The sequence below is a fragment of the Meriones unguiculatus genome, chromosome 15 (genome assembly GCF_030254825.1).
Source record: "Meriones unguiculatus strain TT.TT164.6M chromosome 15, Bangor_MerUng_6.1, whole genome shotgun sequence".
NCBI lineage: Eukaryota > Metazoa > Chordata > Mammalia > Rodentia > Muridae > Meriones > Meriones unguiculatus.
Genome location: NC_083362.1, coordinates 74,235,545 through 74,379,325, shown reverse-complemented (window position 1 = coordinate 74,379,325; position 143,781 = coordinate 74,235,545). Strand labels below are relative to the sequence as shown.

Genomic DNA, 143,781 nt, shown 5'->3' with positions numbered 1-143,781 from the left:
AAGTGTTACTCTTTCAGAGGGCCCAAGTTCGATTACCGTCACCCAAACAGCAGCTCAAATCCACCTGTAACTCCAGTTCCAAGGGCTCTGATGCCCTCTTCCGGCCTCTACGAGCAACAGGCTCACACACAGTGCACATTCATACATGGAGGCAGAGCGCCCATACACGTGAAATATATTTAAACGAATATTTTTAAAACGAGTACATAAAAAAAAATTGTAAGAACAGAATAACTTCATAGTGAACTAACTTGAACCTTCTATTGGTGACTGAACAATTATTTATATAAGTATGATATCAGTATAATCAGGCTTTGAGGCTTACACGTTGTTGGGGGTTGGGCTAGTGCTATGTTTACAAATGCTGATTTCAGTGCCTTGAGATCTGGTTAGCACCCTGCCATGGATATTGTTACAATGTTGAACTATCTCCTGTAACCACATGCTGAGAAGGAATGTCCCCACCATCCCTGATTGGTTAAGAACAAACAAAACATATACCTGGGCAGGGCAGAAGGAGGTAGGCATGGCTAAGTTTCCTGGGTTTTGAGAAGAGGAGAATCTAGGGAAAGAGACAAAGACACAGGAAGACAGGAGGAGAGGAGGATATTGTGGAAAGAAACACCAAGATGAAAAATGTAAGCAAGTGCTTACGGAATTATGGATGGTAGGCAGCCCAATTAAGGATGGTTAAAGCACATGGCATTGGATGGGAGCTGGGAAATGGATGGGGAAGTTATTTAGATAATGTAGGTGGAATTATCTGCCCAACCCAGGTGAAATACGGCAAATCTAAAATCTAAAAGGTCTCTGTTTTATTTGATTGTGATAGTGAGTTAAATAATACTGCCATAATATAGGGCAAATAATAAACATATTTAGCCCAATACCTTTTATTATCAGCAACATAGCATTAGGAAGATTTCTGAAGAAGTGGGCATACTGCCTTCTTTTATCTCAACTGTATTTCTGTTATTTCTTTACTGATATGGATTGCATCTATGAAACTCAATGAAAATCAAGTCTTACTGTGTTTTCTTTCTGCCAAAATTATTATTATTTGACTCATTTCATGACTATGGTGAAAATTACTTTGAGGGATGGTGAGATGGCTCAGCAAGTAGAGGCACCTGCCGCCACGCCTGATGACCTGAGCTCAAGTCCTACGTTCCACGTGGCAAGAGAGACCAACTCCTCCAGTGTCTTCTGACCTCTCCTAGGATGCTGTGTCCCAGTTGTACACACACACACACACACACACAGATAAGTTTTTCAAAAACCTAAATGCTTTATAGAAATATAACTTTGTCTTATATATAGAGAGAGGAGTTATGAGGGACAAACCACTCTGTTACTTATATTCCCTTATTTGTGGGGTGAAGGGAGCATGCATATGTGGAGGAAACTTGTGGGGGGCAGTTATTACCTTCTACCGTGTGGGTCCTAGGGATTGAACTCAGGTTTTCAGTTTGGCAGCAAGTGTCTTTGCTGGCTTAGCCTACATAGGCCACTCTTTCATGGTCACCGAGGACAGGGATGGAGTTTCCCTGGCTGGAAGATGGCATTTGCGGACTACTCACCGCCCTAGGGTGGAGCACTCTGTGCTGGTGGTGGCAGAGTCCCAAACTGGAAGCCACCCGCCATCCTCCTGGTCTCAGATAACGTGTGTAGCTGTTTAGATAAGAATGGCCCCATAGGCTCAGATGTTTGGCTATGAGGTCTCCAGTTGGTGGAACTGTTTGGGAAGGATCAGAAGGGATGGCCTTGTTGGAGGAGGCGTGTCACCGGAGGCAGGCTTTCCCGGTTCTCTCTCTCTGCCTTGCACTTATGCATAAATGTGTAAGCTCTCAGCTACCGCCCATCACCATACCTGCCTGCCTCCTGCCACGATCCCCGCCATGGTGGTCATGGATCCCAACCCTCCAAAACTCTTCTATCAGTTTCCTTGGTCATGGGGTCTTATCACAGCAATAGAGAAGTCATTAAGACAGGGCGTTTTGGTGGAACTCACAGCCTGGTATTTCCCGACGGCTACAGGGAGCCAGGCATTGTGGCTCCTTCCACCATCATAATCTGGGCATCAGATGATACCCAGTACCCCCAGTTATCTTTCCAAGGAGAATTACCCCAGGACCTTCTCTCCCCTCTACCTCAGCCTCAGCAATATTGAAATATCTCTATCTCTGTGTATAGTTTAGGTGACACAAGGAAGAAAAAGACCCTACAAGATTATAGGAGGAAACCATGGAGACTACAGTAAAGCCTTGATCTATCAGCCAGTGGTCAGCTGGGCTCAGCTGGTGGTCGGTCTAGGGACATCCCAAAGATACAGTTGCTCTGTGCCATCTGTGCCTGATAGAAGAGGCTTGCCTAAATGTGAATTAGAGACGGCTCACCCAAGAGTGAGTTGGGGAGTTCACACAGGGTGGGCTAGAGGGGCTTGCCCAATGTGGATGAAAGGGCTTGCCTAGGTGTGAACTTAACACGGACACTGAAGATGCTGACTTGTGCTTGTGCGGTCGGTCTGCAAACCATGCCTGCCTTGGTAGCCTTCCCTGGAGGAAGCATCACTGTCCAGATACAGGAATGATGGTCTGTTCTACCCCTGAGAGGAGAAGGTAGCTCTGGGATGGTTCAGATGCTAGACTGATTCATGGCTCTTTTATGGTGCCCTTGGCTTAGTAAGCCAATCAGAACTTAGACAGTTTGAGGCCATCAGTTTCTCACAGTCCGTCTTCCTTCCCCCTCCCACCCTATATGCCTCTTGGCTCCCACAGCTCCCACTGTAATCTCAGTTTTTACCCTCATCACAATACCCCCTCTTCCACCAAAGGAGAAGCTGTGTAGCTCAGTTTCTCCATCCCGACAACCTCACCTCAAGCACCAGGGGACCCTCCTCTCAACAGTTTCAATAGTTATGCTCGCTCCTAGACCCTGACCATGGCTTCATACAGAGCAGAAAAGAGGGTACATCTGGGGCTGTGCCAAGCCTGCTCTGGGCCAGCCTTCACGGCAAAGCCACACACGGGGACCAGTCACCTGACTGTCAGGCTTGGTAATTCACCATGAAACTCTTAACTCTGGTGACAAGCCATGAAAGTAAGGAAAAGAGCATCCAGTGACACTGTGAAGAGTAAAACAGACATAGTTTCTGACACCTGGCAAGCGTGACTGACAGGAGGTGGCACTGGCCAGAGCCACAGTCTTAGAAAGGCTCTGGCTTCTCTCATGGGCCGTGCTCCTCAGTCAGGCCCAGGCCTCCTTGGAGGAACAAAAGCAAATGAACTCCCTCCTTATGGCAAAAAGGACTCAGTCTCTTGAGACGAAGGTCTTACTGAAAGGAGGTGGTGACCTATGACCTGGTGTTATTGCATCCTGCCACCTTAGCCTTCCCAAATCTTCCAATGAACTGGGCTACACACACACACACACACACACACACACACACACACACACACACACGCTCCATGGAAAATTACTGTCTTGGAAGGAAAGGAGATAAAAGTGAACAAAATTACTCATGTGGGCTCTGAGGGGAGTGAAGGAGGCTGTGACAATCCCTGGTGTTTTGTTAGGGACTTTGTGGGGGCGCAAATGTGCTCTGAACAATTCATGACTTTAATATAGAAAGTGGTTACCGAGTCTTGGTTTTATGCCTAGGAAAACAGCTTTATTACCAACAACCAATCATCAACCAAACCTTGAATCTTAGGAGGTAGATGTGAATTAGCAGCTCCCCCTATCTATCAATGCCCCACAGCCCTGGCTAACCAAGAATCCAGGAAGCAATTAGAGGAACAGAGCCAAGAGAGTAACTGTTCCTGTAGAGTAACAGATGACATGCAGTGGCCCTGGTTCAGCTCTGTACCTTGGTTTTGAGTCTGTTCTAAAGAGAGGGGACAGACTTCCCGATGCTCCGGCGCTCACGAGGAGCGAGCTGAGGCACCGCAGTCTGACTAGGAGTTAGCACAACTTTGTCTTTCAAGTCTCCTTTCCCCCAGATTTTTTTCAATAATAATAATAATAAAATCCTTTCTGATCATAAGACTAACACAAATTTACCACAAAAATTCATCAAACAGGCAGAGGCTGCAGGAAGATATAAATATCTGAAACCTTCTCCTGCGCCGGAGCCGCTGAGGAGACCGCAGCCTCCTCCCGCCAGGCGGTCTGTGGACACTCATGTTCAGTGTGTAGTAGACTCTGTCCTTGGAAGGCTGGGGCTGACTGGCTGAAGGTTAATTAAAAAGCTAAAAATGAGAGATCATTTTAAAAACCGCATAGGTAAACATAAAAACACTTGTTTTGACGTGAACCATATATTAAATTAAAATATGTGTGTTTCAATGTGGTGTCTTGGCACGGCCTGGGGTTCCGGGCCGCTTGGACCTGCACCAGATGCAGGCTGCATTTCTCCTGAGGCTCTGCTTCATTTCCTGTAAGTCCAGACAGTCTTTAAGGCCATCCCTAAAAACCCACGTTCAGAATCTCTTCCGCTGCAAACTTTTACTCTCAGTTGACCTGCAGTGACCTTGTCACCTTTTATCAACAGATTCTGCACACGCCATGGGCCTCTGGAGCGCCACCCTCAAGTCTGGGCCAAGTTACACACACAGCGCCAGCTGCCTGTGCTCCTGTTCACTTCGCTGGCACCTTAACTGGGTTTAGAGGCACCTAGGAGGTATGGCGCTGGGCGTGACTGTGAGGATGTTTCAACAGAAGAGAAGGGGAGACCCACCCTGAATGGGGGTGACGGTATCCTCTGGGCTGAGGTCCTGGACCGAATAAGCACTTTCTGCCTCCTGAGTGAACACAGCGTGACCAGCTGTTTCATGTTCCTGCGGCCACAGTGAGAGTCACCCTAACCATTACTCCTTCCCAACTGGACACTGTGAACCCAAAGAAACCCCTTCCCTAAGCCGCCTTTAGCAGGCACTTCATCACAGCAAATGAAAAGGAATCATCACAGTAATCCCTTCATACACACACACCCACACACCCACAAACACACCACACCACACCATACCCACACGTACCCTGTGCCTCAACACTCTCATTGGTTTAGCTACACCCCAACATGGTTCTCACCCCTCTCCACATGATCACACATGGTGAGGGAGGTTCCTCCTGGTACTAGAGTAGCTAGAGGCACCAGTAGGATAGGTAAAAAAAAAAAAAAAAGGTTGGTAACAGACTGACTGATGGCCGCCTAAGAGAGGAGTGGTGTCCTGGGTACCCCAGCATCATGGAGAGATCTCCAACGAAACGCTGAAAGCTGCTGTTTTATTCCAGGCAAATAACGTACGGTTTTATGTCACTTGCCACCTGTCCACACCAACCCTCACAAACATTTTCTAAGGATGGATCAGGCCTTGCAGGGAGCCATCCAGGACAGAAGGGTCATGTGATAGAGAAGGGGAGGGGAAGAACATTTAAGTTCCCCAATGGTTATTATTTTGTGGTTCAAACTGGCTATGAACCCCAGCTTGCCTGAACTGGGGTCACAGTAGCAGGACTGTATGATCCCTGCTTTCTGAACTGAGCTTTTCTGCTTTATCGGGAATGCAAATAGAGAGTTTGAAAGCAAAGGACCAGGAGGCCAAGCAAAGAGGGAGGCCGTAAGACCTGGCTGTGATTTTTACCACTGACATCTAGTGAGCACTTGTTCATGTGACTGGTCAAGCTATGTGCTTAGAGCCTCCTGGTTGCTGCAAGGAGAACACTAGGGAGACTCAGCCCTTCCAGGATCCCCCGAGCTCCCTCCTCCAGTCACTAGCTTTTCCTCTGCCCAGCTACTCCTGCGGTATCCATGCACCAGAGATGCGTTTGGCTCTTTTCAATTGTGACTGGTTCCTTCCACCCATCATTTAGTGGGTGGGTTGTCTGGGTTGTGTGTTTGTGGTAAGATGTTCATTTGTGTCACTGTTACATTTTATCACATGAGCGATACAATTTAAGTACCCATCATTTACTCTTCTAGGGCGTTAGCACTGTTTGGGGTCTGGAAATTTCTGCCTGACAAGGCTGCGAACAGCCTTGCCTCTGTAGTGTAACATACCTGTGCATGAAGCAGGGGGCATGGGACATGCTCAGTGCTGACAGGCCTCAAGGCTTTCCACAAATTTCCTTACACCCACCTTCTCCGTGTGTGCAAATTTGTTCTTCCACAGACCTGTCAACTTAGTAGAATTAGTCTTTCCCTTTTAGCTAATCTAGAATAAGTCTAAGAACTTAGATGGGGCTGGTGAGATGGCTCAGTGGGTGGGCAAAGGCACTTGCCAAGAAGCCTGAGGACCTGAGTTCTATGCCCAGGACCTACATGGTGGAAGGATGAGAATGGACTTCTGCAGGTTGTCCTCTGACCTCTGCACATATGCTCACCTGCATGCTCTCAAACACACACACACACACATGCACACACACACATATACACATATATGTAGCTAAAGACTTAGCAAGAAAGTAGCTACTCATCTTGTTCCCCAAATTTGCATATCTATGATGACTAATGAAGTTAAATTTTTCTCAGCCAATTTTGGAGAATTCTTGGTCACATCTTTTTTGTTTGGCTCAAATACTAACTTATGGTTGACCACATGCTTTACAAACACACATATGGTTTTGATGTTGAAATTTTCATCTCTTAAAAGTTATCAGTAATCAATTTGTATTTAATACATCAACGGTTTGTTGTGCTGAATGCTACTTTTTCACTGTTTGGGAGGTCGTCTCCTATCTTTAATGTGTGGGGAATTCCTTACTACGTCTTTATTGTTGGTGTGTACAAAATCATGAGATGCTGCAAACGGCAATCCAGTAGGAGGAAAGGGCCCAAAAGCAGGCAACAGAGTCAGAGGCAGCCCCTATTACAAGTCCCACAAGAAGACCAAGCTCCAGAACTGTGGCACCTGTGCAGAAGGCGTTGATCAGTCCTATGCAAGCTCCCTGGTTAGTTGTTCAGTCTCTGTGAGCCCTGTGGGCCTTGATTCTGTGGGTGTTCTTGTGTCCTTGACCCCTCTGGCTTCTACAATCCTTCTTCCTTTTTGGAAGGATTCTCCAAGCTCTGCCTAACGTTTGTCTATGGGTCTTAATGAAGACATTTAAGCATGACATAGCTGAATCTGTAGGTTTTAGCTGGGCTGGCATATAAAGCAGGGGTGCTTTAACCCACGCTGCTCAGCTCACGTGGCCTAGGACATCTCAAACAGTCTTAGAGGCAAAGATGCAGTCTGATGCAATCCTAGGAAGTGAAACATAGTTTAAAACCATGCTTTTTTGTTTGAATGATGGCATAAAGAATTTAAGTTGTAAAAACACAGCAAAGTCAAGAGAGAGAAGAGAGAGAGAGAGAACACCTCTCAGACACAGTGCCAATAAGGAGAAAGTTATCAGTTTGGGATAAAAAAAAAAAGCCTGTAGATAAGGTTTGATTTTCTCTTTTGTAATTTTTTTTGCATTTATTTATTTACCTATTGTGTGTGCACGAGGTAGTGAATGCACACGTGGAAGTCCAAACGGGCTGGAACTCAGGTCAGCTTAGCTCGCTCCAGTCCGTTGATTTGATCTTCCTTCCTCGTTCCGCATGCCTGTTGCCATGACCTCACGAAAAAGAATTACAATGGGTATAGCCTGTTTATTTCCACCAGGGGGAGGTATAGTGTTGCGAATACAGAGCATCAAATGGTCCTACGAGCTAGGCCCCAGTCGCCTAGCTTCTTTGCTGGGGAATGCAGGGAGGGAGGGACTCAAAGACTCTTGAATCTCCTGGGCTGGCTTTGTTCATCCCTGAAGCTTTGAAGAACAGAAGATGCTGTAGAGGGCACAGGCAACCTTCAGAAAATGACTTCATCCTGTAATTTTGGAAAAGCAAGATGCATATCGGTATCTGTCCGCCATCCTTTTATTGCCTCTCCCCACTATGTATGGCACTTTCAGCTGGAGTCAGTGAGCACCTTCATCAAGGCTTACTGAGTAGGTGGAAGCACCCAATACTCACAGCCACTGTGGATTTCAAGACTCCAGTGTAGAAATTTAGTGTTTTTATGAGGGAAGGAAGGACACAACAGTGCATGAATCATGCCTACTGCCTAGAAAGCCTCAATGAGGAGATGCTGGGCCAAGGGGTATATAAAGAGATGGGAAGAATGATGTAGATGAGTGACAAAAGAAGGCAGGAACTGGATGGATGGGATGGAAGCAGAGGTCAGGTGAACAGGAGCTTAGGGGAGAGGAAAGCCGAACATCAGGGGAACAAGTACCAGGACAGGCCCTACGCTGAGGAGCACTTCCCTTCCGGAGCAGCAGAAGATGGGTTTCTACACGGAGGAAGAAGTGGCCAGATGTGCATGGCCATCAACAGTGGCCTCAGCCAGGCATCACTGGAGAGAGAGCCAGACTCAGACAGCAGCAAGAGAACTGGGCTCAACCGGTACTTTCTCAAGCATAGTTCTCTGACCAAGTCAGACGACGTCCTCATGTCCAACAGCAGAGCCCCCGTGACTGCAGTGCACAGCTGTAATTGCAGCACTTGGGAGGCAGAAGCAGGGGAATCACGAAATCAAGGCTAGCCTGGGTTCTACCAGCAGACAGGCCATTATCTCAGAAAACAATAAAGACAGAGCAGACCAAAATCCCAGCGCATCCCAGACTTCTCACCGAGCTGGAGAGATGGCTCAGTGGTTACAAGCACTGAGCTGCTCTTCCAGAGGACCAGGGTTCAATTCCCAGCACCCTCCCCACATACCAGCTCACAGCAGTTTGTAACTCAAGTTCTGTTGGTTCTGACTCTCTCACTCAGACATACCTGCAGGCCAAACACAAGTGAACATAAAAATAAAAACCACAACTGAGAGAGAGAGACAGAAACTCATCACTATGGTAACACAGCTAACTTCTGCACACGAGACTCAGATCCCTGTTGGTGGTCTACACTCGGCTCCACCTCACCACAGAGTCACCCAAAGAGGTTCAAGGTGACTCTAACGCTAGCCAGGATGTGATGTCCCTCTCAGAGAGGCATGGGCTTCACTCACAACAGTCATCATTTAAAAACCCCCTATCCCTGCTTTCTCTTTGCTTATTGCCCCAAACCTTCTCCAACACCCACGAGGCTGCCTTTTCTGCACCCCTATCTGGTGGTTTGACCTTTCTCACTCCTTAGCTTTGATCTCTTAACCACTGTCAGGCATTCCAAAGCTAAATAAATCTTGGCTCTTCACTATGACGGATCGGTCCCATGTCCCCTAACCAGCACGATTTTACTCCTTGTGTGTTTTAGATGTAAAGCTTCGCAATGGTTACTTTTCATTATCAGCTTGACTGAGGTTAGAGCCATGTGTGAGACACCTGTCCCAGTGTGTCTGTGGGGGTGTCTCCAGAGAGATTTACCCGTACTGACTGTGGCCAGCACCATCCCATAGGCTGAGGCCGTAGACAAAGTAAAGAGTAGAAAGCCAGCGTTCATCTCTCTCTCTCTCTCTCTCTCTCTCTCTCTCTCTCTCTCTCTCTGCTTCCTGTAGGTGCAGTGTGATCAGCTGTTTCCAACACAACTGTTTCTTTGGCTTTTAATAACCCATTATTGTCACTTGCATTTTTCATCACTGATATGGTCACTTTTTAATAGTTTAGAACCAGCACTGAACATGATGTCATATACAAAAGTGTTGCCACACATCACAGCCATCATGGCAGCATGTTAGGCATAAGGTTAGACACATCTGGCAAGCAAATACCCCAGTCAGTTTCCTGGGACAGTGATCGCTCATAGACGTTTGAGTGCAGAGTGCAGATGAACAGCCATGAGCTTCACGTAATGATTTGGCAAGATGGGTAGGAATTTCTGTTGACAGCGAAAAGGTCCCCACCATATGACAATAGCCTGAAAAATCACTTAGAATTCACTCTGCCTGCCAGCTCTGAATTACAGGCTACATTTCTCAGTGATGTTTTTCTCTTTTTGGAGAGGCTCTATCTCACTGCATTCCATTCGTCATTTCCACATCACAGGATTCAAGCATGCAGGAGGACACTGCATGGGTGGCTTTTCCTCTGCATAAGGAGGTTGGGGTCCTGGAGAATGCCCAAGAACATCTGACTCCACCTCCCTTGGATGGCCCCCAGCCACTTGGGCTCTTTGGCTCAGGGCTCTGCCAGGTCATGCAGAGGAGAGAACTAAGACAAGGTCTATAGGGGAGTAGTAGGGAGTACAGAGAAGGGGTTCTTGCTCCTCTCATCTGTTCTGTCAGCACTGAGTTAGCCCATGGTCCAGGAGGGTGCTGGACCCATTCCTCACCAGCTGCACTCTGGAAAGAGGGATCTTGGTTCCACTCTGAGCTCCCTCCTTGCCATTCGTTGGTTTATAGTAGCAATATATACACTCACCAAACTTGATCCTTACCGTCCAAAAAGAGGTGTGTTGTGAGACAGGAGGTCATGGATATGAAACCCCCAAGACAAGGATCTTAACTCTCATCTCATCTCAGAGTCATGAGGCCCATGCTGCCCTGAGCCCACTCGACATGGAGGAGCTCCTAGCCAGCACTGCAGCCTCCACAGGAGGGAAGACCTTTAGAGAGGGGATCTCGGAGAGGAAGAGGGAACAGAGAGAGAGAAAGAAAGGAGTCTTCCACAAGGAACAGAACCAGAGGGTCTAGAAGGACTGAATGGCCAGGAAAAGATAAGAGAATGGAGTCTAGAAAGGGCCAGAGGAAGAGAGGGCAGGCCACAGGTTGCAGGCTGGAAATTCCAGGAGGGTCTGGCCTTACAGTCCCCGGCTCTATGGTTGTCATCAGTAGATTCTCTTCCTCTTTGTGGGGTCTCAGGCTTCCATCAAGGTCTTCAACTGAGTGAATGAGGTGCCCCCCCCCATACACACATCCTGGAGGGTCAGATGCCCTCCTCACAGCAACTGGTTTCTGTATGATCACATCCAAAAAGACCATCATAAGCCTGAGGGGATATCTTATCAGGCATCTGGGCACAAGCCAAGCCAAGCGCCACCTAGAGCTCAGCACTTACACTGTTGTGTGGGAGCAGGGGGGCGGGAGATGTGTGTGTGTGTGCAGGTGGTATGCATGCATCTGTGCAGGTGACATACATCTATAGATTCATGTGGCATGCATGTATGTGTGTATGCATGTGAAGGCCAGACCTGAGCATTAAGCATCTGCTTTATGTGCCATTCTCATTTTGTTTTGAAATAGGGTCTCACTGAGACTGGGGTTCACCAATTGCCTGACCCGTGAGCCCCAGGGATCCCCCACATCTCATTTCCCCAACGCTTGGATTACAAGTGCATACTGCCATACCCTCCCCCCCTCCTTTTTGAGATGGTTCCTGGGGATCTGAACTTGGATCCCCATGATCACATGGACAAGCGCTTTTCCAGCTGAGCCATCTCCCCAGCTCTGCTTTGTGTCACCTTTAATTCCGTGTGTGTTCCATACCCTTTGTCTGCACAATTCCACACTTAGGAGGAAAGGAGCTGAGAAAGCACCGGGGTGGGGGTGGGGCATTCAGGGTGTGCATCTCAGCCACAGGCCCCTGGATCTGTTTCAAGAGACTGCAAAGCATTCGTCTGCATTTTCATCTTGCATACCATTAGACCTGCTTCCCCTGGGGAATGAAGGCCATCTTGATTTTATTAAGGTCACAAATCTATATAATGGTAAAAAGGCTGAAATCCCGACTTCCCCCCGAAAGGTCTTTCTGTGAGGAATCTGGTCTCGTGGCTTCTGGGTGTGAGGCCACTCGGTGGTTCGTGTAGCATGCCCACCTATCCAGAGTGTTCTCTCTGAGGAGTCTGTACCCGAGGACTACGTGGCTTGAGGATATAGGTGTTAGCATTTTTTTTTTACCTTGACCTCCTTTCTCCACCCCAACCCCTCCCAACACCTCAACACCAGGTAGGAGGGAAAGAAGGCTGGTGGGGAGTGGGAGCATAGTTTTCTTCAGCTGCTTCCTGCTGGTTAGAGTTGTCAGGTTCCTTGGGGCAAGTCCAATCTTTGTTTCGGGATGTCTCCAACTTCTTCTCATCAAACTGCAACAACAGCGACCAGGAACAGCAGGGGAAATCAGCAGCCATGTTTTTCCTCAGAGACCCCACCTTTCCCTTCTGGGCGTTGGCATTTATTTCCTCAGAGTCCTCAGAATTAGATTATCTGTAGCTGGCAAAGATCACGACTCTTTCAGAGCAAATAGCCTGCTGCAGTGGACAATCTAAAGCAGCCCCACAAATCCCACACCTGGGATTAAAACAAAACCATGTTTACATAACATAACTGAGTTTTTAAAGGCTCCAGAACTCCCACTACATATAGGCAATCCTTCCTTGGTGTCACTCTCGAGGGCTGCGCTCCTCCCTCGGAAATTGGAGGAACCCTCTTCCCTGGACAGTAAATGTTGACTACAGTGCAGGAGGGATGCTTTGTGGAGAAACTGGAAGACACCAAAGACAAGGCTTCATAGCCATCTATGTCCTAGTGTCACATCAGCAGGAGGCAGCCATTGTCCAGCAGTGTGGGGGATCGTCTGTCAATCTCAAGTACCATGATTGCAGCCTCAATGTGGAATACCCCCGATAGACTCATGTGTTTGAACACTTGGTTCCCAGCAGATGGTACCATTTTGAAAAGTTGTGGGACCTTTAAGAGGATAAGTCTTCAAGAGGAAGTGAACCACTGGAGGCAGGCCTTCAGGTTTTATAGTCCAGCCCTACTTTCTGTCTGCTTTATTCTATATCCTGACCCAGATACGATGTGACCAAACTACCTCTGTCTCCTGCTGCCCTGACCTCCCCACCATGACAGACTGTGCTTCCTCAGACTGTGAGCCAAATAAACCCTTTCTCCTTTAGTTGCTTCTTGTCAGGTACCTGGTTAAAGCAACAAGAAAAATAAATAATACACTGATCTCCAATTTAAATTAAATAGCTCAAATTGCTGAGAGGACCAGGTGTGGTGGCACATGCCTGTGAACCCAGCAGTCAGGGAGGCAGAGGCAGGAGGAGCGCTGTGAGTTCAAAGCTAGCCTGATCTGCAAAGTGAGACCAGGACAGACAAAGCTACAGAGAGAAACCCTGTCTTGAAAGAAAGGAAAGAAAGAAAGAAAGAAAGAAAGAAAGAAAGAAAGAAAGAAAGGAAGGAAGGAAGGAAGGAAGGAAGGAAGGAAGGAAGGAAGAAAGGAAGGAAGGAAGGAAGGAAAGAAGGAAAGAAGGAAGGAAGAAAGAAAAGAAAAAAGAAATTATATCTAAAAAAAAAATGATTACTCTAGATCTTTGAGAAAAGACATTGCCTGGACCCTTCAGCTCTGTGACCCTCTTGCCTGTCTCAAGCTGGACTTCCTCTCATGGTTCCATCCTGGGGAGTGCTCCTCTCTTCTGCTACCTTGCCTTTAGCTCAGCACCACCACTGAACCCCATAATGATCATTCCTGGAGGGCTGGAGACGTGGTTAAAGTGTTAAAGTTCTGGGTCTGGTCTAGGATTGCTCAGAGATTCACTGTGATCATAAATACATTTTAGTAAGAAGAGACTTTCTTATTTTAGAGACTGGCACCCAGACTGATTGGGGCCAGGTCTGCACCTGAGGGAGCTTCCAAGATGCAGCCCCTTGCCATATCAGCCGGAAGCCTATATAGCCAAGCCCCACAAGATTATACATGCGTTCTGTCTATGTGTAGACAGGGTCTAATTTTAACACATAGGCCTGCACTTGGCTAGTCTTTGAGCAGAGTAAGCAAGTTTGACTACAGAAGCAGAAATAGCAGTTAGTTTTATGACCTATTATCTTGCAAGAACAGCAAATTTTACAAGATCAGTCTATTTAAGAATAGCCTTCATCACCTAGGGGGAAAGGGAAGTGGGCTGTCTTAGTCAGGGTTTTATTGCTGTGAAGGGACATCATGACCAAGGCAACTGGCCATTGGGGCTGGCATACAGTTTCAGAGGTTTAGTCCATTATCATCATGGCGGGAAGCATGCAATTGTGCAGGCAGATGCTGGAGGAGCCATCTTGATCCTAAGGTGGCAAAGAAAAGACTGTCTTCTGTAGGCAGCCAGGAGGAGACTGGGATTCCACACTGAGCTTAAGCATAGGAGACCTCAAAGTCCACCCTCATGGTGACACACTTCCTCCAACAAGGTCACCCTGCTCCAACAAGGCCACCCCACCTAATAGGGGCATTTCCTGTGGGTCAAGCATTCAAACACATGAGTCCACGGGGGCCAAACCTATTCAAACCACCTCATGGGCTGACAGGCTCCAGCTTGTTCAAGATGGGGGCTTACATGGTAGAGGCATTTCTTGCTTTTTGGTCTCTCCAGTGTAGTAAGTCTAAACTTTAAAGTTAACATTAACCACCACAGTCAACTGCTTTCTACACAAACATGCGGACTTGAGTTCAGATCCATAGCACGCACATAAAAAGGTTGGAGTACCTGTCAGGAGACAGGAAGAGTGATTCCTGATGCCAGCTGGCCAGCCAGCCTAGCCAATCAGCAAGCTTTGGATTCATTGAGAGACCCCTGGCTCAAAATAAAAGGCAGACAGAGGAAGGAGACACACGACAGCAACCTCTAGTCTCCACGCATGCGCATATACATACATGAACATACATACACATGGAAAGAAAATATATTTTAAAAAATTTTTGATGATCCAGGCATGGTGGCACATGCCTTTGATCTCATTGTTGTGAGTTCGAGGCCAGCCTGGTCTACAGAGTGAGTCCAGGACCAGATCCAGACAAACAGCAGGCAGAAGGACAGCTGCTTCCGCAGTGGTCAGACTTTCCCTGCCTCTTGGTCCCTTGGCACGCCCACCAGATGTCAGGTGACAGGTTGGTGGGCCCATGGCCATGGCAGTGCTAGGTGTCCTCTTCTTCATGGGGCTAGGTGAGGGAGTGGCACCTTTTCTGGGTCTCATGCATCTGATAGTTCTGGGGCCCCTATGGTCCCCAATCACTCTGATGTATCTATAGAGCAGCACTCTTTCTTTCCACTTCCAGGCGTAAACCACTTGTTAGCGTCTTGTGGGTGGCAGTGGGCAGATGGTGGTGGTGTGCCCGCCAAGGCCAAGAGTCATCTTAACTCTAGATTTCTCAGCTTTTCCCATACAGAGCCAAAATCTTATAGTAGAGATTAAACAATAGCCAGGAAACATTTGTTAAGTTATCAGCGCTATGGGAAATCTCTTTCTAGGAGGCCAGTTCCTCCTGTGGGTGGCATGAGTGGCAAAGCCTCTTTTTTCCCCCAGATGGGATTCTTGGGGACATTTTAATTCTTTGGGCCCCTTTGTTTTGGTAGCCTGATAGATGAAGGGAGGTTACAATGGGATCCTGGGGAAATTTTAGTTCTTCGGGGCAGTTTGTCTCAGGAGACTTTGAAGGTCCGAGGGGCAGCTGAGTTCCTCATTTCAGCTGGGGAAGGGATGGGAGTTTCCTGGAAGCTGCCTTGAAGTTTCCTAAACACGGGCTCCTCCAGCTGGACCACTTCTTCTCAGGCCTCACTCTCTTGATCTCGGTGTCATTACCTGGCCATCTGTGTCGTCCTTGTATCCAAGTCAGAGAATTCCCTTCAGAGCACTCTCCCACCTCAACATTGTCCATGCCTAGGGCAATTCCACAAGAAATGACCAACTCAGAGTGTGTGTGGTATAGATAGATATAACATATTGCCATTTGAAGATCAAAATAGGTAACAAACCAATAAACCTTTTTTTTTATCAGTTCTAAAAATATCTTCACAACACCTGAAACAGAGCAATATGAGGGAAGCTTTTAAAATGACTGCCAATTGACAAAGTACTGAAAGCACCTGCATTGACCCAGTGGCGCGTACCTCCCAAAGGCCGGGGAATGAGCCGCTAAGCCAGAGCGCGTGTGTTTCAGGCTCCTGTTAACCTTAATGTCTTATCTTCATTTCAACAGAAACATTGCCTCTGTTGCTACAATGTGGATGGTAACAACAGTCAGGCGGGACTTCCTGAGCCATTAAGGTTCTTAGGTTGTTTTTGCATAATATCCATCTTCAAAAACCCCAGTCAGCTAATACAGCAATTAAAATGGTCCATGCAAGTCTTGGACCATTCATACCAGGAATCCACACATCGTGTTTAATGTGGCAAGAGTATTCCATAAAAGAGATCAGCATAAAATGTACAAACTGTTTCAATGGTATCACTGATACTGTTACTGCTTGCATGCTCTTCACTGTTTCTTCAGGCTACAGAGAAGTGGGTGTGGTGATACCGACATGAGATGCCGGTACTTAGGGGACTGAGGCAGGAGGATTGTGAGCCAGCCTGGGCTAACTAGTGAGTGTGAGGCCGGTGTGGGCTGTATTGTAAGACCCTGTCTCAGGAATCAGATCAGAACCAGGCAGCAGTGGCACGGTTTCTAGAGAAAGGGCGGCCCTGGCTTTGTTTTGCACATGTTCTCATGGGTCTCCTAGATCTACGTACACTATTTTAAAGAGACACAAATGGGCCAGAGGTGGCGCAGCTGATAAAGACTCTTGCTGGGTCTCAGGTGATCTGAGTTTGATCCCCAGGACCTTCATAGTGGAAGGGGAAGTCAGAGTTGTTCTCTGAGGTCTGCATGAGAACTGCAGCGTGGATGTATCAGGGGTCAACAAAAACAAAGTATGATTAAAAACAAACAAACAGACCTTTGCAGTGACACAAACAGCTTAGCATTGACAAGAGCTTTTTAGACACCAGAGGCAGGTGCCATGAGTGTCCTGTTCCTCTCTGGGACTCTCTGGTCTCCCTAATGGAAAATGGATGCTAAGCTTGGTATAAAGGAGTTTAGTAAACAGACTGTTTTGAATGGTTGCCTTTCCAAATGCTCCCGGAACGTGCGACTAAACAGCCTGCAAGCCTTGTCGCTCTGAGGTAAATCTCAAGGCCACAGCCCTTTGGAGGAGCTTTTCCTTGGGTCCTTTGCAGTAGTGGTCACTGGGGCAGAGGTTTAGCGTTAGAGCCACTCTGTGCTGGAGTTCATGTGGGCTTTGCTGTGTTTTGAGGGAGGTGGCGTATAATGATATTGAGAGTCTAAAGCTTGGTCAAGAGTGGGTTCCTTTTGTCTACATTAAAGATAGATCCAATTGGCAACATTGCTGAGAGAGTTGGGCAGGTTTTCCTAAAAGGGTGGGGTGTTATTTGTAGGTCCTGGCCTTTGGGACCTCTGTTCCAGCAGGTGGCGCTCGCTTTCCAGCGAAACTGGTTGACCACAGGAGAGGCAAGGATGATGATCTTTGTGAGCAGATGAAGATGTGTGTGTGTGTGTGTGTGTGTGTGTGTGTGTGTGTGTTGACGGTGGTGGGGATTTCACTGTCCAAATATTGGCTTAAATCTAAGTCATGCTGCAGACATGATACCCTGTTGAACAACACAGCGAGAAGAGAACAATGAGCATTTGTGGACCCTCAGTCCCCAAAGCCTGGCTGGCTCCAGTAAGGGGCGCGGGAGAACTAGCCGGAGAATCCTAGAGACACAGGTGCCCAGAGTGGACCTTTCCTGAGGGCTCTTCTGGATACACAGAAGAAAAGCATTTTCAAAGCTTCCATTTGGAGCTGGCTCGGTGGCTCGGTGGTTAAGAGCACCTGATTTTACAGAGGACTCAGGTTCCGTTCCCAACACCCATGTAGCGGTTGGCCACCACCTGTAACTCCAGTTTCAGGGGATTGGACTCCTTCTCTGGCCTCAGCCGGACCTGTACGCACGTGGTACACCGACATACGGATGGGCAAAACACTCAGACACATAAAATAAACATAAATAAATATTTGTTAATACTCCATTTGCTGGGGGTACAGTTCAGTATACTGTGCTTTCCTGATACTCTCAAGGTTCTGGGTTTGATCGTTAGTAAAGAAATAAAAGAAAAAGCCAAAACCTCCCTTTTAATTGAAAAAAAAAGGGCTATTGAGAGCTTGGTACTAGATTTAGGATTTGGAGTTCAGGTCAAAGGTTACCTATTCTAGAAGGATGATCCAAGGAACCTCTAGAACAAGATGGTCCTTGAGTCACATGAAAGAGTTTGGGTCCTGAGCCTGGGGTCCTCCCAGAATCATCCACCCCCAATTGTCATATCTGAATTGTCAGTGTCATCACTCTTGAGCTGTGGCGTCATTATTAAGTAAAATAGGAGTTACTCACACATAGCATTGTGATGCCATGACCACTGGGCTGATGCCCAAGACAAGTATTGGGTGATTAAAGGGTGGGCAGTGTTTGAAGCCATGAATTAGTTAGATATAAGATTTCACACAACTGAGAAGAGCATACAACTGAAAACTTATGAAGTGTTTATTTCTAGAGATTAGCATTTAATACTTTTGAATCTCAGCCAACCACGGATCACTAAAACCTCAGGAAGGGAAACTTCAGGCACATAGGAGGCTATTGTGCTGTCACCATATTTCACAAGTAAGGACACTAGAACTCAGCTCCATCATGCTAACAACCCAGCCATATCCTGAGCCTTGGTAGGAAATGACCAGGAAATGGACAATGACAACAACAAGCCAGCAGTGACAAAGGCATCAGCTTCTGGGGTAAAAGGCTGGATTTGGAGCTGTCAACAAAGGCTCCATCAGCTCTTCCTAAAACAAACCCTAGTCTGAGCTGGAAACAACATCCACACTGCAGAGCTGGTCGCATGAAGCTGCCTAACTGTCCACCCTTCAATTTGTGGCCCCCTCCTCTCATGTGGCCTTTTCCAGAAGCACCATGGGAATTCTTTAGTCTCCATGGTCCTGCAAGTGGGGCTGGACATACCTGTGGAGTGATGGCCTGGCCATGTGACCACCCACAAGTTACCTTTTAAAGATGTATTTATTCACTTTATATCCCAATTGTAGCCCACTCCCTTCTCTCCCTTCCTCCCTTTCCTCTCCCCTCCCCTATTCCTCAGGAAAGGGGAGCCCCCCATTCACCTACCCCAGTTCCCTGGCCCATCAGGGGAAAGTGTCAGCAGCCTCCAGGGGAAAGTGATCAAAAGGCAGGCAACAGAGTCCATGTCAGAGACATCCCTGGCTCCCCTTACTAGGAAACCCACATGAAGCCTGAGCTGCTACATCTGTGTGGGGACCTAGATCTAGTCCATGCATGTCCTTGCTTGGTGCTTCAGTCTCCTCAAGCCCCTCTGGGCCCTAATTGGTTGGCTATGTTGGTCTTCTTAGGAGCTCCTGTCACCTCCAGGTCCTTCTATCTATCCCTCCCCCCTCGGCTTTTCACAAGACTCCCTAAACTTCGCCCAATGTTTGGCTGTGAATTTCAGCATCTGTTTTGATCCACTGCTGGGTGGAGCCTCTCAGAGAATGGCTATGCTAGGCTCCTGTCTGTGAGCATAGTAGAATATCGTTAATAGTGTCAGGGCTGGTTCTCTCCCATGGGGTAGGTCTCAGATTGGGCCAGACATTGGTTGACATTCCCTCAGTCTCTGCTCTTATCTTTATCCCTGCACATGACGAGTTAGTTTTATTGTCAGTATTTTAGGTGAAGCTATGTCAAGTGTGTGCTTCAGGCCTCCCTCGTTCACTCCTCAGGGCACATGACAAGAACACATCACAAACATGGTGCTGAAAAACATATCACTTCTCATCTCATAGTCCCACAGGTCAGTGTCATAACCCTTTGGAAGCCAGGGGCCAGCAACTTTGTGGGTGCCAAGAAGGAACCCCATTTCCTCAAATGTGTTTCCTGTTGGCTGCCCCTGTTCCTTCCCCCTTTTCTGGAGGTCCCTCCAGCAGCAGTGGCTAAGTCCCAAGCTTCACACTCTCCTATATTTTTGTCTGCAGTGTCTGTGGATGGCAGCGAAGGAGGCTCTGTGCCTTGAAGGGCTCACGCGACCAGGTTAGGCTTGCCATGTAAGTCTAGGCTCACCTCCCTGCTTTAAATTCTGCCATCCTGACCTCACTCACGAAGCTCCTTTTGCTGTGACACATCCCATACCTGCAGGTCTTGGGGACGGACATGGGCGAGGTGGTGTTCTGCCTGCAAGGGTTTAGGAGAAGAGTTCACGGATTCTGATGATAAAATAATAGATCTATTATTTCTAAACTGATCAAGACTGTAGAATCTCCCCATTTTCCAACAGTCTTTTCTTCTAACTAGATCCCATCTGCGGGAGGAGAGGGGTGGTGGGACATGCTTTGAGGGAAAGGGGACGTAGGTTGGATCATAACCTATTTTCACTGTCTTCTCTTTTGGATCCTCAACTTACCCCACAAGCAAGCTTCATCTTCTTAAAACACCGTTTCACGAATGTCACCTTCTCCATGGAGACCACCCATTTCTCATCATCAACAGCTGCCCCTCCTCCACCCGCCCACTCCCACTTCTATTTGGAGTTGAAAGCTGTTCACTTTCATAAAACTCGAATTCTTGAGGGGTGTGTGGGTGCTGCTTGATTCTTTCACTGGATACCGATTTTATTTAGAAATTATTTAAAGGAGTCATTAAAAATTCAAATCCCTGGGCAGCTTAGGACCACTGGGAGTCTTGAAATGTTGTTTAGATATCTGGTGTGGTGGCACAGACCTCTAGTCTCACCGTTTAAGAGGTAGAGGTGGAAGGCTCCATCCTTAGGGGGAGTCTAGCCCAGCTTTCATTGTCTGAAAACAAACAAACAAAGCAGCAAACAACGCAAAGAAAAGGAGAAAAAAGGAACATTGCTTAGAAGAGGGTCTAACTCCTCATTTCCAAGTTGCTGTGAGGCCTATGTCCAGATTTCAGCATCTTCCAGGGCCAGAGGCCCCAGGTGAGATACTGGATTTTAAAACATCGCCACCCTATGGCAGGGGCAGGAACTGCACCTGTGGTACCCCTGGACTGAGTCCCAGAGTGCTTAGCGGCTGTGCTTACATTTCTTGCATACAATGTATGCTACTTGGGGAGTTGGGGTTTCCAAATATGTATCCTCCAAAAAATGATTAAAAGAAGGAAAAGCTGGGAAGAATCTCAAAGATCTAGTAGTAGATGGATGGTTCATGAATGAGCGATGCGGGCAAGCGAGCAGTCATTAACACAGGAGGAGAGGGAACAGGAACCCTGTGCACTGAACGCCCACAGTTCAGGCAGCTGAGCGAGGGGTCCAGGCTGACACCTGTGCAGCCTTCGTTGTCTGGGACTGGCTGGCAGGTAAGCCACCCTCCCGGCTCTCACCAATGCCCTGTGGCCGGCCCTATCACCTTATGAATGGAATCCTCTAGTAACAAGTTGTCTCCGCCTGAGTATGCTCGCTGTACATTCTTTCTTTCCCTCGGTAACTGCCTGCTTCACCCAGCCCCACCCCTGAACAGAAGCCCTGAACCTCAGAGACCTGGCCTGAAGGCGGCTGGTTGAATCTTCTCTGCAGCTGCTGAGAGTCAGGTCCCAAGTGCAGGGGACTTCCTTCCTTTACTGGGTCTTAAAACCTGCGATTAGATCTCCAGTCTTATCAGTCTGCTGTGAAAGGCAAACAGAGAAGCCTCGCTGCAGGCAAAGGCTGCCTCGGACACTCAGGTTCAGCTCTGTTCTGGAAGATCCCTGGAAGAAGTGCCTAGTCTCTAAGAGCGGACGGGGTCCTCAGAGTCTTCTAGGAGACACGGATTCATGTCTCTGAGAACAGAACAGATTCCTTGGCTTAACCCTGCTTTGAAGTCAGGCTAAGGCTCCGGGGTAGCTGCAGATGGTTCTCCCAGGCCCACCCACAGGTCCTACAGAACTTTCTCAAGACCCAGCCATGCGGTCAACTCTGGAGCTGTGGATCTTCACACAGCATCTTACAAGACATGACCTGATCTGGGACTGGGGCTCTCTCTGCTTTCCTTCAAGGGGAGGGACTTCACACCACGCAGGACAGGGTGCTCCAGGTCACACTAGAGTCTGCTGACAGGCCACTCATTTCATTTTAAGATTCATTTATTTTATGAGTATGGATTTTTTTTTTAATGCATGTGGCATGCTTGCCCACATTTATGTTTGAACCTCTTTCCTGCCTGGTACCGGGAGAGGCCAGAAGAGGGAGTCAGGTCCAGCTGCCTTGTGGGTTGATTATCTGAAAGAACAGCCAGCTCTTTGTAACTGCTGAGCCTTCTCTACAGGCCTGTATGCATGTTTGAGTGCATGTAGTGCCTGTAAAGACCAGGAGTGGGCGCCAGATCCTCCAGAGCTGGGGTTAAGGATGGTGGTGAGCCACCATTGTTCAGTGCTGGAAACCAACTGGGGTCATATATAACAGCCCTAAGTAAGGGCTCTCAGCCAGGACGCCATCCCTCCAACCCTTCCGTTTAATTATAGCAGTGGGCCACTGGGATTCTCTGTAGTGTTATCTTGACATGATTTCTGGTAGAAACGTTGACAGAGAATCTGTAACGACATCAGCTTTTAGTGGTTCCACAGCTCTCAAGGGTCTCCCGTCCAGACATAATGCAGACTCCTCTTTGAATCTGGCTTTGCTAAGCGTATTTCCCCCTCCTTCAGGAAGAGCATGCTTGGAATGTGATTTCAGCTTCTCAGCCTCCTGCCCAGCTGCCAAGGCTCTGTCTAGAAGTTTTTACTTTGAGAGCCCCTTTAAGGCCAGCAGCCTGCCCACCCCTCTTCCAGTCTCAACCTGTTGCCTCAGGGTCCCTCCTCCCCTACATGACCTCTGGCCTCCTTCAATGCTGAGTGCCCTGGGGGAGGAGGGAGGAGAAAAATCAAAGCCATTCTAGAAACTTCTTTGTGTACTTTGATGTTTTGAAAATTCCATGGTGAAAGAATATGGAGTTCAGCTTTTAATTACTATTAAAAAAAAAAACAAAACACACACACACACCCAGGGCCAAACTCTGGGATTAAGTCAATAATTAATTCCAAATCCAGGAAGCAGATGTTCCAAGGCTTATTTATTTATTCAACATGGACACGTGTGGTGCCTCGACCTGGCTGCATGAATGCTCTTACAAGACAGGAAATCCTTCCCAAGGAATTTTGTACATAAGAAGCCCCCCCCTCCTACCCCCCTTTCCCAAGACTGTGCTTTGATGCTTAACACCTGGCTGGTTCCCTCTGCAATGCAGGGCCTCCGTCACGCGACCTGAAGCCCAAGACCCACTTGTTAGGCATATCTCCCTGGAGTATGGAAGGTGATAAATTACCCCACGTAAGTTTGCCTTTGTGACTGTGCTGTCTTTGAGAAGAAGCAGTTCTCTATTCTAAGAAAATTATCATGCTCTGAGACCCTGTTCCACCATGAACTGGCCCCAGGTGAATTATTTTATCAGTGTAATAAATAATGATTTTAGAAAGCTTAAGGGATTGGAAGAGAGTCACCAGGCTCCATGCACAAAGCATGCTTTATGCTTTCGGAGATCTGGATTTACAAAACGAAACTGATTCTCCGGCTGCCTCAGGGGCCAACGTTTTGATTAATTTAATTTTCTGGATACATAAAGCTAATCCAGAGGTTTGCCTCAGCTTTTTCAGTTGAGAAATCTTGGTCCAGTGTGGCAGCTGGAAACAGAACGTGGATTCACTTTCTGAGAATGTGTTTGCTGTCCTGACAGGAGAACAGTTGTTAAGCTGAACATGAGGGCCTGAAGGGTTTGCGTGATAGCGAGGATGTCCTCAGACTGCCTTTGTATTAGGGTTGTGCTGGTTTCTTGTACAAAATGAGTCCTCTGGCTCCGGCAGGGGTGTCACTGGCCCCACAGAACCTGAGAACCACAGTCTTTCCCCTAGATATCGGGGACTAGCCCCAAAATGTCAATCTCTCCCGAGGGCTGGGATCATAACACATGAACTGGGGATCTGGAACTGGCCCCTCCTTATGTCAGCTTATGTATTTATTTATATTTTTTATTCTTTGCATAAATATTAGGAATTGAACCCGCGGCACCGAGAACTTAAGACAAGCCCTTTATTACTGAGCTAAATCCCCACCTCTCTGTCTCGGTTAAGTTTCCTATTGCTATGACCAAAAGCAATGCGGAGAGGAAAGAGTTCATTTTCAGCTTACAGCTTGTAGTTCATCATTCAGGGAAATCAGCGCAGGAAATCAAATCAGGAACCTGGAGGCAGAAGCTGAGGCAGAGGCCACAGAAGAATGCTGCTTACTGGCTTGCTCGGCTTGCTTATGTAACCCAGGCCCACCTGCCCAGGGCTGGCACCACCCACAGTGAGCTAAACCCTTCCCCTTCAATTGCCATTAAAAAAACATCACCAGCTTGCCAGCAGGCCAGTGCGGTGAAGGCATTTTCTCTGTGGACGCTCCCTCTTCCAAAATCACTCTAGCTTCTGTCAAGTTGACGTAAAACTAGTCATCACACTCTCTTTTCCCTTTTTAAAAATCTTAAGATGAGGTCTCCAGAACCTCTTTAGGCTGGCCTTGAACTCACTCTGTAACCCGGGCTGGTTGGCAGCCACATTCCCTCTTCCAGATAGATGATGGGTCAGGAGAAGCCTGTCTGTGAAGGGGTTCCGAGGAAGACGGATTCAAAATGGAGGCACCTTGGTGTTGAGGCAACTTAAGCAGGTGTCAGGAGGCCACCAGGCACACCCACCCAGAATCAAGATCACCACTGAAGCACCACTGACATCTCCCATTCTCACCCCCAAGCCGTCACCCCTCCCATCCACCAAGCGAGCCTGGGGCTAAGCCATCCCCAAGCCCTTCTTAACAGCTTAACTTCAAACTCCTGACTATCTGATGATGTCATTGCTAACCCCCTTGAGGTTCAAAGCTAAACACAGGGAATCTTTTCCTAGGCTGCTGGAGCCTGTATATTCCTAAATTTCAATCCTAATTCACCCCAAATAAATGAAGTGTTGTTTGTTTTCGACTGGGTTGATTTTTTCCCCCTTTTCTGAATCTGCTTTGGGCGTCAAGTCTATCTAAGAAGACAGCATTGCCTAACCCTCTATCCTAAATCTTCTCTTCTCTCCTTCCTTGATCTGAACGATTTTTGCCTTCTATTCAAGCCCATGGTCTACTTGATCGGTTGTTGCATGTGTTGTGAGGTGTGAGTCTGAGTTTATTTGATTTTTTTTTTTCTATAGATTCTCGAAGTTGCCCTGTGCTGACTTTTGATAATCAATCCCGCCCTCTTTGTGATGTATTTCATTTTTGTATTTTGCTTCCACAGGAGCCTCAGGCCAGCCTGAGAGTTTGACTGAATAGAGCAAATGCATTTTTTAGATCACGCAACTCAACACAGCATTCCCACTGCATTTCCCGCCTGGCTTCACCTGCAGCATTGAGAGGATAAAGCAAAAGCATGTTTGAGAAAGCAATTTATGGTTGCAAGTCCACAGAAGAAGGTTGCATTTTGGACACAAGCTATATTTGTGTGTGTCCAGTGTCGAGACCGCCCATGGGCAGATTACAGCCCCTCTGTAGCTATAGTACGTTTTCTGCTGAGGTTCTCTCCTGAGCAGGCTGCCTGACCTCACAGAAACACTGTCTGGGTTAGTCACACATCCCTCATCACATAAATCACTGAGTTTTATTGCTGTGAAGAGACATCATGACCAAAGCAACTCTTAACAAAGAAAAACATTTAAATTGGGGCCGGCTTACGGTTTCAGAGATTTAATCCGTTATCATCATGGCGGGAAGCACGGGTGCGTGCAGGCAGACTGGAGAAGGAGCTGAGAGTTCTGCATCATGATTCGAAGGCAGCAGAAGGTGACTGCATCACACTGGCCAGCCATAAGCTTATACGACCTCAAAGCCTGCCCCTACTGACCTGATTCCACCCACAAGGCCACACCTATTCCAACAAGGCCACACCTCCTCGTAGCTCCACTCCCTGAGCCAAGTATTCAAACCCTGTGAGTCTGTGGGGACCATTCCCATTCAAACCACCACAGTCACCCAACATTTTATTTACACTCAAAGAGGCAGGTAACAAAGTAAAAATACAGATAAATTTCATTTTTTTTCTTTATGCCTTTATTTTTATTTTGAGACAGAATCTCGCTAGGTAGCCCTGGCCGACCTGGAGCTCACTATATAGACCAGGCTGGCCTTGAACTCTGAGACATCCACCTGCCTATCTAGTTGCTGAGATTAAAGGTGTGTGCCACATGCCCAGATACTATATTTCTTTATGATACATTATGGGTAAGTGTGTGGTGTGTACAACCATGCATATGGCTGGGCTCACACAAACATTTCTTGGGTTGAGAACTGGTGATGAGTAGGAAAAGCACAAGTCTGATGAAGGCCACTCTGAGTTGGACAGCTCAACTTCACGTAATTACTGCAAATCCCAGCAGCTCTGTCAAGTCAGAAGTAACACGCACTGTATCTCCCTGACCTTCTCCGGGATGTCCACTCCCTCCCAGTGTGCTCTCTGGAACTGCCAAGCTTCTTATTTAATTGGTGCTCAGTACTGCGTCCAAACAGCACAAGAAACAAGCCAGCAGCTAAGAAAGTTGCTGCAGAGGTTTCAAGGTCACACAGGACTCCCTCCTTTCAGGGAGGCCGGGAGGAGGAAAAAGGGGCACCTGGGTGACAGCAAGTTTTTTAAACATAAGAGAGTAGATAAGACGCCTGTGGTGTAGATGTGGGGCTCCTCCAGGCCTGGAGGACGCTTACTGCAGACAGGCGAGTCCACGCCAGCAGTGGCGGCACTGTTAGTAAGGAAGGCTTCCCCTGCTGAGCAACCAGAGGTGGCTGCCCACAGCTTTCCACCCTCACCTGAATACGTGGCTTCCCTGCCATGATGAACCAGGTCTGAGAGCCCCCTTCCTTGTTAACTGGTGCCATTTCATCAAGACAGCCCGCCTCTTCGTCATCGTCTTTCTAAGATATCATTTTGAATGTGTGCGTACATGTAACTCACCCCACATTCAGCTAGCGGGAGCCCTTCCTGCCAGCCCTTCTTGCATGCCTCCAGGTCCTCCTTGAGCACATCCTTATTCTGAAGCTGGAAGACACTTCAAGCTGATTTCCTCACATCCCTCATGTTGGTCTGGATCTGTCAAGTCTCTTTTGGTGGGGATTGGTGTCCCAAGCTTAGCTAGGTCTGATGTCGCTGGGGAGATAGGAAATCCATTTTTTGTTTTGTTTTGTTTTTTAAAATCTATCTGATGATACCTTTACTTCCAATCCAGTATCTGTAGGATCTTCCTCAATCCCCACACCCCCTATCAGTTCATTTCTCTTCTCCCACCCTGGCATTTCCCAACACCTATAGGTGTCTGAAGTCACCCACTATTAAGACATGCAAAATCCTTTTGTAAGGACCACCCAACAACTACTCCTGAAAACAAAGACATTAAGCAAAGACTCTGCATTGCTTTTCAGCTTCCTCCTCCTAAGATTGATCTCTCTGGGAGGAGGCCAAAGGAAACCCCAGAAGTCCATTGAATTTCTTTGTGCCTATGGCCATGATATCAATAGGTATCTACCTCCCCCTCACCCATCTGCTTCTGACCAAAAGCAGATAAATAAACACACATTTAAAAACGAATAAAAATGGAAAAAAGGGTTTCTTTGCAGAAAGCACGTGGAGAGCTTTACAGAGATGGAAACTATTTCCCAGGATGTTAGAACGGAAATCTCAGTTCCGTTGAAGATGAAATGGGCACAACACAAACTGGACCAGATGCAGGATGTGAGTGCCTTGATTCTTCTTCACTCCTCTTCCGAGAGTGGAGAGAAACCCTGAGGTAGATTATGGATGCGCTGAGAAAGTGAAAGTGCTGCCTGGTAAAGGGGCAGTGAAATGTCCTGCGAGTTCAATAGATCAAAATGTACAAGGGACGCTGTGTGTTGAGGGCTGAGGGCTTGACTACCTGATGATGGGGTTTTGGGGGAATGAGGGATCACTGAGGCTGTGTGTGTGTGTGTGTGTGTGTGTGTGTGTGTTTACACACGTGTGCACACATGTATGGCCTCAGGTTGATGCTGAGTCTCTCTCCATCACTCTCTACCTTTCTTTGAAGACAAGTCTCTCAGATGACCCCAGAGCTTAGCTATCATCCAATCCAGCCAGCTAGGTTCTTCCTGCCTCTGCTTTCCAAGTTCTGGCATTCCAAGCGACCACTATGCCCACTGGACATTTACATGGGGTTCTGGGATCCAAGCTCAAGTTCTCACACTATGAGGCAAGTACTTTATTCACTTGCTTATCTCCCTGGGCTACTTTCTTTTCTTCTTCAGACAGAGTCTCTTACTGACCTGGCGCTCACCAAGGAGGAGGTGGCCAGCTGGCCAGCCCAGCCACTGGGATGTGCCTGTCTACCCCTCTCCAGTTGAGATTACAAGCAGGTTCTGGGGATCCCAGAGCAATTTAGTGAATGAACATCTCCCCAGCCTCTGGGTCCTGAAGCCCTAACTTCTTCAGTGGATTGTCCACTCATATGAGTTCAGTGGGTGGACTCATAACTTAACACCAAACTTTGGTTACAATAGTGGTGTGTGTGTGTGTGTGTGTGTGTGTGTGTGTATGTGCTCGCGTGTGTTTGCCATGTGAGTGCAGGTACCCTCAGAGGCCAGAGGAGAGCGTTAGATAACACTTGAGTTGGAGTTATGGGTGGTTGTGAGCCACCCAATATGAGTGCTGAGATCTGAATTTGGGTCTTCTGCATGGAGTGATGGAGAGTAGGAGGTGGCTTTAGTCAGAGGAACCGGGTCACTGGGATATGCATAAGGGCTATGCCCTACCCTGGCACCTTCCTGTCATTCTCTCCACCATGAGCTGAGTTGCTTTGCTCTTCCATGGGCCCCTGGCCACGGCGCTCTGCCTCACCATGGTGGATCTAGAAGCAACAAAGCAAGAGATCACAGATTGAAGCCTTTGAGGCCATGAATCAAAACAAATCCTCGTCTCCTTAAGTTGTTCTCTCGGATATTTTTATCACAGTGATAAAAAGTACTATACACCGGTTTTCTGTTGCTATAACAAAGTCCTTGAGGCTAAGTACTTTAAACAGAAGAGAGATGTATTTGGCTCACTGTTCCGGACTTTCAAGAACAGAGTGATGGCATCTGAGTGGCTATTGTGAGGCCATAGTAGATGGCCTCATGACAGATGGTCTTATGGTTGTGGGAACGCATGTGGAAGAGAGATTCAGGGCAGGTGACAAACTTGATTATATCAACCCATTTTCTCCTGAACTAATCCAGTCCAACAGGCAGACTTAATCCATTCCTGAAGCTAGAGACAGCATGACCTAATTACCTTTCACGGGGTCCTCATGTCTTAAATGTTTCGCCACTGTAGCCCCCACACAGGAGCAAGCCTGAAGCAAGCTAGCCTCTCAGGGCATATATACAAAAGATGGCAAAGACAGTCTCCTTGGGTCTTCAGACTTACCAAGCACTTTAAACCACTGACCAAAGGAACTGTGGCTATTGAGGGTGGCTGGCAGAATCCCCCAGGCTTTGGCTATTTCTTTCTGGGATGACCGCCATTGTGTCATGAGGTCTCTGCAGCTGTGTTTGATTGACAAACTATTGTGACCAAAGTTGGCAGCTGGGTTGTCACTTTAACATTTATTTTCCCTAAATGTAATAACACACGTGAACAATTAACATTATGCAAAATCCCACTATTTTCAAAAAGATCTTATTTTAACTTGTGTGACTGTCTCTGTGTTTGCATATGAGTACTAATACCCTTGGAGGTCAGAAGCGTAGAATCCCCTGGAGCTGGAGTTACAGGTGGTTGTGAGCCACCTGACGTGGGTGCTGGGAACCAAACTCTGGTCCTCCGTTAGAGCAGTACATGCTTTTAACTGCTAATGAACTATTTCTCCAGACCCAAGTCTCACCATTTTAAACAGTGCAAGATTTCTTTCACTGGAATTCAAACAGTGCTGCATCCCTGAGGAGTGGCGGTGTGGAAAGCTGAATGGACAACAAGATTAAAACATTAGAGTTAAAGGAGCTAAAGTTGCTCTCCGGCTCTGTAAACAGCCAGATGCCCTTGTCTCGTGAATTCAATTTGTTGCCCCCCCCCTGCTTCTTGAACCTGCCTAGCAAGGCCACTTTTCCTCATCTCATGTTTCCCTGGAAACCATTGATAAGATTTCAAAACACTTCAAAACAATTTAACCGTTTCTCTGGAGATGTTTCCATGGTTGCTGAGGAAACAAGGTTCTCTTTCTAGCTACAGGACGGGAGAGAATGGAGACTCCCATCCAAAACTGGGTCTCCAAAACAAGCTCACCCCATCCTGGTGCAGACACCTGGGGGATGTGTGCCAGCCCTGCTAGATGGAGTCCAGCCTCTGCCCTCTTGTTGCTTACTGGAAAGGGCCAGAGGCTGCACACTTGTTCCCCGCTTGCTCCATTGTAACTAGAGACAGACACTCTGTTTTACGTCTCTGTTGCAGTCTCTCTCTCCCTCTCCCCCACTCCAGTCTGTCTTGGAGTTATCCAAGATCAAGGTGGAAATGAGCAACAATTTGAAGAACTGCAGACCCTGGACTTTGCTGCCTTCCCGGATCTCTCTTAGTTAGGGCAACTATTGCTGTGATGAGACACCATGACCGAGAGCAAACCGGGGAGGGAGAAGAGGGCTTATTTGGCTCACAGTTCCACACTGTAGTCCATCATTGAAGGGAGTCAGGACAGGAACTCAGACAGGGCAGGGACCTGAGGTAGGAGCTAATGCAGAGGCCATGGAGAAGTGCTGTTTGCTGGCTTGCTCCCCATGGCTCACTCAGCCTGCTTTCTTATAGAACCCAGGACCATCAGCTCAGAGGTGGCACTTCCCACGTGGGCTGGCCTTCCCCCATCAATCACTAATTGAGGAAATTCTCTGCAGGCTTGCCTACAGCCCAGCTGTATGGAGGCGTTCTCTCAGTCCAGGTTCCCTCCTCTCAGATAACTTCAGCATGTGTCACATTGACACAAAACTACCCAGCGCACCCTCCAAATGAAAAGATGTATCCTGTGCACAGGTGTGGGTTTGTAAGATGAGTGGATACAAGGCGGGTGTCCGGGGGTCGCACCTGGCACCCATACTTCTCTTATTTGATTTGCTGCCTTGAAGCCACACTAGGAATATAGCACCTTAGCAGGTGGCAAGGCTTATCTGCATGGGAGGGGACGGGGGTTTTCACTGAGGGGGGGAGGCTTGTGTGACACCTCAACTTCCCTCTCGACTCCTCACAAAGTCTGTCCTGAAATTTTCCCTTTCCTGTACCAACACCCACCCCGAGGACTGTTTCCATCAGCAAAGAAATCAAAAGCATTCAGAAAACATGCAGTCTGTCTACTCCAACAACTGCCCTCGTCTCTTTTCTTCCCAGCCCTGCCTTGGAGAGGATTGTCCCAATGTGAGCTCTGCAGTTCTTTCCCCCCTGTTCCTTTGCTTGGCTAGGTCTCAGGGCCCTGAGCTGGAGGAGTCCATGGTCTTGGCACACCCTCTTCGTAGATCCGTGGATGACCTAAGCTGGTTTCCTTAGTTCTTGACTTATTTTTCACCACTTGAGAAGTCATCTCCCCAGACAAAAGCATTACCTTTGGTAGAGGAGGTTCTTCTGGTCTTCCTGTCCTCTTTAGCCTGAGGTAGGCTTCAGGGCAGTCTTGGGATCTCCTCCTCCTTTCTTTCCTGTACAGATAGATTTTATTACCTTGGTGTGTAAGAGTGAAAGGTTTATTCTTCCACAATTGCTGAAGCCAGCATGCATTGTTTTTTTTTTTTGTTTGTTTGTTTTGTTTTTGTTTGTTTGTTTAGGTCAACAGTACACCAAGGAACATGCCTCTTGTTATTCATGATCAACATTTCCTGGGTTGTGGCTCCTTTAATTATGCTTTTTATTTATTCTTGAGGATTACACACATTTATACAATGAGATATGGTCATACATACCTACTCCCCATTTCCCTTCTTCAACAACCCCATATCCTCCCAACTTTTTTTTTTTTTAAGATAACCCGTGAAGTCCAAGGAACTTGGTGTGAGTCATCCATTAGCATGGGGGAGATCTACCAGTGAGGAATCTCCCCAAAGAATGATTTTCCCTCCCCCTGCTACTACTGAGCACCAGAAGTTCCTCATTAAGGGTGAAGCCCGTCGGTGCTGGAATGCTGCCTGGCTTGGTCTTACATAGGTCATATGCACATAGCCGCAGCTACAACGAGGTCCTGAATGCGACAGTCACTCTAAGTCCATAGCCATGCTATGACAGCCTGTCACATCCTCACACTCCTGCATCCTCACTTTCTTTCCATCTCCCGTGCTTAGGTGGGGTAGGGGGCTGAGAAAGATGTTCTGTCTAGGGCTGAACACCCATTTCTTCTTTTCAACATAACCTTGTATATCTCTCCTTTTAAACCTTCCTCAGTTTTCCTCAGGGAGTGGGCCGTGCAGCGCATCCCCCATCCATACATCCGCCAGCACTGAGCCTTGCTCCCGCCCACGGGTGAAGCCAGGGACTTGCTAACCACCCGGCTCAGATGCACATAGGTCTCGGACACCTATCTTCTCATCTATGTCTCCTCTCTCTCTGTGTCAGAGCAGGTCACTGAGAGCTAAGCCAGTGACCTGCTCAGTGTGCCTGCCTTTCCCTTCCCCACATGTCCTCCCTCAGGTTTACTCTTGAATTTTTGCATAGCTCTATATAAATGATTGATGCTTAATTGTAGTAAGACATCAGAAAATAGAACTAATCCTGGCCTTTCAGCCTCCAACGTGGGTCCAGCCTCAGGCATGTCAGCATGGTTTCATGGTGTCAGGGTAACATCAGCAGGTGTGATGTTAAGGAATTACTGCTCATCTTTTAGCTGTGATAAGAGAATTGTACTGTTTAAACTTTTATCACTTATTGGTTAGAAGTAAGTCCTTGGATATTTTTTAATAAGATGAACTGACATGATTTGCTTTAAAGACTTCAAACCTAAACATCAGTTTTAGGAAGACAAATGAGATGGAAAGAGCAGAATGTGGGTGACTGTATATGTTCCTATTTTTTCATATTAAAAGATTAAACAATAGCCCCCTTAAGGGGGGGGGCAAAGGTCAGCCTTTACCTGCTGAGCCATCTCACCAGCTCAAACCTTTTGCTCATAATTATATTATTTCAATAGAATGTTTTACTCGATTTATTCCTGGGTGTTTCGCAGGTTTTTGTGGTGCCATAAACGGAATTTGTTTGCTAACTTTCTCATTGCTTGCCATTACCTATAAGACAATAGTACTTTTAACACATTAACCTAATACCAGGTGGCTTTGATAGACTCGGGCCTGAGGGCTAATAATTGATTTAGTAAATCTCCTGGGATTTGCTGTGCAGAAAAGCCTGTCATCTGAGAAGGACAGTAGTTTGCTCACTGACTGCCTTCCTCCCCCTCTCTGATTTTTTTTTCCATAAGATTTTAAACATTTTTAATTCTGTTGTTATCTGTATAGGCATAGGTGTTATGTATGTGCACGCATGCATGAATGTGTGTGTGTGGGCGCTCATGGCATGGCATGTGTGTGCGCGCTCATGGCATGGCATGTGTGTGCGCGCTCATGGCATGGCATGTGTGTGCGCGCTCATGGCATGGCATGTGTGTGGAGTTTAGAGGACAGCTTTACGAAGCTGGCTTTCTCCTTCCACGTTAAATTGTGGAGCTTGAACTTCAGCCATCAAGCTCTTGCAGTAAGGGATTTACCTGCAGACTTCTCTCTGGCCCTGCTTTTTGTTTTTCTCTCTCTTTCATTGATTTGAAGAATTTTCTACTGTTCCCATCAACACAATCAACGTCAAATTCTGTCAGATTTTGTTGTTGTTCTTGTGGCTATTGGCATTTGTCCTTATTCTGTAAATCCCATCTATTATTCTGAAGATTTCCAAACAATATGACAACTGTATAGCCCTTCTTAAATATTTTTAAATTTATCTTATACATATGAGTACTTTGCCTGCATGTGTGTCTACGCACCATCTACATGCCTAGTTCCCAAGAAGGCCAGAAGAAGACTTCAGATCCCCTAGAACTGGAGTTATAGGTGGTTGTGAGCTTCCATGGGGATGCTGGTCAAAAACTCAGCTCTTCTGGAAGAGCAGCAAGTGCTCTCAATCTCTGGGCCTTCTCTCCACCCCCTAACTGTATAATCTAGACACAACTCCTACCTGATTGGTGGTTGTCTTAATTTCACTGATCAGTTTTAAGCACCCCAAACCCACCCCAGTCCGCCCTTGACAGGGTCTCACATGTAGGCCTGGCTAGTCTGGAACTCACAGAAATCTGCCTGCTTCTGGCTCCTGCGTGTGGGGATTAAAGGCGTGGCCACCATATCTCGATGTTCTAAGTTTCTTTTTGTCACCACTTTCAGGAATGTCATATAGACACAGCCAGAGATGAGGATTTGATACAAGTGTAGGTACAGAAGCAAGAGTGGCCCAGGTGTAGACTGGCACCTGTGGACTTTAATGACATGTCTGTTGTTTGTTTTATCATGATCGAGAGTCATTGTGTTCTGTTAAGTTTGAGAGCACCTCAGCCATCATTTTCTCACATACTTCCCTGCCCTCTTCCTGACAAAGTCCTTTTCCTGAGGCTGCTTGTGTGTACGCTGGACTGCTCAGTCCTGTTCTGTAACTCACTAAAACAGTTCCCCCACCTGGTCTCCATTTGGGTCATTTCTCTCTATCTTTAAGCTCATTAATCTTTTCTTCTCTGGCATCTCCTCGGACTGTAAAGCCAAGCATTGCATTTTCCAGCTCTCACAGTTCCCTTGGGTCTGTTTCCTGTTCTAATCCTATCCTCTCTCTGATTATTTTCAAATCCATTTCTCACAATGTTATTGTTCTCCGTGGAATTCTTTTATAAAACATTTATTTATTTTATTACTTTTGGGTGGTGTGTATGCATGCATGCATTTGTGTGTGTGTGTGTGTGTGTGTGTGTGTGTGTGTGTACCATGTGAATGCAGTGGCAGAGGAGACCAGAAGAGGATGCCTTATCCTCTGGAACTGTGTGCCTGATGTGGGTGCTGGGAATGGAACTTAGGTCCGCTAGAACAAGTGCTCTTAAAAACCAGACCATCTCTCCAGCCCCATATCAGCTGGTTTCCAAGTTTTTCTGTTAAACATGTTTGCTTCATCATTTATTTATTTCCTGCATCCAAGTGATGCTTAGTGTTGTCAAGCTGACAGACTCTAGAATCACCGGAAAGATGGGCCTCAGGGCATGCCTGCAGGGGATTATCCTATCACATTAATTGCGATGGGAAGACCCGATCTCTATGGGTGGCGCCACCATTCCCTAGGCTTGGAATCCTAGACTGAATAAAGGAGCGAGTTCTCTGAAGGAAGAAACTCCCTGGCCCCTCAGCATTGACTGTGGCCAGCTCTTTGCCCTGGGCAGCTGAGCATCGGGAAGCATTTATCACTCTTCTAAGGGCTGACTTAATGTGTCCAGCTGCTTCAAGCATCTGCCACCTTCCCTCAAACTCAGTTCAGACAGCGAGGTAACACAAACCCTTCTTTCTTGCTTCTGACTGGTAGTTTTATCACAGGGACCAGAAAAGAGAAGAAAGCAGTCTGTCCTTGTAACAGTGTATTACCACCTCCCCTTCTCTCACTGGACGCTGGGTGTAGTGATCCTGCACTGTCCAGGCTCTGCACTCTGTGTCTTCCTTTAGGTTGTGACCCAGCATTTGTGGCTGGCATGAAATTATTTTTGAATGAGGCTGAGCTAGTTGAGGCTCGTCTTAACCTTTTGCAGAGCAGGTGTGGCATAGCCTTGGCTCCTGGAATGGCTCTTGCTTGTGACTAATGTATAACCTTTTGAACTATTGACTGGATGCCATGCCTGCTTGGCATGTTCTGCCTGGCTTGTCAGAACGGTGTGTTCTAGTAACTGCCCAACATACTGGCTGCCACACTTCTTCCCTCTCCAGGTAGCTCTTGGGCTCTTCAGGACAACGACAGTGTGATCCAAGTACATATGAATCCATAAAGCCCTCCACTTTGACAAAGCTGGGTCAGGCTCGTGCACTTTTCCAGACCACGACAGATGACAGACATTCAGGGCTGGGATATGAGATGGTTTTTAAATGTTTTTTTTATTTTTATTTTTATAAAATAGGATGGCAGTTTTGTTCCTTTAAGCAGCCCTAAGCACAGCTAAAGATGTTGCTTTCAGGGACATTAATAAGGTAAGCAGAGGGCGGAAGGGACAGCTCACCAGTTCCCTGGCCCAGGTCGCACAAACAGCCACCAACCATCTCTAACTCCAGCTTCAGGGGCTCCGCCCTCTTCTGGCCTCTGCAGACATTGCACACACGTGGTCCCTAGACATACATGCAGGCAAAACACCCACACGCATAACAATTTAAAATGATGAAAGAGTTGACGAGGCAGCAGAGGGCTGGCTGAGTTCTCAGGAGGAAGAAACTGTTCGGGCAGTCAGCACTGGCTGTGGTCAGCGCTCTTCATTAGAACGGCGGTTCTCAATCTGTGGGTCACAACCCCTCGGGGTGGACCAACCCTTCCACGGGGTCCCCGAGGACCATCTGCGCATCAGATATTTACATTACAATTCACAACAGTAGCAAAACGACAGGTATGAAGTAGCAACAAAAATAAACTTACGATTGGGCATCACCACAACGTAAAGAAGTGTATTAAAGGGTCACAGCATTAGGAAGGTTGAGAGCCAGTGGGTAAGGATAGAAGCAGCAGAATTAGCAACATGCTCAGCTTCTGTTTAGAGCTTTCAGTTTAGATGGCCCAGGCATTTGTTCCTCCCATCTTCTCCCACCCCCTCTCCTTTCCTTTTCTCCATTCTTTCCTTCTATCCACACCCTGCCTAATGCCATGATTAGTGTGCCCACCCTTGCCCCTTCTACTGGCCACCAGAGATGTGATGGGTAGCAAAGCCAGACAGAGCCCCACCCAGAATCTCCTGGGAGACGATTCAAGGCAACATTCCTTGTGAAGGAGGCAAAACTCAGGAAGTGGCGTCATTACCTACGTTCACAGAGTTCACCCAAGGGCAGGTTCTCTGGCCTTAGCTTTCTCGACTGTCAGAGGTGACCCTGTGGCCTCACGTGATCTCTGCAGAGGCCCTGCCTTTGGAGAAGCTGACAGACATGCCTTCAGTTCCTGAGTTGTTTGATAACGGTTTCTGGCCCCTTGTTGAGTGTCTGGAATCACAGCAGGCACCACACAGGACTGCAGCTTAACCTCCATAGAGGCGCCGGGACCCTTCCCACAGAGTGCCTCTCTAAATTTTGATGAAGCTCTAGACACTTAGGGCTCACAAACCATTGGTAGAAAGCTTAACATATTCTAAAGAGTCACACACCATGAAATATACCTCCTTTTGATAGGTTAGAGTTACGGTAAACAAAGAGGATTTATGGGAAGAGGCGGGGATTCCAGTTCACCCTCAGAGCTTTAATGAAAGGGCTGACAAGCCTCAGAATTACAGCTCTTCAGAAGTGCACAGCTATTCCCTTGGGTGTGTAGAAAACGTAGATCAAAGGTACTTTGGATGATTTAAAAAACGCCATGTTGCGCAGTCAGGAAAGGGAGGCTGAGTCTGAAACCATTCTCTAAGAATCTCTAATGAAAGAGGAAGCAGGAGTTGTGTATTTTGAGTTTCTTCCTTCAGGAACGAGGGGAATTTACTCTTTCTTTTAGACTGTATTTTTCCTCAGACAGACTCAATAATTTTCCCCTTGTACGTTATAGCCCGGCTTAGACAGTCTCCAGCATGTCCGGGACAGCCGTTATATAGTCAGAGGGGGACATTTGAAGGCTGCAGTTTCCAGCAATATCTCTTTAAGGTTAAATATTTTCCAGTTAAGATTCTATAGTTAATGTAAAGAACAAGGGATGGATTGAGAAGGCTCTTAAGTTTGTGTTTTAAATTTTAGCAGGGCCTGCTGGCACATGATGTCATCTCAGTCCTAGGGAAGCTGAGGCAGAAGGATGGCCGTGAGTTCAAGAATACCTGGGGCTACAAAAATAGAGAATCAAATTTCTGTTGAAACGTCTATTAGTTGATGAGTTCTTGGTCTTTGGAAAAATCATCACATTGTGCAAATTTCCTTTGGAAAACATCCCTAAAACCTTCTCCGGAGAGTGACCCAGCCTAGAACTTCACTGGCAGTTTGATGGGTGAAGCAGGACCAAAGGATGGCCATCAGAGGTTGGCTGCTGTCACAAGAGGGAGGCCTGCAAAATCACAGGGACAAGAAGTCAGTCTACCCCACAGACTTGAATCCATGTTAATGGAAAGGGTTGCCCTGAAAGGCCTGTGTATCCTAGACATCTCTTCGGTCACTTGATGCCTCTCTTCTCTCCATTCTGGCTTCTCCTGCTGCCTTCCACCTGCCTCACTGCTGGTGAGGGGGCCCTCTTCCCCACTTGAGAACCTAGTTAGGAGGGAATCCAACATGTGTTCTCAGACCTGGAGGGTACCCAGTAGAGGGCTAGAAGAAAGACCTCCCAGCTCTCCTTCCCATGAAGAACATGAGCAGAGTGAGATCTGCCCCGGGGGCAAGCTCATGGAGCTGTTTGCTAATAACAAAGGCAGACCAAGACAGGCTGTACCCAAACCTGGGACTCTGGCTGTGTGTACAAATGAATCAAACACATCTGGTTAATTTATACATTCTTTTCTTGGGTCTTGGGGGGTTTTTGTTTGTTTTGTTTAGCTTTGCTTTTTGTTTGTTTGGATTTTTGTTTTGTTCTTCCTTTCTTTTCCTTTTCGTTTGTTTGTTTTTCCAGACAGGGTTTCTCTGTGTAGCCCTGGCTTTCCTAGACTTGCTTTGTAGACCAGGCTGGCCTCGAACCCACAAAGATCCACTTGCCTCTGCTTTCCTGAGTGCTGGGGTTAAAAGCATGCACCGCCAAGCCTGGTTCCGCTTTGTTCTTTTCAAGGCAGGTTTCTCTGTGTAGCCCTGGCTGTCCTGGAACTCATTCTGTAGACCAGGCTGGCCTCAGAACTCAGGATTCACCTGCCTCTGCCTCCCCAGTGCTGAAATTAAAGGCATGCTCCAAGGCTGCCCAGCTTTTTTGTTTAATTATTTTTAAAATACATTTTGGGGCTGACAAGACAATAATAAGGGCACCTATCATCAAACCTGACACCTAGGTTTGAGCTCTGTAGTCCACATACTGGAAGCAGAGACCAGACTCCCGGAAACTGTCCTCTGACTGCCACATGTGGGAGGTGACATAAACTCTCTAGATAAAGAAACACATTTAAAAACCTAAAACACATATTTATACATAAAAGGTCTTTTCTTTCTGGTGGTGCGCTAGGCGGGGCGGAGGGTGCCTATGACTCCCAGAGAAGCTGACACTGCTTAAGGCCAGAAGATGGAGACCGGCCTGGGTAACGCAGCGACATCCCATCTGAAATAAATAGATGAAGAAAGAAACAAGTAAATAAGCATGGAACGAAAGTAAAAGGAGCATCTTGAGAATCCTTCTGGGTGACCCAGATGTGTCTCTCACTTTTCTGTTAACAGTTCAAGGTCGCATCTTGTTCTCAACAAGTCATGAGTGAAGCAGGGAGTTCTGACCTCTGGTCACACTTAGATGTCAATTTTCAGGCCTGGTCCACCTTCTGGTCTGTCCTTCCCAAGCACGGAAGCCTTTGCTTTCCTGCTTGGCAGGGGAAAGCCGATTTGTCCTGCTGCTCCAACCCTCCCTGTCCCCACCCAACCCCCAGCCTTCCTTCTGTACATGCAGAGTACCTGGTGGTTAAATTCTGAACTATGCTCCAGCCGGTAGCCCCAGCTGCCCCACTGCCAGCTGAGATGCCGTAGGGCCTTGGCAGAGCCTCTGTGGCAGAGTCCCCACTTCCTTGGTAAGGACAGATGGGGCTCCTGTCGGTGGTGCCCATCCACTCCCCCATCGAGGGAAGCCATACCCTGTGGGTGAACGAGCATGCTGGGAGAAACAGGAGGTTGCCTCCCTAACTCAGGCCATTCACCTACAGGGACAACCGGTTACTTGAGAAAAATGAATCCTTTCACTCACACAGCTGCCCTGAGTACCAGTGCCGTCCTGGCAGCTGGCAGAGGGTGCTCATCACAGGCAGGGAGCACAGATGATTGTTGGGGTGCCGGTGGGCTCAGCCAGCATGAACCCCAGACACTTCCAGCTGCTTCTGACTTCTGCTCACAAACTCTCCTCTGGCTGGCAGTGCAACCAGGGAGACTGTCTTTCTCTCTTATCTCTCGGCAAGCTGCTATGTTTCTGTGGATGGCGAGTCTGTTTACAAGTCTCTAAAAAGCTGTGAGTAGCCTCAGAAGACAGAGAGCAACTCAACACAAAACGTATGCACCGTTTGGGGCTTCACAGGCCCCTAAAAGCCGTGCATGGATCCTGGATGGAAGAGAAAAGGAACCTTGTCCTAGGAGTACACACTTGATTTTGATTATCTGCAAATACATGCCCACTCTGTTGATTAACAGCATGTAAATTAGATACTTTGATTTTTTAATTTTGCAGATTGGGGTATTCGTTCTATTTCTTGGGTACTTACAGCCAACTCCAAATTGCTGTCATTTTACAAATTACTATGTGTAATATGTGTAGGACTAGGAAAATAGCATTGGCTCAGGGCAAGAAACTAAACAGCCCAAAGAAGATACAGCTGACACTGGTTCCCCTCAGAATGCCAGTCTCCCACAGGGCCAGGCATCTCAGGGGTCTAAACCCACATGTTCTCCTTTTAGTGAAAGTGTGGGTTGAACACTTACTGCTGGACTTGTCCCATTACTGTACCTGGAAGAGCCTTCACCCCAGTCATGGAGATTGGCCTCTTTCTTTGTCATGGCCCGTGTTCTGCTGCATTAATGTGCTATAGTCAATTGCCCTGCCCTGCTATGGGGGGACAGCATGCTTCCTCAAGTCCCAGGAAGTGCCCTCAGCTCAGCTGGCCTCCTGGCTGTTTCCTTGTCAGCCACCAGAGTGTGTGGCCAGGCATTAAGTTTGCCCCACCAAGGGAAACTAAAGCCCAAAAGCCAGAGCCTGAAGAGAGGGCTGAGCGGTTAAGAGCACTTGCTGCCCTTACAGAGGACTGGTGCTTGATTCTCAGCACCCACATGACGGCTCATGACTGTCTGTAACTCCAGTTCCAGGGGACCAGACACCCTCTTCTGACCTCCCTTGGCACCAGGCATACATATGGTGCACAGACACACACACACACGTGCGGGCAAAACACTCCTACGGGTAAAATTAAGTTTAAAATAGTTAAAGCCAAAAAGCTTATAGCAAACCCTTCTTTGGGGCTGAGCAAGATGGCTCAGTAAGCAAACATGTTTACTGTGTAAGCCCGGCAACCTGGGTTTGGTCCTCCAGAACCCACATAATGGTGGGGGGAGAATCAATTCTGAAAAGTTGCCCTTCAACTTTCACACACAGACACACAGACATACAAATACATATACACACACACACACCCCAATACTAAATAATAAAACTTTAAAACCGTTTCTACTTTCCCACAGTAAGGAACCAGCTTGCTTTGCTACATTCTGCAGAGACACATGGGCCAGTTGTGTCTGAGTCTGTAGGCCTGCTGAGCCTGCCCTGTTGTGGGAAACGCCTTCCGCAAAGTCCCATCTGCAGACTTCTAGACCTACACAGCTGCCTACGCTGCCGATCTACTGAAAGGCCGCTGTTCCGGAAAACAGCCTGTCAGTCCCGTGTTCACACCCGAGGTGGTCTCTCTCCTCCTCCAACCTGGCTGGGAATTCACTGTGCTTCCAGGAGTCACCAGCAAAGGCGATAAAGGCCTTGCTGCTAAACCCTGGAGCCATCTCTCCCTCATGTGGGGGCAGGCCTGAGTCACAGTTGTGCGGTGTATATCAGAGCAAACTCCCAGAAAACAATGACCTAGGCTTAATTAAAGCTCAGAGGGCAGTGGCTGCAAGTGGGACAGGGGAAAGAGATCTGCAGGCGCTGCCGCTGAAGCCGGAATCCTAACAGAATGCATTCCTACTCCCACCCAGAAATGCGTTCTATAGCCTGCTTTTCAAGCCAGGGCTTAGCACTGAGGTAAAAGCCAAACCTGTCCTCACACCTCAGTGCTCCTAAGAAGGTGATAGAAAGCTTGCCAAATGCAGATTCCCACCCTCAGAATGCAATCTCATTGCTTTTCTTGTGCGTCTCCTAGTGAGTCTAGTGGAGATCATGAGCTCAACTGTTCCACTTAAAAAGAAAAAAACGTGGTCTTTGTTGAAGTCCCTTTGTCTTCTCCTCCCAGAGCTATAGGAAGAAATTTTCATTACTATATCTTATATTTAACCCAAGCTTTGTTCTCAGCCGAATGTCTTGCAAAGATCAGATATTCTAAGTAGTTGTTTTTTTTTTTTTTTGGTTTGTTTGTTTTTTGAGCCAGGGTCTCTCAGTGTAGCCCTGGCTGTCCTAGAACTGATACCTTAGTAACCTTGAACTCAAAGATATCCACCTGCCTCTGCCTTCTGGAGTGCTGGGATTAAACACATGAGTCGCCATGGCTGGCCTACTGTAAGCCTTTAAATAATACAAAGAGAGGTAGTACATGCTGAATACATTTGGAGAATAATCCTCTGAGTAATGACAGGAAAAAGCTGCCTGCTTGAAGTACCATGAGTACAAGTGAAAGCTCACCACTGAGGCAGGGAAGCTGCTGACCACTCTACACTCTCCAGCACTGTTTCAAGCAGAATTCTGGAGTGCAGAGTGCATGACAAGACTGAATTCCTTTCATTCGAGTGTCGATTTCTGATTTTGAGTTAAAGAGCTCTTTTGTTTATTTGTTTGCTTGGGTTTTTTATTTGTTTGTTTGTTTGTTTGTTTTTTGATACATGGTTTCTCTGTATACCCTTGGCTGTCCTGGAACTCACTTTGTAGACCAGGCTGACCTTGAACTCACAGAGATCCAAATGCCTCTCCCGAGTGCTGGGATTAGAGGTGTGTGCCGCCACCATTCAGCTTAGATACTTTTTTAAAATGTGAACTAATCATTCTCAATCAACAGGCTCCTCAAAGTGCTAAGTGCACATGTCTCCTGGAGACACACACACACACACACACACACACACACACACACACACCCTGCCCTCAGCAAGCCTCGGGTTCTTGGTAGACTGTGCATTCTCTTGATTTTCTTGGAAAAGAATGAAACCCGAAGAGTAACCGTCTGCCCACTTGAGGGCTTTGGTCTCCGTTGTTCCTGCTCTGACTTCCGTCAGTGGTGAACAGTTACCTGAAGTGTCAGCAGAACAAACCTTTTCCTCCCCAAGTTGCCCTTGGTCATGGTGCTTCAGGAATGGCATCATGAGCCCTAATTAAGACAACTAACAAGGGAAGAGGTTAAAAAAGGCTAGAACTCAGTTCTGCAAGAGATGCTAGAGGCTTCAAGCAAAACACATTTCCTTTTGTTTTGGCAGCTTGAGATAGCATGCGTGCAGGATGGTGGCACTAGCTGTCAGCACATCTATGTGTGTTTTGTACAAATCTAATATTTGAAAATTGATAGTGTCGCCCATGCCGTAGGAGCTGTGCGTAAGTCCCCAGGTCTGTGTGAACCATTTTTAACTAGGTCAAGTACTCCAAGTCTCTACCACACAGTCATCACCTCTTCTGTCTCCGATTTTCTCGACTCATCTGTCACATGGAGAATGTGATAATTAGGGTTATACAGAGGTGCTGTGCAAATGCCTCAGAGAAGAGTAATCCAATCTTAAGTTTTCAATGCATAATTACATTCCTATAATGCGCCGTCTGTATAGGGAATCCACCTCCAGAACACACTTTGATTCTCGTGGACAGGATTCCTGTGTAGACATCAATGTTACAAGCTGCTGTGAGTGTAGACTTCACCACAAATCCATTCTGTGTTTGTTTTTCCACCTAGGTTGGGAGTCAAGCAGGAAAGGGACCAGCTCTCTTTTTCTCATAGACAGGACAGCACGCTGCCATGCTTGGGTTGCCAGGCAACTACTTACGCACCCCTCCTGTCCCCGTGTGAGAAGCCAACACCCAGAAAAGGTTTGGCCACCCAGAGCTGACCTGAGTTGCAGGTGCTCCCCAGGGCACGTGTGCTGTTCACACCCACGAAGGATGGTCTGCGCTCCGGTGTGAGCTGATTTTGTACTAGCAGTGCAGGCAAACAAGTGGGTGTGTGAAAACGAAAGCAAGCACTTGTCATCCCGGTGTGCAAACCTCAGCTGGGCCGAGCGTATGCAGCCTTACAATCGGAAAGGAAGACCAGGGGACCAAGACAAGCAAACACAGAACTTTCTAGAAACTGTCTAGTTAGCCCCTCCACCAACACACACAAAACTTATCTCTGTTTATCAAAATAACTGCCCTGTGCACCCAAGATCAACACCTGCCTGCCACGGCTGTTCCATCAGCCACAAACTGACTGTGTGTGTGTTTAGGTGTTCTGGTTGACACCCCTACAGTGTGGGACCCACCACCCCGCTGCTAAACAAGGGCAGAAGCCTGTGGAAAGTAAAGAAGAGACTTTGGCTTCTTAGGGAAGATGCCCTCGGAGGAGCCTGGCCAACAGAGCTGAAGCTGGAAGAGGTCAACAGCGCACAGGCAGATGCTTAGACACCAGCAACCCAGGAGGCAAGGGCAGGCTCTCACTGGAGCCCCTGGAGGGATGCCCCTCATTCAACATTAAACAGCCGGGAAATGTCCAGAACTGTCCCCGTGAGGAATCGCACTACTGCGGCCTGTCAAGCACTAGGAAACACTGTAAACTGCCACAGTCGCTTGTGAGCCCAGCAAGGCAGGATCATCTAACCCCATTGGAAAGCCAGACACTTCCGCCAATTTGCTTGCCTGTTCCCATGATTGCCGGCTTCCAAATCAGAGTTCCTCGTGGCGGAAGTGGTCATGGGTACACATTTAGCTGCAAGGAAAGCTGAGAATCTGTGCTTTGAGGGTTCCAGATATAACAAGTGTTTTCCAGATGTAAGGCATACAGAAGGCATGATCCAGACCATGAAGAGCCGAGTGGCTCAGGGAGCTGTGAGGAGACAGCTGTGCTTCCGATGTCCACAATCCAGGTCATGAAAGATGTGTGGTGCCTGCCCCCAGAGAGCCTTCCACATTGCCAAGTAAGGCATCAAAACAGCTGCCATCACTGGCGTCCACCATCAGCCAACGGCAGCCCCAGATAAATGGCAGGCAATCACCCAAAAGGCTGCACCTTGCGACTAGGACCAATTTACCAGAATGTGTCTCAGTGAAACTGCAGTGTGTGTCTGGAACTCTCTCATTGTATGTGTGCAGGTAGAAGTCACTTCAATAATCTTCGTGGTGGCACTCTGTGCCACCAGTTCTCCTGCTGGAGACAAGAGAAGCCAAAAGAGGCAGATTAAGCCGAGAGGAAGACAGGCTAATTTTCAGAAGGACCGTTCTGTTAGAAGATGAGCTGAGGGGACAAGAGTGCAGTCACAGGGAAGACGTGGTAGTTGAGAGGGGGCAGAAAGAATGGCGGATGATGCTGAAACCTAACGGCCACAGTGACAGAAGTGACAGCAGACGCTTGCTTCTTATTCACTACTCCGCTTTCTTTCAGGTCTAAGGCCTTTCAGCTCCATCTTCAGTCTTTGAAGGTGGAGCTGAAGTTCTAGATACACGGTGCCCCTTGTATTTATATCTTAGTCCAGTTTCCTCCTCAGAGACAGCATTTGACCTTATTGTCCCCACTTTCCAAGAAAGCTCTGTATTGATGCCAGGCCCCTCAGTCCTGGGACCTTACCACTCTTTCAGAGGTCCACAGCAGGCTGCCTAATCGAATGCAGATGGAATGGATTCTTTTCAGGACTCCCACGTCCTCCATAGCTCTCTTCTTCCTGAGCTTCTGCCCAAACCAAGTCCTCCTCTCACACTGCTTTGGTTGCCTCTCCCTGATCAGATGCTGGGCATCTGAGTCTGAGGTGGGACTGCTCATCTGGCTCTCTCTCTGGGGAACTGCTATGACAAAATGCCGAAAGCTTCCTCCTAATTTTGGAGACTGGAAGTTGAAGGTTAAAGAGGACTGGTCTCTGTTTCCAAGATGGAGCCATGAGCATTGTGTCCTGCAGAGGAGAGGAGGGCTGTGTCTTCACAGGAACAAGCTGAGTTAAATGCTAAGTGAGAAGCCCTCATTGATCCAACACTTCTTAAAGGCTATTAATATCATTACCTTGGCCTCTATGCTTCACATCTAATTTTTAAATTTTTATTATTTTTGATCATGCATCTATATGTGTGTCATGTGTGGACACATGCATGTGAGGATGATGCCCATGGAGGGCAGAAGAGGATGTTAGACTCCCCTAGAGCTGAAGTTACAGGTGATTGTGTGCTGCCTGATGTAGGTGGTGGGGATTGAACTTGGGTCCTCTTCAAAAGCAGTATGTACTCTTAAGCAGTGAGTCAACCCTTCAGCTCCATACCTGAATTAAAAAAAATATATATATATTTGAGATGTGGTTTCATTATGTAGCCCACAGCCTCAGATCCACAATTCTCCTGCTTCAGCTATCACAGGCATGTACCACAGCACTTGGCTTAATATCTGAAATTTTGAGTGGTGCATTCAAACCATAACACATTACACCCTGTTTTTACTTTGCCATTTACTTGTGTGTGTGTGTGTGTGTGTGTGTGTGTGTGTGTGCGTGTGTGTGTGTGTGTGAGTCCAGGCGTGTGGCTGCTATAGGGTGGAAAGCAAAGAACGGGTCTCAGGTTGTCTTTGCTCAGTGGGCAATTGCTATTGTATAAGCATGGCAACCTGAGTTCTGATTGTCAGAACCCACTTACTAGCCAGCTGTCATGGCATGCACCTGTAACTGTGAACTGGGGGTCAGAAAACAGGGGAGCTTGTTTGCCATCCAGTCTATCCAAAACAGAGAGCTCCAGGTCCATCAAGAGCCCTGGTTCCGAATAAATAAATAATTAAGATGGGGTATGACTGAGAGCAAGAGACTCTAGACTTAACCTCTGGCCTCCTCTTGCATGCAAAGGTTGAAATACACCCTGGAAACACATGCACACACTCATGCATTCAACAACAACAACAGCAGCACACACACACACACACACACACACACACACACACACACAAACTCACACACATGTGAGTGGAGAATTCTGACCTCACAGGAGCTGAGCACTGAGGAGGACGAGGCTGAGGACGAGCTGTTGGGCAGGGCCTGCCTGTAAACGGCAACAGTGCCCTCCACATTCCAAACAGCTGGAAAAACTTGGAGAGTTTTCACCGTCACATACTTTGCTTGGGAGCTGGGTATAGCTGTGCACACTGGCAAGCCCAGCACTCGGGAGGTAGAGGCACGAGGGTCAGGTGTTCCCAGGAGTTCCCTGGCTATAGAGAGTTCGAGGCCAGCCTGGGAACACACAAGAGGCTGTCTCCAAAGAAGAAAAAGGTTCGAGATAGGTACTTAACTGGATTCAACAATTAATGCAGTGTAGACGTTTGTCAAAACTGCAGGGCATCCTGTTTCTTTTTCATTTTTTAAATTACATTTGTCTGCTTTGTCACGTGTGCCTGTGTGTGGCTGTTTTTAATACAGCACCTCCTCAGAGAGGCCGAAGCTACCCACTCTATTCTAGGCCTGGGTTAGACTTTTTCACCTCAGCTCTGGCTTCTCCCTGACCTAAGCCCGGATATTGATCTGCTGGACTGCTGGCTCCCTGCCAACTTGCGGGCTCCCTGGAAACAGCACACCCCTTGGGTCTAGAGCAGTTCCCAGCAAATGGCAAAAGTTACTTGGTGCTCATCACTAATGCATCCCTCCCTTTTAAACCTCCAAGACAGCCGTCTGTCTGTCTCTTCCATGGCCTCTCCCACACCTCTCCTCTTAGTAGAGGTACACACAGGTGCCTATGTACCCATGAATCTATGGGTGCCTATCTCCCTGCAGCTGCTCTTCAGGCCTGCTGCAAAGGTCTGGAAGCCCCCTCAATGGGCTCCTCCCCTCTCTCTGCCTTCCCTGTCCACTCTGCAGACAGCAAGCCAACCTCCTTGAACTTCAGCTGTTGACTCTTGCGTAAGACCTTCCCCCAAATAACCGACGGCTTTCTGCTGGGATGCCCTCGAACCCCCGAGTTGGTGACAGGCACTGTTCAACATGTACAGGCTCCATCTACCCTCAGCTCACAGGACCATATATAATTTATTCTGAGAAGTCCTTGGTTGTCCCGAGATGAAAAATACACTCACCATCACACACACACACACACACACACACACACACGTATATATTATATATATATACACATACATCATATATATGTGTAGATATTTTAAGACAAACCAATTAAGATGAAAAATTAAGAAAGATGACTTTAGATATTTAAAAAGTCACCTCACACACAAATTAATCTCTTCAGGTCTTCCCCTCTCTCCCATTAGGCAGAATATTAAATTAGAGGATCAAAAATTTAAAACCACCCTTCCTAGCCTGGAGCAAAAAATACTAATATAAGAGATTTTAAAGCAATATGGATACCTAATGAGTGGGAGACTTGCTTCCTTAGAATGAGGTTTTCCTTTTTTTATTTTAATGAAGGGAAAATTGCATTTTAATTTTTATTATCTTCTGGGAATTAACATTTCTGTCAAAAGTTTATATAAGCAAGGAACTAATGTTAGACATTCCAGAGAATTCCAGGACTTTTAGGTCTGCGAATGTTTTTTGTGGATGTCTGAATGCTTATCACTGTGTTGGGATGAGACCTCCACTATTTTGTGTCTGATTGGATAGACTCCGCCAACCTGTTGAGTGTCTAGTGCGGAGGAGACCTTCCATTATTGTCTCGAATGTGTGGTCACATGGGACCTCCACCAGTGTTCTGGGTGCTGACGAGACCTCCATCACTGTGTGTCTGGTTGGGGAAGACCAACCATTGTGTGCTGTGGTGGCTGTGGTGTTGAGACTTGATCACTGTGGTTAGTGTGTGGTGCAGGCGCGTGCGCTCACTAGATGGGGCTATTTAATGTGTAAAGCAGCACACTTGAAATCTTTAATCATAATCCTTGGTACCTATACATAAAGGTGCCTCTTTGCTCTCCCAGCTTTCATTTTATTCGATTATATGGTTCTGAGGTGACTCTTGCCTTCATCAGATCGTCAAGGGGGTCTGTGGTGCAAAGAGCTAATTGAATCCCTTTCAAGCTAGTTTATAAAACATCAGATTGTGACAGCTTCACGTGCCGAGATTTTTTGCTGTGTTCAACTGCTCTTGGGATGCACTGAGTTCCACGCCTGCAAATGTTCTTCGACCTCTTCAGATCTGGTCTGGTTTTGATGCATTCATTATCCAAGTTTCCACTTGCTCCGATGCTGGGAGTAAACCCAGCACGAAGGCCCTATTACCCAGTCCGATAGCTAAGGCCACCTCACAGCTTAAAAACGTATTCGTGTTATAGATAGAACAACTCCCCATTGCAGCAGACATCTTGGCGTTTAGAGGAGGCAGGCTGCTTCCACGGAGAGCTCAGTGTGTAATCCTGCCAGGAGGACGACAAGGGAACACCCTGGGCAGCAGGGACTCCTGGAGCCAGGCCTGGAATCCCAGCTACTTGGAAGCTAGGGCAGAGGCCTTGGCTCCAGATGGAATTCAAGGATGACCTGGGCAAGTTAGTGAGACCCAAGAGAGCTGAGCTGTTGCTGCAGTGGTTGAGTGCTCATCTAGCACACATGAGTAGTAGGTTTGATACCCAGGAACTCCCCCAAAGAAGACTGTCTTCCATGGGGGAGGGCAGAGACAGTAGAAGAGTGTCCAGCAAGGATATGGAGCATCTGGGATAGGGGGTAGGGGGCAGTGATGACAGCAAAGATCTCACTTCCAGCCCCGCTGCTTGGCTGGTAAGATCCGTTGAGAACTGGTGGATCAGGAAGGTTCTAATGACCAGGTTTGGCTTTGGGCGTCGTGGCTAGGTGATAACACTCAAAATGGGTGAGAAAAGAATTACTAAAAGTGACTCAGTGCACATCGCACCAGAGGTGACAGAGCGGCAGTCAGGTGGAGGTCAAAGCAAGTTTATCACGGGGAAAAGTTACCTTTCTTGGAAATCAAAGCCTATGTTTCAAAGCTTTATGATTTTATTTGTAATTATGTACGTAGACGTGCGCGTGTGAGAGCAAGAGACTGCAGAGGCCAGAGGTGTTAGACCCCCAGAGCTGTAATTAAGGTGGTTGTGAGCTGTCCAATACGGGTGCTGGGAAGTGAGCTCTAATCTTCTCAAAGAGCAGTATAGGCTTCTAACCACTGAGCCACCTCTCCAGCAACCCGCCCGCTCTGTCATTTTTTTGTTTGTTTAGATTTTTTGAGGCAGGGTCCTGCTGTGTAGACCAGGCTGGCCTTGAACTCAAGAGATCCACCTACCTGGTGCCTAATTTTTACATCTTCTCTGCTTAGTATTAGGTCCCAAAAGGACAACTGCAAATTCCCAGACTCTATGTTATTTGCCAATATCAATAGTATTCGTGTGGACGGCAGAACTAAAACACTGCTTTTCACTGGGCAGCTCGGAAGGAGATGGCATGCAGTTTTCACAGAGCAGCTTGGACGGAGGGGGATGGCACGCTGGGTTGCATGGTGTCCAAACACCCCAGGGTCTAAGTCCTGTTCCCTGTGAGTTATCTGGATTAGAGGCTGTCCAGATGAAACCACATTACATTATGGTGGGACTTAAATCCAGCCACTGCTGTCCTAATAATGAGGAAATAAATTGGTTACATCATCTGGCACCTTCATTTTAGACTTCTGCCCTCCGCCGTGGTGAGAGGATGCAGTTTCCAAGTTCATGGCTGGCTGCCCTGGGGTGAGCTCCTTGCTGCTGCATTGGGGGTGGGGTATGGTTCTGTGGTACAGCATTTGCCCAGCATAATTAAGGTCCTTATAGACCCCATGCTTAGTTAGCACTGGGAGAAAAATACATTTTCCTATTAGGCACGTGGAATATGTAAGTCACAGGGCCATATGGGACTACATCTTCAACTACAAAATAGGTGAAAGCTCAGCAAATCATCCTAAAATGAGTACAGGTTTATCTGGACTCACAGGTTAGGGGCCGATGTCCAGGACTGATTGGCCCTGCTGCTAGAAGCCTTTGCAGCCATGCTCAGCAGGGAATACATGGCAAAAGAGACCAGGTTAAAAAAAAAAAAAAAAAAAAAAGAAGAGTCTGTCTCCAACTCACATTAAGGGTACAATCCCAGTACCTAGCCTCCTCCCATTAGCCCAAGGTTCCAGCCCTCACCTTACAACAGTGCCTTGCTGGGGACCAGGCCTTCAACTCCAGGGCCTGTGGGGGAACTCAAGATCTAAGAGTGGCCCAAATTAACACAGGTGTGGAAGGTGGAGGGGCCTGAGCTCACGGGGACTTAGGCTCTTGACAAGGTTCTCAGCTGCCCACGTGACAAGGCTACAGACACAGTCTCCAGGCCTGGCCTGTCTCCAGTCCAGCCAGCTCCTATTCAGCCTGTCTGTCTGAAGACACTCTCTCAAGCTGGCTCTTCTGGAGCCCAGCTCCTCCCCACCACCTGTGGATGGGGTTGAGTCCCCAGTGGTGCCTACACTTCTTGCTCCATTCTTCCTGGCAGCAGAAAGGGGACACCCAGGGAAGGCCGCTGCCATCAGTAGGCCAAGGAAGATGCCAAACACACGAGAAACTGCTGGGTCCTGAACTCCATGCTGGGGGAGTGAGGGTGGTACTAACCCCAGGGGGTGGAGATCAGGAACAGGGAGACACATCTGTCTGCTTCGTTCGTGTGCCACAGGTAACACAGACTCCCACTTGGTTGTAACGAAAGATCTACCCACTCGGGAGCAATTAAGAGCAAGAGAAAGCATCGCCTACACCAACTGCCATCTGTCACTCAGGGTGACTGACAGGAACCCATTCCCTGACTTTATTTAAAGTCTGGCTAGGCACAGAAAGACACACACATACACACACATACATACACTAACCAGTTAAAATATCCAGATAAAATTTACTGTAACTTTTGTAGAATTTAATTTGTGCTACAAGACTTGTTGCATAGGAAACTATTCAAAGCCCCTGAGGAAAAATATCCATGGTTTAAGGTGCGACTGGTTTTGTTTCTTCTTTGGGGGAAAAAAGGTGAGGAGATGCTCTCTGGGCAAAAGGAAGGCGCGGAATAATGGGCATTTCTGTGGTGACCGGGGAGTCAAGTTCTCGCAGCACTCACACCTGCTGTTTAAGTCTGCTGGTCTGCAGTGTCTGACGCAGAGTCTACACATTTCAGCTCAATTTGGGGTTGTGCACTGGTCAAACAGGGCCATCAGCTTGTGCCAGCAAGGCAGATGGAGGCAGTCCCCAGGGTCTGGAACTGCTCCTGGAAGCAGACAGCCTGAGTCCGGCCCATTACCAGGGTCACTTGGCTGCTGCTCTTTCTGCTAGGAGTTCTACTTCCTGTTCCCTCCCCCAAATGCCACAGCTAACTGTGTGACCCTGAAAGTCAACATGGACCGCATGACCCACTACCTTGAAGTTCAATACAATCCTCTGCAAGCTCCCAGCTTGCCATGGATCATCGCTCAGGGAAAATGTTCCCCGTGCTAATATTTGCACTGTGGGATGGCCAGCTCCCTCGTACTATTATTCCTAAGGAGATGTGGGCGCACTGAGGAGAAGGTTGAAAACGTGAGAGATGAAGTGTGGAGTTTGGCAACAGCAGATGGCACCGCCGCACGTCAGCAGGCGACCTCACCTGAAAGGTCACCAGAGACAGTCAGGGGCCACCAGGCTCTGGCTGGGTGCTAGCACTTTCTTCCCGCCTACAGCAGAGGCAGAGCTGCCCTGAGGAAGGCCACACTCAATGTCCCAGAGTGGCAGGGAACACCTCCTTCTCAAGGTGCACTGTTCTGATGAATGATAAATATATCATTGAGAAGAATGATGGGGACGGGGACACCCCCAACTCCAACTGATTTCTTATTTGTTGGCAGAATCTTAACGGCAGTGAGCTGCGAGGTGGGTGCTTTGCTGCTCACCAAAGCACACAGACCAACATGTCCTGTGAGGTCCACTGAGGACAAGGCAGAAGGAAGGGTGGGACCTCTGCTACCCGCAAGGCTCATCCACTAAAAGCCAACATGCCCATGGACTTGCTTTCTCATAGGCGTCGAGTGGTAAGATGTCTGCAGGGTGCAAACTCCTTTCCACTCTGAGTGTCGAAATGCAAAGTACGTCTGGGACACAGAAACACCCGTGGCCTTTAAATATCGATATACACCTGGAACATAATTGAAAAAGGCCTTCAAAGAACATAAAAACCTGAACAGCATTTGCCTTTACTAAGGTGATTTTTTTTTTAAATAACCTTTACAGTCCATTAAAAAATTAGATGCCACCTTTCGTTTGTCCTCTCTAAGTCTCTTGTTAAAAAAAGTGATTTTAAATTTAAATGTACATTTCAACAAATAGAAAGCAACACGATTGGCAACGACTTCGATGTAGAAAGCCCCTGGGACCGGCCCCTGAAGAGAGGGGCGGGGCAGAGTCAGAGGCTGGGCGTGGCTGGCAGATGGACCTCTGCCTGAGCAGCCATCCCTTCCTGCCCCGCCTGGTGATGGCGAGGCCCCCACTGTGGACAGACGATGGACAGATGATGGTTGGAGAGTTCCAGCTCTGGTGAGCACTAGGACAGGATCCCCAGTTAGATCACAAAGTCGTCATGGTCCACAGGGCTGAAGGCGGCTGCCCTCAGGATGTCCAGGGAGTTCACCAGGATCAGCGTTCCCGTGAGGTGCTTCCAGCGCCTGGTGATGGGATTCTTCATCTTGTCCAGGCCTATGTGCAACTCTTGGATGACATCTCGGTAGCTGTCCCCAATCTGGTGGCTCCAGGTAAGCAAGAAGTCATAGGCTGGTTTCCACATGGCCTGGGAGACAGAATTACCAAAAACAAGAGAGAGAGAGAGAGAGAGAGAGAGAGAGAGAGACAGAGAGAGACAGAGAGAGACAGAGAGACAGAGACAGAGAGACAGAGAGAGAGAGAGAGAGATATCAGAGGATGGTGAGCTACCTCAGCACTCCTCTGTCACTCACAGCAGCAGGGGGAGCCACCTGTGGCACTGTGCCTACACTGGGGAAAGGGTGGGGTCCCCTCCAGTGTCTGAGTCACTGGATGGCTCTCTGCTTCCTCACAGAACCCACTTTCACCCATGCCGAGAGCATTAGAAATTGACCATGCAAAGAAAGCACATCTTTACATTTGGGACTTCCTGCTTCCCCGTCTTGTGAGTCTGAATCAGCTTCCAGGGTCAGCCCCATAAACAGACAGTCAGTCTCTGGGCACGACTCCACCATACCCACCTTTGTCTAAGTCAGCAGGAATTCAGCCAATGCAGTGGACCCCTTAAAAGTAAAATGAGCAAGGGAGGGCAGTCCATACTTCCTAGATTGTGGCAGGGCTGCCCTGACCTTCTGTGCCAGGTTCTCTAAGCTGATGGCCCCACCTAGGCAGGGCACACCTTGTATTGGGCACACTCACTTCACCTCATCTTACCCTCCTGGAGGGCTGTGAAGTAGACCATTTATTATGGTACCCTACGGCTCCCAGGAGCTGAGGGGCAAAGCCATGAAGTAAACAAGGAGTTGGAGCTCCACTCACCTCACTGTCTACTACCCCATTCCTGTCTCGGTGGGGAGACTCATACGCGTCCATCTGCTGCTTGGAGACCTTGGCCAGCTTCTCGGCCAGCTCCCTCCAGCGCTGGGCCACTTCGACAGCTGTGGTCAGGAGCACGAAGTCCTGGATGAGTCTGACCACCAGGCCCTGGCAGTCCATTTTCAGCAACGCCTGGCAAGAAGAAATGCGGTGTGAGGCCAGGGCAGGCGTGGCTCTGGGGGAAGGTCAACCTGCAGATGATTCTCTTTACCCCGAGGATTCTAAAGCCTGAGTTCTGTCCTGCCCTGCTGCCCAGCACCATGCATGTACAAGGGACAAAACTGGCTTACAGGGTGTATGGGTTGGCACTGTCTCCAGAACTCAAGCTCAGGGCCCCAGAAAGTGACTTAGCTCGGAAAGAAGCCTTTTCAGATACAGCATGACAAACCGTAAGACCACAGAGGGCAGGCCATCATGGCTGATGTCCTTATAGCCAGCCACCTATGAAGCAGGGCTGGACGGACACGCTTTCCAGAGTGATTAGAGGGAAGGTGAGGGAAGGTGAGGGAAGGCTGGTACTCCCAGCCCCTGGGAAGACCTGACTCCAGTTGCTTGGCCAAGCGTGTCCGTCATGCAAGCATGAAGACTGGGAGATGCCAGGTAGTTAAGTCCAGAGGCCCCCAGGCAGAGACCAGAGGCCAGGGGGAGAAGAGGGCTAGTTTCTTGAGGTTCTTTCCATGTTGCTGGGCCCATGACACTGGTCGCTGAAGCAAACATGCCGCCAGGGTGGAAGGGTTACACTTCATTTCCACTGCTTAGGTATTTCAGAAAGGGGTTGAATATCATTTGGATTTTGATATCTGTTAAGAAATTGTTTTTAATAAAACACAAATGTGTTCATGTTCCAGAAAAAAAAAAAAAAGATGATCCTGTGTGTGGTCACCTGTCTTGGAGTGGATTGAGATATACCGGTGGCCAAGCGCTGGTCAGGTTTAAGCTTTGATGTGCTGTAAGTTTAGGGAGAAACTGAGGCAGGAAAGGTCACCTCAGGTCCATGGGTTGTCCTGGGAGACTGCAAACGAATGCAGGGCTTGACGGCAAGTTAGCCAATCACATCAAACAAGCCCACGTGTCTGTGCACTGGGCTGCCTGGCTCTGGCGGTGGCCTCCTGTGCTGGGTGAGTGTGCGTCAAATCACCTGCTTCGGATTCAAGTCACCCTTGGCAGAGGTCAGTAAACCTGCTCTCTCCCCAGGGCCTCTGGGAAAGAATACAAAGGCCCTAGGAAATTCAGGCCACTCTCTGAGCACTGCTGTACAGGAGGGCTCATGGCCAGATCCAGGGCAGCTAAGACTCCATTTCTGTGAGTAGCTGATGAATGACGAGGCTTTTGATGTCAGGAGTGAGGGTGTCTCACCTTTCCTGCACTCTGCTCAGCTCTTCTCACACCACTTTACTGAGCCCAGCCCTGGCTCTGTCTGTTACCCAGCTGCTCCTACCACACAGCGCGTTTGAGTGTATTCTCCAGAAGGGTGAGCTTTGGATGCACTTAGTCCTAGCAATGGAAAACGCACCCTCAGGATTCCAGCTCTGGGGATTCCCAGCCCTCAAATGGCTTACTCAAGTATTCAAAGGCATTCTGGGAAATACCGAAGGAAATAAAACACAATGCCGACTTCAGATAGATTTCTCCTAATACGAGTGAAGGGACAGATTGAAATTGTGGCTTGTAGTCCACATGGCTTCTGTCCCAACTTCACAGGGGGCAGACAGACAGCAGGTAACAGCAGCTCTTGCAGTTTAATTTCCGTTGCAATAATACACATCCTGACTTACGGCAACACGGGAGGAAGGGGTTTATCTGGGAGGCCCCTGTAAGATGCTGTTTACAGTAACAGTAACAGCTGGCCAGAGGTTGTGTGGCTGTTAACCTGTTTTACCACTTCTTAGGCAAATAAGATAAGCTAGTGTTTGGGTTTCTGTTTTTGTTTGTTTGTTTGTTTCCCTGAGATGCTCTGGTCTGGGTGGAAAAGCTCTCCTACACAACACAAGGCTGACGGAGCTACCTCTTCATCCAGTTAACCACAGAGCCGGCCCCTCTGTCTCTGGGGGCCTCCTGGTCTGTGGGATAAGGCGTGTTTTTCTTCTGAGCCATCCTGAGTTCCCTTGCCATCCTTCCAGCATGGACTCTTCTGTTCTCTTGATAGCCACCCACCTTGGTGTCTCAGGCACCTCAGTCCACCCACCTGCTGGAGACAACTCCCTTTCTGGCTTGTGCCCTACAACTCACTCCCTTCTCTCTCACACAAACTCCTCCAAAGCGTCCATTGTAGCCCTCCTTCTATAGGCCCCACATTATGACCCAATGGACTACTGGAGGCTTTGTTCTTGGTGTTGCCTCCAGCATGGGAAGGGACCACACAGAGTAACACACACATGGAATGTCCACAATCCTCCCAGGGTTTTACTGAGGCCACTGTGAGTTGTTTCTAAGTTCTTTTCCTCTTATTTTCAGCCAACGACCTCTCTCTCCCCGTAAGAACAGAGACCGCAGGGCCCACCTGCAGTGGTGTCTTTAAAATTGGCAACATCTTACACCGAAGGCAAGCTATCTGGGACTAGAGAGAGGACCCTTCCCCCCAGCCTCCTCAGACCTGTGCGGTGAGATGACAGTACCTCAGATCTAGAAGGTGCACACGGGCCTGCAGGTTGTTTCACTCACTGTATTCACAGAATATACACACATGAACACGTGTCTTCACCTGGGCTTTCAAACACAGAAAACCCTCCTTCCCAAGGCCCACACAACACTGTGGAAGATGCACCAGGATTCCAACATTAGAAACAGAACATAGTCTGCAGTTTCTTCCCTTTAGGAAACAACCCCAAGCTCCCATACCAAACTTTCCCCCACACCTGCCAGGGACTGGGCCAATGACGTCAGGGATGGCACATCTCAGAACTTTCAAAGTATGTCCCATCACTCTTAGGCAGCAGACTCCAAAGTGACACTGGCTATCTATGTCCCTAATGGTGTTTTCTGCTCTCTGGAAAAAGCCTGTGACTAGGAACACAACGGACAGGCTTCCCACGTGGTCTCCAATTTCAATGGTCATCAGAACCATCAGTGCCTCCCATCAGATAGGCAAATGTACCAGCATGCAGGCTGCCCCAGAAAAGCCAACTGTGGAACACCTGCTGCAAAATCCTGACCATTGTCACTGGAGGGACACCGGAGGCCCTGAGAGACATAAGCTGCTAGCCCTTGTCACACACAGGGAGAGGATGAGAGCAGAGAAAGAAAGCACAGGGTGGCCCACAAGAGCACAGAAGGCTCGGACGCATCTCAGCTCAAGCCACTGCTCCCACTCCCACTCATTCATTCACTCACTATCCCTCTCTCCCTCTTTGAGGATTCCCTCTGTGCTCTCCTTCCTCCTCTAGCGGAGGGCAGTAATGAGAGGCAAGTGTACAGCAGTCCTGACCTGAGCAAGCAAGATCCAGGAACACAAGCTTGCTTCATCAAGGGCTGGAACAGGCATCTGAGAGAATACATTGTCAGGAGCTCCAGGCAAGAGGGACACAGCAAGAGGACAGCTGGTGCATGCAGGACACAGGGAAAAGGCCCCAGCAGAGGCATGGGCTGTCACAGGCCCAAGGAGCAGGTGAGAAGCCCGGTGGCCATGGAGAGGAGCCTCCAGCACTTAGTAGGCCTTTCTCTCCCACTCAGCATGGTGACCACCTCAAAACCTTCAACCTCCTACTTACTCTAGTTATAGTGGCCAGAGTAGGGAAGTTGAGGATGCAAAGACAACTTACAAACAGAAGGGGGTGCTGGCCTAGGTGTGACCTGCCAGCTGGGGCCAAGTTTGTAGGAAACCTGACTGGCCGACCCTTGGTTGCCAATGTTGGGGTCATCCAGATGATGGGGTTAGCCAGCCGTGGGGTTTTGAAGTTTGGCCAGCCATTAAAATTCAGCTGCTCAGGAGGCAAAATGCCTAAGGTAGCTGAGGAGAACAGAACATAGAGGAACCTGTTTTCTTTTTATTATAAAACTGCCCTTGCCCCAGGGCCAAGTTCCAGCCAAGGCCAAGCTGCATCTCCCAGGAAGGCAGAGGGGACTCAGAGGCAGACAGGACCCTTCTGAGCCATCCCATAGACCAAAGAAACAAAAATCCTCTCCAAAACTTGCCAGGAAAAGCAAATAGGCACAAAGCCCCCATCCGTGGCGTTTGCCCACAGAGGAAGGAACTGGGCCTATTCCAGGTGGCTGACGTCCTTCAGCTGTGGGAGGGACAAGTGATGCTGTTTATGCTCTGTGGAAGCATCCAGTTCTGCAATCGGTGTAGGGTGCCGTTACAGGAACACAAGCTCCTGCCCTGGGGAACTCCAGCCAGCCAGGGAGGCCAGGGCAAGGGGGAGGGGAGGAGCCGCTCCACGACCTTCTGGAAATCTGTTTCACATGGCAATATAGCTGAAAGAGATCTGCTCAACTCCTGGGGGTGACCTACATGCAGAGCCCACGGCTGTAACCATTCACTCCTGGCTTCTTTCCCAGTGAAACCCCTGCCATCCAGGCCCCCCAGGACCTAACGTCAAGGGCCCTCATAACTGCCATTCACACCGCCACCTCCCTTCCCGGGGAGTCTCAAGCCTGTTTGCCCCATGATGTGGCACGACATGTTACCACGGGCCATACTCAAAGGGTCCCATGCCCTGCTCTACCTCAGGGGTCATCTGTATCGACTCAGAGAGATGCCTGATGATGTCATACGGAGAGGGCAGGTGGACATGGGTCATGGTGTAGAAGAGCAGCCAAACACCTGGGGACAGCAGAAGCAGGAGGGATCAAGAAGAGGTCGCTGACAATGGTGACCATCAGAACCACACAACTGGGGTGGGCTGCCTGTGGAAACCACAGGGTTGTTCCATTGCCCTATGCTCCAAAGCCCAGGTTGCTGGAAGACCCGAGAAGTTCTCAGAAAATGTCCCTAGCTGGCTCATGGTCGGTGTGTTTCAGAAAGAATCATGGGACCTCTCCTTTCCAAGCATTTCTTAGAATGCAGATTTGTTTTATATCAGCCAAGAGCCTGTTCCCCATGGACTTAAATGAACCCCAGGCAGGGAGAAGGCACCACGATAAAGACAGATGTTAGAGGCGTCAGGTAATGGGAGGCAAGAACTCACATCAGAGCAAGGCCAGGCTTTGGGGCAAAGGCTTTTAGCACTATATCCCAGAGCCTGTCGTGGACATAATGGCGCAGACACAAAGATCCCAGCACAAGCCGCTGGACCACAGCCCTGTCCCTTCTTCCCACCGGGTCTCAGTTTGCTTTCTACTCCTGTGACAAACATCACGACCCAAAGCAACCTGGGAGAAGGAAGGGTTTATGTGGCTTACACATCCTGATCACAGTCAATCCCTGAAAGAAGACAGGGTGGAACTCAAGCAGGAGCCGAGGTAGGAACCATGGAGTGATGCTGCTTATGGGCTTGCTGCCCATGGCTTGTTCAGTTTGTTTTTTCCTTCTCATTTTATTTATTTATTTATTTGTTTGTTCATTTGTTTTTGAGACAGCGTTTCTCTGTGTAGTCTTGGCTGTCCTGGACTCACTTTGTATACCTGGTTGGCCTCGAACTCACAGAAATACACCTGCTTCTGTCTCTGAAGAGTGCTGGGATTACAGGCGTGTGCCACCCCGACCAGCTTCAGTCTGCTTTCTTATATCTGATGACCTGACAGGGACAGCACACCCCATAGTGGGCTGGACCCTCTCACATCAATCATTAATCAAGAAAGTGGCCACAGACTTGCCCTTTAGCCAATATGATGGAGGTAATTTCTCAACTTCCTGGGGAACTCTACAGTTTGTGTCAAGTTGTCAAACACTAACCAGTGAACACAAGTCCACCGGAAACCATACAGAGGCTCATAAATGTAGAAGACGGGGAGAGACACCTTCCCTGGGGTCCTTAAGGAGCCTACCCTACGACACTTCCAATACTGTCCCCGTGACTTGGCCCAAGATGACCAGACTGGTCAACCCAAGGGCTGGATACGCGCTCAGCACTCACCATCACCAGCTCCTTCTGGAAGGACTTCCGGTCCTTGTTGTCAGGGTTGTTACAGTCTTCCTTCAGCTTCTCCAGGACAGACGCCACCCGCTCTGGCTCGCTGTCCAGCTCTGCCCGGCAGAAGAAGGTGAGCGGCAGGTTCCCGTAGCCCAGGGCATCAGCGAAGGCCCGCCAGCTGCTGATGTTCTCCATGAGCAAGGTCCGCACGGAGGCATAGATGTAGGTGAGGAACTTGCAGGGCCGGAGGATCTGCTCCAGCAGCACCGAGGTGCTCAGCTCGGGCCCTGAGAACAGGCTGGGCCGGGCCTTGCCGACGACCAGCACATTCTTGGTGTGCACCAGGCCCACCTTGCCCTGATAGTAGCCAATGTACCACTCCTTGGTCCACAGCTGTCCCTTGAGCCGGATGCGCTCCTCGCTGAGTAGGGCCACGGCATCGCCCTTCTTGTACTCCAGCAGGTAGTGGCTCTTGTTCTGTCGCACCACGGTCTTTAGCAGCTTGCCGAACTTGAGACTGGACACGGGGCGGTCCTGAAACGTCGGGTACTTGGTGGTGACAACGAACGGGGACAGGATGATCTTCCCCACCTCGTTCTTCTTGAGAAATCTTCTCTGCCCGGATGGTTTAATGGCACTTTTAGGGGGTGGCTGCGGAGTCTGGACACAGAACTGCGTGAGGATGGTGTCCTGATCGTCCTTGACCTGTACCCTCAGTGTGAAGTCGGATAGCTCGTTGGGGTTCTGGGAGATGACGGAGAAGATCAGACGGCTAACCTTGCCCAGTTTCATCTGGAACCCTCTCACCACTTTAGCTTGCTCGTTGGCCTTGACCTCATAGTTGGTCATATTGGAGAACATACACACCTTGAGATCCTGGGGCCTGGACAAGATGAACTGGTGCTTGCCCCACAGCTGCAGGGCCACAGGGGCGGGGCTGGGGGCCTGCCGAGTAACCTCACTGACCAGGAGGGTCTTTGGGGCGCAATCGTGTCCAAAAATGGTCACCACTGTCTTGAAGGACGGATGGATGTGTTTGGGACCATAGAGACCCACAGTGACCCTCTTATTGATGAAATCCCACACGGTGGAAGGGTAGAGGATGTTGGGGCCCTGGGCGACAATAGCTAGGTACATGCAGGGCTCCAGGTTGTCCAGCTGTACCTGGACCGTGTCCCCATAGCTGTAGGCGAGGGGGATAGGCACGTAAGGCCCCTCCTTTGAGTCACTTCTCAGGCACTGCAGGGCCACTGTGCTTTTGCTGAAGATGTCGCCCTTCACCTCCGCAGAGACCTTCATCTCCAGGATGATGAAGGTGTTCACCTCCAGGTTGCTCAGCTTCACCTCCACCACGGGGCTGACGCTGCTGGATCTGTCACTGTTGAGCTCCAGGGGAGGGTCCAGCAGGGCTTTCATGGATATCTGCTGTGTCTCCCCAGGGGCTACATGGCCCTCGGGCACGTGGATGCTGATGTTGGTGTCAGGAAGCTGCACGGAGCCCCCGGAGCTATCCAGCTTGCACACAATATTTGTCTCCACTGCTTGTGTCTGGCCCCAACCTGGGCTTTGGCCGAGCAGGTCCAAGTCATGGCAGGATCGGGCCAGCTTCCGGTGATTCAGCCAGGCGGTTCGGAAGTCTTCTCGGCTTTGGAACTGTTCTGGGGCAGGGGACTTGAGGCCTGTGAAGAAACTGGACGTGGCAGGGGTGTCGGATTTGGCTTGCAGGACGGAGAGCTCCGAAAGGCTGTAGGAACGCTTGCTTCTGAAGAAGGGGTTGTCCCGCTTGACAGGCTGCTCCACGAGGAGTCCGTTGGCAGCCGGGAGTTCATCGAAGATGTTGCCAGTGCTGTTGGTGGTGGCCGAGCTGGATTCGGTGAAGGAAGATGTGCCTGTGTCAAACAGGAGCAAATCCACAGTACTCTTAGGGTTCAGCTCATCCATGCTGGGTCGTGCATTTCCATTCAGAAAGGGGTTCGTTTGGACGCCATTCCAGAAGGGGTTGTTACTATAGGGCCTGCTGGATTCTTTCTGGTCGTCCGTCCAGCCCCCTAGCAGATCTAGCTCCTTGGCGACTTCGTCAGGGCTGTCCGGGAGATTGTCAATCATGCCACTGTCACTCAGGGTAGAATTCCGGTAGTTCAACGGCTGCACATAGGAGGAAGGGATGTAGCCCATCTCGGTGGTGTTGTGGGCGTACCACCACTCCCCGCCGGACGTGTCCAAGACGTACAGGTGGTCGCCCTTGGAGAACTTGAGGGTGGTGAAGTTGTTTGGGCAATAGTCTTTGATCGCAATCACTTCCTTTGCGTTTCCAAAAGGCGTGGGGTTGTCCACTAGCAAGGCACTGGGAGAAGGCACTGCGCAAGACACAGAGACACAGAGTAAGGCCAGGCCATAGGCACAGGAGACACTTCAAAGCTGGGGGCGGGGAGAGGTGGGCTAGAAACAGACTGTGCTATGACGCGGTCACCAACCCAGCCAGGAAACAGTGTGAAGATTCATATGAGCCCCACGTGGCCTGTGTGATGACTTGGGAGCACTCTGCTGTTCTGGCACTCACCCGCCTCCAAATTCAACCTTCTAATGGAGGCCAAAGACCCAGAAGAATGTCCCTCAACCACCTGAGAAAGGCAGGCCACAAGAAAGGCAGTGCACATGTTCCTGTGTTCTGAACATCTCATTTTGATAGAAGTCTTTATCTAATTTCTGACCAGGACTGTCACTATGATGAAAGGGAGGACAAACGTGAAACACTGAAGGGAACACACCAGGCAGAGGCACAGTGACAGTACAGGCCAGGCAGAGGCACGGTGGCAGTATAGGTCAGGGAGAAGCACAGTGACAGTACAGGCCAGGCATAGCACGGTGACAGTACAGGTCAGGCAGAGGCACACTGTGTTCACAGACTGGGAACAAGGTGCCGGCAGATTCCAGTGACCATTGGGTTCTTATGGTCATTGGGTTGGTATGGAAAACAGGAGAGGAGGGGCAGGTCCTTGACAACCAGAAACAGCTCAGTCTTAAAGCCCAATCCTTCTTCAGGTGTCAGTGATTTTGAGTCCTCTCCCTCCCTCAATTTGCACAGGGTTTTTCTTTGTATCTCTGGCTGTTCTGGACCTTCCTCTGTAGACAAGGCTGGCCTTGAACTCAGAGATCTGACTGCCTTGGACTCTGGAGTGCTGGGGTTAAAGGCGTGACAAAACCTGAGTAGATTTTAGAAGTATTTTTTGTTGTTGTTGTATTTTTTTTTTTTTTTTTTTTACTGTTTTAAATCATCATTTAAAACCTAGGATCCCCACTCCTTGATGAGCAGAGGTCTAGCTGCGCACCGTGTCACCACCCAACAACTGAACACAGCTCAAGAAGCCATCAGCTTAAAACCAGCCCAGAGTAATGCATGCTTCTCCCCATCCCTCCATGCTGTGAGGACCACAGACAACACCCAGAACAGGCAAAATAAGTTATCCGAGCAGGACGTGTGCACTCAACTTCCACGTGTGCCAGCCTCAGTGATACGATTTTCAGGGGAGAAAGCACTCTCTGATGGAGGCAGATGTGGAGTGTCCCCAGGGCAGGCTCTCTGCCATGGCCTTGTTTAGTCTATAGACATCTGGTCTCCACAGCTAACAGAAAGAAACATCCTTTCCTTTAAAAATTAAATTGTTTGTGTGCACACACATGCTCAGGGCACGGGTGTGGAAAACAGAGGGTAACTTTCAGGACTGGATTCTCTGTCCCCCATGGAATCTGGGAGTTGATTTCATGTCATTAGGCTTAAGCAACAAGCACTCTTCTCCACTAGCTCAAGTAAAATATCTTCCAAATACTACTGTATATAGAAACAAGCAAAAGGACTAAATTCTCAGCTAAACCAACTTGACAGCTGCTCAATACAGGATGAAGTCCCCAGCCACTGGGCCCACAGCTATCGCACCGGCTGCCCCGATACCGTTTCCTGCCAGGTTCCTTTTTCTTCAAAAGGGGACTCGGCAAGTCAAATTCTGTCTCCTTGGCCAAGCTTGGGAGGCGGGCAAGGAGTCTCTCGCGTTCACAGCTGGCAGAGCTGCATCTGGCTTACCTGGGCCTTGGAACCTCCCACTAATTTAAAAGGATGCAAAGCCCTGTCTCAGTGCATCGGTGCTGCAGGCTCACCAGACCTAGGCTGAATCGCCTTTTGGAGCCATGTAACCCTTAACTTTTCCTGATGGAGAAAAGGCATCTTTCTCAGTAGGCTGTGGATGAGGCCTGATGGTGTTCAGCCTGAAGTTGGGGTCATACATAATCCACCTGAAATCCATTCACTCCCTTTTAATTTCATTTTTCTCTACAGCACTTAATACAGGGCAAGGGGAAATGTCTCCTTTACCCTCCAAATTCAGTGGAATAAACAGGCCAAGATTAAACTGAAGAAAAGATATAAAAATTCATTAGTGTACAAAAAGGGGAGTCGAGAAATTCACTCCTTCCTAAGGGGGAGAGAGAAATGGGGAGGCAGAGACATCTGAGGAAGACAGAGCATTACTCATAGGGGAACCAGCATGCCTGCAGAACATGGCATGGCTGGGGACAATGGCTCACAAACAACTCTCTTTCCTATGAAAGCAGAAGTCAATGAGGAGTGATGAAGTCTGTCCAAGTGGATGAGTTTAGCAATGGAAACTGGGCACTGGGCGAGGGAGAGGAGGCAATCTTCCTGGGTCTAGACTTGTAGCAGGAGGAAACCTCTCCCTGCATCTTCAGGTTCATCAGCACAGGGGGTGCCCGGCCACATCCTCAGGTTCCCGGCCGGGGTTCCTTCACAACCATCGCCACACTGCAGACCTGAAGGGAATCAGCATCCCAAAAGCAGCACCTGGGGTCCTTTCTGCCATGGGAAGATATGGAGCATCAGGTGCGGCATCCCAAGAGGCACCCTCCTTGGTCCCGAGGCAAATATGTCCCCAGAGGTGGGACTCGCGCAGCTGGGCTTCAGCATACTTAGCTCACACCTTCCTGTCCTGTCACCTTTCCCTGCCAGTCCTCCCGCATCAAGTTTAGCCTGAAATTTGGGGGTCTTCACTTCCTTTGAAAAGCTCCTATGTCATGCTAGCATGCACGTAGTCAGTCTGAATGCATGATGCTTGTTAACCTGTCGCCGTTAAAGAGGCAGAGTCTGAAAGGGTGGGAGCCTTCATGTCTCTGAGGGATGTAAGCTCCACAGGATCCTGGCACACAGTAGGTGGGCAGGGGATATTCATGAGCTGACAGTCACACTTTAGGACCAGAACAATTGAAGCTGGGTGACAAGTACGTCAGAATTCCTCTCTTGTGTCCTTCTGCCACCAAGTCCCAACAGTGACAAATGGGAGTAGTCTCTTCTTCCCATCGCAACAAAATACCCAACAGAGGCAACTAAAGAAGGAAGAAGTTTGTTTGGTCTTACAGTTTGAGGGCATCCTGGCACGGAATGCATGGTTAGCTGGTCTGCCAGCAGAAAGCACAGAGAGATGCATGCTGGTGCTCAGCTGGCTTCACCTCTTTTCATCCAGTCCATGGGATGGGGCTAGCCACATTTAGGCTGGGTCTTCACACCTCAATGAACCCAGTCTGAGAATTCCCTCACTGGCTACATTTGTCTCCTAGTAGACTTTCAGTTCTGTCAAGCTGAACCTATTTAACCGCCACGCAAATACTGCCACTGAAAGGGTGGGGATGAACGAAGGAAGACCAGCTTCCTCTCTGGAGGTGTGCTACCTGTATGGGTGCCGCAGGCAACAGGTAAGGGGCAGAGGACAGGAGGAGGGCTCAGCCGGTCTACGAGCAGATGAACAAGCACACAACCCCTTCATGCTGAAGAGCCCCAGCGCCAGGGACACAACAGCTACATAACCCCCCGTGGCCAGGCAGAGAGACTGGATGAGAAGGCCACGGGCAAGCGAGAGGGCTAAGCCCCAGCAAGGCCAGTCTGCTCCTATTCGCAACTCCTGGCCATGTTGGCTCTCCCTGGTGTGTGGGGCCAGGATCCTCTGGAGTAAGTGTCTTAATTTCCTCACATCTAACTACGATCAGAAACTTGGGAAAGTTAGGTGGGACTGTAGGCTTTCGAGCTTGCGCAGGGCTTTCCCTAACCACCTGGGAGGAATTCTTTCCTTGATATGCCAAGAAGGGCAGAGACAGGAGGGCCAGTCACACTGTGCTTCTGAGGCCTTTATTCTGAACCCCAAGAGACTCTGGAGGAAAGGCAGAGAAAGGAAAGTGAGTTGGGCAGGGTCAGAGGTCACAGGGGCTCTTCTCTCCCACATCTGTGGCCAGTTGCCCCTCTGATAATAGAACGCTGATTTTCTTCCCTGATGCATGTAGCAGAAATAAAAGACAACAAAGGAACAAACAAAACCTTCCCAAAACACAAGTGAAGATTAAATAGCGAGCCCCAGCCATTAAAACCTTGTCAGGCTCCTTCCAAAGTCATTTGCTGTTGTGCTCCCCTTCAGATAATCAATTCCCTTACAGCAGTATTTTCAAAATTAAAAATGAAAGCCAGAGCACTCAGCATGCTTTGTACACGGTCTGAAATGCATCAATACAAATTATCGCTTAAGGTTTTCTAGACTGAAGAGTCAGAATGGCTTTACTTAAAATTCTGAGCATGCTCCTTCTAGGAGACACGAAAATGTATTTCCCTCAGAAATCCAGCTCCCCACCCCTTGGGAAAACCACCCTGGCAGACTATGCCATCAAACTCTCCTGGAGGACAAGTCCACATCATCTCCATCAACCATCAACAAACACGCCGGGGAGCAAGAGGACAGGGGAACAGAATCCACTGCGCCCAACCTTCATCAAGTCCCACCTTGATGAGATATAGGGAATCCTCGCCAGACTGACTGACGGTCACCTTGGTTATACATATCTATCTATATGAAAGGACTTCAACTTCAGGATTCTGAGTAATGCATTTTCTATCCCCTGGCCTAAGTTTTTATGCAGACAAAACATGAACTGGGGTGGAAGACTCCAAAGTGGGTGCTGTGGCAGGACCTGACCTTTGACTTTTGATGTACACACCAGGAAAAGGAATGTGATGCTGCCAGCTGGGATAGGCCAGCATCGAGGCCCAGGGATCATCAGTCCTCAGTGACCTCGGATTCCCAGATGCCCTCCCTGCAGCGCACTGGCCCTGCACTCTTGGTCAAAGCTGTTTGCTTTCGGGTCACTACTGTTATTTTTAAACACTTGGCTCTCTTGTCTGTGTTTTGAGCACAAACCACAAATGTTCTGCTCACCTTTCCTAGGCTCTCCCACCCCCAAAGCTTGAAGTGAGAACATGTTGCCCATTACCCGACTGCAAAAAAAAAAAAAAAAAAAAAAAAAAAAAAACCAAAACCAAAAAACCCACAAATGTTCTGTTATTTATAGCAACACCCACTAACTCTGTTGCTATAACACCTTCCAGATCGTTCTCTTTCTTTCAAAGAACACTTGGAGCAGTGCTGCTCGGGACTGTACGCTTAAGCCAGGGCAGGGGAACAGGTAAATGATACAAAGGCTGAAAACACGGGGGCTGTGGGTTCAATCCAGGATCACTTAGTTCTGAGTTTGCCAAGGGAGAAGAAATGGAGACAAAGTTCTGAGTGTTTGGTGTGAGAAGGACGACAAGGAGTGACTTCAGAGTGAACTGTCAGTGTTGCCTGACCCTATCCAAGGAGGACAGGGGAGGTGTGCGAGAGAGAGAGAGAGAGAGAGAGAGAGTGAGAGAGAGAGAGAGAGATCGCCCTGAACTGCCATTGCTGCAAAAAGGCTGACTGCAGTGACACAGGTGACCACATTTCTACCAATGCATCCCAAGACACAAGCCATGAGATGTGGTCCAGCAAGGTCAAAGTAGACTTTCAGGAATCGAATGGCATCCTGGGTGGGATCCAGGTATGTAGCTGAGAGAAAGGTTTGCCCAACATCCCAATTCTCTGACCCTGGTGCACTAGGTAAGTTTCTGGTTCATGAAGATACCCTGGCTCAAAAACACAAGGTGAGTGGCATCTCAGTGACATCGAGCCTCCAAGTGAACCTGCATCCATGTGTACCCCGACCTGCCCACATGAATTAATGAGTGCATGTGTGTGCACACAACCTTCCAGAGATAGGGTGACATTGTTATAGGGAGGGACAAACAGCAAGCGGGTTAGAGGGCTGAAGGTGAAACTGGCTGCCTGTAAACCCAAGAGGCTCCAGGGTCAGGGAGCCAGCAATACCCCAGTGTCCCCCCCCCAGGGGTTGGCTAGGAGCTTACCTTTGACGTCATTAAAGCTTGTCTCCGAGAAGCCCTCGCTCAGGTCAATCAGGGTCCCCTCTGATTTGCACCGAGGGAGGACACTGGAGTTGGCCGCCCGGATGCGCTGGGCCGCCATGGTGAACCTCTTGGTGGGTGAGGTTCTAGGGTCTCATGTCTCCTCCTCCAGTTCCAGCAGGGACAGCAGCTGCTGTCTCACACAGTCACACTGTGCGACCGGGTCAGCTTGGCTGTGTGCTTCTTCCTGGACGGAGAGAAGAAATAATTTCCTCTGAACAAGGGGAGCATGGCTTCGAGGCTAATCTTACGGGAGGAGGGAATCCTCTTTCTTCCAGGCCATTCCAGTGAAGAGAGGCCCAATTCATTGCCTTGGCCAGGGAGCAGAAGCGGCACACTGCCCAGACTCTGTGCCCAGTGGGCACGCAGAGACACTCTTCCTAGGGCACAATGGGGTCTGTGAAATGTGTCCCAGCACCTGGATGGCCATTCAGTGCGGCCAAAGAGGCCAGCCTGGGCTGTGCTCTGACACTTCCAGGACAGGGGAAGAAAACAGCCTCTGTCTGTCCTGATGGAGGAGCAGCCGTGGGAGGCTTGGCACAGGCAACAGTGAGCCTGCGGCACCGTCAGCTCTCGAGGCCTTGCCATGGTGGCTTAGGGGCCTGCCCCCTGCCTGTACATACCCACAGTCTCCACCGGACCTAAAACAGACATCATAAACCCAGTCCTTGTGGGCTACCAGGCATTTGGTGTGTGGCTAATACATGTGAAACTGGGCACCCTGTTGAACTGCAAGGTTTGCTCTTAGTAGGATGAGGTAGACAGGGCTTAAGCCCCCGAGGCCGGTGTTTCATTGGCTTGGAGCAAACCCTAACCCAAGATGGATGGACGAGAAATAGCAACAGCAAAAGCTGACTTCAGTGTGTGGATTTTGCAGTTTCTCTACCAGAACCAACAGACACTGCCTCAGCATCACTGTCATCCCCAAACAATTGCGCTCTTTCTCATAACATGGCTCAACACTCCATCTAGAAAACTGCTGGAAATGGGGCCTCTGAAGCAAGTGTGAGGTCCTCAGGCCACGCTCTTTGGTAAAGTGAGACTTCATGCTCACTAGCCCAGGCTCTGCATCCCCAGCTCAAAGGCCCCATGTAACGAATGAGCAGGCTCTGCACCTACCTCCTGACGACAGGAGCGACCTGTACACAACCTGAATTCTATTCAGCCCTAGTATTTGCGTCTATCATCTGTGGTTAAAACCCCATTAACAAGACTTGACTGTTTTAAAGGAATATGCATAATGGAATGATACAGAACATGAAGCACCACCAAGCCTAAGAGGCCAGTCCTGGCTCCAGGGACCAGTGGGCAGAGCTCCAAGAAAGGCTTCCTGCTTCCCACCCACCTAAGACTCCAGAAGTTCACTGCTTACAAGCTCTCTATGCCAAAGACTTGGTGTCATTTACGGACACTGGGGAAACCGTGGCAGAGGAAGCGGAGGTTCAAGAGTGGGAGGGGAGGGTGCTTTTCTAACTGCACAATGCCAAGTATCCCCCGAGACTCTAAGGCTGGGGTGCCTAAAGAGAGGCAGCAGCCTGTGCAGCCAATGCGGAAGGCAAGGTGAGGTCAGGAAATGTCCTCCAGCTGTGGCAGCTGACAGCAGGTTCATCCTGTAAGTGCTGGTGCAGCCCAGAGCTGCTCGGAGGACCCCAAGCGAAAAGGGGGCTTCATCTGCACTAGGCGCAAAAGCTCTTTACTACTTGTGCCTGCTCTCCTGTGTGTCTAACATATCCTTCCAACAGAAATGAACCGACGCCTCTGCCATCCCTCCTCCCTTACTCCCTCCAGGAAGGCGGGCTCACGGGCTATAGGGGGCCTCAGTGCTGAGCGGCAAAGCAGCCCCCTGGCTTTAGAAAGCTGTGGGCAGAACCTTCCCCGGGCTCCCACACAACAGCCTGGGATGTGATGGGCCATAGGAGATGGGGTAGAGCCCTGCTCAAAGGCACCTCAGCCTGGTACCGAACAATGCTGGGTCCTGGAGGCCTAGCCGAGAGCAGAAGGCAAAGTGAATGGGGCTGGATGGGTCTTTCCTTGAGAACGTTTGGAAGCCACCAAAGGTGTGATGGTTTGAATGAGCACTGTCTCCCATAGACTCCAGTATTTGAACACGTGGTCCCCAGCTGGTGGCCCTGTTTAGGGAGTTTTAGGCGGTGCACCTCTGGAGGATGCTGGGATTAAAAGGCTCACGCTACATCCAGTTCACTCTCTGCTTTTGAGCTTGTGGTTCAATATGTGAGTTCCCAGCTTCCTGCACCTTCCACTATGTCTGACGTTTGCTATCATGCCTCCCTGCCATGATGAACTCTTATCCCCCCTGGAACCATAAGACGTTGCTTTTGGTAGAAAATAACTAACAGTCCTGGCTGGGAAGTGTCATGTGATGTAGTTGATAGAAACGCTGTTTCCTTTGAAAACGGTTACTTCTGGTCTAGGAAAGCTGAACTGAGTGATACTGGTCAGGTGCAGGGGCAGAAGACAACCCTGACCTGCCGGATAGCCTCGCCTCCCTCAAAGCTGTGAACAGAAGGCCAAGCCACATAGAGGTCCTGGGAGCTTTCCGAGCAGGGAGCTTTCTCAAGGCAGGCCAGGGGTGGACACCAGGATGTTGAATCTGCAAGGCAAAGATTGTACAGTTTCCCCACAGTCACCACAAAGGGCTCAGAGGTCAGTAGAAAACACAAATGATCAATGTAGAAAAGTGGCCCAGGCCTATCTCATGACCATGAGACCTGGGCCTCAGATCCAGGCCTCAGGAGTGGGCACAGAGTTGTAAGAGGACGAATCACAGTTGTCTCTTATGGAGGGGATGCAGCTGGTGCCCTGAGCCTGGGGAGTGACAAAAGGGGTGCCAGCAGTTACACAGAGACCAGCAGGATATAGAAAAAAAAATGACAGCTTCAAAGGAGACAGTCAAGGGGCAGGTAAGTCAGCACCTAAGGATCCTCCAGCAGAGGGGACACTCTGAAGGGTGACCACCAGTACCCTGACTTGCCTTGTGTTCAAACTGGCACCCATGGGCTCGCTCAGACATGGTTGGGCACCAACACACTCACTCAAACACAGCCCTCCCACCCCCATTTCTACGGAGTAGAGGACTTTTGTCTCATAGTAAAAAATCCCAAGAATGACAGTTTTTTTTCCCTTCCAGTGACATCCCGTCCCTTGAATTGGATCCTGGTACTGTCACCACCACATTGAGTACAAACAGGGACATTAAACACCCTATCCTTTGGGGACATTTTCTTAGAGTAAAGAAAGAGGACAGTTAGTCCCTTTGGACCTGCCTTGGGGGGGAAGGCGTCCCTTCTTCCTCCTCCAGATGCAGTCCAGGCAGGTGCAACATGAAGCCCCTTTCTACCAACTCCATCACTCTGTGACAGACACACAGAGAGAATGCAAGCACCCAGAGTTGCCCTGCAGTCTGTACCATTGCCTAGAAGATGGGTCCTCACTCCCCTCACAACCATGGTCCCATCACCACCCTGGTAAACGTACTTGCTGCCCCCTACCTGGGCCTTTCGCTGTCCTAGCTTGATCAAAGCATGGGCACCAACCTTCCCTCAGTCTCTCACTTACCTTGTACAAACGATTGCTCTCAGGAGGCCCTGTGACAGCCTTGAGGCTGGCAAGAGGGTCAGGTGGCCCTGCACACAAGAAGTCACTTAGAAGCTATGTCTCTCTGCTGCCTGGCTGGTCAATTCTTCCTCAGCCTCATGGACAGTGCTGTGGGCTTCCTGATCCTTCCATCATCTGTCCTTGTGGTTGCCTCTTTTACTACAAGGTCATGCCTTCTCATTTCCTCAAACCTCTGGGGATTACTTCCTGTCTCTAAGGAAGCGAGTCAGCCTCCCAGCCAGCCATGCTGGACCCTCTCAAGGCCTAGTTTCATTTTCATCTCCAGTTTTGTGGCTGCCTCTCTCCATTGCATACCCATCCTGACTACATTTGGACCTGCCATTTCTCAGGCCTGCCTGGTAGCTGCCCTTGCATTTTTCATTCCCTGCCCAAATGAAAACCACGATGGCTTAGCTGGGCTTCCAGGAAGCCCGGCTTCTCCGTATCCACTCCCTCTTGGTTCCACCCTTTCCCCCAGGGCTCTGCAGGTCCTAGGTGACTCATGGCCAGCTCGGTCACCCAAGGTCCCCGGGCCACTCATCCCCAGTTATTAGCATGTTCTTGAACTGGTGATTGCACTCTGGGCCCTTCGAGGCTCACATGGACATGGCCAGGCTCCCCTTTGACACCACATAGTTATCTAGGGTTTCCTGGAACTAAATCCAACCCAAAGCTGGCTTCATACCTTCCCCAGCTTTTATTTGCTCCTGGCAGCCCCGTTCAACCAGCCAAAAAGCTAGAGGACCCCGTTTGCCCCCCACCAGTTACACACACACCTCCATTGTCAGAGGGTAGCCTCTACCTGACCCTTCTCAGCGCAGCGCACCAGCTCAGCTGAGCTCAATTACAGTAATTGGCTCCTTCCCACCGGCTGCCTGCATCCTGTAGTGCACACCTCAGTCAGCAGTCAGAGGCTGCCAGGCCTCTCCACCCCCCCCCCCCTTCCGAGCTCTCAGGAGTGCTTACAACACCTCCAGGCCACGGCCTACCCGCCCTGCTGTCTCTCGGGTCAGTTTCCTATAGGTCCTGCCCTCCACCCACACGCCTCCACAGTCTCGCCGAAGTTCATCTCCCACATCAGGACCCCCGTACATGCTGCTTCGGAGGCCTGGAAGGCTCTCCCCAGGCAGTCACTAAACTTCATCATCCATCCATCCACCCACTCACTCATGTATAACATCTGATCCCCACACTTTGCCCTACACTCTTCCTGCACTTTTCCCATCACCACTAAAGTCCTAGTCTTCCTTAGCAGGATGCCCATGGAACACGAGCGTACTCAGTCTCTTTCTGTTCCTGCTGTGCTATATGGGCTCAAAGGCAGGATGTTAGGAATACCTATTACACCAAGACGATGGCTCAGGTATTTCATAGGCACCCTGAATGATTGTTACAGAGCCAAGATTCTGGTGTGACAGCATGCTGAACTTGGGAAACCCATTCTATTGACATTCCCCCTAAACAGGAAAAGACTGTCTGGGTGGGCACCTCAGAAGTACCCAGGCATCCAGGCTGAGCAAAAGAAGACACCCACATTTCTCTAAAAAGATGCCTCCATGTCTCAGGCTCCAGCCATCCTTCCCCAGGGCAGGCTTACCCACTAGGTCAGGCTCAGGACTCTAAGAGGGGCAGGCAATAAACAGCTCCACTGCAACGTTGCAGCCTGGGTACTGGAGGCATCTCCCTGTGGGTTCAGGAGGCTGCTGTGGGTCTCGCTCCTAACTCCTGAGTTTTCCATTTCTCTGCTTCAAGGCTGACTTGTTTAAAGACAAGACCCCAGGAGCTAGGAGGTTGGCAAGCATTCTACACAGACAGAACCGCTGACAGATCCTGCTGGCAGCCTCAGGCGCTCCGTGCCCTCCCGGCTGCTGCCAGCTTGCTTCTCTGCACCTCCCAGTCACGGGATTTGCATGTGGTGGCCTTTCTGCCAACACCCTGGCTCCAGGAACAATGAAAGAACCCAATCCAGAAAAGGCATCAAGATGGGGCGTGGCTTGGGTTCAAAGGACTGTGTGTGTTTTGGGCAGAAACCAGGAGTCTGAGACGGAGAGCCAAGGCCAGAGGAGACCAGGGCATGAATGCTAGCTGCACCTCCCTCCCAATTCCGGTTGGCTTAAGGTGACTCACCTTTTACATCTACCTGCATCTGTGCAGTTCTGGGAGCTGATTTCAACAGATTTCTTCCAGTAAACAACAACAAAAGTATGAGTTTTGACCTGCCCCTGTGATTCCCATACTTAAGCCTCTGTACAAAAATCTCAGTATTTGCTCCCTATCTGGCTCCCCAAGAAACAGTCACACTAGAAGGCAGCCTGTTTCCTGGGACTCCCTCTGAGACTAAAAGACTACCACAGCCTTAGCACGCCAGCACCTGATCTCACAAGGATGGCAGAAAAGCCACAGGAATTTGCTCCCAAGCTCCACCAGACTGGCGTAAGCACTGTCCCAAGGGGAGACAGCAGGGCTCCAAGGCAGGGCTTCCTAAAAGAGCAGATGAGGGGAGCACGCTCAGATGTCTCCTCCTGAGGGGGTCAGCTCCGCCCCGGGGGATGGGAACCCTGCCCACAGCTTGGCACACAGGCTTCTGTTCCCACACAGGCGCCTGTGTGTCACGCTTCGCAAACACGCGAGTCGGCGTAGTGGACAGCAGTGGTTTGCGGGGGAGGGGGGGGACAAGGATGTGAGGCATGCATGCCGAGCAGACGCTGTCTCATGCTGTAAAGAAGGCTTGCCCACCTCAACCATGGTACAGTACCACCATAGGAGACACAGTGAGAACCGGCTTCTAGAGACAAGGCTCCTAAGGCTCCCGAGGCTCCAGTTCCCTCGGGGCAAGCGAGTAACTTGCCCACATTCAAGGACCATCCCTGAAAATTGTAGCATCCACCAGAGACTTGAATGGGAGCCCAAGGGCCATCGACAGCTGGGAAGCCTTGCTCCGCAGTAGCTATGGAGACCAAGCAGGCTAGAATGGCATGGGTCAGTAACAAAACACAGAAAACTGAGTTGGGAGAGCCTGGGGTTGTGGTGGGGGTCAGGAGTGCGTTCTGGTCACACTGCCTGTGTTACAGTGGACAAAGCAATCCCTGTGTCCCATGCTGTGGACACCTCAGAGTCCGGACGCCAGCCAACGAGAGTGCGGCAACACCCGTCCCCTAGCCCTGTGGGAGACGGAGCCAGTGCGTGGCATGGCTGACGGCAGATGGGGTATGAGGAAGATCTTGTGACCGGCCCAGACTGCACACACTTCCAAGCTCTGATCTCCATTCAGTGAGCAGGAAGAAAAGGCACAATTATCTCTGAAGTGTGGTCACAGCATCGAGAAAGAGAGAGAGCCATTCATCTGATTTGAGCCCAGACTCCATCTGACACATCACTCAAGACTGTAAGACAGCAGGGTGTATGACTTCCAGCACCAGCCACTGATTTCCACATTGGAAAAGAAACAAAACAAAATAAAACAAACAAACAAACAAACAAAGAACCACAGCTAGATGTGGTGACACATGCTTACAACCCAAGAATTGAGACAGGATTCCAAGTTCAAGGCTGACCTGGGCTACACAGTGAAGACCCTATCTCAAACAAACAAACAAACAAACAAAAAACAAAGACCAGACACCCCACCACATATGTCTAATCTAATAGTGCTCTTTAAATAGGTCAACCCTCTTGGGCTAGAGAGGTAGTTCAGTTGTTAAGAGGCTTGCTGCTCCTGCTGAGGACCCAGGTTTGGTTCCCAGCATCTGAGTTGATGGCCTACTAGCACCTGTAATGTCAGTTTCAGCATGTAACACCTTTTTCAGGCCTTTACAGGTGACCACACATGTATGGCATTCACTCACAGACCACACACAGACACATAAGCAAAAAAATTAAAATTCTGTTTTAAGGACACTTTCTAAGTCTACAGAACGGAACTGACAGCATCTTCTTTCCTAGTTCCTACTGATTGGAGCAGACTTACGATGGTTTCAGTATTATCCTGGGAAGTTCAGGCCAGTGTGCTCACCTCACAAGTGAGGGAGCCCAGGTTTGGCTCTATTTGAAGGGGTGTCCCCAAGGCCAAAGGGGAGGCAGCTATCTTGGGCAGTCCTGAGTCTCCTGCATGTCCTCAAGAGCAATCCATGTGTGTCATGTCTGAGACTCTGGTTCATGGCGGACATTTAACAGACAGGGACACAAAGCAGACAGCACCACAACCAGAGCAGCCATGGGGCAGCCCACTACAGTCCTTGCAGAAAGCCTGGGTTAAGAGGGTAGAGCTGTGCCCATCAAGTAGAACATGAAGAAAAAACCAACAGGGGGCACACTGCCCAGGGCCCAACAGCACACACACTTGAAGTGCTGCACAGGCAAGGTGAGGACAAGGTTTCCAAGGACTATCTCCTTAGCCTCGGTTATTACTAGATAACTGTCTGCCTCCCAGCCAGAAGGCCTGCAGCCAAGACCGATGGGGAAAGTTCCAACGTCACCTATCAGCTTTATTAAGTAGCTAACACTGGGCTAGGTCTATGTGGTATATGTCTGTATTCACAGCACTAGGGAAGCTGAGGCAGGAGGATTACACCAAGTGCAGAGGTCAGCCTGAGATGCAGAAGAAGACCCTGCATCTTTTCTCGGAAAGAAAGAAAAAGCAGAACCACTTAGCATAGTAAACAACTGATAAAATTCCTGGGGTGAAATCCCATTTCTTTCCTGGAGAGCACCTGCCATGAATTCCTGACCAGATATCTAGAGCAATGAACCGATTGGAAACCCGACCTTTACTGAGGCTCATCAGGAGTAACGGAGGAGGACAGTGCTCTTGTCCCTCCACCCATCCTGCTGCTCCTCATGCCTGTTTGTCCTTAGGAAACTAAGAATGGAGGTAGACTGTCCACGATGCCATGGAAATAGAATCCCCTAAGCGCCGCAAGAGTAGCACACCTCTTGAAAGGCACTCTTAACATGCATCTCCTCAGGACAACTCTAAGAACAGAAAATCCGTACAGTGAGATAAGGGAATAAACCGAGTCAGTAAGCTTAAAGGTAAGATCTTAGTCAACTTCATTTTCAGAGGTATACATCTGACAGAAAAGGAAAATGTTGACCTTTTTCCTTTTATAATTTTAAACTTCCTTGTTCTCTTTTTTTGTTTACAACAATGCAGTCTATTATCCCAATCCCAGCTCCTGAATCAAGCCTTGGCTCCTGCAGGTCCTCTGTGATGTGACAAGGCCACTTTCTCAGCACAGAGGCATGCCATTTGACAATGAGTAGACGTATGTATGTATGTATGTATGTATGTATGTATGTATGTATGTACGTATGTATGTATGTATGCAGTATCAGAGAAGTCAAGAAGATCCTCAGAACTAGAATTACAGATGATCATAAGCTGCCTGCCATACCAGTGCTGGGAACTGAACCCAGGTCCTCCTCAAGAACAGCCAGTATTCTTAGCCTGGGAGCCATCTCTTTGGCCCTGTTTCCTACCCTGAGGACTCTCTCATTGAGTCATTTGCTCCGTCAGTGGCGATATCTTTCCCACCCTGCTGCTCGAGCTTATCCATTGCTGACTTGAAGTCTGAATTATGCACACTTGAAGTCTGAATTATGCACACATAGCAATCTCTCCCATCCGGCTTTCCATGGATGCACAACGTGGCCTCTCTTAACTAGAAACTTGATGAGCATTCCCATCTACTTCCCTTTGCTTAAAAAATTGGTTTGTGTGCTGACATTAATGTACAAAGAATTTATTTTGCTTCTCGGTGAGGGATGTCACAAAATAAATTAGCAAAGAACTGAGTAATTACTTCTACATGGCTTTCCTGAACAACACGTCCCCTCCTGACTAATTCAGTGTCACTATCACACACTTTAATGCACACAGACATGAGGGTCTACACTGGGGCCATTCTGTGTCAGTAGCCTGCCAATTTCTGTGGTAATACCCTCTTATGTAGCTGTGACAGTACTTCCATTGGCCACCCTCCTAAAAAGTCCTATGTTAGATTTTGTTTAACCTATTTTTCTCCTTCCATTAGCTTTACAGTAATTTAATAAGATGTTTCCTCACCACTTAATTCCCTTAAAAAGAGTAACCCCACTAAGATTTGCTTAACACTATATTGATGAGAACTGACATCTTTATGCTATTTCATCTTTTTCTGTCTAAAGGTGTGGTCGATCGAGACATTTAATTTTCTGTAAAGGGAAAGAGAGTAAATTGAACTCTGAGGACCAAATATTATTACAATGACCCAATTCTGCTCTTTTGGTCCAAAAAGAATCAGAAACAATACAAGGCAAATGTCTGTGACTGTGTTACAGTAACTATTATTAATAAAACATAAATGTCAGACCATAGTTCGCTCCCTCCCAGTGTCAAGCTTAAGAGCATGTGTAGTTCAGAGCCTGGAACTTACCAAATATCAGTCCCTGGCTGGGGGTGTTAGGGATATAAAAAGATCTGGAAATCAAGGGCAGCCTGGACTGAACAGCAAGTCAGAGGCCAACCTGGGCTACACGAGACCTGTCTCAAATAGCCAACTCACTTCCTGTCCAGAGAACATCTCCAACATTTTAAAGTGGGTTTCAATGTTGTTGCCACTGCGAGTATCTTTTTGTTTCTCTTGTGTTTTCAGGGGAGTATCTTGGGTGTCTTCAGTGGCTGAAACCTTGCTTTAGAAGGGGTTCTCAACCTGTGGGTCACAACAGGGGTCACATCTCAGATACCCTGCTTATCCGACATTTACATTACAGTTCATAATGGCAGCAAATTTACAGTTATGAAGTAGCCACAACATTTTATGGTTGGGGGACACCCTCACATGAGGAAATATGGAAAAAGGGTCAAAGCGTCAGGAAGATGGAAAACCACTGCTCCAGAGAAACTGATGAGCATCGCTACCTTGTGCAGACTGGGCGCCCTGACTCTTCCAGTGTGCCCGGCATGGCCACCCTTCCTTTACTTCCTCATCCACCACAAATCACCCTCTTCCTGGCACATGAGTCACCCCAGCTTTCTTTTTCATAGTCCAGTCACCAACTGACTTAAGACGTTTCACACGGAGCTGGGAATGGTAACTCACGAGTGCAACCCTAGCGCCTGGGAGGCTGAAGCAGGCTGAGCGGAACACGAGCTGGGGCTACACAGAGAGTTCCGGCCACCCTGGTACTCAGTGAGGACCCTGTCTCACGACCCAGACCAACCAAACAGAACACATGCACATACGCGTATCATGTTCAACCTTTCAAAACCGAAATTTAATTCCGTTCTTTCTTTTAACAAATTCTGCTCTTGGGGCTGCTGAAATGATTTAGAGTTGAAGAGGGCTTACTGCTCTTCCAGGGGACCTGGGTTTGGGTGTGGTGTGGTTCCCAGCAGTGACATGCAAGTCCACAAGTACCTGTGACTCCAGTTTCAAGGGGTATGTTGCCCTCTCTGGCCTCCATGGACACTGCACACACATGATACACAATGATATTTGCACACGCCCATACTGACATATTAAGACAGCAGGTAAAAAACAACCACACCTTTAAAACTCTTCTCTTAGGCCAGTGAGGTATCTCAGTGGACAGCCTGAGATGGAGGTGAAGGACAGAACTAACTCCTGCCCCTTGTCCTCTGACCCCCACATGAGTAATGGGTCAGTGAGTGTGAGCGGAGGTGGGGGCAGGCTGTCCTCTTTAAAACAATAAATCTTTACAATCAGTGCGGGCCCCACTTCCCTGTAGAGAATGAATGCAGCCAGGGGACTCGGCCACACGTTGCTCACCCGGAACACAACACTGAAGGATGTGATTTCTGGCACACTTTGGGGACCAACCTCTTCCTGAAGAGATGGCAGCAGCAGGGGTAAGACTTGGTCCTCCTGCCAACAGTGTCACGTGCTGAAACAACTCCCCAATTTGCTCCCTCCTGAGCCTCAGATACAGCCCTGGCCAGGCTCGAACCTCCACCTGATCTGCTTCTGTTGTCCCTGAGCCAGGGCAGCGACCTCTCCTCTGTTCTCTCGGCCAATCCCTCCCCACCCTCAGACACACTTCAAAACCATTCTCCTTCCAGCACCTGGGCAACTTGTGCTTTGGATGAACTCTTGCCTCTATAAAGGAGACTACTCACCCCCGACCTCACCACAATATCCCGTTGCTCTCCTGGTGCAGTTGAACTTACTTCTGCCCTAGGACCGACGCACTGGCAGTTCTCTCTGGCAGGCAAGCTCTGCCCCACAGAACCTCACTTGCCTCGGTTTCTGTGGCGGGCTCCCACTTCGATCTCCATCCAGAAGATCCTGCAGCCTCTCCCCAGTGCCTTCTCTCTACTTCGGTGTTTTCCTCTAGCTCCTGTCTTTGCTTCCACCTCCTTCTTTGGGTCTAGCCTGTTTGCCAGCACCTTCAGAGTGCTTGGAGCAAACCCAGATTCTGATGCCTCTGCCTCCCGGCACAGTGCTGGGAGCCACAAGAAAACAAGCTAAAAGCGAGAGCGGGGACTGGAGAACTGACAACATGCAGTCCTGTGCCCTCCCTATTATAGCAGAGAACAAGCTACACCCTTCCAGGGTCCTCCACCTGAAGATAGCACCCCACCCCTGACCAGCGACCAGCGGACTCCAGAGCCTCAGAGGCCTCCAGGTACTCACTCCTTCCTGTGTTGGAAACTTAAAAGGCGCCTGGGCCACTCCCATTAAGATCTCCGCTCACACACCTCAATAGTGTTTCCTTGCCAAGACCATGAGAGGCTGGAGGAGGAAATTCCTGTCTAGTGATGGTTTGGGGAGGGTGGAGGGCTCCAGAAGTGTACCCACCAGCCCAGAGGAGGATTCTCCACTAAAAGGTGCGGTGTGTGTGTGTGGGGGGGGGGGGTCAGGACTGTTTGTGTCAGCTCTGTACTATGCGCTCTCACTGCTGGAACCTTGTTCACGAAAGCCGCCATGGCTTCTTGTAGAACACACTCACTACACCATCATCCTTCATCCACTGTCATCCCTACCCCAAGGGTTTGGTACCAAAGTACCTAGACAGCTTGATGCAGATGGCCTCAGGCTCAGACCCTGAGCTCTCCCTGTTTCCTCAGAAGATGTTAACAATTTATCTTACAAGATGTGAAGTATCTCAGTAGTCTAACGTTGCCTGTATTTCCTTCTGGTGCGTGGCATGGGAAGAAACATCCCTGTATCCAAAAAGAAGTGGGCTTCAGGTGACTCAACTACTTGTCACTTTCCGTGTCCCCCAAATCTTCTATGCCCTTGGGCTCTACTCTAGGAAGCGGTCATACGCGCCCCTCCCTGAAATCACAAAGGCTTTCTGTGGTCATGCTTAAGTGGGAATGGCTCATGGAGGGGCTGAGGAGGACAGGTCAGGCTTGGCCCCCGCTCTGTCTCACTCCTGGAACCTGGGGTCAGCACAAGCTGCTCCCATTTTTAGCACAAAAACTATTTCACCTTGCCTTCTAAAACATGAAGCGACACACAGGGCATCTTATTTCCAATTCTCAAGACACGTCAGGGCATGTACTTCCTCCTTACACCCCCTTCCTCCCTTACACATACCTTCGTCTAGGGTCCAGGCCAGCCAGGCTCGACGCTACCCACACATTTGGGAATCGGCAATTCTGTGCCACAGGCCACCTTTAGCATACAGGGAGCTCTAGACCTTTCCTCTCTGCCCTCTAAACTGCAGCAACCTCCTCCCCTCACCTGTTGCTGTGATGACTCCAATGATGAAAAAGTAAACTCCAGTGCAGCCTCAAGTGTAACGCCCAAGCCTGACAAGTGTCCTCTGTAACTGATGCTTACCAGTGTGAGAAGCCCATCAAGCCGCCACTGCATCTCCCACAGCTCTGAGCTGCGCCACAACACCACAAGGTACTCTGAGCGCGGCCTCTCCTTGCCAGCACCATTCAGAACGACTGCCTGAGCCTAGTGACTCAGAGAGGCTCATGGGAAGTTCTGAAGCTTCAAGCCACCCTTGCATCCCACAGAGAACCCTGGAGAGGAGCTCAGGTTGCATCAAGTTTACACCTACCCACTCTGGCCAAGTTCATGCTCTTTTAGCTCTTAGCTTCATGGCCGACCCTAGTGCAGACCCTAGTGCTCCCGGGTCTCACACGGGCCAGGAGTGGAACAAGACAACACAGGGCACAAGGCCTGGAAATGCAACCTGGTGCTAAACTCAGGGCAGGCCGGCAGCCTCTGTAGAAGGCAGGGCCTGTGCCCTTCAGCATGACAAAGCTCCCGGATGGGCCTCCTGCTTTCCCCCTCCCCCAGGTGCTGCAGACTGTTCTGCAGGGTCCTGCCGCCTCCCAACTGCCCCACACCCATTGTGGTTTGAACACAAAGGGTGTAATGCTGATTTGGGTTTGTGGGTGCTTCATTAAACAGGCAGGCCGACTTCATAAAGCATTAGTCACATTCTAAGCGTAACCTCCTTTGGCCTTTCTGCCACAATGGACTGTGTGCACCGAAGGTTTAAAGATACTCGTGTGTTCCCTCTTCTCAGTTTCTTGAGATTTTTAAGAACGAGCCAAGGGGCTCAGGTTTAATAGGAACGAAGTAGGATGGTGTGAACAGCAGCTTTGGCCAAAATCTAAACTGCAGAGAAAAGTGTGGAGGGGCAGGCAACTGAAGCCTGTTCTGAAGCCTAATGCACTCTTCCTTGTGAATGCCCAAGTAATAACGTCGTTAGGGTGGCCCTAATCTAGCATGATGGGCAATCCTTGTTGATAAAGAGAGATGGGCGTGGTCACAGACATGGAGGAAGAGAGCGGAAACAAACAACAACAAACAGTGAATCAGGAAACCCCCATGTGCCAAAGAAGATTCCAAGACACCTGAGCTGCAGAGGTGGGAAGGCTCCCCTCCCTGGCTGCCAGGGAACTAACGTTGGTTGACGGTGGGCCTCTGGAATTCAGAGAACATTCTTGTGCCGTTTAAGCTATTTTATGCTGTAGTCACACGTCATACAGCACTTCAGGGTCAACGGGACTAACTGCACGCGTGATGGTGGGCTCATAGGAACATGTTACCCATACACAGATGGCCTAACTTATGTACACACACTCTGTAATGCTCACACAGGATATCACACTTCTCAGAACTACCTTCCTCGTTAAGCAACAGATGGCTGTGCCTGGCTATGCCCTGTGCAGCGCAGGGAGGTGGCGCGGCCTGCTCAGAGGCTAACACTATAATTTGTCTGCAGAACTACACTCCGATTCTAGGACCCTGGGTGGCCTGCTCCCCAGCAAGCTTCTCTCTGTCTGTCACAACTAATTCAATAGCATCTCCTAGACACACCCCCTCACTCGGAGGGTAAAACTTCTTGCCCCACACTTTCTGTGTGGACTTTCCAAAACCATCGGCCACTGCCTGGTCCTGCTTGGCACATTCCCGAGGGATGAGGCTGACACTGGCAGGCATCCAGTAATTACACTTCTGGGCCTAGAGTGGGATTTGAAATATCTTGTTAAATTACCTCAAGAGTCAGAGAGAAGCATTTGATGGTAAGCAAGTAACTGGGCCTGTGAGGATGGCTATGGGAAGATGCTGTTTGCACGATGTGATTCATGGGAACACACTACCCCACTAGAAAGAAACTAGATGGGGGGGGGGAGTAACAGGACCTGAGAATGGGGATTCCCAGGCCCTGCAGGCACAGCTAGAGGATGCTCATTAACCGGAAGTCCTGTTGGGCCCTGCCGGCTATATCGGAGCAGGCATCAAACAACAAATCCATGCAAAAGGACACCTGCATAGTTACTGCTTTAGAGCATGCGCAGACCCACAATGGAAACCAATGGCATAGGCTGGGGAGAAAGGCACATGGACAAGGAGCCTTGAAAAACTCATCTCTCACCACACAGTGCACATTCAGGGTCTAAAAAATATGTCTTCCGGTACAAACTGAATTTCATCACTGTTCAAGAGACAGCAATCCTGGGAGAGACCAGCCAACAGGAGAGCTGGCTGCAACCATATGCCCGTTTGTTTATAGATTGATTGTAACCAGTTTTAATAGGATGATTGTCTCTGAAACCTGTGTGATAAGCAGACTATGTCACCACCACTCTAGAAGAAAAAGAGCAAGACCCTACATGCTGCACACTCAGCCTAGCCTCCAGCACCATGACCCAGACCCAGCAGGGTCCACTGTGTTCTGAGGCCAGCGTGGTCTTCTTGCACAGTCCTTGGCTTCTTCACCGGATCCTCAGGGGGACGTTGAACCACCACGAGGGTCTTCCTCAGACTATCGTGAGGACTGAGCTGGGGAGGCGGCAGGGCAAGAGTTGGATTGCATGTGAACACAGTCATCTGAGTCAGGTGGAGGAAGGAGGTCGGCAGGAGCAGGGGCAGGATGTAGCAGGTAGCTCAGCTTCCACTCAAAGCCCTTCATGGAACGGCTACCCACCCCCAGCCTTCTCTGCAGTGCATGCAGAGCCTGATCAACATGGCTGTCTGTTGCTGACCAAGGCTGAATGTAAGAGGGATCCTGAAGCCTCTCCAAGAAGGTCCAGGCCATTTGTATCTCCTATCAGCCAGCTGTCCCCAGGGTTCTCTGAGTAGCACTCGGTACCCTCTGACACTCTCGCTGCAGCAGAGCGGAAACTGCCAGGGTTTATGGAACATCTTTAAAACTGTCCTGGGGTGACACTGAGGTTGTGGTCACCTGCCCCGGTGTCCTGTGCTCTACTGCAAAAGGACCTCAGTGGAACTGCTGATTTCACTCCACAGTGTCTCTCTGGCCACAGCAGGAGCCAGGTCCGGCACCCACCATAGCACCTAGGACTCGCATCAACCACCCAGCCAACAGCACACGCAGGTCTACGGGCTGTGTGTGATCACAACGCCTCCCCCAGGTCAGGAGGGCTGTGTGCACAGCCGGCTGGCTCCTGCAGGGTGCAGGCTCCTGCTCTGAAGATGCAAAGGCTGTCGGAGGCGGAGGATCCGAGGTCACGGCTGTATAGGACTGGGTACCTACCAGGAACAGAGAGAAAAGCAAAGCCGTGACTGCTTCCCCACTTGGCAGAAGCCACAACACAGATGACACGGAAGAGCCGAGCTACACTTGTGAGATATACTGTGCCCCCTCAGCAATTAGATCCAAGTACTTACTCTGTGGGCCATGCATGTGAGCTATGTGGAAACAGGTCTTACAGATGTGGTCAAGGTCCAGTAAGACTATAGCGGGCTAGGGTGGGCCCCCATCCACTCATGGGCACCCCTTAAGATTCAGAGAGAGAAGGGGCTGGCCATGTGAGGATGGAGATGGGAATCGGTGGGGTGCAGCTACAAGTCCTGGGGGCCACTGGGGACCATCACCTGTCACCACCAGGAGCCAGGAAGGGGCAAGGGTACAGAGGCTCCCCAGAATTCCTGAGGGAGGGTCCTGTCAACACTTCCAGCACAAACCTCTAGCCACCGTTGGCACAGAGGGGACTGCTCCCAGGATCTGCACACACTCAAGCCCCCTATGTAAAAGAGCATAGTGTTTACAGATAACCTATAGTACCCTCCAGTACCCTTTAAATATTGTCATGTTGTATTATTCAGGGAATAAGGACCAGGATTCAACACTTGGTACAGTATATTTTTTCCTCTGAAAATTTACTCTGAGGACAACTGGATCTACAGAACCAGAATAAAACAGGAGACTGTAATGTTTTCGTTTTTTTCCCCAGAACTAGGGACGGAACCCCGCACCTCTCACATATGACCTCAAGCACCCTACAACTGAGCCGCACCCCAACTACAACTAACTGCTAGTTGCAGCAGCTGCAAGGTAGGTGTGCGCAGGACTCTACTCCACGTGATTCTGTGTGCAGATTTGCATAAACACCGCGGCCCCCCTACGCCGCAGACTCGGACATCCACTTCCACGGATGAGGAAATGAAGGTGCAGAAGAAGCAGGTCACCCGGCCAAGGACTGCCAGTCTCAGGGAGCCCCCTAGGGACTCACCATTGGAACCTCGCTCCCCACACACCAAAACAGGCCGAAGCGAGTGACACCTGCCTGCAGGAGTGTTCCACAAGCGGCTGAAGAGCCAGGCAACCTCCCCCCCCACCCCCCAAGCAACAGGCCTTGAAGTGCTCTGGAGTTTGGTGTATTCTAAAGGAACCATTTCTATTTAAACAAATGGAGCAGCAAAAGGTCATTTGTGAAAACCTGAGCTCTCAGCAATGGCAGCACAATCTCATGCAAATCAGCTGGCTTCCAGCTCTGGAAGATAAATTCAAACTGGTTCTCTCAAAGGTCCCTCATCCCTTAAATTTACCTCATTGGGTAAAAGGCTTGTGGCAACCAGGACTGGGTCCTGGTGTCCTGTCTGTACAGCGGCACTAACAGGACACTTGGTGAACAGACAGGCACCCTCCTGCTTTCTTTCCTCTCCTCAGAGTCAAGGCACACAGTGATCCTTGTGGGAACCTGCCTGCCTTTCAAGGGAAGTGATGGGCAACCTATCAGACAGGTTTTCCTGGGACAACGGGCCCAGCCAGGCCTGGGGCCTTCTGGCAATCCAGGCTTGTTTCCTTACAACTCCTACAGAAAGGAACAAGGAGAGAGGTTCCTGGGATTAGGGCCAGGGTGACCTAGAGCCAGAGGGCACAGGGCAGTTTCTCGAAGCTTCTCTGTCTCCAGCTTTAAAGTGCCTAAGGAACAGGGCTACACACAACACGGGCAGCAGTGGGCCCAGTGTAGATGCAGCCACCAGAAAAGCAACACTTAGAAGCAGCTCCGCCTCCTCCAGGGGCTTCTCCGTCCCCTGCTTTATGACCACAGGGTCCTCTCACACCTGAATGGCTCCCTCTGACTCTTCTCTTGGGCCTCCAGGATAGCGGAAAGCCTGTCAGCCTGTCAGCTCTGGCAGTTAGGGCCTTTCTCCCTCCCATGGGTTGGCTGGCCCAGGCTTTCAGTCAAGCAGACTGACTGAAAATCTCCTTCCCTCAGGCTCACAAACATCCTCTTTCCTGCCTTTCTGGACCAAGCACCCACCTCAGATCTCATGAGGCCAGAGAGGAAAGTCAGGAGACACTTGGAGGTTCAAGGACATCTTCCCAGTGCACCTTCTGGGGCCCACATGACCTCTAGCCATATGGTGGCCTCCCTCTGTAGCCTCTTGCTATTGTTTGAAGGTTCATCTCACAAATGTCACCCCGGCACGCTGGCTAGGGACTCCTCATCTTCCTTTGGTGACTTCCTTCTCCTGCTTGTCTTCAAGAGTTCCAAGTCCCTGTGTCCATCCTGGTCTGGCCTGTCTCCTCACTGGGGGCTGGGTCACAGCTGGAAAGCCGGCAGCCCTAAGATTTCCTCCACACAGCCACCTGCACTGCAGGAGGTTAGGCAGGACACCAGGTCCCCCCCCCCCCGTCTGCCCTAGGCATCCGTTTTCCCTTTTGCACCATGAACAGGACACACTGGTGGCAGCACATGCTCTGGGCAGAGAAACAGAACCACATTCAGCTCTCCTGTGCACCAGCCTGCCCAGTACCAGGGCCAGGACAGTTGGCTACAGCCAGGATTAGCAACGGAGCCAGGAGGGCTGGCTGGAGCTGAACAGCTGCGGGGGCTAAAGCCTGCTCCACACCCACCCAGAGAGCCTTTATGGCTAGGAGCACAGAACAGACAGACAGCGAGATCCCAAAACCGGAAACTACGATGCCATCAGGTGCCTGGAATGAGAGCACCCAGTCACACAGGACCTATGTCCTGCCTGTGCTGACTGGTGATAGGCATGGGCTCATCTCTCCCTTTATAACATGCTCACCTTCTTTTCTTCCTCCATGTAAGAAGGTTGTGTCAACCTTTAAAACCTCAAAGCTTTGGTAGAAGGCTGACCTAGTCTGCAAAGGAGCCAAGGGTGGCATAGAGACTCAGAATGCAGGCTCCCAGCCCCACCTCGGAGGACTTAACTTAGCAAAGACAACAGCTTTCGCTCAAGGCCCAACAGGAAAGGAAGGACTTAGAAGGTGTAAATAGGGGGAAGGATGGAGGGGACAGAGTTAAGGGGAGGTGGCTACAGGAAACAGGAATCTCCAGGAGAGGAACCTGGGTAGCCCCATGTGTGGCTGTAGGGAAGCCGCCAGGATTCCTTTCTCCCTGCTTTTCGCCTCCACCCACTGAGCATGCTGGGATGCAGTCTTTTCAAACGGACCTGAAGCAGGAGCAGCAAGGTTACCGAGGCAGAAGATGATGTAGCTCAAAGAGCATCCAGGAAATTGTTTCCTTACAAAGCTCTGGTGTGATTCACCCTTGAACTGTACACCTGATCTCGGGTTGTCCTGACACCCTGGGCTTCACTAGGAGATGCCTGCTGGACCCTACTGTGATGAACACAGTACACCGGGGACAACAGAGAAGGATGTGTGATTGACCCATGTGGGCCAGAGGACAGCTGGAGTTCAACAGCAGACCAAGCCTTAGGGCTTGGGGATTCATGATAGACTAGGGTCAGGCATGGGGGAGGGAGCAGGGGTCAACGGCTAACAGTCTCAGAGAACTTGGATGTGAGAAGTCAGCTCTTCAAGAATAAAATGAAACATCACTCACAACTGCCCAGAGGTGGAAACCAACCCAGTGACCACTGAAGAATGAACAGAGCAACAAAACGGATTATACAGCCATAGGCAGAAACGGAATGCTCACGCACACCACAGCATGACTGAATCTTGAAGAGTCGTGATGCTAAGGGGAAGAATCCACTCACCAAAAGTGCAGACTGTTGCAGAACATCCTCGAATGTCCTGAAACACCCAGTGTAAGCTGAAGACAAGAGTGAACCATCCTAACTCTATATATATACTTAACAGCTCTCGATGGACTGAGTCTCGACAAACACACCACGGAGCTGCGGAATCCCAAGCCAAACATTCTGAGATGGGGTCATCAGACCAAGCACATTCCTGAACTGAGTGGGGCAAACTGGGCAGAGGTTCCTTTGTGACTGCACTGACCATTACTTTGAGATGGTGAACAGTCACTTCCAGACCCCAAATGCCCCTGCCAGAGAACAGTTCTTCTCGCCATCTGGCCTCGACCCTGGGTACTTCCTAGACCACCTCCCCGCTGGCTCTGAAGAAGTGAAGACAGAGCAGACCACATGGCGGGGATGGGCTGTCCACAGGGAGGTGGGTGCCATGTCCTAAAGACCCTTGTGGTCTTCTGAAGCTCACTCGTGTGGAGTTCATGAAGAATTTCTAGGCTTTATTTGGAGCAAGGTCAAGTTCAACCATCCATTGCAACTTAGCACCCCAGGTTGGGCCGAGGAGTCCATAGTGACTTGTTTGCAGACTCACCCTGCAGAGGACGCCAAGCTCGCTTGAAACCAAGAGATCAGAGCCACTCAGGAATCAAGTGCTCAGCATTCCACCACATCCAGACTCACACACACGCTCTCTGCATTCTGCTACTGCCAAACAAGTTTCCTCTTGGGCTGGGCCATTCCAGACCCTTCTCTGGCTTTTCGTCTGAGTTCATAGGTTTCTGGGGGGTGCTGGCTAATGGTGTTGAGCTCTGAGTTTGATGACCCAGTCTGGGTTGATCTCTCCCAGCAGTCTGACCTTGGTGTAACTGCTGTTCAACTTGGAGGCATAAGCTCCTCTTTTGTAAAATGCAGCCTGAATGAATGCTTAGCCTAAGCCACCTGGCCTCAAAAAAAATCAAGAGAGACGAACATACTGGAGCTTTACAGACTAAGCACAGTGCAAGCCTAATCATAAAACAACGGCAGAGGAGTTTCCCAATGCTGAACAAAACCTTGTCAGGACTAGAGAGCATCACTTAAAACCCACCTCCAAGGGGCAATGACGGTTGCATGCCTTTAGTCTCAGCACTAGGGAGGCAGAAGAGGATCTCTGAGTTCGAGGCCAGCCTGGTTCCAATGAATTCCAGGACAGCCAGAGCTACACAGAGAAACCCTGTCTCAAACAAAACAAAACAAAACAAAACAAAACAAAACAAAACAAAACAAAACAAAACAACCTACTTCCTTGGCAAGTTTTCTCCAAAGTCCACTCTGGCACCTCAGCACCAAGAGTGCAATCAGCTTGGGAGTACCCTCTCTCTGCCTTTAACCTGTCCAGGAACCACCTTCTCCTAAGTAGCCAGGACCTGCCCCCTGAGCTTGTGTTAGTCATTGGAGAGAACCTCCACGCTCAGCCAAGCTCAGCAGCCATTCACGGGGATTCCATAAGGCAGGTGGTTCCAGAAGTGAGCTAATCAGCATATTCTTTTTTAAATGTCAAAGAAATAAAAGCTATCGAGGACACAGGTTTGATGGTGGCTTCTGTCATTGGCGTCCAGGAGATATTCAATCCCTTCGGGAGGACTGGCTCATGGTTAGTTAAGTTCCACAGGCCTGCCTGGGAGGCCTTTTCTCAAGACCAGGCTGTCAGCTACTTTTATAGCAGGACTTCAAGCATCCAGTAAAGGTGGCTGGAGAGACGGCTCCACAGCTAAGAGCACTGGCTGCTCTTCCGGAGGACCCAGGTTTCGTTTCTCGCACCCACACGGCAGCTCACAGCCATCTGTAATGTAACTCCAGTCTAAGAAGATCCGTTTGCCTTCTCTTTTGGTCACCGTGGCACTGCACTTACACGCCACACAGACACTCATGCAGGCAAAACAACCAAACATAGACAATAAAGAAAATGAAAGTTTAACTCTTTTTAAAGATCTAACAAAGGTGCGTAGGCAATCAAAGTACCCAAGAAGGTCTGCAGGAACGGTGGGGTTTCGAACCCTCTGACCTAGGGGATCCTGAGCCAGTACACACCACATATTCTCTGTGTGGACAGAGTGTGTCAAGGAGAAAGAACAGACCCAGGACGTGTTCCCTGAGCACACAGTCCTGGGCTGCTGGCAACACTGGCAGGATACTGGACAGGGACAGGACAGGTGACACATCACTGAGCCTCTGCACAAGCCACCGATCTCTAAATCTCTGCTTCTTCCACTGCCAGGCGCCGCATGGCTCTGCGTCCTCTTCAGACACCACACACCAGCCTCCAGAACTGCAAGGGTGTCACACACAGCAACCCAGCAGGAACTAAGAAATCCCAACCGCCAAGGCCACGTCCCCCCAAGACCTGCTGTGTTAGCGCTGGCAGCCATCCCTGGGTCAGCTGTTCCTGAGAAGCGGAGACCTGATGACAGGGCAGGATGCACAGACAAGGGCGAGCATGTGACTCTGCGATTCCTGAAGGGCACCTCACTCCTCAAGGCCCGGTTCCCAGGCCCTGATGCATTAAGACTCTGCCTGGTCCTGTCCTTCTCCATCAAGTCTGGGCACACATTCAATTCCCTTGTAGTCCTGCAGAATCTTCCAAGACCCTGGCTTCAGGTTTACTGACGGGAAAACAAGTGCCCAAGGAAACTAGTCTATGCAAATACTAACTTAATCTATGTAAATCCACATTAATTTATGTAAGTGCTATTGTGCCTAGAACAACAACAAGAAAAAAATCTGTACTTAGAGAACAGTTGTTTGTGGGTTTTTTTTTGTTTTTGAGACCGTCTTTCTATATAACCCTACCTGGCCTGAACTTGCAGAGATCCTCCAGCCTGTCTACCAAGTGCCGAGATTACATGCATGTGCCATCGCACCTAGCTCTGAGTAGAGAACCTATGAACACTTTGCACAGATAATTTTAGTGTTTCAAGAATGAAATACAGGACTGGATGTGTAGCTCAGCTAGTGAGTGTTTACCGAGCTTGCACAAAGCCTGGGGCTCAGCCTTCCATCCCCGGTTCTGTGTAACAGTTGTGGTGTGCGTGCCTATAAATACAGCCCTCTGGAGGTGGAGGCATGAGAATCCGGAGTCAGAGCTAACCTGGGCTATGTGAGGCCCTACCTAAATAAATAAACACATCTGTTCTCTTTGACAGAGCCCCTGCATCCAGGAATCCAAACAACCACAGGTACAAATATTTAGACGGAAAAAAAAAATGTCTTCTGCAGAGGTTCGTTCAGAGACTCCTAAACTGGCCAACGTGCTGAGAATGACTGATCATGAGAACTCAAGGCAGAGATGGTGAATTTATGTCAGTTTTCCCCACGGTCCGGAGATCATCACAGAAGAGAGGGGCAGAAAGAATGTAAGAGCAGGAGAATCGGGGAGGGGTGCTGTGAGAAGCTGCCTTCAGGACATCGCTCAGTTAAGGCATCCCTGCACTCTCTGGCTACCTCTCCTGGCAGGCTGGCACACCCCGGGGGCTGGTCTCACACTCACGTGCTGATGGGCAGCGCTATCTGGAGTCCGTAGGTTATAAAAAAGGAAGAGGACATGAAGTTGGAAAGGGGATGTGGTAGTGGTGGTCCAAGGGGAACTGGAGGGAGGAGATGTGATCAAAATACGGTACATGCACACACGAGCTTCTCAGGGAATAAATAAAAATAGGGGGACCCAGCACGCTCTTCTGTACTGCAAGGGCACCCGCACTCACGCTTGGACCTATCCACACGTACACAAAATTAAAGGGGAAATAAAGCTCTAAAAAGAGCTGTGTGTATGAGACACGTACAGAGTCTTTCTTCAGTGTTACTCCCTCAAGAATACAGAAAGCTGGACAGCATTCAACCCGCATCAGGTGCCAGCAGCCGCACGGGGCCACAGTGGAGTATGCAGACAATGTGGGTAGGTGACCGCAGATACGGCACAGAGGTACAGGACTCGGGAGTCTGAGGGGTCCTGGGTCTCATTCCCCATCCCTGAGGGCCCCAGGGGGAGCTGTGGACGTCGTCTGTGGGCTTTTCCAAGGGTCAGCCCACTCTGCTTTAAATACTGAGCTAACGGGGACTCCAGGCACGGGGCTGGGGAACGGGAGACTCTGATTGGACCAGAAGGGTCTACCAAGTCCAGGCATATTTCATCAAGACATTCCAAAGCCCTTAATATAAACAACACCGGAATGTTCCTTTACAACAGCCCCCACCGAAAGCCTCAAGTATGATGAGAATGTCTTACCTGTCCCCAGGGCACACCTACTCGAAGGAAGGTGAAATGGCTGTGAGCGGCCTCTAAAAACCATGAGTAGCTTAGGCTCCCTCAGCCTCCCTTCTCCGCGTGCCCACCTTCAGCTCAAGCCCTTTATTGACTGAAGAGGCACAGATTTCGTGGCTATTTCAAAGCAGAGGTTTTGGAAAATGCCAAGAACAGCCTTCTGGCTATGAGCCTTCCTAATAGCTTTCTTCTGCTAGAAGCTATGAGATCACACTTGACCCCAGAGAGGCCCATAGGCACCCAAGGGAGAGACTCGGCCGCAGGCGCGGTCTGAGCCACCTGGGGGCTCCATGCTGGTCAGACGGTGGGCATTCGTTACTATGACTCAGTGTGGAGTCCAGTGTCTCCTGACCTGTGTCCTGACTCTAACTCACAGCTCACTTGTGAGCTCATGACTTCCCCCCATAAGCCACACCTCCTAACGGTCCTATCACCCGCAGTGATATGACGGTCTGATGGCCAAGCGTTCAACACACGGGCCTCCGAGGGGCATTCAAGATCTAAGGCCTAAGTGAAAATTTGTTAGTGACTCTCTGGAATGTCCAGGCAGGAGGTAGCTGCACAGAGTGGTTTCAGCTGGCCCCCTAAAGAAAAAGTCAGAAAGTCCAACCACCATGGATTGATGGAACCCTCCCTATAGACCATTTCATTTCTTAACTGCACGTTTAACTTTTCAAGACACCATCCTAAATTAACTTCACCTGTCAATTTCTACTTTGTGGCTCCTGTCTGTGCTCTCCCTATAGGTCAGTGAGGGGATCTGGGATATGACACATGCTCAGTGGCTCCTGTGACTTCCCAGGTACCAGCTAAGGAGTGAGTCAGTGGGAGGTGGCACAGCACACAAACCTGGTGGGGTTCCAGGCCTGAGCTTTGCTATTTCACAATAACCCTCTGGGCTAAACATGAATGAGGCCCTCTCAGAAGCTTGCCATCCGTAAAATGGGTGGTGCCGCCAGAGAGCTCCCAGGGCTTAAGAGAAACCAAGAACAGCGGGTGACAAAGCTGCCATGGGCTGGAGCCCACACTCCAGCATGGAGTGCAGGGGTGCGCTGGCCGGGGCAGGGAGACAACGGGGCACACAGAGCAGCAGAGAGCTCAGGCTCTCTGCGACCCTCCTACCCGCTGAGCCACGCTCGGAACTGCCTTAGTGGGTGGGACACTAGGAGCTAAGAATGACCCCCTGGTGGACAGACATACGGAGGGGCCTTGGCTAGGTAATCAAGGTGGCTAGCTTCTTCCTCACTGTCTTGACTTCAGACCAAAGCCTGGCAGCTTAAAGCAAGGGCCTTGTCGGCGTTTGTCTCCCACCAGCAGACACCTGCTGACGGTCTGGCTCAACAAGTTCAAGGCTAGATCGGGACATGTCACACAATGATCGTGGGCCCATCGACCATCATCTCTGTCTTCAAACTGACTAACCCTAAATTAGAGGAGGAAAAACATCAGAGACTTAATAAGAAAAACAAACAAACAAAGCCCTAAAGAGACTGAAGCTTTTGCAGAGGGCCTTTTCTCTGTGTGTCTGTTTCTTACCCACGATAAAATCCTTTCTCCAGCTGCTGATTGTGTCTGCTCCTGTTTGCAGTGTTTGAGATTTCCACGATGCCACCTGTGGGTGCTCAAGACTTTTCCTGCCTGTTAAGTCTTTTACTGGAAGAGAAAGCAAACCTATCAAGCAAGACACCTAGACTGTATCACAGGTGCATGGGCCGGTCACACTGGTCTCAAAGATGACCGGAGCTCTGCGTCCATCACCTTGAACAGCAACAAGCATGATCATAGGGCAAAGTCCTTCCAGCTGGAGTAAGGTGGGGTCAGGAGCAGCCTAAGCTTCTGAACCTGTGTCCCAGGTGCCCCAGGCAAACCACAGAAATGGCCGCCAGCAGAACTCTGGGCACAGACACCTTGGGAAGCTGTCCACCACAGTGACTTCCAGGCCGATCAAGCTGTGAATTTAAGGACCACAAACATAAACATGGGACATTTGTTTTTCTGGAACAAAATCACAGGAACTGGCCCCAAGGCTGATACCTTGATAGCCACCGACTGCTGGGCTCTTTATGTGCTGTGAGGTGTCTAGTCCCTGAGCTTCATCTAAGGGTGAGCAAACAGCCTGCCTCGCCTCACTGAGTTCCCCGGTGGGAGAGAGCAAGGCCCGCTGGCTCACTTGAGATGGCAAAGCCACCCCAGGGCACCTCTCCTCCTATTTCCTCTTCCCTGACATCTTTCTGGCCTGGCGAGTTTGGCAGAGAGCCAGAAAAAGAAAACCACACAATGCCACCCAGGGAAGCACTGGGGACAAAGAGCAGCACCCTTTAGTCTCCTCTAACATAGATCAGGATGGGGCCTGCTCAACTAACCTCCACCCTACAGCAGTGACCGGTAAGACTGGGGGTAGGGGAAGAGTAGAAGTGGCCCCCTCCCCCGTTTCCTGCTGCACAACCCTCTGGAACCCCCTGAGTTCATCCAGAGAGAATCAAGCTACAGCAACTGATACTAATTTCAGAGCCCTGGCCCCCCTCTGGCCAATGCCAGGCCAGAAGAATGCGAGGAATGTGGATGGCTCTCAGTTTGTTTCCACAACCCAAACACATCAGTGTCTACAGGGCAAGGAACTGCACTTATAAGGAAAAGGCCTGTTGCTGGCCACTTCCTGGGCATTAAAACCTCAGCCCTCAGGAGCCTGAACACTGACCCCAGGACTGACAGCCCCTGCATACTTTGCGGTATCCCAGGACACCCAGGCATTCTCCCCACCCTAATACACATGTGGACTCGGAACACAGATAAGACCAAAGAAGATGGTGGGAGGCCAAGAGACAAATACCAGGCAGCTTTCTTGGCTTGGCAGGGGGCACTGTGGATTTAAAAAGAACCCCTAACCAACACTTGTAGCCAGCGGTGGGTTTATTAAAACACATCCACATTCCAGAACGAAAGGCTACGTGACCCAGTAGCTTTTCAGCTTTCCCAGCGGAAGTCTTGGCAGCAGTAACCAATGCTTTCCACCGGGCAAGACAAGACACAAGCTGCCCCCATATCATGTGAAAACCCCTCCCCCACTGATCCTACTGGGGACAGTGACAGTGGTCCGACTGACAGCCAGATGGGAAAGGTATGAACAAACAGGAAGTCATCCGAGGACACAACACCCAGCACCCACTAATTCTCTAGTGCAGCTCTTCCTCCTGACACTCCTGGAATGGGGGAGGGGGTGTCTATAAACCTCAGAGCCAACGGAACCAACTGCTCAGCACTGGACTTGGGCAACTTACCTTAGATTAACAACAGCTCCTTTGTGAAAAGGCAGGACAGGCCACTGGCCATGCCTTAAGCTGTCACTGCAGAGAACAAGCTGCCCAGCCGGTTTGTCCATAGGACATGAATGGGAATTCTCAGAAAGTAAACAGGAATGTGACCATCCTGGAAACATGCAGGTGCCAGCTCCAGGCAACTGACCTTCCCTACCTGGGCACACTGAGCTGGAGGACACGAAGAGAAAGAGAGAGGGACATGCTTATGGTGCTTATGGAAGGCCACAGGCTACCAGAAACTCCTGGAATCTACTGCTCCTTGCCTCATTGATTCTTCTGTGCTGGGAGCCTTCCCTCCTCTCCGTCCCTGACATACATGTTCTGGGTCTCAGGCACCAAACGCTGCTGCTGGGCAGTGGGTAAAGGCAGCAACTTCATCAAGGGTCTGCTTACCTGCTGGCCTGCTGGGGGATGTGGGTCTCCTGACGTCAGGGGAAGAACTCCAAGACCCGGCCTTCCATCCAGGAGAAGAGGGATGCCCTACGAGAGAGAAGGGAAGCTTGAGAAGATTCTGAGAGTGGGCTCTGTTGTAAAGTTCTCTGCAGGGATGGAGTGGGGGAAGAAGATACCCAGGCAGTAGACCCTTCGCTGTGGGCCTCCCAGGGCTGCCCTGCTGGAAGGGTCACAGCAATCCCCTCTGGGCTAGCCTGCCCTTACTTCTGCTCCAGCTACTGGCTATTATCAGAGCAGCAGCCAAACCCAGGTAGATTCAGGTAGAATCTACCTGAGCACAGACCTCAGCCACTAGGGCTTCACCTCTGGCTCGATGGAAATACAAATCCCAGATGTACCAAAAGGTGTGTGGTGAGAAGCTGAAGAGGTTACCACACTAAAGCGCCCCAGAAAAGTCCACGTGAGGAAACAACGGGCTTTGTAAACACACAGGCTGTGTTTGACATCACGGGCAGCAGAAAAGCATCCCTCAGCTTGATGCATACCACCAAAAAGGCTGGGACACGGTAGAAAGAAATGTTCAGAAACAAGAAAGACCTCAATCCCAAAGGAGAGCAATGGGAGGGGGCCATTCAGGGCACCACGGTCCAAACGTCGGGCTTGCTGGAGAAGGGCCAGTCATGCTGTTCTTACGTCAAAGGAGTCCTCAGAACCGGGGAATCCCTGTCAGGGCACTTACGAGACTCCACAGTCAGTCAGGAAACTCATGTCAACAGGGGGAAAGATCCTATGCACAGCAAAACCAGGCTGACTCAGGTGGCCAGCTAACCACCTGCCATGATGGCACTTCTGGGAAAAGGAAGGGAGGGGTGGCTGGGGGTTGTTGTGCTGGGATGCCTAGAGAACAGGTCCTTGTTCGCATCTCTTCTTCCTGCTCTAATTCTCTGGAAATCCAAGGTCTCTGCACAGTGAAAGATAGGGTAGACGAGGGAGCCAGGGCCCATCAGTTGTCCCAGCTCCAAGGATAACCATATGACCATACGCCAATGTCAAGTCTGGAAGATGTCTGTATTCCCAGCTGCTTCAAGAAACGAGCTGGGTGGCTCACACCTTTAAACCCAGGCAGATTGCTGTGAGTTCCAGGCCAGGGTGGTCTACAAAGCGAGTTCAGGATAGCCAAGGCTTCAGAGAAAACCCTATCTTGAAAAACTAAAACAACAACAAAAACATCAATGCCATTACTGGAAAGAGTTTGAGGAATTCTCTGTAAACCCCAATGCCAAGAGGACAACACTGGCTTGTTTTCAGGAGTCTCAAAGCACTAGCACCTTCTCCTGCTGCCCCAGAAGAGGGTATTCATGTCATCTACCAAGGTCCCAGAGGACAAGCAATTTCAGAGCTTTGACCCTAGCTGAGTGCTGGCTGAGGAAAGCCCCATGGCCACCAAATCAAAGCGGCAAACTGCAGAGGGAAAGAGACTGCCCACACCCCATTCCAGGATGGTTAGCAAACCCCTGTTTCCACATTCTTGGGTGACCTCCCCACCAAATTAATAGGCCAAAGCATCTCAGAATGTGACTTCATCGAGAGAGAGAGAGAGAGAGAGAGAGAGAGAGAGAGAGAGAGAGAGATCTAAGGAGGTAAAATGAGATTAAGGCCCTAATCCAGTGTGACAAGGTGATTTGCTAAATGGAAAATGTGGGGAGGCCCTTCGATCATGACAACAAATGGACATGATCCTGGCAATGTCCAGCGACCTCCAGCTGTTCCAGGCCAGCCCCTTAAAGGGACCCCTGAGAGAGCCTATTCTGCCTCCACTCCACACCCATGCTGGACTCTGGGAAAACTAATTGCTGTTGTCTATGTTACCTAGTGGCTTGGGGTTCCCTGTTAAAACTGCATGTCAAGTAATCTACCACACTGGACATTATCTGCAAAACAAGGAGAGAGGGTCTCAGGGCCCTGCCATTCCGGGTGCTGCTGAGGGAGACAGGCTTGAGACAGCTAATGTCCTCATTCACCTCACTTGTCACAAGCCTTCAGGAAGGGCCCTGCATGGCTCTCTATTCCAGCCAATACCTCAGGCACTGTACTCTCAATACCTAACATGGGGCTCCAGCAGACATCTGTGGATCCAAAGAGAAGTCTGATACCTGCATCCGCAGCCCTCCCATGGGCAAGTGCTGAGGCTGTGGACACACAAGACAGAAATAGGTGAATGCTCCACACCAGAGGCAAGCTATGGCCTGTGGGCTGAACCCAGCGTGGTCACATGCCTCCGTAGGGCTCACAAAACAAGATGCTTATGCATTTTTATATTGGGGGGATGGGGTGAATGACTCAAAAGACGAGTTTTTCATGAGGTGGGCAGCCCATGAAATGCGCATCTCGGTGTCCTTATACTGATATCTTACTGAATAAGCCAACGTGTCAGCTAATGTCTCCTCTGGGTCTTCTGTGCTACAACCAGGGGCTAGTTTCAGAGCCCTTCTGGCCCACAAAGCTGAAAGACCTGTTTCCTGGCTTTCCAGAGATGTTTACAAGCCCCTGTTCCATGCCAGGCTACTTACGCAACGGGCACAGTGCCAGGCGGCTGCAGGCTCAAGCCAGAGGCAAGTGAGCCCCCACCCACAGGTGTGGGCTGGAGGCCAGGAGTGGTGCCAAGAGCAGCCTGCACAGTGAAGGCCGGAGAGGAGCAGAGGCGAGGAGGTGGCCACAAAGGAAAACAAGAACCAACCCAGCAGGACCTCAGAGTTAAAAATCCTGTGCTGGTTCCAACCAGGAAAGAAGAGAAAACACCCCAGGGCCCTTCACACAGGAGGGAGGCAGTCCTGGTTCCTTTGATGGCATGGTGCCCTCCCAAAGCCCCCAAGTGTGGGTCAGCTCCACCAGCCTGTGACACCCAGGAACACCCTAAAAATTCCAGGGCCTGCCTGTGCTCTCAACCCCAGGCTTCCCACTATTAGGTAGTCTGGCAATGGCGGGGCTCTTGAAACTGCTCTCGAAAGTCAACACCAACCCTCTTGAAACTGCTGATGAAAGTCATGGGTGGCTCTTTCGGTAAACTGCTTGTTCAAGCGGGAGACCTGAACCTGATCCCTAGCGCCACTCTTGGGGAGGGCAAGGGCTACAAGTGGGTGTGAACTACCAGTAGTTGGCTTTTTTTATTTCTTGAAAAGTTCAGGTTTTGACTGCCTTCTTCACCTCATCAGCCAGTTAGCTCCCCAAGAGCCCTCAGAGCCTGAGCCACTCCTGGTCTTGGCCAACAGGGGACTTTTTATTCATCTTCAGTTTCTTGAGACAGGGCCAAGGATGGTCTCAGACTACGGCTCTTCCTGCCTTCCCTTGGGGCTGAAGACTTTCACCTGCTATGCCAGTGAGCACCATCTAAAAGCTACTGAAGAAGCCACTTCCCAGGCAGAGTGCAGCCTGTGCTCTGGTTAGGATCTGGCCACTTTCCTGGGGAAACAGTGAAGCTGAACCAGCCCTGGGGACCATGGCAATGAACAGTTCATTTGCCGGACTTAGTGTGTGTGTGAGGAAACAACCTCACACAGAGGACTGGTGACTGTCGGGCACACGTATGTTTGTGCATTCAGAAGAGCCTGATGGGTCTGGCACCACTGCAGTTTTTTGGACCTCCATTCCCCCGCCTGTTAAAACAAGGCTCTCCAGCCAAGCGTGGTGGCACACGCCTGTAATCCCAGCATTCAGAGAGGCAAAGGCTGGTAGATATCTGAGCTCGAGACCAGCCTGGTCAAAGCAAGTCTGAGACAGCCAAGGCTACACAGAGAAACCGTATCTTTAAAAAAAAAAAAAAAGAAAGAAGAAAGGAAGGAAGGAAGGAAGGAAGGAAGGAAGAAGGGAAGGAAGGAAGGAAAGAAAGAAAGGATGGTCAGAAGGAAGAAAGGAAGGAAAGAAAGGAAAGAATGAAGAAAAGAAAGAACAAGGTCTTTCTACCTTTCTAACATGGACCACTTGAGAGAACAGACCTTGTCTTTTCTTTCTTCGACACAGAAGATAACCAACACTTAGCATCAAGTACACAGTAGAAATTTCTCCAAATGCTTACAACTTTATTTCTTACACCAGAGTAAGGCTGGGGCTCCCAAACCCTGGCATGTATCAGAGAAGTGTTTACCACAAACCAATGTCTGTCTCCATCCTGCCCAGCTTCCTGGCTCTGAAGTCTAAGATGGGCCTGAGAATGTACACTACTTACCGGGCCCCAGCTGACACTTCTGAAAGACATTGGTATAGTGAACCTGAAATGTGCTTTTCCGTCTGTTGTCTCCGTTGCTGTCCTCAGCAAGCTGTGAGGCAGTTTCACAGGTGCCCCCGCCCCCACACCCACACTGAGCAGAAAGGGAACAGAGGCTGACCACAGAGGGTTTCAACGGCCAGAGAGGACGGAGAAGTGCAGTGCTGGGATTGTGAACCAATGCAGTACAAAGCCAGCATCTGTGACCTCGATAATTAGAGGAATGAAATACAAAGAGAGCACTCCCACACAAAACAGGCTGCAGAGACCGGATGTCTGCAGGCACGGACATAATGCAGTCCAATGTTGTACTTCCTTCCTTCTCCTTCCCTTACAGGTGACAAAACCTCCCAAGTCCAAAAGTTGGATAAAGTTAAATATCCTGCCTAAGGCAGATGAAGGCAGCTGTGGCTGGGCCTTTGGTGAGTTTCTGCCTTCACACACGATGGAAGGGGCTGCAAAAACCGAGCAAAGGTGAATGTGTAAAGCCTTGGGTTATCTAACCATGAGCAAGGACTCAAATCCCAGCTGGGCCACGGAATACAGTGAAGTCCCCCCTCCTGAATGCTGGGCAGGGTACTAAGACAACATCACTTATGGTCCCCGTAGTTGCCAGTTTTCACAACGCTGGCTCCAGTTTCCACAACTCCTCCCAGCCAGCTCTCCCTCCAGCAGCATCGCAGGGGCAGCAGGGAGAGCTGTGCCCTGCTGACCGAGGACCACCAGCATCGGGCTGACCTCTGCAGGACTCCTTCCTACAGGTCAAATCTTTGCCTTGGCAACAGTGTAAGAGGCAAGAGAAAAAGAGATGCAGCCAGAGGCCTGAGCCTTTCAATGAGACCCGAATTCTTGCCATGCCTGAATCATTGTGGACCAAGAGCCCTCCTTCCCTCCTCAGCTCTGCAGGGGGCGGGGGGCAGGGCTGGGGGCTGGGGTGACAGTCACAGTTGAGAAGCCCAGTCAGACAGCAGAGCAATGTGGGAAGTGAGAGGAGTTGCTCACTTTTAAGGACCCTGTGGTTCACTAATCTGATAGGTTATCCCAGACCATTAATTTCAAATATGCCACACCCCCAAACAGATATGGAAAGGAAAAGCAGTTGGAGACATTTGCTGGAGGCCCCAACCTGCATCAAGTTATAATACCAGTCTGTATTTTCAATATTTATCCCAAGCTTCAGTGTCTAAATCCCTCGGAGATGACCACAGTGTTCTCCAGAACACAAAACAACTCCCCTGTGGCAAGAAATACCTTCCATTTGCTTATTTATTTATTTACCGTGTGTATGTGTATGTGGAGGACAGAGAGCAACCTCGGTGTCATCCACAAGAGCTGCCCTTGTTGGGGGGGGTGTAGGGTTTTTTCATGGGGACCTGAGGCCAGGCTGAAGGGCCAGGAAGCCCCAGAGACCTGTCCATTTCACCTCCCCAACCCACACCATACCCACCTTTTAGGTATGAGTGCTGGTGACTGAACTCTGGTTGTCAGGCTTATAGGACAAGCATTTTACAGACTAAACTATCTCTCCAATCTGTAAGCAATACCTTGTTTTAATTAAAACAACAACAACAACAAAAACAACAACTCAAATTTGAAATCCTCAGAGGCGTGTGCCACCATACAAGGCAGCGTCTTATTCTTAAACACACATACCTTTTAATTAAAAATAACACAAACCTGGAAAACAGCCATCTGATTGTCACTCTGTTGGGCGGCAATGCACTTGAATGCCTTTGAATCTATGTTACAGGGATGAGCGACCACCTAACCTGCAGCTCCATTTGCCTCGATCCCACAGCCTCCCTCCTGGCTTTGGTCAAAGCGAAACAAACACAGGCAGGGTCATGATCCCGTCCACAGCTGCCCAGAAAGGCTCAGTAATACATAAAATCACCCGGGGTCACTCCCGGCCTGAGGATTACCACAGGTAACGGGATTATGGGTCTCTCTATCCTGTGACTGTCCTACACATCTGTTTAATCCCAATTTTCTTCCTCACAGGCCCCATTCATTAGGCATGAAAGGTTAGGCTGCCATAAGCCCAGTTCCCACCCCACATGGGTAGGGCTCCTTTAGCTCCTAGGGATGTCAAGTTACGGACATCATTACTGCATCACCTCACCACCCTCATCAGCTCGCTTTCCCCCTTGCCTCTAGGAAGCATCAAGGTTAGCAGGTGTGCTGGAAATCAGAGAAAGGTAAGGCTGAACATGGAAGATGAAAGTTGCCTGCATGCTTTAGTATGCAACAAAATGGCACCCGCAATCTGGAATGACAAGGACTGTGGGTCAGGAGGGACAACAGGCTCTCCTGAGACACTGCACACTTTAACTCTCCATGTTTTTCTAAGCTCTGTCACAGCGATGGCTTGTAGTCACCTGTCTCCAAGCCTATTGGGTGGAGCAGAAATCTCCCTGTGAGGGGTATTCTTTGTGGAGTTAACTAAAACCCAGCAGCTGACTGAGTTATCTGAAGTGGAAAGACGCACCCTACATCTGGATCTTTTGAGATGGGAAGATCCACCTTATCTGGGCCACCCTTTCTGGTGGCAGCCTGTATAAAGGGCATGAAGGAAGGAAGCTCTCTCATCCTCTTGCCCTCTCTCTGTGCTGTGACCCATTCTTGGATGCAAGCCCATTCCTTCATTGGCTTTAGAGCCTATTTCTTCGGGATTCCAGAGTGTACTGAAGACCAGCTGCGACATCCAACGTTGTGGAATAAAAAAAAAAAATGACTGGATTCTTGGACTTTCCTTTGGGAGACAGCCATTGTTGGAATAGTCAGACTATAACCTGTAAGCCACTTTACTAAATCTAATAAATAAATGAAACATAGAGATAAGTACACATTCATTCTGTCAGTTCAGTTTCTCTAGAGAACCCTGACTAATACACTTCCCTTTCTTATAACCCTTAGGGGTCAGAAAGCCTTAGAAAAGTCCACAGCACAAGAGGCACCATAACATAACAGATATCACACCAAAACATCCAGACTCCTTTGAGGGGGCAAACCAAGAGAATTCTAGATGCTGGGTGCTCGCTATAGAGGGTGTTCCCCATTGCAGTGTACCAAGCCTCAGTAAAGGCCCCAAGGCTACCTATGATCCATACTCCCTGTTCCCAGAGACAATTCCAAGGCATGGTCTCATAGCTCCTCAAGAGGGGCCCAGCACAGGGTAGCTTCCATAGTCCATGATGCCATTCCTCCAACAGTTCACCCATTGCTGTTTTTCTCTCTCCTCATCTCTTCCCCCTGGTATACCCGAAATTCTGCTTCTGAGATGTGTCAACGTCTAAAACACCAGGCTTTGCCTTTGGGGAGTCATAGCCCAGAACAGATGGGAAATGTACAGCTGGCTCTAGGTCACCGGGTTGGCTTTTTGCCAAGACACAAGCACAAGGCTGAATGACAGAAAAGGGGCATTCTACTCCTGGTTGGTTCTGGTCAGTGCTGGAGGGTGACTTTGTATTGTCAGTACAAAAGAGAAAAAATAAAAATAAAAATCCCAATTTAGAAAGCCAAGCAAATATTTTGTCCCATGAATACGATGCATTTATACCCTGCTAAACCTGAGGGAAAGAGCAAATGGGGCATTTGTGCTCCAACAGATGGTTTTTCATCAATAATACATAAAACCACCATGGATCACTCCCAGCCCCAGGATCACCACAGTCATGGGAGTGGGGCTCTCAGCAGGTGCCCCGGTCCCAGGCCAGTCATCCAGGGCGCCCACCGTGGCCTGAAAGGAAGCCCCCGCTTCTCTGGATCCCAGGTCCCTGTCTCCCCTATTGCTGCTGTAACACACACGTATCCCACGCAGTGTTAGGGGCTAGAAACCTGAACAAGCCTCACGGGGTAAAGTCATGGGGTCAACAGAGAGAGCCAGAGCTAGAAACCTGTCTCTGCCCTTTCAGCGTCTAGTGCTCGCCGGTGTCCCCGCCTCCACTCCAAGGCACACTGGTTTAGTCTGTGTCTGTCATCAGCGCCTGCGCCTCTCGCTCCCACGTCTTCTAAAGACGTGTGTGTTTGCATTTAGCACAGAGGTATAAAAACCTCACATGCGACGGTTTGGACGTGGCTTGAATACTGAAACCTTCATCTCCCAGACTGGAGATGCTGAGAAATGGTGGGTTGCTTTAAGGAGTGGGGCCTAGCAGAAGGTCATCCGGTGGAAAGGTGGCCCCTAAAAAGAAGTCATATAGCCCTCCCTGGAGGGCCTCATAAAAAGAACAAGCTTTGTCCTTATCCCAGACTCTCTGGTTTCCTGTCTCTCCTGGTGATGTCATCACCGAAGTTCCGACCATGGTGCTATGCCCCAAACTGTGCTGTAGAAGCTGGCATGAAGCTCCCAAATCTCTTGTTTATCAAGTAAAACCAAGAAATCTTGACACCTGAGGCTCCTTCAGCCTGCAAAAGGCCCCTTCACTCTCTCAGGCAACAATCACGAAGACCAAGGTTAGGGTATCTTTAGGGACACACTGTAGACTTTACTCCCCAACCCCCATCCAGCTTGATCTGCCTCTCCTTCTTGTATACACACCTGCCCTTGGTCCCCTCTCCCCACCTCCAAAATAAATGTTCTGTGAAGACAAAGCCTTTGTCTTGTTCACGTGAGCACGAGGATTCTCACAGGCACTCAGTAACTCTGTATTGCACGGACGATTATACAGTATTCACAGTGCTCACGGATGGAAACACACTAAGGTCACCCTAGCTGTGGGCAGACTGCTGACCCTAGTGCCTGTGAATTCTGGCTCATGAGTGTGTTGGGGTGATTCCCCCTCACCTAGAGTAGAGAGAGGAGGTCAGTACTCAAATTTACAAGGGTCATTTTAAAAGAGAGGCTCTCTGCTACATGCACTTCCCTTTACAGCTGCCTTCTAGCAACAAATGAGCAAAATTAAATTTTTCTTGTGAACTATCAAAAGGAGTTGTTTGACAGCATTTTTTTCATTCCAGTATCACTCTCGAAAGGACTCAAAGTGGGCGACGCCCACAACAAAAGTGGCCATGGAAACCACTCACCTCCCTCCTGAAAATCATGACTTCACCTCTCATTCCTCCCAAACCCACTCCAGATTGTTACCGAAGAACCTTTGTGCAAACAAACACCAGAGACTGTGCCTGAATGGCAGGAAATGTGGCAGGTTTGTTTTTTTTTTTTTTTTTTTTTTCTAATTTTAACTCGCTCCAGGAATGTGTGTGTTAGGAACACTCAGCCAGGGGCCCGAATTCCTTTGCAGGCACCTTGGGGTTAGGGGGAGCCCATCTCAGGCAGGCCTTCCAGAGAAGGGTGAGCCACAAACCACCGTCGACCTCCACAGGGCAATGCTCAAAAAGCCGAGGCCAGGGCTGAGTGCTGGTCATGGTTGGGAAAGCCTGGAAAACAAGCCTGCCAACAGCCTTCTGGGAGAGAAGGATTCCAAGGAGCCTTCATTCCGTTTTAAAGGCCTCTGGGGGTGGGGGTGGGGGAAACCCCCGCAATGAAAGACAGATGAGGAACTGATATTTGCCATGTTTAATTTAGAAAATTTAAAGACTTTGTAGGGTCCAATGAGAAAAGTGGACCAAACCCAAGGAAAGCATCTTCTGGCTGGAACAAATGAGAATAATAACATGAGGTTGGGGGAGGAGTGGCAGGTGTACCCGCACTGAAAGTTGATCAGATATACATCACTCCGGGCAGACCAGCTCCAATATCACAAGGTGGTCAGTGTGAGTGTGATGAGGAGGAATGGCTGGGGGTGGGGTGCAGAGGATCTGATTTCCACTGGCAGTTTGCATGCTGGGGCGGACATTGGGGACAAAGCCCTTCCCTGTAACAGTCTACCTCTGTTCAGGAGAGGAAGGGACAAATCCATCAAGAAACAGGCATGCCACAGAACAACCCGCAGTGAAGGTGGGGGAGATTCGGTTAGTCACTGCACACGTGAACGCAAGGACAGGATGGAGGGTCAAAAGGAACCTAGCGCTGCACAGTAAATGACCACCGACAACAGAGGTGGGTCATCTCTCCATGTCAACAGCTCGGGAATCAGGGTTGGTTTAGCTGAGTGAAGAGACCCTCTTCTTTAGGCTCTCAGCCTCTCAGACAAGGGCAAAGTCTCATCAAGGCTCAAAAGGGAGGAATCAACTTCCCAGCTCACCTGGCTGGAGCGGGCACTGGCTTGTGGCCTCCCTGCTGGCTGTAGGTGGGAGGCCACCCTCACCCCAACCACAGGACAGTTTGTGAACAAAGCCGCCATGTTATCAAGCAAGCGAACACACCTAATCATAGAAGCGACACTGAGCTTTCCTTGTGTTTTCTTTTGAGACAGAGATTCATATAGTCCAGGCTGGCCTCAAACTACCTATATGGCTTAGGATGACCTGGGACTCCTGCTCCTCCTGCTTTTACCTGCAGTGCTGGGATCACAGGTGTGCATCACAATGAGCCCCCACCCACACCAGTACTGAAGATGGAACCTAGAAAAACCTCAAACTTCCGACTGCTGGGATTACAGTTTCTTGTGGTGCTGGGACTGAACCCAGGGCCTTTTCCACACCGGGCAAGCTCTGTACCAGCAGAGCTCCCATGTGGAACATGACCATTCTGGTGAATTTTATTAGGGGCAGAATGTGGGACAGCCAGAGACAGGAGGGAACAGCAGACAGAACACTGTGTGTTCTAACTGCAAACAAGCAGAGGGTCAACACACAACTCAAGGTAGGGATAGCTCTGAGTGCTCTACCAGGTAAAAAACAAAAACAAAAACAAAAAAAAACTGACTGGGGCTGGAACGATGGCTCAGCCGTTAGGACACTTGCTGCTGTTCCAGAGGACCAGGGTTCAGTTCCCAGCACCTATGTGGTAGCTCACAACCATCTGCAATTCTCATGCCAGGTAAACTGATGCCCTCTTTTGGCCTCCATGGACACCCAGGCACACACATGACACTAATACATGCAGGCAAAAAAAAAAAAAAATGCTCTTAGACTTCTTGTTTTTAATCTTAAAATCTTTTAGGAAAATAAACAGCTGAAACTAGGAGGGCGATGGGGCCCGTCAAAGTTAGGGCTGACACTCTCTGTCTGGCCTGGCAATGGCTGCGGAAGTTGGGACAAGAGCTCTTTGTTGTAATTCTTCAATGATCATGCTGGAATTTTGAGCTCTGCCTATATCTACCCAAAGTGTAGGGATCACCTGACTTGGTCCTTTGCACCCATGGAGGTGGCAACAGGTACTTAGTACACTGAGGGCCTCAAAAAACAAAACAAAAAAAAAACAAAAAACAAAAAAAAAAAAAACAAAAAAAAACAACAACTCAGCTTCTTCCTGCTGGGCATCCCTGCTTCCTGCCATCTTACGGAGGAAAAGAATCGGGCCAGCTCCAGCCCACGGCGCTGCTTGGAAAGCTTCTCTGTCCTCTTTGCCAAACCTCAACAGCAGCCTGGATTCTTCCCTAAGGAACCCTAGGTGGGATTATTGCCCCACCTGTATTAGGTACAGGTGCCATGACTGTAGGACGCAGCGTCTTCTATTGGGTCAGGGCTCCCCTCCGAGACCCTGAAGCACCCTGCTGTTGGGGTGTCTGTATTCCTCTGGCAACCGGAAACACTGCTTGACTGTCTGAAGCTGGGAGTCACACGAAGCCGAGTTCTGTTTTAAGTGTGGAATCAATCATGCCAGTACTGCCTTCCAAAGCAGGCTTGGGGAGAGATAGCAGTCTGCACCGAGGAAGGAGATCATGAGGGTTCAGCGAGTGCCTTAGGAACCAGGTGACTTGGGACCTGTGAAAGGACAGAGGGTCTGGTCCCTGCAGGGAGGGCACTTGTGCCTGCCCTTCACACCTCAGCAGCATCAGATACTAGCTGAGCCAAAGAGATAAACGTGGCGCTTCTCCAGGTGGCTGATGCAGGTGGTGTATAAATAGATCGGAGAAGGAACGGCGTGGGTAGCTGGGACACCCAACTTCTGTGACCACAGTGCCCGGCAGCCCAGGGAGCGAAAACCCCTGCAAGTCCCCACAACACTCAGGTCTTCTCTAAAAAAAGTGTTCCACAAACTTCCAGGCTCTTCCTGGAGGGCATATCAGGTGGGATGGAACAGTGTGTGTGTGTGTGTGTGTGTGTGTGTGTGTGTGTGTGTGTGTGTGGCGGGGGGGGGCTGTCACTGTCTCGGCATAAGGAACAGAACGTGACTTCAGGGCTCTGAGGGAAGTCTGCAGTTGGGGGTGGGGTGTGAGTGTGAAGTTAGGGTGCAGCCACCACAACACAGTGGTCCTAGGACAACAGTGCCTACTGCCCAGCCTGGGAAAGAAGGTGAACCAGGACTTGGCAAGTCTGGCTGCCTATCTGTAACAGTGCTTCTAAAGACCACGATACTGAATGGCAGTCAGCTCCCCTTTGTGTGGCTTTCTATTCTACGGCTCTTATCTAGTGAGGCCAGTGCCCAGTATACACCGAGTTGTCACAGGAAGGCCTCCAGGCATCTACACACTGAACCCAACTGCCAGCATCTCAGAGGCCCAGGACAGGTGGCTAACCACCCGACTGGTCCTCGCCCAGCAAAGATGTCACCGTGAATGTGGAAGCTATGGGCTGTCTGCCACCTGTCCCACTTGAGAAGCTTCAGGTGTGGAGGTCAGAGCAGACCGTGGACTGTCCAGTATCAGAACCCAGCACCACCCCTCCCTACAGAGCCTCCCACAAGCCCAGGCCTGCCCACCCTCAGTTCTTCTGCTCGGAAAAGCACAGATGCTATCTCACCTCAGAAGGTTACTATGTAACCTCAGAAGGTCACACTCGAGAGGGGCCCAGAACTCTGCATGGTCCACAGTCACTGCACAGTAAGAGCTTGCAGCCGCCCCTCTTCCCAGACCCGCTGGGCTAGACACTGCATTCTTATTGCACCACTAGGTCATTTCAGGGCAGGTAAGCAAGATCTGAGGCGTGCTGGGCCAGGGGATTCCAGCATGTCTAAGACTAGGAACTAAGATTTAGGAACTAAGACTCCCTCACCCGCCCCTCCCTCTCCCTCTGTGTGTGTGTGTGTGTGTGTGTGTGTGTGTGTGTGTGTGTACACAGGAATGCCTACTCCCAATACCTGAGCTCACTCCATACACTGACTAACCCCATCTAATTCAACAGGTGCCTTGATGTGACTCAGTATCTTGGCAAAGTTTAGCCAGTCACCTTTGCAGGAGAGCTAATTCCATCCCGCTTTCCAACCTCCCACCCCTAAGTCACTAGTAGGATTAGTGAGGACCTTGACAGGTTCCCAATACATCTGCCAGTTCACTCCAAGGCCTGGTGCCCTGGGCTCTGAAGTTCAGAGCAGTTTATTAAAGGCCCATTGTCTTCAGCACTCCTTTTCCCTTTCTCAAGTTCACTCTGCACACAGATAATCTGTGCTTTGCTTAGAAGCCCCACCACTGCCGGGAAGACTGCTAACCTCTGAATGTCCAGGCCAGGACAGAACAAAGAGGAGCGGAGGCCCAGCATGGAGGGGCCCAGGCTGGCGGAGCACAGCTTTGCAGAGAAGCGAGATGCCGGACCTCCCACTAATCACCTCCCCACTGCCCTTTCCTGTGCTCCGGGGTCCCTTCCGGGATACCACACATCATCTTGCTGTCACATCTTTTCAGGCTCCTCTTGACTGTGTAATTTCCCCATACATTGCTGTTAGGTGACCTCGACAGTTCTGAAGACCTGCCAGGTGCTTTGAAAGCTGCTCTGAAGCTGGGAGTTGTCTTGTGTTTTCCTCACTAGTCCTATGGGGTTATGTGTCATTGGCAGGATGGCCACCCAGGGGGACAGCCATTGTCATCCCAGCAGACTGTCAGGAGGATTTAGCATTTCTAGGCAGACTGAGGGCAGCTGTCCAGAGTTTCCCAACTCCCTTCTCCAGGCTCCTGCCCCTTCTTTGGATCCTACCCCTTTCTGTGCACAGATGCCCCTGTGCCACTGCCAGCTGGAGGGGCCCAAGCCCAGCTCTCACGTGGATTACACACAGGAAGCACAAATCCAGAGAATGGAAGCTCCGGCTTGAGCACAGACAGTAATACGTGAGACCTTTAGTTCCCTCACGCCTGCCCTGACAGCTGGATGCACTTGAGGCAGCTGCTCAGTGCCATGAGAGTGGCTGTAAGCCCACTGCAGCCTCAGTGGGAGTGGCAGCAAAAATGGCTCAAAAATGGCCTGTGCTTATCACAGAACAACCCGAAGAGGGGTTTGTGTACCGCCTGCCTTCCCCAGACTCTTTACGCCAGCCTAACTAAGTGGGTAATGGGTGTTGCTGTGGTAAAAAGTAAATAGCAAAACAAACAAACAAACAAACAAACAAAAAACAGCCTCACAATAAGCAGCTTAGGGCAAAAAGGCTTTATTTTAGCTCACAGTCCCAGGTTACAGTCCATCACAGCAATGACGTCAAAGCAGCAGGAACCTGAGCAGAGAAGCACATCACATCCACAGGAGCAGAGAGCAATCAATGCGCGCATGCTTAGTACTCATCCAGCTTTCTCTACTCCTTCATAGTCTAGGGCCCCAAACCACACTGGTCTTCTCATATTGATTAAGGCAACCTAGACATCATCCACAGACACACCCACAAGCCAACTGGATCTAGGGGAGCCGTCATGGAGACTCTCTTCTCTGATGATTTAGACAGTGCAGCACTGAGAACTAAAACTAGTAACACTTGGTGCATACTCAGCCTGAGACAGTCATCCCCAGTGACAGTGGGGCCTTGAAGCCGCAGTATCCTTTGCAGGGGTAAACTGGAACCCTAACCACGAGAAGACACAGCCAACCACAGACTATCTCAAACCCTGGATTCTACTGTAGGCCCCTTTGGCTGTGAGAACAAGGCTCAGGGTTCAGAGACCGGTTTCTCTGGGTTCAGACTATGCTGAAGATGACGATGACAGGAAAGTGAGGAAACAGAACAGACTTTACTCTCTCTCGTGCACAGGAGCTAAGAAGACCCGGGTAGCAGGATCTCTCGGAGCTAGTGGCTCCAGAGAAAACTACCTGTGCCCAAATGCTGACTGTCAAGGCTTGGGCAGACTGCCTAGTGTTTCAGTTTCTCTACTGCTGAGTGATGCAGATGCCTTGCTGGTCAGTGTCTAGAATCAGGAGAGTCCACAGGAAGTCAATGAAAGCCCAGTGATGGGGTTCCAGGCACGGGAGGTAAAGGACTCCATGCTTAGGTGCAGCCAGGGTTCTGGGCTCATGTCCCACTGCTGTGATGTCAGTGGGGGCTGAAAGGCCTTGAAGGAGGGGGACAGCAGTAGGGAGGCGGAGTCCAGGGAGTTGCAGGCTGCCTGGCAGCTGCTGTTGGCACTTTAGAGGCAGGGAACCAATTCCATTTCATGAAAACAACCCAAGCCCCAGAAACACCTGCCTTCTAGAATACTCCACTCCCTCACACAACTGACTCCTGAGGCTCCCTGCTCACTACCCTCTCTTGACAGTTCCTGAACCCCACTGCAAAAGGCAGCTGCTTGCAAGACTGGGCACAGCTGGCTCTGAGGGGCAGGACCCCGGCTCGTGTCAGGCACACTCCACACCGCCTCTAATCGGGTGCTTTCTTATGATCCCCATTACAAATCACCATCCCCATTACAAATTGGCCTATGTCATGAACTGGCAGGGCCTGTAGGCATGAAACTCAACCTCAGTGTGAGATGCAGACTGGCTCAGTTTCTTCCCTCCCCTCAGTACTAGCCAGAGAACAGTCTGAGGAAGGAAGGATGCCATGCTTTTCCCATGTCATGAAGCTTGCCTGGCTGTAAGGAACAGCTAAGTGACACTGTAGCATACAGCAAGGCATAGAAACACCCACCATGCCATCACCAAATCATAACGTACCTGTGAAGCTGCACCAAACCATCTCTAAGACAGAAGCCAAAAATGCCATAGTTCCTTGGGTTTCCACAAAGGTCCCACACAACCAGGGATGGGACCTTGAATGTTCTTCATTGTATGGCTGTGTTCCCAGGCGAGTGAGAAGATGCTGAAATCTGAAGCCCTAGATCACCTGAGATACTCAGGGATGCAGACCCCAAGCTAGAAAAAGGAGAACAAGGCAGCTAGAAAGTGTGAAGAGCCTTGCTGACCAATAAAGGGCAGGGGGGCGTCCATCTCCCCAGAAATAGAGTCTGACTCTATTTATGAAAGCAGCCTGGCAGAGTGAAGCTGTTCAGCTCTGCAGCTGGCTATTTTATCACTACCCAGAATGCTCAGGGCAGGCAACCTCATGTTCTCAGTCAATGAAGAGTCTTGGAGATGCTCAGAAAGTGATTCCCCCCCCCCAAGAAAAGCTTCACAGCTGGATGGCCTACAGGTAACCTCAGTTTCCACTAGTGGATGCTATCCTTGTGCCCTGGCCAGTAAAAACAGCCCATTGCAAACCTGACCACAAAGAACTCCATTTTGAAAATAATGCCTATTATATCTCATGGCAATAGTTCACACCACTGAGAGCCTTACGTTCCCATATTTCCAGTCTGAACGTCCATGTCTACATGTTTTATGCGCTGTCCACCACCATTCATGTTGGCCTTGACAATGGTTCAGGCCTGAAATTCCAGCACTTGGGAGATTGAAGCAGAAGTATCTGGAATTCAAGGTCTTCCTCAGCTATATAATGGGTTAGGCTACATGAGACCCCGTTTCAACAAAAAAACAAAAAAACCTCAATTTTTAAAGGTTGCAGGTGGCTCCAGGTAGCAATGGTGGAAGGAAGCTTGTTCCAACCTTCCATGAGAGGAGGCTGCAGAGAAGGCAGGCTAGCGGTGAAATGCTGGAAAGCCAGCCGCAGACTCTGCATGCCGACCTAGAAGTCTGGGCTCACTCTAGGTTTCTACAATGCCCTCTGGCCACCTTCAGGCCAGAAGAAGGCACCATCAGATCCCTATTCTGGATTCTTGGGAAAGAGCCGAGACTGCAATGCGCATCCATGTGTGGAGGGTACGAAGTATGTCTACTGGGTGAATCCAGGAAGGAAAAGTAAAACGAACTGCTGGGGGTGGGCCTCAAAGACACGCAACTAACTCACTGGTCACACTGAGGCTCACAATGGTTGTGGCACGACTGAAACACCCCAGAAGACCCTTCAGCACTCCTGCTGCCACACAACCTCCAAGCTTCAGTGAAGACAGGGTTGTACATGGAGGCAGACAGATCCGTCACACTCCCAAGTCAATCACAGCGCAAGAATAGACACACAAAGGGAAAACCCACCCAAAACACTGCCAACACTAATGAGCTAAGCATCAGAAATAAGAAAGCACCTTACAACACTAGCAGACACAACACTGTCCAGTAAAACTACCCCCTAGGGGCTGCTGCTGGGAGAGGAGAAGGGGTCTGGGGTGTGACCCTGAGCAGAAGTAAGCTTCACTGCCTGTCCTGGTTAGTTTTTATTGTCAACAACCTAGAATCACCTGGGAAGGCGGAACCTCAATTAATTACCCAATCAGATTGGCCTATGGCTGTGTCTTAATGATTGATGTGCAGGAGGGCCCAGACTAAAAGGGGCATCACAATCCCTAGGAAGAGGAGTTCTGGGCTATATAAGAAAACTAGCTAGGCAAGCCAGAGAGCAAACCAACAAGCAGCACTCCTCCAAGATTCCTATTTTGAGCTCCTGTCCTGGCCTCCCTCAACGACGGACTGTGACCTGGAAGTGTAAGGAAAAATAAGGCCTTTCCTCCCCTAGGTCGTTATATATATAATACATATTAATACATATAAATATATACTTAATATATATAATGGTGTTTATTATAACAGCATGAAGGAAACTAGAACACTGTTCCTAACTACACAGACTAGAAACCGGGCAGCTGGTCTAGCTTTCAGAAGACTACAGGAAGGAAGTTATCACCAAGGTGTGAAATATAGGAACCAGCCAAACAGCGACCCCTCGGTCAGTACCGGGCTGCCTAACAACGATGTCCAGCATACAACAGAAATCATAAACCAATTCAACTGTTCCAGGCCAAGTCCCCTGCCACATCCCACACACAGAGAAAACACAACTGCTTTGCAAGTACCCAGTAACCGCAAACACTGCCGATCCCAAACACCCACTCTAAGCAGAGTTCAAAGAATATCCAGGACATTCCATCAGCCATCACTACTGGGTCAGAAGAAGAAAGGTCATTCTGGAGTAGTCTGTCAGGCATCACTATTATCAATCAGTTAATCTGAGAAGGTGTCTCTGGTAGACCACAATCCAAAGAGCCCCCACGTTTCACTCCTTCCACTGAGGACTACTGAAAAGAACTGGGTGGCTCAGGTCACCCTCAGGAAAGAGTTGGGTTTCTGTACAGGTGGTAGGAGGTCCAGGAGGCCCCCTGGTCCATGAGTGGGGTGCTTCTTGCTGATGGATGATCAGAAAGAGCAACATGGTGATGTCTGAGGCAGACCACTGAAGCCAAAGATGCCTCTTCAACACCTACCAGACACATGAGCAGACCACCTCAACCAAGCAGCAGGTTCTAATGGAGCCATGAGGAGGGACCACGAGGAGAAGCATCCAGTGCCCTATCATACAGGTGGGCTCTGGACGGGGTGGCTACAGTGACAGTAGCTACAAGAATACCAGAGAGCAAGAACAGCAAGAGCCTACGCAAAGAAGGAAAAGGGATGGGAGCAGCTGTGATGACTGTGAGAAACAAGGTCAATGGCCTAAGCTTCAGGTGCAGAGGTGTACAGGGAGCAGGGTGGAGGGGGTAACTGCCTCACACAGACTGCCCAAGAGAGGCCAAGAGCACAGGCAGCCTGGCTGCCTGACAGCAGGGAGGTGAGAGACGGGGAAAGCTGAGCAGCAAGGTGGGAATGGAGGCCCCTGCAACACCTCCACGTGTAATCAGTCCAGTCCAGTGTTGCCTCCTGCCTTTGGACTTCACTATGCTCCTCGGATCACCCACCAGGACGATTTCTGGCCACTCTCCCATCTCACCCATGACCCCCCAGGTTCCTGCCTTCAATCCTCTGTGCCTCGAAGAATGGTTCCAGGAATGGCCTGTTCACCCTGGCATCTGGAAAGCTGGTGTCCATAACTGGGCAGAACAGCTGACGAAGAGCCCGGCCTGGGTTCTGCAGTTCTCAGCTCTAACAGCTCCCTCAACACTGTGACTAACGCTCTCTGTTACACAAATGCAGTAGAGTCCTCACTCCCTCAGCTGGGTCAAAAAAAAATGTTTCCAGGCAAAAATGCTAAAGACACTGGACAGCCTGTCAGGAATGCTAGAGGCCCTGTCTATCAATACAGTTATCCTGGCACAATAAAAATGGGTAGGGCTTGAACATCCAAGCATCAGGAGGAGAAAGTGTAGAAGCTAGGCCTCTCAGCTCAGCGGGGCCACAGTTTCCAACAGGTCCTCTCTCAAGTACAAAGCTAGCTTAACGAAGCCAAGCTTCGTATTCTCTGCTAGACAGACGAAGCTCACATAGGTCAGTATCAAAAGAGCCTGCCATCTATGAAAATGACGTAATTCCTGAAGTTTCTGCGGAACCTTAAAATCCAAATGAAGACAAGAGGATCAAGACGGTAGCCACGTGTCAAGAAACCTCGAGAGCCAGGTGTGAGGGAGGTGGGGGTGGGCAGGGAGAGAAGCACAAGATGGGGGACGGCATGCTGGTATTTTCAGGCACAGTGGCCTGGGCTCCTGCACCATCATCTGGCTACAGTTCTTTCTCAATACGCCAGGGTCGGGACCACTTAGCCCCGTGAGTGTCCCTAGAGACTGACTAAGTCAGAGACCCTGCTGTAGTAACTGCCTGGCAAGACTTCGCAGGTGCCAGTCACCGCTTCTCCGACCCTCTTTGCTCCCATTTCAAAGGCACGCTCTGCTTTGTTTCCTAAATTAGAGAGAGGAGTGACCCCAAGTGTCCATGTTGGAGCTCACACCACACCGATTTTCGCATGTTCCTTTCCGCGCTGTGTTCGCGAGGTCTGTGGAATGACTGCCAGCAGCATCAACCGGAGGCGAAAGATAACCATGAGCAAAGTAATAACCTGAAAGTCACAAGCGCCCGAGATTTTCCCAAATGCCCAGTTTGCCATCATAGGCCAAGCAGCCAATCGGTATTCTGCTCTGTCAGTCACCTGTTCCTCAGCCTCCTGACATAGCATGGACTGTGGAAATAATCGCTGCCGTTCTCGCTCTCTTTCAGCTCAGAGGAATCGTTCCTTCTCCCCACTCACGCTCAGCAAGCAGTCAATTTCCAGATGAGGTTTTTAAAAGGCGTTTATGACATGTTTCTTAGGTTTCACGGCAGCATTCACTGAACTTCCCCCTAGAGATGCTGAGGACCACGGTTTTCTTCTAGGAGCAGGCTGTATCCAAGTTTCCTGAAGGAGACTCGAGAGTATTTAGGTGTATGTGTGTTAAAGAGACATTACCCTGGTAGTCGATGAACTACAAGTCCACAGTAAACGTGGGTGCCGAAAAGATGGGCTTCATAGACCTGGCCACCTGCCTGATCTGAACACATCCAGACTCAGCGCAGCTACTCCCACCAGCAGAGGCGACGGGTGATAGAATGTGCTCTCTGTTGAAGAGGGTACTTTTGTAAAAATCTCACAGCAGCCCAGAGGGAAATGTTCCACTTGTGTGGCATTCATGTGAGGCTGCAGGCAAGGAGCCCAACTCCTCTGCACACCAAGAAGGGACGCAGCGTGAGAAGGGACCCAAGGGCTCGGTCCCTTGCCAGGTCACCTCCCGAGCTAGGTTACCTCCCAGACGGCTCACCCCCAGGGGCAGCTTGCCCTCTGGCCTTTCAGATCATGCTCGCACATCTAATCAAATTTCCCCAATGTTCTCAAATAAAGTTCAAAGCTGATGGAAGCCCAGAAGGGCCTGTTCGACTAGGCTCTTGCCTCTGGCATCCGTCCCAGGTGTTCTGGAAAACTCTGTCACCATTGCATCCCTTTTGGTTTTTTGGATTCCCCAAACCTGGAACCTGACTACCCACTAGCCCCCAAACTCTTACTGTACCTACCCCGGCCTACTCATTCCTTCATGTCATAAAGCTTCTTTGGAAACCCTCTCCCACCCCAGTTCCAGCCTATAACCCTACCCTCCTTCTCCTTTGATGGGTAAACACTCAGGCAGGGCTGTCTCTGGGGTCCCAATACCTCCTCCACCCTCCTAGTCAGGCAGTGAGTGAGTTAACATTAAACCCAGCAGTCGACCTCAAACCCAGCTGAGGGAGCACCTGGCACTCTGAACCAAATAACAGAGCTAATGAGCCCTGAGCGTTCCAGGCTGCCAGCCAAGCCAGTCCGTGACCCTCCTTAGGGTTTTTACAAGGCCCCCAAAATGCTGCTTCATGTTACCAATAGGTAGATGAGTCACACAAACAGCCAGTGCCAAAACCATTCTCAGGAGACAGGCCCAAAAAATATTCCACCCATAAATTGGTTTTCCTCTCTTGCCAGACTGGAGAAGTCCTGTGACATCGGACTGCAGTCTGGAGGCAGAACTGTGGCCTGGTGTCAGCAGCCTGGACCAGAACTTCTCTCAATGAACTCAGAGGTCTCCAAAGTCAAGTCGGCATCATTCCCTGTGCTAGATCACAATGCAGCCTTTCTGATCAAGTCCCATAAATTCCCCCAGACACTATGGCATGACCTGAAGGGCTCAGGGCTTCGGCTCTCAAAGCTGAACACATGAAGCCATGACCCTTTCCCCTTCCCAGCTGTAGCCCCCCACCCCACCCCAGGATCCCAACTTTCAAGAGCAGTGTGTCTTGGGAAATCAGATCCTAAGAGGGGTAGGCAAGGGAGACTGCTTTTAGAGTGATCAGAAGTGGCCCCCAGTGGCACTGCCTGGTGAGGGGTATTACTCTACAGGGATGACAGTCACCAATAGTTAATGTGGTGGGAAGAGCCTTATAGATTTTTGAACAAAATTAAAGTAAGACTCATCCTAAGGGAAGCTAACCCTGAAAGATGTTCATGAGTCCCTGAAATGCAGCTTAAAATCAGGGCAACTATGATCTGTGTGGTCACATGGTAAGCATGCCTTTTATACCAGCACTCAGTACTCTGGAGACAGAGGCAAGAGCATCTCCTGTGAGTTCAAGACCAACTTGGTCTATTCAGTGAATTTTAGGCTAGCCAGGGCTACATAGCTAGCCCTGTCTTCATAAAATAATATAAAACATACATGAGAAACCCCAACAGGAACCTGATGTCAAAAGTCAAAGTGCAAATACTATTTATCAATCTGAAAACATCAACTTCAGACCAGTTTAAGTATCTGTTAAAAAAAAAAAACAAAAACAAAAATCCCTGAATGCCAGAAGAACCATGAAGTACCATAATGAAGTCAAGCACATAAAAATGTGAATGGTTGCATCATCCTTGTGTGGACCACTGATGATGGGAACTGCCTCCCCTTTAACACTTTCTTTTCTTCTAAAAGGAACACGTAATTATTGAGTAATAATGTGAATTCAATGCAGAAACAGGTTTTGGTCGGGTGGGGGTGTGACCATTTTTAGAAAAGAAAAGCGCCTACTTTGTCAACAAGTCATGCATCTATAAAGTACTCACCATGGCCATGGGATGCTTCCTGAACTCCAGCCACGCACGGTACAGCACCTCTGGCAACCTGCTTTCACCGTCCTAGGGTCTGTCTATGCTCCAGCCTAAGTCTGGAGCCTGGGGAGCAAACTGCACCGTCTCATTTCTCTTCTTCTTCCTCTTCCTTATCCCCCTCCTCTACCTCTTTCCTGCTCCTCCTCTTCCTCCTCACCCTCCTCCCGGGACCTTGAACAAAGGGCAAGGTAAACATGCTTGATCTTTAAAGGTCAGGAGGAACGTCCAGAGAATCAAACCCAGCACTCTGTTCTGATGAGGAGGCATCCCTGTGCAGGTCACTTCTCTGGCTGTAAAACAGCTATTTCCTCCACATTAAAGAACACACACAGTGTGCACACAAGACTCCCACGGGACCCCAAGCCAGACAAACTCACGTCCACCTTGTCCACTCGCACATGGCGTACAAACTTCTCATTTGAAAACCCCAACAGCAGGAGGTCAGCCCTGAGGTCGTCACCTAGGAACCCATCACCCAAAAGGAAGCCCAGGTTCTCCCTCTCCTCAAAAACCAACAACGGGCCCAGCAAAAGGCCACTGGAAAGGCCCACGGAGGGGAAGAAGGGATTTCTCAAAAGCTAGCTCACTGACGTCCCCTTTCCGCTACTGTCTGCCACAATGGCCTAGTGCATGCAGTGTGCTAGGAGGACCTGGTGGGCACTCAGTGACTTCATCCCCAGCCGGGATATTCCTGGATGACTGCGGGTTATGCAAAGTAACCCTTTTCAGATTTGACTGACCACAAAGAAAACAGCTACTGGCAGGCATGTCCAATGCCCGCTGGGGGGAGAGGCCCAATAAAGTCAGGAAGAATCTGAAACCACAGAAAAACTCTTACGTTAAAAAGCACAGTTATTTCAAGTGTCGTGCGTGTGCACTCACGTGTATGTGTGCGTGTGTGCGCGTATATGTGAGACCAAACAGTGACATGTTCTTTGCCTCTATCCGAACAGTTCTGGTAAAAACATAAGCGAAACTTGGTGTGCATGTGTGAAGAGGAGCCATCTGCAGTGGCTGCTGCCTGTCAGGGATGGATCCTGATGGCACCCAGAGCCTTACCTCCGCTATAGACTTGGAGAGGCGCCAAATTCAAATGCCACTTCCCAGCCCCTTAAAGGTGAGCTGTTCAGTTCCTCCCCAGTACCTGCCAGGAACAGAACTGCTCTTGCAAAGGCTTTAGGAACAGATTTCTGAAGTGAAACACAGCAACAAGAAAACACAAGTGTTGTAACGGGGTGCCTGAGAGGAATGAGGCAAAGAGCGAACCGGAGCAGCCGGGAGTGCGGGGCTGCGCTCTGCCCATCCTCCACGCACCACTGGGCCACACAGGGACGCCATGGGCGAGCATGCTACATGAAATGTTTCTATGCAATATATCAGCACCCATGAATTGGTTTTTGCTAGATCTTACACAGCACCCCCATTTTCCACTTACACATGGACTACATGTAGGCTCTTGACACTGCTGCCTGTCGGAGCCATAATTCTTGGTGAATTTCAAATGCTTAAATGCTCTTGAACTATTTTAGGCTATTCCACAGACCAGTTTGTATCCTAAAGCTACTGAACATTCAAGCCCCTTTAAAAGAGCAATAACATAACACTGGTAAACAAAGGCAGGGTATGTCTGCCTTATTTAAAATTAAATTGCATACAGCTCTGGGATGGCACTTGACAGCATTTACAACTGTATATTATGCATAAGCCAGAATACTAAAGCCAGAAATTACTCTGATCGCATGTTCTAAGTTTTAGAGAACCAAGATGCCTAAGAAGAGAAAATTAGGCTTGTCCCTGTATGGTAGGGCAAAGTCACCACTGTACCAGTATATCCAATACATTACCCCCACACCCAGTCAATCAATCTCCCTCACTCCCTCCCTCCCTCTCAACTGACATGCTGTGGCTGAAGGCCTACTGTGCATGGAAGATGCATGGAATATAAGATGTAAAGGGCAGGGGAGAAGGTCAGTCAGTAAGAGACCTAAGTTCAATCCCCAGAACCAAATAAAACTACAAGCAGAGTGTGATGTCACACACTTGTAACTCCAATACTGGGGAGTCAGAGACAGACAGACAGACAGACCCCTGGAGCTTACTGCTGACTTCCAGGTCGGTGAGAGATAATGTCTCATAAAACTAAAACCAAGTAGATGGTGCCTGAGGAACAATACCCAAGGCTGTTCTCTGTCTTCCATACACACATGCACACACATATATGGTCAGCTGTACAGCTACACACCCACACGTAGGTATGTTATACACACACACACACACACACACACACACACAGGCAAAGGACAATGGACAGAGACAGATAAGTGGCACAGGGCAGCTCTTGACCTTAGGAAGCCGGGGGAGCTCTGCTGAGGGAGGCTTGATTGGAAGAAGGTATCCCATGAGCCATGTCCTTAGAACAGGAGCTCCCCATCTCCTCAAACGCCGTACAAAGAGCTGTACATACCTGGGCAGGGGCGTGGAGGTCATTCTTAGCCTGCTGCTCCTGATGGATGTCTCTCACTCCATCCTACTGCCTGTAGGACGTCGCCCTTAAGTACCTGAAAACACTTTGGCCCAGCCCCGGCTCTTGCCACTCTATCTATCTGCTCAGCCTCCAGTGATGCTCCTGCTTCTCTTATTACTGGCTGTTGTTCTCCTTTGTCCTAGAAGCTTCCCCTCTTCATGATAGCTCAGCTTCTTCAGGCCCACCCCCACAAGCCTCCAGGCCTTCGTCCTAGGCCCCTTGTTCCCTTTTCTCACACAGGACCTAAACCCCGGCTGCTTCTGCATCAGCACACCCTTAGCCTTCCTGCCCATCTTCACAGGTGACCCAAGATGGCAGCTTCACATTATGTCTCTGGAGCCCTTCCTCCTACAAAGTAAAGAAAGCCAGGTCTTTCCCTCTCCTGTGGCCCCTCTCTCCCCTGCCTGTGATCTGGTGTCTCCTTCAATCCTACACCCAGGAGATTCCAATGGCACTTCCCAACCCGGCCTACCAACCAGACCTGGCTAGGGCTGAAGACGGCTTTCTAACAATGGCTAGCAGCTGAAGGACACTTCTCTCCCGAGTCCTTAATGCTGCTAAAGAAAGCTCTCAGGTTTTAAAATAATTTTACTGCTAATCATGGTAGAGAAAATATAAGCCCCGTATAAGTGTGCTAAGCCCAATGGATTTTTTTTTAAGATCCCTGATTGAGACCTGGACTTTCTCCCCCCTCTACCTGGATGGTTCCCAGGAAGGCTGCTGAGCCTCCTTACCTCTCTGCTTTAACATGCAAGAGCACCTCAGCCCACACACCCAAGGACCAAATCCATCCAACCCAGTCCTCTCCTTCCAAACCCAAAAAAACAACCAAGACCCACCAAAGAAGGTCCTACCATTACCCTGTGATGAAAAGGCCACACAAGACTCCAAAAGGCATCTGGGAAAACTGGCCTCTGCCTGCCTCTCCCAAGAACACAGCACTTCCCTGAGTAATCTCCTATACCCGGGGAAACACCGACTCCTGCCTTCAACTTAAAATTCAGGATTTTCTTTGCCATGCCTCATCCCAATCTGCCTGTCCAATTCTCTTCTCACACAAATCCCTCATTGTATCATTACACCAGTGGTACCGAAGCCTGGGTTGTTGTTAGCATTCCCTGGGAGCTTTTGAAAGTTACAGATGGGCTGCGGATGTGACAGCTCAGTAGATAAAAACAGGAGGACCTGTATTCACCCCCCCCACAGCCCACTTAAAAAAGCTGGCATGGTGGGCCAGGGGTGGTGCATGCTTGCAATCCCAGGGCTAAGGGGCTGGCTCACTGCCTACTTGGTGGGTCTGAGAGCAGTGGAAGATCTTTTCTTAAAAAGGGCTGGAAAGATGGCTCAGCGGTTAAGAGCGCTCGGCATTCTTGCAGAGGACCTGCGTTCAGTTCCCAGCACCCACATGGCACTGCCACTTGTAACTCCAGTCTCAGAGGATCAGACCCTCTCTTTTGACTTCCTTGGGAACCAGGCACAGATGGGATGCACTTACATATGTACAAGCAAAATAGATGTAGAATTTTTAAAAAGTGGGTAGCTCCCTAGGATAACAGCAAGGTTGATTTTACAACACGTGCACACACACACATGCCTCTACAGATCTGGAGGCCCACACCCAGAGAAGAGAGATTCCTACCAGATTTAGTGATGGGAGAGGAAAGCACATTTTTAAGGTCCCTAGTGATTTTAAAGCAGTCTGAGTTTTGAAGCCCCCTAGCTGGTCAAATTAGGTTGTACAGTATTATCCAAAACCCTTTGCAACATTCGCTTCCAGGCAGACGCTGCCCAAGTTAGGAAACTGTGTCATCCCATGAAGGGGTTAGAGAGGGGCTCAGCACATGCAAAGTGAGCTGGAACCAGTTCTTTTTCTTTTTCTTTTATTCTGGCTCCCAGACATGGTTAAACGTGCCGGAATTTTGCCAGCCCACGCTGCAAGCTTAAAATCAGCCAGGGTGGGAGTGTTTACACCACAGAAATTGGCAGATGGTGCCATCCAGGCTCTTTGTTTTTCTCCCCTTGGAGCAGGTTCCCAGCACACACCTGGCTCCTAGCCTCCTACACTGGAGGCTGGGTAAACAGGCCCTCAGATTTCAGGAGAGTCCCTGAGATATTCATGGTAGCCAGATGACTGAAAAATAATTTGGAGCCATAAAATTCTCTCCAAGAAAGGACTGTGGGTTTTTTGGTTTTTGTTGTTGTTCAGTCAGCTTAGAGGAGTTGGGCTAGCGGGCATCCATAAAGTTCTCCTGGGACAGGCCTCCACTGAGCAGATAAGAATAATCTCATTAGTGTGTCATTTATTTGGCTGTAAAGAGGAAGGCGGAACCCTTATCTCACGTTTACTTAACAGTCTTCCTATAATCTTGATTCTTGTGATGTCATCTGTCCAGAACTCCTCCCTCAAAGGTACAAGGGCAGGCTTCTGGTCAGTTCTGCCTGACTTCTTCCAGCTGCAGAACCTCAGATCTTCTAGACACCTCAGGCTCTTCCCTGCAGACAGGCAGGGTGAGGGCACCCGCTGCAGGAGTGATGGTGCGCACTGGCTGTCTTCCACAAGGCTGAGAGGGTTTCATCACCTCCAGCGTGTGAGCTAGTTTATAATTGTGTAAGAGAGGCGGCATCTAGCTATTTCCAAGCCTGTTTCTTAACACTCCCCAAATGCACGACTGGGGAGTGTTTGCTTCCTTAATTTCAGCGCTCTTCGAGGGGTGATGGAGGCCTCTGGAATGCATGGATCCAGGCTCAAATCCTGGCTGGAGCATGTATCAAACTATTGAGGGAGAAGAGTTAGCAAAATTCTGCCAGCTTTCCTGTCAACCATAGCATCTGTGCAGACTCCCTAAAGTGCACACAGGAAGACTCCAAAAAGACACAGAAAGGGTCACTGGAGTTCTCAGTGTGACAGTTTTTCCTGGGGAGACACCGCACAGGTCTATTCACTCCAGACAGGAAGCCCACAGCAGATCAAAGTCCAACTTGGTGCACCAATGAGTTTTATTGGGATTATTTAGGAGTATGGGTGAGGGATTGCTCACAGGAGCAGAAACGACTCAATGACAGCTGCTGCATTACCAAGGCCCACACCAGCACGGAGGACAGCTCACCAAAGCTGGGAACCTGGAGCATACTGACAGCTGCAGGTAGCTCAACAGGTTGAAGAGTCCTTTCTAGAAACTCAGTTTGCCTATACCTCTCCCACCAGCTAGCATGGTTTCTGCTTCTTCCTGGCAGCTGGTCTCAACTCAAGAGTCTTCTTGGCAGCTTGGCTTGTCTGAAAGTGCCTCTCAGCTTTTATTGCATACTCTGAAAAGGGAGCCAGTGAATCTGCTCAGTTTCAGGAACTTCCTGACACTATTTTGAGTTGCTTCCCCTTTCTGTTTAAGGAAATTCCTTAAACAGGGTGCAGTGGAGGAAACCGTTACACAACACGTGTCTAGTTCTCTTGAGTGGCATCAGCTGGGTATCAACTGAAGGTGCACAGTACCCGGTGAGTGGGCAAGGGACTAGATGTTCTATTTACGATGTCCCGTCTCCCTCCTTAAAACGCAACTGCAAACCCTTCATTTCTGAAATGTTATGCAATCTCTGCCCTCTAGAGATTCACATCTTCTCCCAGGAGCTGGCCTCCATGCCTAGGGTATGGAGTTATGCAACACAGATGCCCTGGAGCCTACTGAGTAGCTGGACAAGGCTTCTTGTAGGATACTGAATATAGGTGCATTGTTCCCTGAGTGTCTTGGGGTTTGGGCAATAATTTTCCTGTCACTTCTCTAAAGAGAGACAGCTGTAGGGCTTGTGTTGTGCAAGTTTCTGTGGAGCCAGGACCTAGCTGAAGCCACTAGAAGCTGTGTTGGAAATGGGGTGGGTGGCAAACAGCAGCTTCCAGTGTATTGCGGTGAGCATGGCTATCTGCTGGTTATCCCCATTCCTGGTTGTCAGACTGTAACCATGGAACAAAGAAACCTTGGTGCTTTATCTCTAGGGCCCTGGGAAATGTCCCAGGAACCTAATTCCAAGTCTCAGGAGAAAAATGGTAACACAACCCCACACAGGTGCCAACCTGAACATAACAAAGCAATAGGAAGCCACAAGGCTGTCCACGTGCTGAATTCACGACTCCACCGGGGACTTACGACGCTGCGCCCAGAGCCAGGATTGCAAGTTAGGACCACAGTGGCTCCAGCCTCCTTCTGGTCAACTGCTCTCAGAGAGACACTACCAATGGCCTTCTCCCCCAGGAGGCATGCGTGAACACACACACACACACCCCTCCCATGGGGTTTCAGCGAGCCAAGGGGTCTTAATTGACTGGGATCAGAGGGCTCAAGCCCAGGAGGCTTCCCAGGAATCGAGGGCGTAAACCCCATTCATCATTCATTCTCCTATCTCATTATCAGACTAGAAACCAACATTGGCATAAAAAGAAAGTCTGTGCAAACAGCCTGGAGGGGAATAATTCCAGCCCGCTGCTGGATTAGCAAACAGCAAAGAAGAAATTCCAGGAAGACCCCCTCCCCACCTCCACCCGGAAAATTAACAGCACAACTTCTATTAACAACCGCCGGAGTAAAGGATGCCTCAGCAACAATCTATCCAGCCAGCTTTCTAGACCCTTCCAAGCCCCTGTCTGTGCCCACATCTGCAACCAGACCCAGGCCACATCAAAGGGCTGGTGGGAGCAACAATTAAAAACGAAACTATTAAAAGAGTCACCAGTGTCATGAAGAGAATCTTCCAGCCTGGCTCTTGGCGGGGAGACAGGGTGAGGACAAAAGGCAGCCTGTGCCTCACCTCTCTGTCTGGGTCCCTATTAATTGTTCTTTAAGAACATTAAAGCCTGGTGCCAGGACCTGGGGACAACAGGAAAGAAAATAAAGTCCACAGAGGCCTTGCTGGCATTTCTGCAGTCGGCCTCGGAGCCGGTCATTGTTCAGTGGGTAAACACACGAGACATAAAACAAATCACTTGGAAACCAGGTCGTTCACTTGAGGGGTCCTCCCAGAACCAACTGTTCTCTCTTGGAGGGTGATTCCGGCAGGCATTTTACAGGACCTTCTAAAACTTTACATGGACCAGGCACCAATGCTCCCTGACTTCAGGGTGCCCCCCCTCCCCCGCCCCCAGTCCAAAAGGCGCAGTAGGGAAGGAACCTTGAGAAGACCAGCTACTTCCAAGCCTCTCGCTCTAAAGGACTCGGCCTGCACCACCAGGGGAATACGAGTGTGCTCAGGGATCCCCGGGGCCTGCCTGGGTCTAGCTTCCTGGGCAGGGCAGACAAGCTCTAGGTGGCCTGTTTTCCTGGATGATACGGTGTAACAGCTAAACGCTCCCCAGCACACTGAAATACAGCCGCTGTCCATCCAAGGATGCCAAAACGCTCTGCAAACCACCCATTATTTTTTATGGTGGCCTAGGAAGCAGTTTGAGAATCATTATCATTTTCACATGGCTCGGTACCAAAACCACCGGCAGGGCTGAGGTACCGGGTCTTCCCTTCACTCCACCTCAGCCCACCATCTCACAGGAAACCCCGGCACAGCAAGAGGGGACTCATGACTATCAGAAACAGCCTTTGTGGTGAGGAAAGCCAAAAAAAAAAAAAAAAAAAAAAAAAAAAAAAATCTAACTTTGGAACTGGAGACAACCAGAAAGGTGGCAAAGGCATGGTTTCATGCAAAGGTTTTCTCGAGGTTAGGCACGAGGGTGCCAGGTATAATTCAATGATTAAATCTACAAGGCTGTGACCCCCCCCCCCAAGAATGTGGGATCAGCGTGGGTCTCATGCTGTTTATTTCTGCTGTGGACACTCATTGCTTTTATGATCAGAGCAAAAGTTATGCGAACTTTATTTCTGCTACTAAATCACAGAACACCAATCTGCTACACTAACAAGGGGAAAATAAACACGCGTTAAGCCTAGCCCGGTACTCCTCCGGTACTCCTTTTCAAATCTCACTGATCCACGAGGCTCCACAACCTTCTGCGCACGCAGAGCGGCCAGCCAGCGTTCCACCGTTCCTCCCGCGCGGCATCTGCCGCCGCTCCACACCCGGGAAGGGCCAGCGCCAGCCGGTCCCCCAGTCCGCACCGCCAAGACCCCCAAAACTTGAACACTGCATCTCCAGATTCCAGCTGGGAGGCTCCTGGTCCCCAAACTGAGACCCTCTAACGAGCCACAGTCGGCGGCGCAGGGCGGCTTCCCTGTAAACAGCACTCACAGAACAACGCTCCTCTATCCCGGCCGCTCCCACCCGCACACCCCGGCGCTGTCACCTCCAGGCTGCTCGGCCACTCGATCGCCAAGACAGAAACTGGAGTTTTCAATTTCATCCTCCAGGAGGGCTCTCCGAAGAAGTTGAAATGTGCATTGTCACCAAGTTTAACCCCGAGCCGCGCGCCCTCGCTCCTCCCCAGAACCACCGCGCGGGTGGCGCCGCGACCCCACTCCGCCCTCCCCGCGCCCCAGGCCCTAGCGACCACGATCGGCAGCCTGGGCTGGGCCGGGACCACAGAGGGCAGGGAACCCGGAGCCCGAGGGGTTCGGAGCGGCCCCGGGCTTGCCGCGCCCCTGCGCCCCGGATGCCGCCCGAAGCCACACCGCGCGCGAGGGAAGGGTGCGCCGTCCGGCCCCGCGCCTCTCGCCGCGCCTACCTGGCTCGCATGGCGCCCCACGGGTCCTGCGGCTCCCTCGTCGTGCGGGGCTCGCCCGGCCGGGGGCGCGCGCGGCTCCGAGAACCACGGCGGCGGCGATCGAGGCAGCGGAGGTGGTGAGGTGCCTGGACGCCGCGACAGCCCGGAGCGCTCGGCCCCCGCCCGCGGGCGCAGAGGTGGTCTGGGCCGGGGCGGGGCGCAAGCGCGGGCGGGGCCGGCTGGCAAACAGCGGGCTCCAAGAGGGAGGAGCGTAAGCGGAGAACGCGGCGGGGCGGGGCCAAGGCTGGGGCGGAGCGGAAGCGAGAGGCGGGGTCGAGCCCAGATGGGGGCTTAGGGACCCGGGGTGGAACCTCACTCTGGGGGCGGAGTCTCTGGCAGAGAGGCGGGGCCTAGATGAGACTGGGGCGACTGTGGGGGGAGCGTGTTCAAGGGGCGTGGCCAAGAGAGGCTGGGGCTAGTAGGGGCTGTGCCTGGAGTAGGGGGAGGGCAGTTTTTAGCGAAGGCGGGGCCAGGCTGAAGGAGGCGGGGCTCCCTGGAGGGGCGGGGCCGACCGTGCAGCTTGGCCGACTAGCTCTGGGGCGCGATTCCCGCCAACATTCCTTGTGTTCCTCCGTAACAGAGCCAGCTGAGCGATGGAGGTTGGGACCTTGGAGGTCTTTCCCCTGCACCCAGAGATGTCTGGTAGAGAGCACCGGCGCTCGCTTTTGGTGGAGCCTCCGGTGCCCCGGCAGTGGTTAAACAGTAAGGAGAGAAAAACTCAGCTTAGGGAGCAACTACAGGAGAGGAGAGCTGCCCGCTGGGCGGACTGCAAACTCAGTCCATGTCAGCATATTTACACTTTCTCTGCCCAGGCTTCCCTGGCACAGAAGTAGACACTCGGCGTGAGCTCAGTGAATGAACGCACTGCGAGGCAACGGAGCAAAAGCCCACGCTTGGCTGCTCTCATGAGTCATCTCAGAGGCGTGGACAGAGGCTCGTAGAATTGATTGCCTCGGTGAGGTCAAACCAGCCTTTGACGGCGGTGACAATGAGTGTCAGGGAACTGAGGCTGCGATTTGGAGCCAGGAGCAAGCATATCTTTAATGTTGTCACAGATCCAAAGCCAGCAGCCCACTGAGTCTGTCCTCACTATACTCGCCGGCGACAGATAGCTTTTTTTATTTTGAAAGTGACTTCAGACGTTAATGCAGGTTGCTATATTCGTCAAGATCACATGGGGGGCCTCAGAGTCGGAATTCTAGTCAGGAGTTTTCTGTCTCCCATATTCTTTATGCTTCCCTTCCCCTCAGCCCGTGAACTCCAGTCTGGGAGCCTCCCTTCAGAGGAATAGGTTTTTTGTTTTGTTTTGTTTTGTTTTGTTTGTTTTACTTTAGGTACAGTCCTGGTAGATTCGGGTCGATCTAGGGCTCAGAAGGTGGAATTTCATATTCTCTTAGAACATAAAAATGATATTGTGGAAATGAACGTGGAAATATAGCTGTAGACCTTAAAAGAAGCAGTCTCCAGAAAGCGCAGCTACAGCCCAGCTTAGCCCGGGAAGAGGGGGAGGGGACAAAAGCATCCAGACCGTGGAGGGCCTGCCAGGAGCCAGCCTGCTGCGCTGGGATCATTAGGCCTCTCCGTGACTCACTTACCTACATGAGTCTGAACATTAAGTGCGGAGCCTAAGTCTTCGCAGAGTGCCGAGCACTTGGAAGCCGTCACTAAACATTAGCTATTTGTATGACTGCTACTTCAAACGACTAGGTCTAAACCATGTCAGAAGGAGGAAGGCTATGAATGGACATGGGGGGGGTGCAGCTCAGTTGCTAGAGTCCTTTCCTAGTATGCACAAAGCCCTGGGTTCCATGATCTGCACTAAAGAAGCCGGATGATGTGGTGGCTCAGGCCTGCCCTCATGAGACGGGAGAATGGGGATTTAAGTTCAAGGAAGGTGGACGCAGGAGGATCACAAGTTGAAGGTCATACTCCACTAAATAAAGCCAAGGTCAGCCTGGGATGCAGAGGACCCTGCTTGAGGACTGGGAAGATGGATCAGAGCTTAAGAGCATCAGTTTCCAGCTCCCTCGTGGCTACTTAGAACCATCTCTAAGTAGAGTTCTAGGGGATCTGACACCCTCTCTGTCCTCCGAGGGCACCAGGCAAACACATGGTAGGCACAGACATATGTTCAAGCAAGCATTCATTTACATAAAATGAAAATAAATAATCTTTTAAATAAAAATCCTGCGGCCTGGGGAAACAAACAAACAAACAAAGACTTCTTGGGTTAGGTGTCATATGCCTTAATCCCACTATTAAGGTATACTGGGAAATCCCAGGAAAGATGAGGCAGGAGGACTGTGAATTCGAAGACAGCTTAGGACCTATAGCAAGACTGACTCTGTCTCAAAAGAAGAAATGTTTATAGAACATTGAAAAAGACAAGCGAGTTGTAAGTGATCAAAGGTGTAAAAAGGTGAGTCCTGAACCACCGCACGTGGCCCAACACGTGAGAGGCACTTCCATGTACTGAGGAGAAGGCTCAAAAGGGAGCAATGAGGTGAGTAAGCTCAAGCATGGCCTAGGCAATGCTCAGGCAGCCGGAAGTGAAGGTCAGAGACACACCACATCAAAGTATGGAGCTGGGCAGAAACCCAGGCTGCAACAGAAGTGAACTAGACACTTTGTCTGAGAGAGCAAAGGGCCTGGACTCCAGGGTCCGCCCAGACAGACAGGGTAAATTGTACAGTCTTCAAACCAGCCTGCCTCCTGGGTGAGGAACAGAATGAATCCAGGATCTTGAAGCAAAATAAGGAAGAGGAAGAGAAGCCCACTTCTCCCTACTGTAGGTAGGTCAAATCTGAGCCAGGGGGAACGCCATGCGTCTGGGTTAGGTCATCCGTGAAACACTATGTGTGTTCCGGAAGGAGTGAGGCCTCTAGATAGGCTTCCTGTTGAACGGGTGCTTTCTGATTTGCTCCCTATAAAGATCTCCAAGACAGAAGGACAGAGAAAATGAGCTACCCCAAGCAGTCACCATGTTCAAGCATTCAGCGAGAATTACTGGTGCAAAAGGGACAGCAAAACTTGTGTTTTTCAGTACAAGAATAGTGCTCCTTTGTCTCTCGGATTAAAGAATTCCAAGATCTGGGCACAGTGTCACATACCTTATTGTCCCATCATTTGGGAGGCAGAGGCAGGAGGATCAGGAATTCAAGGTCAGCTTCTCTTACAGAGTAGGTTTTAGGTCAGCCTGGGATCTGTGAGACCTTGTCTCAAAACACATACAAAAGTAAAAAAAAAAAAAAAAAAAAAATAGAGAAAAGTGTGGTATAAATGTAAGTATTGATCCTAAATCAAACTGTTTCTTAAAATCTCATGGAGAAGGTGGATTCTTTGTCTGTCTAGAGGCTCATTCTAAGCTTTGGGTGAGGATTAAAATTATGCAATACGTACATACGTATGAATTTGATATATCTATACCTACAGATATAGATGTAAACTTGTGCTAACAGACAGTGTGGTGGGCTGGAAAATCTGATCGTCGGGGCTCGAATGCCAGCTCCACCATCTGAGAGCTGGACAACACCAAGGGAGGCCACCCTGCGCCTGCTTCCTCACGGTAGGATAGGTGCAGGTGCGCAGGTGAGCAGAGGATGGATCAGCAGGTGAAAGCACTGGTCATGTGAAGCCTGACATCGTGGGCTCAATCCCAGGACCACACATGTGGAAGAAGTTGCCCTCTGACCTCTATACCCATGCTGCAGCACGCGCGCAGCCCTCTCCCCGTAAATAAATAAACGTGAGAGAAGAATAAGTAAATGAATAAATACAGGGTGATGTTTGCAAGGACTGACAAAGATAACGTGCAGGTTTTGCTGGGCATAGTGCTGGGTACACAGTACATCACTTAGAGACTCAAGCCATTATTTACATGTTTATACACGAAAAATAATTTTTGGTTCACATTAAATGAAAGTGAATGAGCCTGGTCATTAAATAACCTCCAGATAGAGATGTCCTTTCAGAAGGGATGTCTATGCTGCCTTTAGGAAGCAGGTTAGTGAGGCTGTCCAAGACAGTGACTCAACTAAGTTCTGCATGGGTTCCACTACAGACGTATGCTCGGTGCCCAGCCTTTTGGGGATGTCTCACATGTTTTTAAGCCTTGAGCCTGGAATTTACCCCAGAGAGTCATGTTTGAAATCCTTATTCCCAAGACTTGTGGTGCCATTTTTGGAAAGCTGTGGAACCTTTAAAAGCAGGGGTGCTACCTGGTAAAAGTAGGTCATTAAGGATGAGGCTTTCCCTGAGAGAGCCTGGCCCCAGGTCCTTGTCTTCCGTTCTGGCTCCTCACTGCCCATGATGTTAGCGAGCCTCTCACACATCTCCTCCACCAGGAACTAGGCTGCCCCCTCACCTTCTGAACTGAAAACCCTCTGAAGCATAAGTCAAAATTAATCTCTCATTCTCCCTATTAGGTATTTTGTTATACTGATGCAAAAGTCACCAACTTCTGGCATTTGTGTCCAGGAAAGTGGGATAGACGCAGAGAAAAGAGACCTGACATAGAATGCTTGTCACTAAACCCAGCCGTGTTCCATCTGCTCCAAAGCTCTATCGTACTAAGTACTCAGCAGAGAAACTAAAGTGCTCCCTGAGAACAGCAGCTCAGGCAAGAGCGATTCCCAGTGACCCTTCACTGTCCCAAACTCTGCAGGCACTCTCTAGTGTGCCACAGGGCTCCGGCCACCTGTAAGACACGCTCCACATAGGGGATAACCACTTAGTTATCAAAAGCCATCACGAATGTGTCTCTCCATCTACTGGGGTGCATTCTCAGCCACAAAATGAAAGCGATAATATTTCCTTAGAGGAAGGAAATGAATAAGGACCAAAACAGCAGTGTGAAGGGGGACATGGGTAAGTTGAGAGCTGCTAGGGAGGGAAGAGACAGTCTTCTTTGAAGGCATGGCCTAACCAGCGGGGGTTTCCTGTTCTCCTTGGATGACCCCGAACCCATGCACAGAGAGGCAACCATCACTGGACTTCATGAGCTAGTGAAAATGCAACAGCAGAGAGCATGGAATTAGAAGGAAGATCTAGGGAGAGCTAACAGGTGAATGGGAGGTGGACACGATCATGTATGAAATTCTCAAAGAATGAATAGAAAATGCATTTATAACCTAGCTAAAAAAGGGCTGAAAGCGAACCTTTCCGATAGAAGGTAAGAGCCACAGAATAATATCTGGAGAGACAGTTCTGTGTACAGCAGCCCACAGCTGTTATCTGGCATTTCACAGAAACTGAGTCACCGAATGAATGAAAGATCTTCCAAGATGGGGCTGGAGAGTCGGCTCAACAGTGAAGAGCATGTATCGCTCTCCCAGAGTTCACAGTATCCTTATCAGATGGGTCACAGCCCCTATAACTCCAGCTCCAAAAGGATCCAACACCTGTAGCCTCCATGGGCGCCCCCACAAACATACACATGCATACACACACGTGAGCATGCACACCCACACACATGCACCCACACACACAATTAAAAGTAAACTTTTTTTTTAAGGAAAGATTTATTTATTTATTATGTATACAGGGTTCTGCCTGCATGTGTGCCTGAATGCCAGATGGCAGCAGAGGGCACCAGATCTCATTACAGATGGTATGAGCCACCATGTGGTTGCCGGGAATTGAACTCAGGACCTCTGGAAGAGCAGCCAGTGCTCTTAACCTCTGAGCCATCTCTCCAGCCCCCAAAAAATAAATGTTTTTTTAAAAGAAAGAAATTCCCCTGGCTTACAGTGTGAAGAGAGATTGCCTGCCCTCAAAGCCCCCAGGGCTCCAGGCACAGCCCCACATCCATTTCGCAGACAGCATGAGGAAGAGAGCCTGAAGACAAAAAATAAAAAAATAAAATAAAATAAAAAACCCTCAGGCTTTCTATGAGTAATAACAGTCCTTTTGCCTAAAATTCACATTTCAGAGATTGCCTGTTTAGCCGAATCTTCAGGAAACCCCATCCTTTCTTTGTGTTTGTTTTAGACTGACAATGCATCTACATGATTCTTAGGCTAACATTTTGAGTAGAAAGCTATATTTATAACAAACTAGTGTTGTAGCTTATCCTTTGTTAATAGTTATGAGCTAGGTGTGCTGGTGCTCGTTTTTAACCCTAGCACTCATGAGCTAAGTTAGGAGAACCTCAAGCCTGAAGCTAGCCTGGGCCTCACAGCAAGTCCTGGCCATAAAAATTCAACAGCAAAATAAGCAAGTAAATGGACTGGGAGACATAGCTCAGCTGGTACTTACCGGGCATGCACGAAACCCTAGCTTCAATTCCCAGCACCAGATAAACTAGGTGCCTGGAATATCAGACATGGGTGAGTAAATAAATAAATAAATAAATAGCTGACAGCAGCATCAAAGTTAAAACATTAATATTTTAATCTGAGCATGGAGGCTCATGCCTGTAATCCCAGCACTCAGGAGACAGAGGCAGGCGGATCTCTGAGTTCAAGGCCAGCCTGCTCTACAAAGTGAGTCCAGGACAGCTAGAGATGCACAGAGAAACCCTGTCTTGAAAAACAAACAAAATAAATTTTTACATTCTAAAAAGCAACTCTCTTTCTCTCTTAACACCCACACTTAAAACTGTGTTAATTTTTTTTTAAATAAACTTCAACTTCACTTCCAAAAATAAAACAATGAAAGTCAGCTGTGATTCTAAAAAAGTCTCACAGCCAGGGCACGGAGGTCAACTGGATATGTGATATCAGCCACAGCTGAATTCTCAGAACTCAGACCTGAGGGCACACTACCCCGACACTCCTTAGCTTTTCTTGCTTTGAAAACAAATTCTATACATACTGTAAGCATGAATCCAATTTGAAATTCAGCCTAAAATGTTACATATTTTATTATTACGGGATGAAAGCCTATGACATACTGTTTGTGGTAATGCTGCTATGACTATTTCTTATGTCTCTCAATCTCACTTTGTTTGTGTGCTGGAGATCAAACCCCAGACCTTGGCTAATATTCTAAGAAATCCCTCTACCACTGAGTGAAACTCAGAATACTTCTTTTTATATCCATTATCAGATTAAACAGTGAGAGACACTGATCTATAATTTACGTTTTAGCATTCCCTCATTTTCATGACATTCTAGGTATGCAAGAGGAAAATGTGTATTCCAGAATCAAGTAAATAGATCCTCCTTTCTAAAAAACATTAAACCGAACCAGAAATGTCCACTTGGACTGCTGAATAATACCCTCTAAAGAGCAGCAAGGGCTATTGAGAAAGTATTTACCCTCTACTATGTGCCAACCCCTGGGCACGGCCCAGGGTGAGGCCCAGAGAGACAGGCAGGTCTCATGCCACGGGGTTCTAGTACGGAGAAGGAAAGAGCCACAAGCCTGTGGCTGGTACTTTAAAGAGAACTCAAGGAACTGTGAAGGGAAAAGTAACTTCCCTGGGCTTTGGGGCTGGAGCAGGTCCTAGAAAAGTGAGGTCAGACCCAGTGGGCAAGGGGAGGGGTTTGGTGGACAGGGGCAGCCAGTGCTGAAACCCTGCGTCTGGAAAGAACTGTGCAGTTACATAACTGAGAAGAAACCAGCGAGGTGGGAATGGATGAGGTGAAGTTGAGGGGTTCTAAAGGGACCACGTAAGGAACCAAGAGTCATGGGGTCTCCAGACACTGTCTTATTCTTTGCCACTTCCCTAGCAACTCAGAGAATACAACTTCACCAAGAATTTAATACGACACTCCTATAGGAAAGATCATCTGATTGAGTCAGAAAACATTGGGTGACTTGTTTGCCATTTTGCAAAATGTTTATTCTTCAAACTCTAAAACACTGCGTCTATCCATTTTGATGGCTATCCTTAAACTCACACACGCATGCCCACACACAACACACACACAGCTAGGATATCACAGAAGCACTAGACTCTCAATGTACAATCCAGAAGGTCCGTGAAGAATCCAGAAAGGATGCAGGCAGAATGTCTGAGGAAACTTCCATAAATAACTCTAAATATTGATTGCTTCCCTCTTTTATTCACTTAGGCATGCAGGGACTGTGTCTGCAGTGCATACTGTGTGCCCAACAGTGAACTAGGAGCTGAGGAAAGGACGCTAGCGTTCCAGCCCCCTTTACCTGAGAGCGCCTAGCTGCAGCGACTGATGATACTGCTGGACTGTGAAAGAGGAAGAGGATAAATCAGTGGGATCAGGCCACCAGAACACAGAAAAAGAACAAGCTACGTACAGTGTTAGCAGAAGGGAAGAAATAATAAAGAGCAGAGGTGGGTGGAATACAGACCAGAAAAGCCACTCAGAAAACCAGTAAAAGAGTTAGTTTATTGAAGAGATAAAGCCAACAACCCTCAGCTAGACCAACTTCAAGGAAGAGAAAGAAGACACAGTGAACCAGAAATGAAAGAGGTACTACAACTGCCATAGAAGTTCAGGCTCCCGAGAGAGTATTGTAAGTTACATCAATAAGTCAAGTGACCTAGATGAACTGCTAAGTTCCTGGATGAACTGTTCTAGTTTTACTCCATTATTGTGATAAATGCCGTAACCAAAAGTAACCTAGGGAAGAAAAAGGTTGATTTCTTGTTTAAGTGTTTCTAAGAAATTCTTACTGCTTATATATGCAGGGGAGGGGGGTCTAGTAAATCTGTTTAGTTTCAGGTACTTCCTAAGGCCGTTGAAATGTTTTATGTCATGAAGTATAACCAACTTCCCTGTAGGATGGAATGTTTCACCTCCCTTTGAATATCCTGAGTCTTACCAAGCTGTCTTCCAAGATAGGATGTTTTATCTTAGATGGAAATGGCTACCCAATGATACTATACAGAGAACTTAGACAATTCTACATGTTAAAAAAAATCTGATTGTAAAATGGGCCAGGGACCTGAAACAAACATTTCTCCAGTAGACTGTCAATATGTAAACATGTTGTTGAAGTAAGTAAACATGCTTTAGGGAATGTAAACCACAGTGTTGGGTATCAACTCATAGTTATCAGACTGGATAGTATCAAAGAAATAAAAGATATTCAGGGCAGGAGAGATGGCTCAGCAGTTAAGGACACATACTGTTCTTGCAGAGGACCTGAGTTCACTTCTCAGCAGCCACTGTGAATAGCTCACATTGACTCGTCTCTTCAGTTCCAGCAGTATCTAACACCCCTGATCTCCTAGGGCACTCGTGTACATACCCACACACATACACATAGTAAAAACAAAAACTGTAGAAAGAAAGAAAATAAAAAGCCAGGCCTAGTGGTTCAGACTTGCAATCCCTGCTACTCAGGTGGCAGATGCAGCAAAATTGCAAATTCAAAGCCAGCCTGGACTACAGGGTGAATCCAAAGCCAGTCTTGGCACTGTAGGGAGACCCTGTTTTAAAATGGCAAAATGCAAACAAATTAACAAGCAATAAAACAAATTTTAAAAAAGCACTACACTGAGGGTATAGCTGAGGGGAGGAAGGAGGACTTAGTTTCCTTCTTAGGATGTGGCTACTGAGGATGTAGCCAAGACCTTGGGTTCAGTCTCTAGCAATGTGCGCACGAGCACACACACATACACACAAATGCATGCACAAGCAGTCAAAAACCACAGAGGAATAAAAACACTCATACTTTGTTGGTAATGATGAAAATTAGCAGAGCTACTACGGAAAACAGTACTGAGAGTTTTCTGCAAATTGATGATAGAATTAGCATGATCCAGCCTTCCCACTTCTGGATATTTACCCAAGAGTTTTGAAATCAGTAGGTCAGAGGGTGCCTGCACTCCCATTTCAGTTGTGACACCGTTCCCAACAATGGCTACGGAACAGAAGTTCTCATCGGCATGTGAATGAAGCAAAGAAGGGGCATATGCACAACTCAAATGCTACCCAGGCCTAAAGGGAGAAGGAAATTCTGTCGTTTCTGGCAGTCTGGATGAAACTGTAGAACGATTATGCTAAGTGAAATAAACCAGGCACGGATAGACAAATACCACATGTTCTCACTTCTCGGCGGAATTCAATGTAACAGACACAGAGATGCAAATGGAAGCTATGGAATCGAAGTGCGGGTGGGAAGATGTGGACCGGAGGCTAGGAGGCCCTCCCTCAGGCTAGAGGGACACGTTCTGCTGCTTTTCTTTCTCAAGCTCTGGTGCACAGTGCGGCAAACACAGTTGTGTTAACGGCTAGTGTCGACTGTCAACTTGGAAAGATCTAGGTACACCTGTGAGGTGCTATCTTACTTAGGTTAACCTCCGGCCTTGCCCCTGTGAGATTACTTTGATTAGGTTAATCGAGGAGAGAAGACCCATTCTAGAGGTAGGCAGCACCGTTCCCTGGCCTGGCCTCTTGTGCTGTGAAAAGAGAGAACTAGCTGAACAGGGAGCATTCACTTCTCTCTGCTTCGTAGGTGTCGGTTTGATGTGACTGGCCACCTCCTCAAGCTCCTGCCACCAAGATTTTCCTATCATGAGGGACTGTATCTCAGTGTGAGCCAATAAAAACTCTTCCTCCCTTGAGGTGCTTTTGTCAGGTACTTCATCACTGCAACAAGAAAATTAGCCAAGACATGGTAAATAACACTGTATTATACATTCCAAAATTTCTAAGTATAGTCGCAGATATTCTCACCACAGAAAAAGAGAGAGAGGAGCATTTAGGAGGGACATGATAACTACCTGGATTTAATTACATGTGTATTCATGTATCATACCAGCAATCCATATATAACACATAAATATAATTATAATTTGTCAGTTTATATTAAATGGTAATTATCTGTGACTGGAAGACAATCAATTTATGATTTTAAAAACCACAGACTGTTATGGATGTAATTCCTTTAGAAAACTCACTTAGTACAAATATTTGCAGTATCTCCCCTGCAAATAAAATAAAATATGTGTGTGTGTGTGTGTGTGTGTGGTTTTGTGCATGTGGGTGCAGTGCCTTCTGAGACCAGAAGAGGGCGTCGAATGTCCCATAGCTGGAGTTACATTCGGTTGTGAACTTTGCAATGTGGGTGCTGGGAACTGAACTTGAGTCTTTTGTAAGAGCCCCAAATGCTCACAAATCCTGGGCCATTTCTCCAGCCCCCGCTTGTTGAGCCACTTTTCCTGGTGAGAAATAAACGTGTGCCCACCCCAGATAGAGAACCAATTACAGGCCAAAGAAACGGTTCAGCGAAGTCTAGCTTGGGGAACCAAAGAATTTACTGGAATTACATCCAGGAGCTTGCGCGACTCAAAGGCTGCTCATCCCTGAAAAGCCTCCCAGCACAGATGACCACTCCCAAAAGCTGCATCCCTAAAGCTCCTCCCTGCTCAGCTGGAGGACAGCTTCATTGAAGACTTCTCGCTACCACCGTTGTTTGCGGCTCACCTTCATAGAGAAGCCTGGGAGCCTTGCGACTTTGTAGACTTCCAGAGCCTTGCACGCACGTTTTCTTTGCTTCCCCGGTCTTAAGAACCTCCCTCCTCAGCCAGCAGAGAATGTTTCTACCCAGAGGAAATAGCTGCCAACACCATCTGTGGGGTTTTCTTCTGTTGTGCTGTCCCACCCGCTGGTGGGCGGAGCTCTTCTCTCCAGTGCTGTTTGAGACGCTGTAAAGGACGAGCTCGCAATCCCTTGCTCCCTCGCTCCTTCCCACCGTCCTCTTTCCAGCCTCCCTTCCTCTTTTTCTCTCCCTTGGTCAGAGCTTTCTCTACCTTTCAGCCACATAAACCACATTTCTATTTTCATTGCCCATTCTGGGTGGAGTCACAATCACGGGATAAGCATGATGATAAGCATGCACCACTGTGCCTAGCAAAAGGTTAAAATGTTTCCTATGGGTTGGCAGTTCCTCATAGTGTAGGCAGTGGGATGGAACTGTAGGAAGCTGGTTTCTGGGCTTTTTCTCCTGGGTAGCCTGCATCTTTCAGCTGTGAGTTCCCAGGGCCCCATGGACAGACACTCTCTTTTGACCCTTGTTTCGAATGCGTGGGCCTTTGCATTTCAAGTCTCCATCAGTAGTTCCCACAGGAACTTCTTCCTCACACTGTACCCAGCACCTTGAGCCTAGACCATTCAGCTTGAGCTACCTAGCTACTTGTCCCCTGGGCTCTGGATGCTGCTTCTCAGGCTCCTGTGAGCTGAATCATGATGGGACTCTGTCCTTTTTTTAAAAAAAAATTTTTTTTAATGATTTAAAAAATACTTATTTTATTAAATGTCTCTGTGTGAGTATGTGTACTTGGATGCAGGTGCCTGGGGAAGCTGGAGGCTTCAGATCTCCTACAGCTGGAGTTACATATTCGTGAGCCACTGGGGGTGAGTGCTGGGACTCAGACTCCATCTTCCGCAAGAGCAGTACATGCCCCTTTAACTACAGAGCCATGTCTCCAGCCCCTATTCCCATTGTCCTAGGGACACATAAAAATTTCAGAATAGCACTTCCTAGCTATTGTGATCTTGGGCAAAAGTGTTTTCTCACCAAGAACAAATCTCTGGGGCATTGGAAGTGGCATGAAGCCATGAGCGCCCCATAATAGCAAGTTCTCCGAAAACACTGCGGGCAGTCTCACCTAAAGCTCCGCAGGGAAGGGGCGTCTAAGGAGCAGAGGTCATGCGCATGCGTCGATCACATCCTTCGTAGTCGTCCTTGAAATTGCTCTGGGTGCAACTGCCCTGCTTTAGGGACGTTCGCTACACACGTCTAGAAGTGAGGGTGGAATAAAGGGAGACTTTTCTTTTAGCTCATTAAGCTTTTTACTACATTAATTTATTGTGTGTGCATGTACGTGGGGGGGGAGGTGCCACAGCACTGGTGTGGAGGTCAGAAGAGAACTTTCAGGGGTTCTTTCTCTCCTTCTAGCATGTGAATACCAGACATGGAACCTTGGTCAGCAAGTGCTGTGACTCTTTTATCAAAAGAAAAAAGAAAAATGTCCCTTTAGCTCACTTTAGGCCCATGTGTCTCCAAGACGGGCCTGGTTATGTATTGACTATTAATACTAAGGTCATAAAGCTACTTTAAAAGCTCAAGTGTTTAAAAAATCTTGAAATAATAAACTAAGATTTTTATTCTAACAATATCTCACTGAGAAGAATCCCTCCCCCCCCTTTTTTTTTACCCTAAGATCACTCACTGGCAATTCCACACAAAAAGAAACATGGCTAATTATACCTAAGTGTCCTAAGAAGAAATGCAAATTTATGTCCTCACCTAGAGGGCAGAGTCCACCTTGTGAAGATAATATCTTTTTCTCTTACTGTTCTTAGAAATTTCTCTTTGTTCTTAGGTTTGTGGCTTTTATTCTGTAGACTTAAAACAGAGGTGTGGGGGGAATGACGACATGGTGACATCTGTTATTAAAAATTCCCTTTATATGGAGTAAGGAAGACAGATCAGAAGAAGCAAAGATGGGTCAGGAAACAGGTGCTTCTTGCTGACACAGAAGAAGGTAGTGGTGAGACCTGTGGAGGTAGGATTAAACAAAGGTTGCACTCAGCAACATTAATGTCACTGAGGCAGAAACTATGGAGCCTGTAAAGAGACAAATGGAAAGAAATCCAGAATGAGGTTCCAGCTTGGAGGTGGTTGACTTAAGAAATGATGGCTTCTTCTGGGAACGGGACCAGAACTGAGTAAATGTTGTGCAAAAGTTTCCTACAAGATTGAAACATTCCGTCCAGCAGGGAAGCTCCTTAAGCAGGAAGGTAAACAAAAGGGTTTCAGGAAGTCCCTGAAACCAGATTCACTGGCCCTCCCTGCCAGAGTAAACTGTAAAAGCTGCAAAGACTTAGAAAATCCAAGTTGTGAAGAAGACTCTGTGACCAGACCTGGTGCCTAGAAGAGGCTTAGACCAAGTTAGGCAGGTGGAAAGGACACTCTTCAAGCTGCTGAGCTGCCTGCAGGCTGTGCAGTGTGCTCCAGGTTCCCAGCTTTTGTGAGCTGTCACCCATGCTTGGTCTGAGCTTTGGTGATTCAGCTGTCTTTGGGTCATTTCTGCTCCTCAGGTGAGTAGAGTCTCCCAAGAAAAAAATCTGTCACACAACAGGAAACAATACGGTCAGATCTGAACACCTGAATATGAAATATTTATGTGACGACTAGCTAAAGCCAGTATGAGTTTGATTGTTTTCATGATGGGCTCTCATGTAGCCCTGGGCTGGCCTGGAACTTACTATGTAAGGATCAAGCTAGTCCGGAACTCAGAGAGATCTGCCTACCTCTGCCTCTGTGTGCTGTAATTACAGGCCACCGTGATCCAGTTGAGAGTCTGAGACTTAAAAGAGTGGCCTGGGTTGAACTTCTGGGCTTGGATCAGTCAGGATAGGAGGGAACTCATTTGTCCTGGGGCACTTTGGCTTCCACCCTGTGTATCTTCTCCCATGGCCTTGACTATACTCTTTGAATAGAATGCCTGCCTCCGTGCTCACAGGGTCCCTCTCCTACAGCATTTCCACTCTACAAACGGTCTCCTCTTTGCTTCACTGAAGCC

General features: G+C 49.4%; 1 protein-coding gene across 3 annotated transcripts; it reads right to left on the bottom strand.

Moving 5' to 3' along the window:
• Nucleotides 1-51,871: 51,871 nt before the first annotated feature.
• Sh3bp4 (SH3 domain binding protein 4) lies at nt 51,872-129,479 on the bottom strand. 3 transcript variants are annotated; one of them, XM_021645360.2, is made up of 6 exons: nt 129,282-129,479; nt 97,241-97,327; nt 68,871-69,114; nt 60,608-62,961; nt 54,537-54,725; nt 51,872-53,805 (listed from the first exon to the last, which is right to left on the bottom strand). In XM_021645360.2, the coding sequence occupies exons 3-6, from the start codon at nt 68,986-68,988 to the stop codon at nt 53,581-53,583; spliced, it is 2,886 nt and encodes a 961-aa protein (XP_021501035.1). In that variant the 5' UTR covers nt 68,989-69,114; nt 97,241-97,327; nt 129,282-129,479; the 3' UTR covers nt 51,872-53,580. The 3 variants fall into 3 exon arrangements, with proteins under 3 accessions (XP_021501035.1, XP_060224800.1, XP_060224801.1); XM_060368817.1 differs by lacking the exon at nt 129,282-129,479 and adding an exon at nt 128,904-129,041; XM_060368818.1 differs by lacking the exon at nt 129,282-129,479 and adding an exon at nt 120,058-120,382.
• Between the last annotated feature and the right edge of the window lie 14,302 nt (nt 129,480-143,781).

What these genes read in the sequence shown, in the direction of transcription:
- Sh3bp4 (XM_021645360.2), bottom strand. Translation starts at nt 68,988, where the DNA reads ATGGCGGCCCAGCGCATCCGGGCGGCCAACTCCAGTGTCCTCCCTCGG. An exon ending in AAGCTTTAATGACGTCAAAG is followed by an intron (nt 62,962 to 68,870) that starts GTAAGCTCCTAG and finishes TGTCTTGCGCAG; the next exon opens with TGCCTTCTCCCAGTGCCTTG. An exon ending in ATGGGGTAGTAGACAGTGAG is followed by an intron (nt 53,806 to 54,536) that starts GTGAGTGGAGCT and finishes TCTGTCTCCCAG; the next exon opens with GCCATGTGGAAACCAGCCTA.